Source organism: Stenella coeruleoalba, assembly GCF_951394435.1.
Source record: "Stenella coeruleoalba genome assembly, chromosome: 8".
Classification (NCBI taxonomy): Eukaryota; Metazoa; Chordata; class Mammalia; order Artiodactyla; family Delphinidae; genus Stenella; species Stenella coeruleoalba.
This window is the reverse complement of record NC_137154.1, coordinates 92,653,981-92,794,266: the sequence shown is the minus strand read 5'-3', so window position 1 is coordinate 92,794,266 and position 140,286 is coordinate 92,653,981. Positions and strand designations below refer to the sequence as shown.

Genomic DNA, 140,286 nt, shown 5'->3' with positions numbered 1-140,286 from the left:
GGGAAACCTCTAGGAAGCTACGGGTGCCCATGCTGCTCTCTGCTACCCCTGTAGCCCACATGTGCTCAGGACCCCGGGGGTGGCTTGGGCCTGGGGAGACCCCATTCCTCCTGATCAGCCTGGCTCCCCAGGGAGAGGCTGGCGAAATGGGAGAAGGGATTAGAGGCCAAAGCTCAGCCCTTCACACTTGGGTTCCAGGTCCTTCCCGCCCCTCCACCCCAGCCCCAAGCCCTGACAACAGCCTGCAAGGGGGGTGGGTGATGTGAAAGGGGGATGGGCTGTTTCAGACTTGGGAACAACTCAGCGGGTCGGGATGGGGTGCCTAGAGTGAAGTCACAGAAGACCTATGGGTAGAGGCTTGTGCGGGGAGGTGGGACACAGTTAAGGGCACACAGCCACCTCCCCAGCATCTCCACCTCTGGGCTTCAGTCCCTGTGCTGCTTACCCAGAAGCCTTCTTGAGCTGATCCCAGAGCAGGGGGTGGTGGGAGAAGGTCAAAGGCCGCTCTGAGTCCCAGGCCTTTATCCTACCACCCCCTCCTCCTCACCTTGCTCTCTGGACCCACTGATAACATTCCCTGGGACAGGATCCAGGCTCATGTTTGGGGCCCTCCCCAAACCGTGGCAGCTGGGATTGAGTCCCAGCGCTGAGTACTCTCACCTCGGGCTTCAGCTTCCTCAGCTCCCCTGGCTAGGCAACTGAAGGGAACCAAGGTTGTGGTGAGGCTGGTCTGGTGGCGAGAGGGGCCAGACGAGCGCTACCGGGGCAGTCAGCTGTCCAGGAGAGGCCTGGGCCCTTCTCGGAGTGAGGTGTCCCTTGGGCCCACACTGGGAGCTGTAGCCTGGATGGCAGGATCAGGGGCCTTTGTCTTCTGGATGTGAAGACATCACAGCCAAGAAATTCTAGGTTTAAATGATGACTTTGGCACTTACTCATATGACCCAGGGCCAGAGATCTAACACCTCAGTGCCTCGATGTTCTCCTCTGTAAAATGGGGCTAGAATACCGATATGCCAGAATCGCGGTGAAATGTAAATGAGATACGTACAAAGCAGCTGGTTCATGGCGGGGGCTTCATAAATCTCTCTCCCTTTCTCCCAAACACCTTGTCCTTCCCTAGACAGCACAGTCTGAAGGTGGGAGGAGCCTCCAATGTAGAAGTAGAGCTTTTGACAGGCGGCCCTCTTCTCAGGAGGAAGGAACTAAACCCACAGTGTGAAATCACGGGCCTGAGAAAGTGACCTGGCTCTACCCTCAGAATTCTTTATCTGTGGCTGAGACTTGAAGTTTCTCCATACAGATTCATTCCTTTGACTTAGACCTTGTTATCTGCTAAAATACAAATAGATTCCTGTGAAGTAGACATTATTAACCCCATTTTACAGGTGAGAAACCTAAGGCAGGGCCAGAGGCCTACCCAAGTACCCATAGCCCATCAGTGGCAGAGCTGGGAACAAGAATCCAGGTGTTCAAATAGCCACGCTGGTACCAAACCGCTTGGAGAGATGAGACCCTTGGAGATCTGTGTCACTCACTCATCAGAGTCAATCCGTTTCAGATCCTGAGTACAGATTTTGGTGATGGGGTGGGGAGGAAAGGAAGGTGATTAGGAGGTCACGGAAGGATGTGGACATTGGGGAAGGTAGAGGGCAACTGTGTCCACTTCCCTCTTCTGTTCTGGCCTGTTCCTCGGCCCCGGGGGTGAGGGCCACAGTGGGAGTCCAGGTTCCAGGCTGGGCTGGGGCAGGCTAGAATGCGCTGGCTGGAGCCCTTGGCCCTGTTTCCTCCAGCTCTCTTTCCATGCATGTGGAGGGTCTGGAGGAGGCTGTGCTCTCTCTCCTGCTCAGCAATGGGCCACTGATCCCAGGGAGGTCAGAAGACGCTGGCAGAGAGACCCAGCGGTGAGGTGCCAAGCTGGGCAGAGAACCTGGGTGTGCGGGTCCATGCAGCTGGGCTGCAACCTGCCATGGGGCCTGGGACCTTAACTCTTTCAAAGGGCTTGGCCCCTTTTTGTGCCTGTATCCCTCCCAGCAGCTCCAGCTGGGTCTCAGTAGGGCTATCTCAGTAAGGGTCTTATCGGTGGCCCAGACTAAGCCACCTCTCCCCGCCTTCTTCTCTCCCTCCCCCGCGACCATGGCTGCCCTGGAATGAGGAGACCGCTCCAGGCTTGGCCCCCAGACCATACCTGGTTGTGGGAGGAGAGGAGGGGGGTGGGCGGGAGAAGGCCTGACCAGCTGAGGCCAAAAATGGTCCTCTGGGGTTGGACTGACTCTGCTTCCACTTGTGTCCGAGTGAGGCTTAGCACATGAGCCTCTGTGACCCACGCCCCTGCCACAAGGCTGGACTGGGCAGTGCTGATTCAGCCGTGCCAGCCAGAAGCCCACTGCTCAGACGGTCAGTCCAGGAAGCCAAACTCAACTGAGTGTCCTTGGTGACTCACTGCCCTCCTCATCTCTGGCCTGGAGGAGGGAAGGGATGGGACACTGACCTTTGCACCCAGCCCAGGCTGGACTGTGCGTGATTCGGGAGGGCTGCAGGGAGGTAAAGCGTTCAGGGGTAAAACGTGGCTCGTACTTGATGACCACTCACTGCTCCAGGCACCATTCCCAGCATTACTCAGATTAGCTCCCTGACTCCTCAGGAGGCAGGTACTATTCTACGCCCTGCTGAGGCAGACGGGGCTCAGAGAGGTTAAGACACTCACCCAAGATCGCACAGTCAGTACGTGGGGAGCCCACACGCAAACCCAGGGCGTCCGACTCCAGCACCGGAACCCTTAATAACTACTGCGAGACGGCACGGGCTGCTCCAGAAAGGAGGAGCTCCCTGACGCTGGAAGTGACCACGGGTGGTGTGGGACACTGCTGGGTAGTGGGGACTCTGCAGAAGGGGTGCAAGCATCAGAAAGCCTTCTAGCTGTCTTCCATCCCACGATACAGCAAGCCACTTCTGGTATATGAAAAAACGGAGACATGGAAGTCAGGGTTAGCACAGCTGTGGTCTATTCCAATGGCAGACTACTGGAAGCCCATCTACATCCCAGGCACTGCACTCGCAGAGGACAGCCAGCAGTGCGATACGATGGGTCTCATCTCATAGTCTCTCACGGTGATGTGTGTGGTCCAGCAGAGGGGCCCAAGCTGACCAGGCTGTGTCGCCTTCTTGGTGGATATCTTCCTGTGTGTGATCTCATTTGGAGAGAACGTTGGAAGCCCAAGGAGAAGATCTCCTGGACACCACCACCATCCCCATCATCCCCTGGTGAGAGGCCCCCTGAGAGCCTCAGGTCCTGTGATTCATCACGAGCTGGCCGCTCCCACCCAGGGAGTGTGGCTGGAGAGGTGGGCAGAAATCAGGCCTCGGGCCAGCCTGCCCCTCACCCTGCATCACGCCTGCCTGATGACCCCCGGAGGGTTGGGTCTAACTCTGCCACTCTCAATGGAGCAGTGAGCACTCTACTGTATTCCCTGCTTTGATCCAAATTAGGAAAATAGTAATATTATTATTAACAACAATAACAACAAATTTTTAGTGCTTACTCTGTCAGGCACTGTACTACTCACTTCACCAGCGATATCTCATTTAATATACCCAACAACCCCATTTTTCAAAGGAGAAACTGAGGCTCAGGGCTACGCCAAGTTGAATCACTAGACCAAGGTGACACACTTGGCAGTGATGGGACATGAAGCACACTTACAGTTAACACCTTCAACACGGGACACCCCCCAACTCCACCCACATTCCCAAAGGCTTGCAGGGGTCCCCTGCTCCTGGGTGCACCTTGACCAGAGCACTGGATCTCAGCTCGCTGCCCGCACCTGTGGCCCTGGATGTCCCAGCCCAGAGTCTGCTGCTCTGAGATGGAGTCCGGTTCCGGGGATGTAGGAGTGGGGGGCCACTCCTCACTGGAGCAGACAGAGGAGCTGTGAACTTTGCCTCCCCATCACCCCCACCAAGCCTGGCACAGACTCAGAGCTGCCACAGGGCCTCTGGGGCATCAGTCCCAGGTTCAGGTGTTCCCTAGGCCTCGTTTCTTCCCCAGCTCATGGCCCCTCACCCATCCTCCCTTCAATGCTGGGTGGGGCACGTGCACAGAGCTTCTGACTGCTTCCCGGGCTCCAGTCTGTCGTCAGCTTCCACGTTGCCTTAGAGTCACGAAAGTCCAAGAGGCCTCCTGGGAATGTGTCACCTTCCAGCGTGGAGTCACAATGGGGAGGAAGGCGGGGAGTGCAGCCCGGTGGGGATTTAAATGCCTGGCTGGCTCTGAGCTTCAATCAGTTCGAACAGCAGCATAGGTGAGCTGCCTGAGAACCTCTCCTTTGGCCCCCTCTGAACCCAGGAAGGATCCAGTGCAGTAAGAGACTTTTCCAGCCCAGCAAGGAGCCCAGGATGTTCCTGAAGGCTGTGGTCCTGAGCCTGGCCCTGGTGGCTGTCACCGGTGAGTAGGAGCTGCCTTTGGATGGGACTTTCAGGCAGGACCCATCTGTTGCATCAGGCAGGGAAGGGTGGAGAGTCTGAGGCCAAGGTAAGAGGACAGTTCTGAGTGCCTGTCAGCCCACAGCTGGATGCAGGCGGCTGCCCGGTTGCCACCCGGCTCAGAGGAGCTAGTCCATTCACAGCGGCGGGCCCCCTGGCATTGGTGCTATACCCATTTTACATACCCCCGTAGCTTCCAGCTAGCCAAGCGTAGAGGAGGAAATCAGTGGCTGGGCTCCCCCCCATCATCCGGTCTGCAGCTCAAGGCTGGTGCAGAGGGGCAGGGAAGGAGACAGGTCCTCGTGAATTGCTCTGTTTTCCACCCAGGTGCCCAGGCGGAGGTCAGTGCCGACCAGGTGGCCACTGTGATTTGGGACTACTTCAGCCAGCTGAGCAACAATGCCAAGAAGGCTGTGGAACATCTCCAGCAGTCCGAGCTCACCCAGCAGCTCAAGTAAGAGGGGCAGAGCTTGCAAGGTGGAGCTTCTTAAAGGCCATGCAATGAGTGGGCAAGGGCTGAAATCGGAGGCAGGAGACCTGAGCCTAGGATACCCACTGCCCTGCCACCAACTCTCTGGGGACCCAAGGTCTCCAGACCTGGGATCCACATATACAAACAGAAAAGTTGGGCTGAATAATCCCTGCTTTAACTTTCTAGAGCATGACGAGTGGCCACATCTTAGTATTGCGGCTCGCAGAAGAAAGGAAGGGAAAGAAAGGTCGTGTGAGCTGGCTTCTAATATATTCCAGCAGGACAAGCCTCTGTGAAATCATGGGAAGGGAGGTGGGGATATTTGGCAAGCTTCTGAGGGTGGGCACATGGCAGGGAAGCAGCACCTGGTGTAGCTAGAAGATGCTGGAAGAGGTCCAGAACATAACATTCTACTAGGGAATGTGATCTCCGTCACAGCACACCTGGGCTGGGAAGGACCTCAGAGTCCACACTTTTTACTTTACAGGTAAGCAGAGGAAAGCAAACTGCTCCAGGTCACATGATAGGTAGATATTGTGACTCAAGCTCAGGGGGAGATTCAGAGATACAAGTTCAATGTTAATACCTTCGTCTATTACATCCATTTGCTCAAATCATGATCCACCATAGGGAAGGCCACAGGGAGAAGATGGGTGAACTCAGTAACCTGCACACTCACCTGTCCTAGGCAGGTGTGTGTAAGGTGAGTGCTATGTAAGGAGTCAAGGTCCTGGCATGGAGGGCCAAGCGTAACGGTGGCCCCCTTGTGTCCTTTCGCTCCAGCACCCTCTTCCAAGACAAACTTGGGGACGTGAACACCTACAAGGATGACCTGCAGAAGAAGCTGGTGCCCTTTGCCACGGAGCTGCATGAACGCCTGACCGAAGACTCAGAGAAGCTGAAGGAGGAGATCCGGAAAGAGCTGGAGGAGCTGCGGGCCAGGCTGCTGCCCCACACCAGCGAGGTGAGCCAGAAGATCGGGGCCAACATGCGCCAGCTGCAACAGAGCCTGGAGCCCTACGCGGAGGAGCTGCGCGCGCAGGTCAACGCCCAGACCCAGCAGCTGCAGCGCCAGCTGACGCCCTACGCCCAGCGCATGGAGGCGGTGCTGAGGCAGAACATGGACAACCTGCAGGCCTCGCTGGCGCCCTACGCCGACGAGCTCAAGGCCAAGATCGACCAGAACGTGGAGGAGCTCAAGGCGCGCCTCACGCCCTACACCGACGAGCTCAAGGCCAAGATCGACCAGAACGTGGAGGAGCTGCGCCGCAGCCTGGCCCCCTACGCGCAGGACGTCCAGGGGAAACTCAGCCACCAGCTCGAGGGTCTGGCCTTCCAGATGAAGAAGCACGCCGAGGAGCTGAAGGCCAAGGTCTCGGCCCGCGCGGAGGAGCTGCGGCAGAAGCTGGAGCCCGTGACCGACAGCGTGCGTGGCAATCTGCAGGGCAACGCCCAGGAGCTGCAGAAGTCGCTGGCCGAGCTGAGCAGCCACCTGGACCAGCAGGTGGAGAAATTCCGCCACACCGTGGGGCCCTACGGCGAGACCTTCAACAAAGCTATGGTGCAGCAGGTGGAGGGGCTCAGGCAGAAGCTGGGCCCCCTGGCGGGGGACATGGAACACCACCTGAGCTTCCTGGAGAAGGACCTGCGGGACAAAGTCAACACCTTCTTCAACACCCTCAAGGAGGAAGAGATCCAGGCCCACGCCCTCCCCGCCCAGGAGCCGACGCCTGCCCCTTTGGAGGGCTGAGCTACACCTGCTGCTCCTGCCCCACCACTGACACCTGCCCTGCCCTGCCCCCTGTCTGTCTGTCTGTCCCAAAGCAGTCCTGGTACCAACCCGTGGATACCTGTCCAGTGGAAAGTGACACTACCTCTCGCTACTCAATAAAGCTGCTGAGAAGCTAGCCCGGTCTGGTTACTGTGGGAATCCTTGGTGTTGCAGGGCCTGAGGCGAGGGCTTGGCAAAGCTTAGCAGGGGCTGCCAGAGGATGCTTAGAGGGACACGGAAGGCTGGGAGGTGCGACGGGGGTGGGCGGAGGGCAGGGTGTGCTGAGAGAGGTGTGGGGGTAGCTCGAGGGGGAGGTGGATAAAGGTGTCACGTGTTACCCAAAGAGGAAATACGCAGCCCGCTTCTACTCACTCAGCCAACAAATGTCTTCAATGAAGTACATTCACCTCGTTGTGCAGCCATCATTACCGTCCATCTCCAGAACTTTTTCATCTTCCCAGCTGAAACTCCGTACCCATTAGACAGTAACTTTCCCCCGGCCCTCGGCCACCACTGCTTTCCGTCTCAGTGAGTCTGCCCGCTCTAGGTATTTCTTGTATGTGGAATCACAGGCACCAGGCAATGAGCAAAATAGCTTTTGTGGAGCAGCGGTCTGACAATGTGCCTCACTCTGAGAGGGCCACCGAGGCGGCCAGGACAGGGTCTTCGGCTTTGGAGAGCTCACGGCACAGTGGGGAGACTGTCCCTCCTGGCATAAGCTCTTTTGTGCCTTTAACCTGGCTTATTGCTGTGAATTTTGATTTATTCTACCCCACCCCGTCACACTTCCATTATATCGATTCTTGCTTATTTCAGAAATTTCTTGACTGCTAAACCCATGGTCTCCAGAGTTGAGGAATGCGACCTAGAGACCGGGCAGAGTCCTGGGAGGTCGGGAGGAGCAGGTGCCCGTGGGGCCCTGGTGAGCTCTGCCCTGGAGCCTCCTGCAACGGGACCTGTCGGTCTGGGGCCAACTGCTGGGGCAGGGGGCGGGGGAAGAGAGGAGTCGGGCTCTGAGCAGTTTCATCAGCACAGCCAGCTGTGGACTGCTGCTGCAGCCTCGGAGGTGGGGTATCCCCCCCACCCTCAGAGGCTCACAGACCCTCCCCAGGAGGGAGCCCCAGAGAAGGGCCAGTTCAAGCCTTTGTCCCAAATGACTTGACCTCCCAGCTGTGAGCTCTGACCCCAGGTCTCCAAGTCTAGCCCGGCACCCCTTTCCTTCCCAGAATGGGGATACAGGGCTTTCAAGGGAAAGACACCAAGGGACGACAGGGAGTAAAAGAGGAAGCTACCCCATGCCCCAAGATCATGGCCAATAAGGAACGACCAGTGGCAGAAGCTTCTAGAAATTTTAAATACAGAGATGACACTAAAGCTGACACTCTACTCATTAATGCTAGATGCTTTAAAAAATCATGGTATATGTACCACATCGACTCATATAATCCTCACAACAGAAAGTGACATCAAAGATGCAGTAGGTGAGAAAAAGGCAGTACAGGGTGCTGACGTAACGTTATCCAGCAAGTGTTGGAATTGGGATTGGAACCCAGGCCATCCAGCTGGAGAGCTTTACTTTTAACTACCAGGCTGTGGCGCCACCAGGGTAAGCCCAGCACAGTGGGAAGTGTGAGCCCCTCCAAGAATCCCATAGAGAAGAGGGGATGCCCACTACACGGAAGAAAGAGCTCTCTAAACCTAGATGGTCAATTCATCGGGTCTCCTCTCCGGAGAATGGGATTTTTCTTTCTACTTTATAGATTTATGTAGTGTTGGGACTTTAAGATAATGTTTTAGTATTCGTTTTTTATTGTGGTAAAATATATATAACATAAAATTTGCCATTTTAACCATTTTAAGTGTACAGTTCAGTGGCGTGGCATTAATCACTTTCACAATGTTGTAAACCATCACCACTATCTCCAAAATTTCTTCATCACCACACGGAAACTCTGTATCCATTAAGTAATTCCCCGTTACCACTCCCCCATTCCACCTCCTGGTAATTGCTTGTCTGCTTTCTGTCTCTTAGAGTTTGCCTATTCTAGATAGTTCATGTAAGTGGAATCGTACAATAGTTTTACTTTTGTGTCTGGCTTCTTCCACTTAGCATAATGTTTTCAGGATTCACTCGTGTCGTAGCATATATCAGAATTTCATTCCTTTTGACCGCTGCATACTATTCCATTGCATGTATAGATCACATTCTGTTTATCCATTCATCTGTCTGTGCACACTTGTGTTGCTTCCACCTTTTGGCTGTTGTGAAGAATGCAGCTATGCATGTGGGTGTAGAAATACCTCTTCAAGTCCCTACTTTCAATTCTTCTGTGAATATACTCAGAAGTGGAATTGCTGGATCACACGGTAATTCTGTTTAATTTTTTGAGGAACCTCCATATTGTGTGTTACAGCAGCTACACAATTTTACATCCCCACCAACAGTGCACAAGGGTTTGTTTTCTCTCATCTTCTCCAACACTTGTTATTTTCTGTTGTTGTGTTTAAAAATAGCCATCCTAATAGTATTACTTTAAAAACTAGAAACAAACAAACAAGTGAGTAAATATTCACCAGAGTTTCGCCAGGATCCGGTTTTTACCACCTGGCAAGACTGAAGCACTTACACACGGGAGAACTGAGCCCTAAGAGTCCCTTGCGAGTGGCAGGGGAGGGCGTTTTCTGGACTCCGGTGCAGCCCACATCAGTATCTCCCAATGGTCCATACCCCTGCACCCTTCCACAAAGCTTGAAGGTAAAAAGTCATCTGAGAACGTCCGAGGGGTCACGGCCCCTGAAGTGTCTGGTGGTTGGCATGGCCCTGATTAGGGACAGAAGAGCACAACAGGGTAAAGGGGGGCGGGACCCGCTCTCCTCTTGAACCCACAGGGCATTGCTGCTGTTGAGGGATTGCCCAGCTGGATCGAAAGTAGCTCCCGCATGGGGACACAGTGTTCTCTTGGCATTATCATAGGACACCTTGCGCTCCCAGGAAGAGGAGAACAGGCAGTGGTGCACTCTGGGGAGAGAAACAACAAGCGTGGGGTTATCCAGGGACTTCTGTATCTGAGAGCACCAAGAGTGGGACCATGTTATGTCGCTGTGTGATGACAAGCAGCTAATAATGGAGACCTCAGAATTGCCCGTGGCAGAAGAACGAGGATGTGAGTTGCTGGTTCTGAGATGGTAGCTTAGTGGTACAGTGGGTAAAGAACTAAGACCTAGAAGAACAAAATCACAGGACGTTAGGACTGGAGGGATCTGTCTTGTGTCTCAGTCCTGTTCCTTTGACATCATCTCTAAGAAATATCCTAACTCTACCCTAACAGACCCTTGAGTTCAGGCACCCCACTTGTTTGTTCATCATTGCATTCACACTGTGGTAGCCAGCCTCTGAGATTAATCCTCATCTCGCTGGTACTCACGACCTTGTGTGGCCCCTCTCACATTGAAGAGGGCTGACCTAGGTGATCAATAGGCTTTGTGAAAGTCATGGTATATGACTCCCAAAGCTAGGGCATAAAGACCATTGTGGCTTCCATCCTGCTTTCTCTTAGACCGTTGACTCTGAGGGAAGACAGCCACCATGTTGTGATGACACTCAGGCAGCCCTGTGGAGGGGTCCACATAGGAAGGAACTCCAACTCAATGCCCCTCCTCAACAGCCAGCACCGACTTGCCAGCCATACGAGTGAGCCACCTTGGAAACAGATCCTCCAGCCTTGGTCAAGCCTTTAGATGAGTGTAGACCCGGGCAACGTCCTACTTGCAATCTCATGACAGATCCCGAATCAGAACCACACGGCCAAGCCACTGACCCACAGAAACTGTGAGAGATCATAAGACATTAAATTTGGGGGTGATTTGCAACGCAGCAATGGCTAAATAATACACAGTGCCTAGCCCAGTGTCCAGCACATAGCCATCATGCAATCACTCAGTGAATGAATCCTGCTTAGTATTGAACACCTCCACTGACAGCCAACTTACCACCTCCCCAAACAATTGATTCTATCTTTGGACAACTCTGTTCAAGTTTATCAAAATTAAAAAAATTCAATTGGTTCTTTCTCAATCCAGCTTTGTTCTAATTTTTACTCCTCTTTTGAGCCACAGAATAATTACAATTCCTTCATACACATGTTCTGCCCACAGGAAATCTATCCAGAGACTCCTTGCACGAAAACCCAAACCTTGTGGACAAAATTGAGCCTGAGATGGGTCATACTTCCCAGCTGCCTTGAGATGAGAATCTTGGTTGGTTTCTGCGAGGGCAGAGGTCTTGTCTATCTTGTTTATTATTCTTGTATAGTCAAAGTCCAGCACAATGACTTAGCAGGTGCTCAATATTTGTTGGATAAATGAATGAATTTAATAAATCTTTATTCTCTTGCTCAGTGGTACAGTATACGTATGTTCATCTTTACCAGGTAATGCAAAATTGTTTTCTAAGATGATTGTACCACTTTTGCTCAGTCGCTTCCAATAATAGGACCTTCCTGGACAAGTCTTCTAATTTTCTTTTCACTCATTTCTTCCATCTCTGCATGCTCTCCTTTCCGGGAGATTTCCTCACACTTTATGCAGTTTTCTGTTTCTACAATTGTGTTTTTAATTTGCAAGGGCTTTTTTAAAAAAAATTCTGTGAATGTTCTTTTGTAGTATCCTGTTCTTGTTTCATCATTGTAATATATTCTTTTAACCCTCTGATGATATTAATGGTATTTTTAAGTGTTCTTCTGTCTGCATAGTCTCAGTTTTCTTCAAGTTCCTTTTTAAATGTCTGTTTGTTTTGGTCTCTATCTTTCATGTTAGGCTCTTTCCTCAAATGCCTGGTAAACTTTGCTTATCTGCTTAAACTGCAGAGTGGGGATTTTAAAGCTGATTTGAAGCTCCATGTACATGAGTACATAGTATTGTTGACTATGAGCTTCACTGTTGGGTGATCCACTGGAAAGTTTAGTTCGGGAACCCCCTAAGTAAAAATAGTTAGGTATTTTCCTTTGAGCAGGTCATGTTTCCCTAGGAAGTTTCTCCTACTCTCCTGCCTGGAGGGTAAAGGCCTGGATACCAGTGCTCCCGGGGCCAAGTGGAAGAAGCAGGATGGGACTCAGCATTCAGAGGGCACACTTTGATTTAATCCCTCTATTTCTGGTACTCAGAACTCTGCCAGGCATTCTCTGCCTGTCCTCAACTCTGCCAGGCATTCTCTTTCCATAGATTTTCGGTCTTCCCCTTTTCAGAGAATAAACCTCCAATCTTCCGCCAAGGTGAGAGAGATAACGCTAAAGCTTTTCCAGCTTTTTAAATAGTTTTAACCAATCTTTCATATTTTACAACAGCCTCTTCATTCACGTCTATTTTCAGTGGTACCTGGTGCCTCCAGGTCAGGGCTGGTACGTATGGCTGTGCAAGCTGTGCAGGGCACAGTTCCGAGTGCACCTTTCCCGCACTGTAGACATCATGGAATTGTATATTTATTGTGACAAACTTCTGGTAGATGGCAGTAGAGTGTCTTGAGAAAAGGGAGAGTATTACTAATTCATACACGGGTGTAACATTGGCTAGCAGAAGATTTACTACAATTCCTTAACATTTGGAGAATTCAGTGCAATCAATCAGATTGGCACTCATCTTTCCCCACTGCCAACTTCAGATCAGTTTGCTCAGGCCTGCTAAATTAGTTGCAACTGGTCTGTCTGCTTTCTAGCTTTCAAAATTTTGCTGTGGTCTTTTTTTCCATTCTTTTTGTCCCTATGGGTCTACATCTTTTCTAAAAAAAAAAGAAAAAAATCTCTTCACTATATTTTGAGGGAGGTTTCAGAGAAAAGTGAAATTAGATACATGCACTCAATTTGTATCTGAAAATCCATGAAAGTAACAGAGACAGAAAATGCCTGAAGGCTTTGTGGTGCATCTTTCCTTTAGAGTCTAAGCCACTGGTTCCAACCTGGGAGGTTAACTGGTCCTAACACTGGGAGGTCTCAGTATTACTGCAAAGGGTTTGTGAATAGGGATACACCTGTTTAGAAAATGTTCTTCCATTTAAAAATTAATGGTAAGGGAATAACCAAAGAATGCATGCATTTAGCTATGAAAGTGTTCATTACATTGCTGTTTATAATTTTAAAAATTAAGAAAACACAATGTACAAGAGGAGATTGTTAAATTATGATATGTCCACATTAATCTCTTAAAAATCATATTGTGAATGAACATTACAATCCATTGACATGGATTGTAAGTATGACATATTCTAAACAATAAATCAGGCTACTAAACAGTCTGAGTGCATAAAAATAAATTTGTAAAGAAAAATCTAAACATACGCCTAGATTAAAAATAAAAGCTATTTATTAATGTTAGTTAATATTTTAATAGACAGGACTTCCTACTAAAAAATATCAGGCACTCTTAATCCTATCCACAGATCTTATCACCAGAAGCTTAGGTATTTGGGCTTCCTCACCTTGATCTTATGCAAAATTGACATCTCTCAGTGACTTTTTAATACGATTCAAAAGTCCTTGTATACAAAGTCCCATCGAGATGTTTATTTTGCAACTCATGTTTGGAAAAGCTTTATTTTCTTTTTGATTCTGGTCTGTTTCTTTCTTCTGCTTACGACAATTATGTAACTAACTGAATTTCCCTCTTCATGGATTTCCAGGAAACCCAAAGCCAATGCAAAAGTCAACTGTTGCAACTTTGTCAGCCCTTATTGCTTGTGCTTGCGTTCTTCAGGTCTTGTGCTTTCTCAGGTCATGATTGTCTTCTACAATTTTTATTTTCACTGGTCCTGAGGGTCTTCTCTCTTTCTCTCTCTCATCATCATCATCACCATCACCATCACCCTCATCATCATCATCATCATAACCATAATCATCATTTCAGTTTTCACTGCCAGGAGCCTCAAACCTTTGGTGACGAAGGAGGGTTTACATAAGCAAAACCCAAACAACTAAAATCCTTATCTTTCTTGGCCCCCATCACTGTGTTGACTCAGAATGTGCTCAGTACATTTTGTGGTATCAGAGTCCATGTCAATAGCTAGGTCTCATCTAGCTATTGCACCACCAGTAGGTGTTTCTGACACAAACATCTTGTTGTGGGGCATTTCTGAGGCACAATGGATCATGGCCTGTGGAGGCCACGGTTGACAAGGCTAAAGACCTAAGGACCTGGTGTTCCAGCCACAACTAGAGCTGCTTCTACCTCTGTAGGGGACAGTAGAGAAGGGGCACTGAAGGGGGCATATTTAAGTGTGGGATGGGACAAGGAGGGAGGGGTGGACTCCACTCCCTATGATGACTTGGCGGCTGTCCCGAGCTTGGCTGTCCTTTCCCTGGCTGGCCCTGAGCTATTGTTCCTGTCCCAGATCAGCTTACACATGGATCCTGGCTCCCCTGTGTTTCAACAGCCCTCTTTCTACTGAATCATAAATTCCTGGCACCTGGTTTTCCACTGAGCACGTGGGTCCCTGGGTCCCCCAGTAAGGTGTGTAGAGGCTTTGTGTGGTACAGGCCCCACGAGCAGAGTTCTCTCATCCTGAGCATGAGTTGGCGTACTGAGCATGGACTTCAGAGTTAGACGGACCCGGGATGGGCCCAGGGCAAGACCCTGAGCAATTTCCCGAATCCCTCTGAGCCTCAGTTTCTCAGTAAGTAAAATGAAGATAACAATACCTACCTCGGAGTATTGCTTTGAGCATTACAGATGATAAGGGGTAAATACCAGGCACATGGGAGCTGCTCAGTAGAGGGGTTATTGTTATCAAGTATTTTCAAATCCTACTGGGCCAGACTCTGAGGGGCAGAGGGACGTGCAGATGTGCTCAGGCTACCTTCCTACCACCACACTCTAGCCACACTGAGCCCTTCATTCATACTATGGATTGCATAACTTCTGGCCTCCACATCTTTTCTCTTGCTTGGCATCCTGCTTCTTCCCTTCATCACCCAGAGAACTCGTCCTTTGCTGTGTAGCACTTGGAACATCCCTGGGCTCACAGTGTAATCTAGTTGGGTGTTACTTGGTACCAAGTTCATCTCCAGACCTGGCAGAGTGTCTGGAACACAGTAAGTGGTCCCACCCTTGAGGTCCCAACCATGTTGGTCTCAGTGTCAACGGCTGCCTTCATCAAGGCTTTGGACATGTTGGATGCAACATTAACCTCTCTTCTAAACCCACTGTGCCTCACATCCCTTTCATTCCTGGTCACAGCCCCAAAAGTAAGGCTCTCTGTCAAGATGAACACTCCTACACTCTCCTGCATCCTTCTTTGTTTATTCTCTCTACACAACACCCCAAAGTTCTCTTCTCTCCCAATTTTCCCATTGCCCCATGGATCAGACGCCTCTGCATCTTCAGCCTTGCCTAGAACTCTCTCCACTTCCTGGCCTTTGTGGGAACTTGGCCTTCGTGCAGGATGCCTGCTCCCCGGTTTCTCCTGCAGCCCTCCTTCACAGAGGCAGACGATTTGCAGCCCGGTTGCTGTTTCCAGACCACTGACGCCTGGAGGCTGGCTCCACCTGGCCATGCTCCCTCACTGGTCCTCATTGTTGACCTCCACATTCACTACAGACTTCAGCATCTGGCTCTTAGTTGACCATCTATCTCTTCTCCTCGGATACTGCCTTCCTGCCTGTGGCATCATGTATGTGGAAAACCCATCCAAACACCTTCCCTCTCAACTCCTTGACCTCCTCAATTTCAGCATCATTTTCCTCTGTCTCATTTCAGCCACAGTGCCCATCCTTCTGATCTCTCATTCTCTGTCTCATATTCATGACTCCTGCTTCCATCATTCCCATCCAGTGCATTACTTCAACAATGCTTTTGCAATTCCCTGGACCCTTTGTCCTCTTGTCTTTCTCTTTCATTTTCCTCACAAAAAGCTGGCTTCTGGGCTTCCCTGGCACAGTGGTTGAGAATCTGCCTGCTAATGCAGGGGATATGGGTTCGTGCCCTGGCCTGGGAAGATCCCACACGCCACGGAGCAACTAAACCTGTGCACCACAACTACTGAAGCCCACGCGCCTAGAGCCTGTGCTCCGCTATAAGAGAAGCCACTGCAATGAGAAGCCCGTGCACTGCAACGAAAAGTAGCCCTTGCTCGCCGCAACTAGAGAAAGCCCGCACACAGCAACGAAGACCCCATGCAGCCAAAAATAAAAATACATAAAATAAATAAATTTATATATATATATAAAAAGCTGGCTTCTGCTTTTTCAACTTCACCTTATGGAACCCTGTTAGAGAAGACTGTGCTATGATTTATGCCACTGTATATTCAGACCTGCAGCTTTTAGTGGGCCCTTGGCTAGTCTGTTAATTAAGACTTCTGTGAGTTCCTACTCAGTTCTCTCTCCTGCTCCCCCAAAGCAGCTACACCAAAGGTCCATTCAAGCCCCTTCCTTCCTTCATTTCTCCTCACTTCCCTCTATCTGGCTTCTACGTCCACGGAGCCACTGCATCTGCCTCTATTGGGCTAACCAGGAGCCTCTTGTGTACAAAACCAGCGATACTCTTAAGCCTTTATTTCCTTTATCTCTCCATCAATTTAATCTCTTGCTTTTTATTTTTAAAATTTTACAGTGAAATATTTCAAACATACATACAGGTACATGTGACAGAGTTATTAACATACATGCACCCCTTTCCAAGATTCAACGAATATTAATGTTCATGTCTTAGAATCCTTTCTTAAAGGAATAGAATCTGACAGATATAGTGAAAGTCCCTCCCCATTTCCTTTCTCTCCCCAAAGTCTATCACTAGCCTGAAGTTGGTGAATCTCCTTTCCATCCATGGTTTATTCTTTTATATATATTTATGTAGCCAAAATGTTATGCAGTATCGTTTCACATGCTATAAAATTTTAAGTGATTAATATACAATCGTTTGTATCCTCCTGCACATTGCTTTTTTCCACTTCACGTTGTTTGGGAGACATATCCATGTTAATACATATATATCAAACATGTTTATTTTTACCAGCTAATGTTAATACTCCATTCTGTGAATTTACCACCATTTATTTGTCCATCTGTTTATGACATTTAGGTTGTTTCCCTTTCTTTTTCTTTCCTTCCTTGCTTCCTTTCTTTCTTTCTTTTTCTTTTTTTGCTATTACAAATAATGTTTGGATTTCCCTTGAGGTATGTGCTTGTGATGGTAAAGATTCTCCGCTTCCTGGGGTGTGCAGAGTTCTTTATATATCAAGTTTGTTGACTATTATTCACATCTTTTCTCTGTGATTCTATCAGTTTTGAGAAGATGGCACTAAAATCACCTATCAAATTTGTCAAGTTCTCTTTGAGACTCAGCAGTTTTTTGTTTATGTCTTTTGAGACTATACAGTTAGGTTTTTTTTAAAAAAATAAATCTATTTATTTATTTTTGGCTGCGTTGGGTCTTTGTTGCTGCACATGGGCTTTCTCTAGTTGAGGAGAGTGGGGGCTGCTCTTCGTTGTGGTGCGCGGGCTCCTCTTGTTGCAGAGCACAGGCTCTAGGTCCATGGGCTTCAGTAGTTGTGGCTCGCGGGCTCTAGAGTGCAGGCTCAGTAGTTGTGGTGTATGGGCTTAGTTGCTCTGCAGTATGTGGGATCTTCCCGGACCAGGGCTCGAACTCATGTCCCCTGCATTGGCAGGCAGATTCTTAACCACTGCGCCACCTGGGAAGTCCCTACTCTTAGGCTTTATCTTTTCCTGGTGAATTTTTCTTTCTATTAATCCTTTTTGCCCCAAAGCTTATGTGTTCTGATATTATATTGTCATACCTGCTTTCTTTTGATTTATTTTTGTCTGGTATGTCTTTTTAAAGCCTTCTACTCTCCCCCCACCCTTTGTTAAAGGTTACTTTCTCTGACATTATGTTACAGGTGTGCCTCTTTAAACAGAAAATGTCTGGAATTTTTGTAAAGTCTGATGTGAAAATAATAATAATAACAATAGTAAATTCTTACACAGCACTTACTATGTGCCAAGCATTGCTCTGAGTGCTTTTATTTTATTTTTTTTAATATATTAAAGCATTTATTTCCCAAAGAACCTATGAATTATACCATACTATATGCTATAATTATCCCCATTTTACTAATAAGGAAACTGATGCACAGAGAAGTTAAATAACTTGCCCAAGGTCAAAGAGCTAATCCATGTCAGCATTTTAACCCAGGCGGTCTAGCTCCAGATTTGATGCTCCATGGGCTGGTTTAATCTGTTTCCTTTTACTGTGATTGTTGATTTGTCTCTATCATATTATTTTATATTTTCTATTTACCATGGTATTTCTTTGCTTCTTTTATCTTCCTGCTTGTACTTCTATTTGTTTTATTGTATTCCTTTAAAAATAATTTTATGTACTTTTAAATTCTGCTTTTATTTCATCAAAGTACACAGTTTTAAAAGTTAGTATAAATAAATAAAACTTATACAAGTTAGTACAAAAAAACAGAAGTCCCTCAAGCTCATCCCCATTTTTCACTCTGCAAAAACAACTTTTGGCTCTTAGAAAATCTTATTACCCTGATGTTTCAATTTTAGCTTTATCTTATCTTCAGGCTCATGATTATCCACTAATGGTCAATGAAAATTGGGTTCTCTTCCACATATACACAACTTGAACACATCACACACACACACACACACACATACATTCTATCCCCTGCCTTCCTGAAATGAAGCAGGACCCTGTGGGGCTCTCCTGGCTTCAAATCCTTTCCGTGTCCCCTGTTTCTTGTTTGAAGGAAAAAGGCTTCAGCCTCCTAGACCTTCCCTGAGTTCCAAAGGTTAGACTTAAAAGTTACTAATTAGGGAGGGGAGGTATTGCTGAAACAAAGGAGGAGCAGACAAGAAACAATGGTGCAGTGATAAAGCAGTGTCCTGGTTGTCCTCAAGGAATATACATATACATACATATCTTTCAGTTCTTCTGCAGAAATGGGGTTCCCACCCAGGTGGAGGATGGTAACTTCAGGCTGAGCACAAGATTCCTGGAACACAGCCTTGTTACCCCACAACCAACCAATCAGAAGAAAGTCATACACCCTGCATCCCTCACCCCAAATTTCGCCTTTAAAAACTTGTACCCTCAAACCATTGGGGATTTCAAGGTTTCTGAGCATGAGCTGCACATTCTCCTTGCTTGGCTCTTGCAATAAACTATTCTCTGCTCCAAACTCCAATGTTTCTGTTTGTTTGGACTCCCTGTATGTCAGGCACATGAACTTGGGTTCCATAACATCTTCTCTTTCTCTTTGTGAAACAGGAGGGAAGGAGGCAGGGCACAACCTTTGAAAGAATGACATAACCCAAGGACATGACATAAAGTGATTAGAACCAAATGGGTCCAAGATGGTGGACAAGTCGACTTCCACTAGACCTTGAGCCTCAGTATAGGCTCACATCAGCAAGCTAAATGACACGCCCACAGGTGCCATGACAGTTCCAAGACCGACCATAAGGATCCAAAATTGGGCAGTGGTCCCATTCCTGGAAATCCCCGCCCCTTCCTAAAATAGCTGGAATACTCCTCCCACTCATTAGCCTATGAAATTAACCCCTTCTATAAAAACTGACAACCCCATACCCTGGTGTCTTTCTCACCTTCTGAGATGGCCCCCACTCTGTCTGTGGAGTGTGTTTCTCTCTAAATAAATCCACTTGTTACCTATCGCTTTTTCTCTCACTGAATTCTTTCTGTGATGAGACATCAAGAATCTGAGTTTCATTAAATCCTGAAACCAGGTGTGTTACCTCAGTTGGAAGACCGTGGGTTTTGGCTGGGTTTGAGTCCCAGCATGTGGGTTCAAGTCCCAATCTGAGGTACACGGATTCATTTGTGGTCATGAAAAGTCACGATGAAGTGCTTTTGTGTGGGTCTATTTGCAACCACTTCCTTAGGCATGAAAGTACTTGAGGGGCCCTTTCAATCTGGAAATTCATTTCCTGAATAATTTCTTTGATGGTTTCCCTCATTCTGTCTCTTGCTGGAACTCTTACTGTCTGAATGTTAGACCTCCTGGATTGTTTCTCTCACCTTCTAAATTTTCCCTTCTCTTTATCAACCTTCTTTATCTTGTAACACTTCTATTGAGTTTTGGTTTGTTTATTTTGATTAGTTTCATTTCTGTTATATTTTTTAATTTCCAAGAGTTTTTTTTCTGGTCATCCATATTGACATTTAAAGAAAAATCCTATTGTTGTTTTATGGTTAAAATATCTTCTTCTTCTTTTTTTTTTTTTTTTTTTACCACACTGCATGGCATGTGAAACTTCTCCAACCAGGGATGGAACCCGTACTCCCTGTACTGGAAGCACAGAGTCTTAACCACTGGACCACCAGGGAAGTCCTAAAATATCTTTTCTTACATCTCTCTGCACTTTTCTTTTTTTCTTTTCTTCTCCCTGCAAAGACTCTTTCTCTACATTGCTGCTTTCTATTTTTTATTTTGGCCCACATTTTTCATATGAGAGACTCTCCTTAGATATGCCATGATTCTTTTTTTCCTTTTTTTGAAATTTTGAATTTTATTTTATTTATTTTTTTATACAGCAGGTTCTTGTTAGTTATCCATTTTGTTCATATTAGTGTATATATGTCAATCCCAATCTCCCAATTCATCATCCCACCACCCCTACCCCGCCACTTTCCCCCCTTGGTTATGCTATGATTCTTGATTGTCTGCTTATGTTTATAAGGGGGAAACCCTTAGGGAGCTGATACACGTACTATAAAGCTCTAAAGTAAAACAGTGTGGTAGTGGCATATGAAGAGACAAACCGATAGAACAGAATGATGAGTCCAGAAATAGGCCAAAGAACAAATGGACATTTAGTATGTGAGAAACAACTGAATAGCTATTTGGGAAAAGATAAAGTTGGATTCATTCCTCATGCCATATACTCCAAATGCACGAGAGATAAATGAGAGATGAATAAACTCCAAATGCATGAGAGATCTAAATGAGAAGATGAAACCATACATGTACTTAAGAAAAAATAGGTGAATTACTTTATAATTTGACTATACAAAAATAAAAATATTTTTCAGGGCAAAAGATCAAATCACTCTAAGCAAAGTCAAAAGACAAACGATAGACTAAAAGAAACTATTTTATGTGTATTGTAGGTTAAAGCAAATTAATACATAAGAGAAAAGGAATAAAAAATTAAAAAAAGAAAAATTCTGCAGTTTAAAATTTGAATTAGAAATATCTATATGAAATCATGGTTTTTTTCCATATATTTCATACCTTTAGTTAACTGCAAGGGCCTACAAGCAAAGACAACCCAACGGCAATGCCAAGCATCGGAACCTGGTTTGGTAATACCATTCTCCACTAAAACAAACCAGGGCCCCTTGGAGATCCAGGTCTGGGGCAAACAAAGTACAAGGTGAGCTTGGGAAATCTAGTTGTATCAGAAATCAAGGAAGCACTCAAAGTGTCAACTTGATGTCTAAGAAATGCCCAGATAGCTAGTAAATATTATTTCTGGATGTGTCTGTGAGGGTGTCTCTGGAAGAGATTACCAGTGGATTGAGTAAAGAAGATTGCCCTCTCCAACGTGGGTGGGCATCATCCAATCATTTGAGGGCATGAATAAAACAAAAAGGCAGAGGAAGGGCAAATTTGGTCTCTCTACTTGAGCTGCAACATTCATCTTCTCCAGCTCTTGTATGTTGGAGCTCTTGTTCTCAGGCCTTTGGACTCTGACTGGGAGTTAACAGTATCAGCCCCCAATACTTGAGCTTTTGGGTTTGTACTGAGACTTACACCATTGACTCCCCTGGTTTTCAGGCCTTTGAACTAGAACCAGCTTTCCTGGGCTTCCAGCTTGCAGGTGGCAGGTTGTGGGACTTCTCAGTCGCCATAATTGTGTGAGCCTCCTTCATAATAAATCTCTTTATATATCTATATATATCCTATTGGTCCTGTTTCTCTAAAGAACCCTGACTCACAAGTGGGATGTGTTAAAAGAACATAGGAGGGACTTCCCTAGTGGCCCAGTGGTTAAGAATCCTCCTGCCAATGCAGGGGACACAGGTTCGAGCCCTGGTCCTGGAAGACCCCACATGCCGCGGAGCAACTAAGCCCATGTGCCACAACTACTGAGCCTGTGCTCTAGAGTCCGCGTGTCACAACTTCTGAGCCCTCGTGCCACAACTCCTGGAACCCACGCGTAGAGCCCATGCTCTGCAACAAGAGAAGCCACCACAAGGAGAAGCCCGTGCACCACAACGAAGAGTTGCCCCTCCTCGCCGCAACTAGAGAAAAGCCCATGCGCAGCAATGAAAACCCAATGCAGCCAAAAAAAATAAATAAAATTTAAAATCTTTTTAAAAAAAACAAAACACAGGAGCAGCTCGAAGGGGCTCCCACTGGCCAAATTAGGAAGAGTTTGAGCATCAACCATGGCTATATTGCCTTGTAATAACTGTGCATCATCATAAAAATTGAAAAAGAGAAATTCCCCGAGTCCATGGTGACAGCCAAAAGAAACATATAACATTTAATTTGCCACCATTGAGGAGAATATTTTACTACCTCCTTCTCCTGTAAATTGGTCAAAGGAAAGAATTAAGCATTTACCCTGCTGCTGCTTCAGGAAGAACTGTAGTTCATCCCCATTGATAAGGGAGAGCTTTTCTTTACAGAATAATGTCAGCTAAAACATGTAGAAGGAATAATAGAATTAGAAAATCCCCAATGAAATAAGAATTTCAGGCAAAGATCTTGAATGTGTGGTAAATTCATCAGGTTCCCAAGGACAGAGAGCCAAGGGATCACCTGCTAATTACAAAGGTAACTAGCATGTCTTTACAGCTAAGAGATCTCCTTGTCACTGCCTTGCCAATTGATGAAACTTAGGATCATTAACAGCGGGACAACTGGACACTGCATTTCTCCTGATGTGATGTAATGTGAAGTTCCTGCTTCCTCTTTAAAGGAATATAGCCAGAACATAACGGAGCCTTTAGACTTAGATTCCAGTTTATGGGAAATACAGAAGATAGAGAAACAAGGTTAATGACATTACAAAGAAACAATCAGACAAATTAAGAATATGGCACATTCTACAAGACAACCGGCTTGGTCTTTTCAAATAGTTAGCGTCATTTTTTAAAAAGTAGGAACAACTTAGTAAAGACTAAAGAGTACTTTAGTAACAACAAGGGACAATGCATAAATGTTGACTGGACCTTTTTTTAAAATTTAATTTTTATTTTATATTAGAGTATAGTTGACTTATTACAATGTTGTGTTAGTTTCAGGTGTACAGCAAACAGATTCAGTTATACATATACATATATCCATTGTTTTTCAGATTCTTTTCCCATATAGGTTATTACAGAATATTGAGTACAGTTCCCTGTGCTATACAGTAGGTCCTTGTTGATTATCTATTGCATATATAGTAGTGTATATATGTTAATCTCAGACACCTAATTTATCCCTCCCCCCACCTCGATTGGATCTTGACTGAGAAAATGATAAAGCACGAATAAAAAGCTTGTTAAATGACGAATGGGGAAATTTGAACACGGGCTGTATATCCAATGATATTATAGAATTCTTATTAATTTTCCTAAGTATGATAAGAGTACTGTGGTTTTGTGGAAGAGTGTCCTTATTTTTTAGAACATACAAGCTAAAGTTGTTAGAGGAAAAGTGCATGCTCTCTGCAACTTCAAATGGTTAGGCACACGTATAAAATACATACATGTATATAGAGAAAGCACACATGGCAAAATATTAACAATTACTGAACCTAGATGGTGAGTATTAGGGTGATCATTGTACTGTTCCTTCAACTTTTCTGTATGTTGGAAAATTTCATAGCAAACTAGAAGAAAAAACGAAGCTGATGTGAAGCCTTGAGTCCATGGGTCACTTTACAGTGGACCATCTTGACCACAAAAACCCACAAAAGTGTTTCTTTAGGTCTATTTTCCTGGCTTAGTCTAATTTCACAGGGAGAATATTCCAGTCTCCTTTCTGGAGGGTAAAGTCAAACAGGCCAACATTTTGGCCGAAAGGAAGGATGGTGTGTGGAAAGCGGAGTCTCATAACTTAATATATAAAATTTTACTTAAATCCTGTATTTCTGAGTACAGGAACCCTGGCCCCAACCATATCTTGTTTTTCCCAGGCCAGAGACCTGTTCTTTTACTCTCTCCAGAGAATAAACCTCTGGCTTTGGGGGAAGGACAGAAACCCAGCTGAGCGGAACTGGAGAGGAATCTGCTTCTCAAACAGACTCTCAACCATGTGCCACATTTTCAGCCCCACTGCCACCCATGTTTCCAGAAGAATCTGTTGCTGCTAATGTCTGAGCTTTCGGGAGTTCAGTAATATCAATCAGGGGGTTTCTTGCCTTTCTCCACTGCTGCTTCAAAATTCATCTTCTCAGGTGTGTTTAGTTACTATTGTTTGACTATCTAGAAGCTTTCCAGCTTCCAAAATTTCTTTTGTCTCCTATTCTCTTTGTGGGTTTATGCGTTTTTTTAAGTGCACTTTAATGTCATTTTATTGGGATTTCAGAAAAGAGCAGAGGCTGATGCACACAGTCAATCCACCAGCCTTTACTAGAAGTCAATCTGACGTTCTTTAGTCTCTTTTTCCCATTTGCTGGTTTGAAAGTTATGTATTCGTTGTTTCTTTAATGCGTTACCCCTGAAATTTTAATCCTCCCACTTGACTTAAAGTCTAAAGATAATCAATATTCTTATCTTCCTCCTGACTAATGTAAAGACTGCCGCATGCTTTCACCTTGACCTCTCCTTTCCCATTCTCCACGTGATTTTGGTCTAGTCAATAATATTTTCGTTCCTCGTTGTTTACAACACCTTCTCTAAAGCAATCCCTTCATCAGTAATTTTCATTGAGGCCCCTGCCATGTGACAAGCAGCGTTCTGAGTGTCGGAAATACAGCAGTGACTAAGACAGATTAAACTACATGTAAAAATGTTTCATGTTAGGTTGAACTATATGAAATTGCCAATATTTGACCAATTTTAGTTATAAAAAACTAATCTCATATGGGTTAAATATATGGATATTTAAATATATATATACACACATTTACATAAATACATGTAAAATCACCAATGCTTTTTTTTTTTTTTTTTTGGCTGCGTTGGGTCTTCGTTGCTGCATATGGGCTTTCTCTAGCTGCAGTGAGCAGGGAAGCAGCTAGAGAAAGAAAGTATCTGCAAAGAAGCAGATACTCTTCTTTGTGGTGCACAGGCTTCTCATTGTGGTGGCTTCTCTTGTTGCGGAGCACAAGCTCTAGGTGTGTGGGCTCAGTAGTTGTGGCTCGCGGGCTCTAGAGCGCAGGCTCAGTAGTTGTGGTGCACGGGCCCAGCTGTTCTGCCACATGTGGGATCTTCGCGGACCAGGGATCGAACCTGTGTCCCCCACACTGGCAGGTGGATTCCCAACCACTGCGCCCCCAGGGAAGTCCCTGCTGTTTTAATTTACCTAAACATTTACTAATTTCATTGTTTGTTGCTTCCATGTTATTTGTATCCCACTCCCCTCTGGGTTTGTTTCCATTTCAGATCCTTAGTAGTTTTTCAGTGAGGATCTGTAAGTGATAAACTCTCTCAGTCCTTCTCTGAAATTAACTTGTTACTCTTGAATAATAGTTTACCTGAGTATGATTCTTGGTTGGCCATTAATTTACCTTCAGTCTTTTGAAGATATATTGCTGATAAGCCAGCTGTCAGTTTAATAATTTTTATTTGTAGATCATTAGTCTTTTCTCTTTGGTTGATTTTAAGATACTCTGTCTTCAATGTTCTGCAGATTCACTATAATGTGTCTTGATTTGCATTTGTTTTAATTTTAATCCTACTCAAGACTCAGGATGCTTCCTAAAACTGACGATTCATGTCACAGCTTTATTCAATTTTCAAAATTTCTCAGCCATCATCTTTTGAATATTGCCTGAAGTGTCTCTTTGCAGAAATCCTGGTAGGATATATTGGACTTTCCTATTCTGTTCACTTGTCTGTTAACTTCCATTTCATATTTTCTTTCTCTATTTCTATGATTCTTTCTGGGTGATTTTCTCAGATCAACCTTCCAGTTTACTAATTCTCTTTCCAATTGTAGCTGAGGTTTTTTTTTTTAATTTAATGACAATATATTTCACTTCTAGATGTCCTATTTAATTCTTTTTCTTTTTGACAAATAATGCAAATAGATTGTCGTTCAAGACAAACAAAGAAACGATCCCGCGGGTCAGTGCTTAACTTGTCTGGCTATTTTAATGCTGTGTTAGCATAAATACCTTTCCTTTTGAATTGTATTTGAGATGTAAATTGTTTTTTAAGAAATGGACTTCCATTAGGACTTGGTGATAGAAATATAAGCAAAGTAGAATGGATCCATAAAGAGCAGTTATTATATTATGATTATATTCTATGTCCCTGGTGTGTTCTGAAAGGGAATCCAGGAACTGATGCCACACTGAGCGGAGACTGCTGCATCACAGCTTACACTTGAGATCTTGGCAGAGTACGCTGAAGGAGGGCAACCTGCAGCACATTTTATACACTATATACAATGAGAAGTCACTATTGTTCCTCTGAAGAACAGGTCACAAGAGAAAGACTGTCTAGGAGGTCTTCCCATTCGGTTCACACTGAGTTCTTATTTGAGATCCGTATACTTGTTTAATACATGTGTTTACAGTAAAACTGCTGCTACAGAGCGTTAAAGAGCAAGGTACCTTTTAATCTTTATAAATATACATTTTAAAATTCTTTTTACTCTACAGTCAGATTATGTTGGCAATTCTCGGATCAAAAAACAACAACAAAAACAAAAACAGATGGTTAACTCTCTTCTAAAAATTCGGCTGTCTGTGAATACTATGATTCTACACAACAGGGAGACAGTGAAGACAGGGAAGCTTAAACAAGTTCTGTGGAAATAATCAGGTTCAAGACACTTCAGAGGTGACCCTTCTTATTGCATTATATCTGGAGGTACAAAATATCAGGTTGTTCCACTGTTTGGTGATGTTAAGTTTGATCACTTGGTTAAAATCAACCACCAGATTTCTCCATTGCAAAAGTAAAGTTTGGTGATTTATAAGTAATTTGTGGGGAGATAGTTTGAAGGCATGCGAGCATCCCTTTCCTCAATAATTTTTCATTTAATGGTTTTAGCATTCATTGATGAACCTTGCCTGAATCAAATATTCCCTGAGGGTTGCAAAATAGTGATTTTTAAAAATTACATCATTCCAGTTACATGTATTAGCTGATTTCTTCTGTAAGTAAGAGCTTTCAGGGGACTGGTTTTTGAATCCAAAGACTTGAACAAAAATGTTTAACCTGAATCTAATGGTGAGGAAATGACTAGTCCAATTCAGATCACTTTCCAAGACATCTTATCTGGACTCTTCAAAAAAAGTCAATGTCAAGGGTTGGGGAATACTGTTCTAAATGTAAAGAGACAACAGAGGCATAACAACCCCATGAAATGTGTTGGATCCTGAATTTAAAAAGGAAAAAAGAGAGAGAAAACAGCTATTAAAGGCATTTTGGGAGAATTGGGAAAATTTGAATATATGGTATATATTAGATGATAGTAAAGAATTATGTTAATATTCATAGGTGTGATAGTGGTATTCTGTTTATGTCAAAGTGTCCTTATTCTTAGGAGATGTATGTTGAAGTATTTAGGGTGAAGTGTCACTCTGCCTACAATGATTTAAAATGATTCCACACACAAAGCACTTAACACATACCCATATACAAATACCTCCAACCAACCCAAACATTTTAAAAACTAAAACTGTATCATCAAATAGGGAAGAATGGGTGTGTGTTGCATCTACCTATTGTATTAATCTAAGTTCAGTCAGAAAAACAGAAGCCACTCTATATTTTTCAAGTGTGAAAGGCTGTAATGTAGAAAATTACAGTTTTGTAAACTGTTGGAAGGGCTTGAGGAGTGACCATCTCAGCTTGCACTTGAAGGAGTGATTCTCAAAAGTTCACTTGTAAGTGGCTACAAATGGGAAGCTCATCTAATTATCTTAGTTTGCAAAACCAACGAGTGTGATTCTTAAGAAAGTCACCCAGAAGCTGCTTTAAACCCCAAGTCTGGCTACGCATCTGCCTGCAACAACCAATGAAGAATAACGGTCTCTCCTCTTCCATCTCACCCCGCTGACTCTAACCTAGGCCCATAGAGAGAAGGGGATTCTGGGAAATATGGTTCCAGGTGTCTCCTCTGCATCCCAGAAAAGACATTAGAAGGAGTGGTGATGATGACGATTCACAGAAAATCCAGTGCAGCTATATTTTATAGCATAGGCTCAGCAGAAAACCATCAGGGTACCAGAAATGCTATTTAAAAATATTGTGGTAAAATATGCATAACATAAAATTATCATTTTTAAGTGCACAGTTCAGTGGCATTAAGTACGTTCACACTGTTATACAGCCGTCACCTCGATCCACCTCTAGACCTTTTTCTTCTTCCCAGACAGATACTCTGTATTATTAAACAATTTATCTCTTCATCCCTCCCTCCTCCAGCTCCTGGTAACCTCTAATCTACTTTCTGTCTCTGAATTTGGCTATTCTAGGTACCACATGTAAGTGGAATCATACAAGATGTGTCCTTTTGTGTCTGGCTTATTTCACTTACATAATGTCATCAAGATTCATCCATTTTTGTAGTATGTATCAGAATTCATTCCTTTTTAAGATGAAAAAATATTCTATTGTATATATGTGTATACCATATTTTGTTTATCCATTCATCTGTTGATGGACACAAGTTATGCAATCATCTACATACTTGCCCAGGAACCTGGGAAACATCTGGTTTCCTCCCTCTCCTTCACCTCCTTCATCCAACCAGTCAGCAGGTACTATCAGTTCACCACTTCAGTATCCTTCAAATATATTCTCTCCTACCAATCCTCATTGTTATGCCTTAGTTCAGAGTCTTCATCATCTCTCAGGTTGCTCAAACAGCCTCTGAGCAGTCTCCTCACCTTCTGTCTTGCTGCCCTCCAGAGTGATCTTTCCATCATATACCCTTCAGTGACTGCTTGCACACAGCTTTTCATGACCTGATTGTGGTCTCTTTACCCTTTCTGTCCCATCCCATGCTGGCCTTAGCTACCTGGGTTCCAATTCTGGCTGCACCTCTTACTGTGTAATGATGGACAAGTCATTTAATATGTGCTGTGGCAAACATAATAGGGGGACATGGAGATGAATTAGACAAAGTCCCTGCACTCAGAGAGCTCCCACATATGTCAATGAATCATTGCACTGCAGGATAATAAGTGTGATACTCCAGGAATATACAAAATGTTCTATGGTTAATATGGAATCGTCTGTCTCCAGAGAAGTGTGAGGGCAGAGAAGGCATTTAGAGTGATACTGGAGCTGTGCAGCGGAGCCTACTCAGGTCCTCCCAAATCCATTCTTCTCTTCTTCCTGAATAATATAGCTCTTTCCCAGCTGGGAATACAGCCATCCAGAATAAAGACTACATTTCCCATTCTCCTTTTCAGCTAAGTGTAGCCATGTGACTATGTTCTGACCAATGGGATGTCAGTAAAAGTGGTAAGAACCATTTCTGGGATGTGTCTTTAAAGGAAGGGTACATGTCCTTCTTTCTGCTGGCTGGGAGGTAGACTTGATGGCTGGAGCTGAAGCAGCTGAAACTTGGACATGAGCCTTTTGCTGAGGATGATAGTACAACAAGACAGAAGGAGCCTTGATTGGCCTATGTTTACCTAAGAGAGATATAGAATTCCATTTTGTTTAAGCTATTCTCTTTCTCCTTTTTTTTTCCCCATCATTTGCAGCTAAGCCAAATCTTAACTAATACAAACTAAATCTGAAAAAAAAATGAATATAAGTTCACCAAGGAATATTTCAAATAGAGGGAACGGCAGGTACAAAGGCTTAGGGTCCTGAAAGAGGCGGTATGCTCAGGGAATGCCAGGGGTTTGTGCGGCAGGAGATGAGGCCAGAAGTGGGTTGGGACAGCCACAGCAGAGCACGGACTGAATAGGGAGGACCATGGCAGGGAAACATGCTGGGGGCTACAAATGTGATCAAGGTGAGAGACAGTGGTGTGGTAAAATGACCAGTGGTGGAAATGGAGGGGAGAAGATCGATTCAAGATACATTTAGAAGCAAAAACCAGGAGTTTATGAATGTGTGTGTTTAAGTATATGGAGTGGGCGTATCATCAGAGGAAGTCTGGGCTTTTTGGCTTCTCCTCCTCAGAGGCCCTGTGGGTGGAGTTCAGCCTTTCCCCATGGGGAGAATCCTCCTCTTGCTCCCATTCTTTGGGCCCCATGTCCCTGGCCCAGATGCCTCTCATGATGTCATCTTCACCCCATCAAACTTCCCCAGCTTGTTCCAGGATTATTTCATAAATTGGAAGGTGGGTGGGTCTTCAACCCTATAAATGCTGGCTCTTCCCAGGCTGCCTGAGTAGCCCGTGGTGGAGGTGTCAAGGGCTGCTCAGGTTCAGGCAGCTGGACACTGTCCCTGTCTGGCTGGGGCACAGTGCTTCTGGGCAGTTGAGTAAGAGCCGGGCCCTCAGCAGACAAACAGGCTTGTCTCTATTGGTGGGTCAGCCAGTAGGTCCACAGGAAGGTTGGAAGTCAAGGAGTTTGGGGGAACTGGGTGAGGAGTTCAGGCCCACTCCTTGTAAAACTTTCCAGGAAGCGCTTTTCTACTGGGGCAGCATCCAGTTACTAGGGTACTCATTAACCCCCTGGGTACCAGGAAAGGGCAGGAGGTAAGCACTGGGAGGCAGCTGAGGTCATCCTTCTTTGAACTTCCACGTGGTATTTACTCAGAGCAATTGTTGCCAGAGGCCCAGGCCCTGGACTATAAAGCAGAATGTCTGCTCTCTGTGCCCAGAACCGAGCAGGTGAGCAGCCAGGGCAGAGGGATGTGGGTCGGAGTCCTAAGGGAGGGGACTGAGCAGAGAGCTGTGGGTGGGAACTAAGAATTAAGGACCTCCTCTTAGAGCACTTCGGCAGAGTAGCTTCTTCCCCCACCCCTGGGATACCTCAGTTTTCCCAGCCATGAAATGGGGGCAGGAATAGGTGAGCAGGGGAGTGGTGGCAGAAGTGGCTGAGGGAGCTGCTCCTGGGGTCTCCTGGGCGGAGTGGGGTCGGGGGGGAACCTTTACAAAGCAGTTTGAGCTCCACAAACTCTATATGATGTGATGAGGTGAAAAAGGAGCCCCCCAACCCATCCCAGGAAGACACCCTTTCCCTCCCAGCCACATTCAACTAGGTCAGTCCTCTTAAGCCCTGGTAGCTCTGAGCTCCCTACACCCAGGGGAGGGTTAACAGATTTGGGGCAAGTCCCATGGGAGGTGTCCCTTCTTTGCTTCTTCACTCTCACCAGGCCTCCATTCACCTTTCTTCTCAGAGAACATCATGGCAAGTATGGCTGCAGTTCTGACCTGGGCTCTGGCCCTCCTCTCAGGTGGGTCTCCAACCCTGACTTCACTGTGGAGGAGTGGGTGGAGGCTGGACTGAGGGGTCCGTCCACCCTGGGGGAGGAAACCCATCCCCTGTTCACCTGCTCCCTCTCCACAGTGCTTTCAATCACCCAGGCACGGAAAGGCTTCTGGGACTACTTCAGCCAGAGCAGCACGGACAAAGGCAGGGTGGAGCAGATCCAGCAGCAGAAGCTGGCACGGGAGCCCACGTGAGTGGCCAGGGCAAGGGGGGCGGTCAAAGGGAGAAGACACCCAGAGGGTGGGATGACGCAGTGCCTGATTGCTCAACCTGTGGTCCTCCCTGGGAAGAGAACAGAGCGGTGCTAGCTCTGCCCTCTATCCTGGCCTTCCTGGGCTGTTCAGCAGCCCCTGCCGGCAGCCTCCGCCTTTGATCTCTCTTTAGCTGCTGCCTCCATGCCCTCTGAGGCGTGGGACCAGGGAGCAGGGGAGAGGGCCCCCCCATTGCAGCCTCCAGAACGAAAGGATTATGTGAGAGGCCAGGTGCCTCCGTGCACAAGGAATTGGGAAGTGTTCACCTGGATATGCGTATGCCATGTGTTTGTACTTCCTGTGGGAGGAGTCATGGTTGGCTTGGGTTAGTACTGGAGACCCGGCTTTGGGGCCACCGCCCTGCATCCTTGGTTTCTCCATAGGATCAGTGAGTGACATCCTTGGGGCAAAGGAGATGAGTGTGCTAGCAGTCTGATGGCCTGATTGTCTGTCTCCTTCCCCAGGAGCCTGAAAGACAGACTTGAGCCAGACGTCAGCAATATGAACAACTTCCTGGAAAAGCTGGGCCCTTTGAATGGGCAGGGGAGGGAGCCTCCCGGGCTCCCACACGACCCGGTGGGCATGCGGCAGCAGCTGCAGGAGGAGCTGGAGGAAGTGAGGGAGCGTCTGGAGCCCTACATGGCCGAGGTGCACGAGCGCGTGGGCTGGAACCTGGAGGGGTTGCGGCGGCAGCTGCAGCCCTACACGGTGGAGCTGATGGAGCAGGTGGCCCTGCGCGTGCAGGAGCTGCAGGAGCAGCTGCGCGTGGTCGGAGAGGGCACCAAGGCCCAGCTGCTGGGGGGCGTGGAAGAGGCGCGGAGCCTGCTGCAGGAGCTGCAGGACCACGTGGCAAACCACACTGGCCGCGTGAAGGAGCTCTTCCACCCGTACGCGGAGCGCCTGGTGACCGGCATCGGGCACCACGTGCAGGAGCTGCACCGCAGCGTGGCGCCGCATGCGGCCGCCAGCCCGGCGCGCCTCAGCCGCTGCGTGCAGGTGCTCTCGCGCAAGCTCACGCTCAAGGCCAAGGCCCTGCACACGCGCATCCAGCAGAACCTCGACCAGCTGCGTGAAGAGCTCAGCGCCTTTGCTGGCGCCGGTGCTGACGGTGCAGAGGAAGAGGCCCAGCCGGACCCACAGGTGCTGTCTCAGGAGGTGCGCCAACGACTCCAGGCTTTCCGCCAAGACACCTTCCTGCAGATTGCCGCCTTCACCCGTGCCATTGACCAAGAGACCAAGCAGATCCAGCAGCAGCTGGCGCCACCTCCGCCAGGCCACAGCGCCTTCGCTCCAGAATTCCTACAAGGGGACCGAGGCAAGGCCCGGAGCGAGCTGCAGGCCCGCCTCGACGACCTGTGGGAAGACATCAACTACAGCCTTCGTGACCATAGTCCTGGCCATCTGGGGGAGCCCTGAGAGTCTACTTGTCCACGTCCCAGATTCTTGTCTGGGGAGCCCAAGATCTGAACCTCTAACATAGCTATGTCCTTGACAGTGGCCTTTTGGGCAGAGGGTGGAGGGCCCTGCACAGGATAGCTGAGGTCACTCAAAGGGCTGTTGTCCTAGGCCATCCAGCCACCTGCAATTCCCCCGTCCGGATGCATTACATTCACCAGGCTTTGCAAACCCGGCTTCCCGTGCTCATTTGGGAATCCTCCTGAGTTGCTCCATTCTGGGGTGGCGGGAGAGGGCGGGAAGGAGGCACTGTATGTGCAGGGTCATTATGTGCAAGCCTGTTGCCATGGTGCTGGAAGCCCGTGCCTCTTCTTCCCAGGGCCAGGCTCTGATCACTTCTGGCCACCTGGTGGCCACTGCTAGAGCTGGTCCACAGAGAGGAGCTCTTTTCTCCCCAGGACTGCCATGACAGCTTCTGTTGGGGGAAGAGAAGGGAGAAAGAGCAGAAAATATGATGAAGAGAACATGTGATGGTGTGTGTGTATATATCCCTGCTGGCTGATGCTGGTGTAGACAAATGGTGTGGGTCGTGATGGGAGGGAGCAGAGCCTGGATTTCCTTACATAACACTACATCTAAACAGCTGACTGAGCCCTCCAATCTGTGAGGGCTACTTAAAACTCTCTGGGGAGCCTACTGTGTGCCCTCCTCATCTCTGGCCCCTCCCTCCCGACTCCCAGGCGGAAGTCTAGATTTCTGACACAAATGAAATAGATGCTTATGATGGAAGCTTATTTGCCTGGTGTGACTCTCATTTGGACTATGTCTGAAAGCAGTGGCCTCACCACTATCCCCAAAGCACACCCATCACCCGCCTTCAATCCCTCGCTACTCTTTCTCATTGACCTCTTCCTAATCCAGTTGTATCGGAGGGGTGTTGCTCTGGCTGGGCTGACAGCTGTTTGTCACACCTGTGGTGTGCCTGGGTTAGAGACCCTTCCTCTGCACCTGCATTGTTCACCAGCCTGCTTACCACAGGACGGTGTGCATGAGGTATAGGCCCCTGAGGTGGCCTGTCTTCTTTGTCCCGGCTGTTCCAGATTTTGAATGGCCTCTTTTTATTTTTTTTTGCGGTACGTGGCCCTCTCACTGTTGTGGCCTCTCCCGTTGCGGAGCGCAGGCTCCGGACACACAGGTTCAGCGGCCATGGCTCACGGGCCCAGCCGCCCTGCGGCATGTGGGATCTTCCCGGACCGGGGCACGAACCCGTGTCCCCTGCATCGGCAGGCGGACTCTCAACCACTGCGCCACCAGGGAAGCCCCTGAATGGCCTCTTCTTTGACTGTCCCTCTTTTTATGACTGACCCTCTTCTTGGACCCTCAAACTCATACCCCCACCCCCATTCCCCATGTACATATTCACTTGGGGGCAACCAAACTCCTCATAGCTCCCTGGGAAGTCTAAAATTGGGGGTGGCTGAAGTGGAGGGAAGAGGAGAGAGGAAAGGGTAAACACACCCAGTCCAGTACCCTTAGAACATCCAGGGCAGCACCCTTTCCTCCCGGCTTAGCCCACCCTGCACAGAGTTCTCACTGCCACACTCCCTCATAGCACAGACCCCATCTGAATCGGGCCTCATCATGCCTGCAGACTGGATCTCTTCCATGACACCCTAGATTTAGCACCAGAAGTGGGAGAAAGGTGCCCAGGGAGAGGAGGTGCTGGGAAGGAAAGTTTACCCCCCAAAGAGGTGTTTTTGTTGGTGGTGGTTAGGAGATCAGGAGGGGTGAGTCAGCTGGGGTTGGATATGGTGGGGATGAGCCAATAGGGGTAAAAGTGAGGGCCGTGTATTTGAGGCAGGAATTTGGGCAGGTGTTTATGAGGACAGAAATAGGGAGTGAGAAGAACAGAAATGGAGACAGATTGAGGGACTAAGGGAGGGTGATCTAGAGCCTAGGCAGCATCTGGCCCAACGGCGGATCCAAGCAAACCCAGGGAGGAGCGCGCCTCCTCAGGGATACAGATGGACGGCCAGGCCCCTTGCCGTCAAGCCTCTCGTAGTTAGACTTGTGGACTAATAGTTAGAACCCAGTATGGCGGAGCTATTGCAAAGGAGCAAAAAACTGCCCTGGGTCTGAGAGGACGTCCTGGGGGCAGTGACGCCTGAATTGAGGTGGAGGCAAAGCCTGGATCCGGCTGGCTTTGGAAGTCTGGACCGAATAATCCCGGCAACTGGAAAACCGCGTGTCAGGTACTGTTCCCCGAGGGGAGTCCTCGGCCTCTTTAAGGATGGGCGGGGCGGTAGCTGGCGGAAGTGCCGGAGGAAGGGGTGGGGCCAAGAGAGGCGCAGAAGACCGAAGTTGGGGCCTGAGCAGCGCGTGGTCATGTTGGCCAGTGGGGCTGTGGATCCTGGCCTCCCGGCGGCTGCTGCCGCCCCCTCGCCCGTCCAGACCCGACAGCCCGGGACGGGGCACTTGTTCCGGCCTATTAGCGCTGATGACGAGGAGCAGCAGCCTACCGAGATCGAATCGCTGTGCATGAACTGCTACCGTAATGTGAGGCGGGGGCGCGGCCACGGGCGGCTGGAGGGTTGGTTTGAGGAGGGGAGGAGCGGGGGTCGGCGACCTGGCCAGGCTGGTGCAGTTGGGGACCCGGAGGCGAGGCACGCCCGGGGGTCAGTAGATGGGGGATGGGGGTTTCATTGGTTCTTTCCCTAACTGTCTTCTGCTTCCCTAGGGCATGACGCGCCTCCTGCTCACCGAGATTCCCTTCTTTAGAGAAATAATAGTGAGCTCCTTTTCCTGCGAGCACTGTGGCTGGAACAACACGGAGATCCAGTCGGCAGGCAGGATACAGGACCAGGGAGTGCGCTATACTTTGACCGTCAGGGCCCAGGAGGTGAGAGGAGCCCAGAGCAGTTACCCTAGTGTCCTAGAGAAAGCTTGGGGACTGGAGTCATAGCTCTGGTCCAGGTGGTCGGACCTCAAATAAATCCACTTAAGTGTTCAAGCCTCAGTTTCCTCCTTTGTAAAATGGCGTTGGTGCTGTCATCTGCTCAGGTGAGGTAAGACTTGTGAAAGCGCTTTGTAAACTTTGTCAGAAAGTATCAAATGAGCAGTAGTTATGAATAGTACTCTCATCGTTTGGGTAGCTGGTTTTCACATCAAGGTACTATTCCGCAGGAGTAGTCCGGACTCCCCCTAGTGGAGAGAGGAAGAGACAGCTGGGCTGGGGCCTCTGAGGGTGGTGGTTGCGGGGGGGGGGGGGGGCGGGGGGGGGCACTCTGTTATTTCCTGAGAAGAACCTGTATTGTTGAGACCTCTGTGGACTGAAGGTTTTTCTTTCTGCCCAGGACATGAACAGAGAAGTAGTGAAGACTGACTCTGCCACCACAAGGATCCCAGAGCTGGATTTTGAAATTCCTGCCTTCAGCCAGAAAGGAGGTAAGTTTAAGGTCAGAGTGTTTGCACTGTTCATGCCTAGCTCAAATCTTACTTTCTTGCAAAACTCCTGGTACCAGGCCTAGTGGCTTGTGTGTGGGTTTGGCCACATCATTGTGATCTTCATTGGTTTAACATAAACAGAAAGCTTAGGTGAAGCAGCTTAAGATAGTATTGGGTTGGCCAAAAGCTTCGTCCGGGTTTTTCCACATCATCTTACAGAAAAACCAGAATGAGTTAGAGGTGAATGGAACCTTGTTCCCTGCCTCCTTATTTTACAGGTGAAATCAAGGCCCAGAGGGTTCAAGTGAACTGCCCAGGGTCCTGCAGGCACTTGATAGCGAAGTGAAGACTGACCAGTCTTTTGTTCTTCCTCACCAGCTCTGACTACTGTTGAAGGATTGATCAGCCGTGCCGTCTCTGGCCTGGAGCTGGATCAGCCCTCACGAAGGGTGAGCTGGGGTTTTCTGATGGCGGCAGCTCAAGGAAAAATTATTTATGTACACTTGTTCCCCTTCCCACGTGGCTGAGCTGTCTCTGATTGAATGTTGGAGAACTTTGTGGGGAAGCACACAGCGATGTTATAGCTGCCTGGATGTTGCCTATGCTGTACCACTATTCCTTTCCACTTCCCCTCCCCCACTGTACATTGAGGCCTCTTCCCAGACAGACACTGTAACATTGCCTCCAAAGACCCTTTCCTGATATTCTTGGGCTTATCTGTGCTTCCTGAGTGTTCCATTGTATCTTATGTTTATTATGACATTTCATATATACATATATATATATGTATGAAATAATATAATTGCAAATTTAGTCATCTGTCGTCTTAACTGGCTGTGGAGCCCCATGAGAGGGCTCTGGTTCATTTACTGTTATCTATAACCTGGCACAAATGCCTGGACTAAATGGCTGAATGAGCGAGACAATGAGGCTCATCTGGCACCGCCCATAAACTTCAAACTAATTTGCTACCTCTTATCGTGAAGCCTGAGTCTCTGTTCCCAGTCACACTAAGACAGGTGGTGGCTTCCTGTCGGAAGTGATGGGGGCATAAATTCTATCCCCAGGGCTGATCTTTTACTCTTTGTTCCTGTCAGGCGAATGAAGAAGCCACGGCTGAAAGAATTGATGAGTTCATTGTCAAACTGAAGGAGCTAAAGCAAGTGGCCTCTCCTTTCACCCTGGTGAGTACTGAGGGACTCCAGGTGCCCTAGATTTAGGGTAGGAGGGACCATTAAGACAGTCTGAGATTTTTCTGTGGTGCCTCTGTGGTCTGATGGTAGGTGGAGGATCGTACATGATTTCTTGTTATAACTGCTCTCTCGTTACCCATCTGTTAGATCATTGATGATCCCTCAGGGAACAGCTTTGTGGAAAACCCACATGCTCCCCGGAAAGATGATGCCCTGGTGATCACACACTATAATCGGACTCTACAGCAGGAAGAGATGCTGGGGCTCCAGGTAAGTGCCCTGAAGAAGCCAGAAGAATGCTCTGGAATTATCTTGCACTCCGATTGCTGGGAGTCAGTGGGAACTTATTTTGCTGCTGCCGCCCTGTGTACGCTATCTCAGCATGTGTGTGCCTCCCCTCTAGCTCACTTAAGGACTTTGGGTAAACTTTACAACACAGGACAGCAGCGGCTGTGATCCTATCCTAAGCTCTGTTCTTCCCTTGCCTGGGGCTTTGCTTTCCAACTTCTCTGTTAAACCCACGAGGTGGCAGCTGACGTAAGCAAGCCAGAGCATTTTCTCTCACTCTGGGGCAGGGTGTTGGCGAGGCTGAGGTCTGTGTGCCAACGTATGATTTGCATCTCTGCTACTTTAGGCAGAGGAACCAGAAGAGAAACCAGAAGAGGAAGATCTCAGAAACGAAGTGAGTCACATTGGCAACTGTGGAGGAAGGAGCAGAGTGGTGGGCTGAGACTGACGCTGTTCACGGGTGGCCGCCAGTGTACCAGCTGAATGTCTTCAGCCTGAGCAGGCTTCACCTGCTTGGGAGGGCTCACTCTACGTCCCCTGTTGTGTTCCAGGTGCTCCAGTTCAACACCAACTGCCCGGAATGCAATGCTCCAGCCCAGACCAACATGAAGCTAGTTCGTATCTTTTGTCGGGCAGTTGGGTTGCTCTTCATCTGACTCAGGCATGAAGATTATATTCAAGCTGGAGAGTACTCCCTTCAGGGAAAGCACAAGGCTTTATTCCGAGCGATGAGAGGGATGTTGCCTTTGATGAGACCGTGCACCTTGGCTTTTGGGTTCAAAGAGAGAATTAGGCCATGGTCTCTAGGCTCCTGCGTGTGGCCTGAGCCATGTCATCAAACACTGATGAACAGCAATCGCTGTGGGTGGTGACCTTGCCCTCTTCTGGGGGGCTGTCTGAGTTAGGCTGCTTCTTGTGATCTCTTTCCTGCAGTCCTGGGACCAGCAGCTCTGTGTTTGTGGGGTTCGGATTTGTTCTTCCCCACAGGGTGGTCTTGCTGTCCTGGAAGCAGATTTCCTTAATTCCATCTTCCAGAAATTCCCCACTTTAAGGAGGTTATCATCATGGCTACCAACTGCGAGAACTGTGGCCATCGGACCAATGAGGTGGGTGGGCTTCATCGTTTGGGAAGAGTAGCTTTCATCCTTTCTGAAGCTGCTTAGGGTGAGGAGCTCTTGAACTAGAAATTAGCTTAGGGAAGAAAAGTTAGAGATAGCATAACTTGTTGAAGACATTCAAAGTTGGTTATATGGAAGAGAGAGAACTACTTTTTGACCTACAGCTCAGAGGGGTGGAAGAGCAGGGAGGCAGATTTTGACTCAGTAATAAAAAACTTTCAAGGTCTATCTGAATATAGAGTGGGCTGCCTTGGAGGGTTGTAAATTCCCTTTTCCTGAGTGTATTCACGCATAAGCTGTTTCAATTCTTAAACCAGAAAATTATAAAGGGAATCTACACACTAGTTGCAGTTGGAAGTCCCTTTCAGCCCCAAGAGTCATTTTTTTAACCGTGAATTCGTTTCTTGGCAATCTGGGGTGAATCTTTGGCAGGCTGCCGGTGCTGGGCACTCTGCTTCTGGCCAGCTTTCAGTGATTTTGGTTTGGGTGACTGCTGCCACTGTTGGTTTAGAAAGCACTGTCCTTGGTAGCCATTAGTGGGCCTGATTGGAGGTCCAAGCCTACTCCCCCAGCCCTTCCGGGTCTCCCCGCACCAGGTGAGGATGGGTGTCTCCTCTGCTGCTGCTCCTGGCACTGCTGTCTGTTGCAGGTGAAATCTGGAGGCGCAGTAGAGCCCTTGGGCACCAGGATCACCTTCTACATCACTGATCCCTCAGATATGACTCGAGACCTGCTCAAGGTAACAACCTGCTTGGGGAAGTGACTCTCCTCTGCACGTGGCTGTCTCTGTCGAGGCGGAATTTGTCTTTTCTCAATCATATCCTGGCGTTGTGAAGTACCTCCTTACTTCCTTGGGTTTGAGGATCCCTGAGCAGAGTTAATCCATGGTAGGAAGTGCAGATTCAGAAGGTGACCCCTAAGCTCTTTCTGATGACTTGGCAGCCTTTTGCCTCTAGTGTCTGTGAGGGCCCTTGTTTCTGATCTCTAATGACAGGATGTCTGCTGTCATTAGAGCATAGATCTCTAAGGACAGGATGTCTGCTGGAGCCATGACTCAGAATGCCCCCTTTTAAGGTTGGTTCTAGGAGTGAGTCTAGCTTTAATTGGAGATTCAGAGAAAACTGGGACAGCTGACTTTGTCCCCAGATTATCACTGGTGGTACTAATTTGGCAGGAGGACTCTGGTTAGCTTTCTCTAGCAGCTCCTGATTTAAAGCCTAATTTGATCTCTCATCTCACAGTCTGAGACATGTAGTATGGAAATCCCAGAGCTGGAATTTGAACTGGGAATGGCTGTCCTTGGGGGCAAGTTCACCACACTGGAGGGGATACTGAAGGACATCCGGGAACTGGTGAGTCCCCTGAGTATAGTGCATGGCATCTTCCGCAGTGCAGCTGTGGGGAGGGGGCTGGAAGGCTGCAAAGGTCCTAGTTTTTGGAGCTGATAACTGAGGTTTCTTTGCTTTAAAGCTGATTTGAGAGGCTTAAATATTATTTTGGATTGTGATGATAAGTTTGTTGGAAATTCAGAATGGAAATTCTCACACCTAATTCTGGGCTGATGTAGATATTTTGCGGTTTTGGGTAAGTCATTTATTTCACTGTAAAATGGGGTCATGAGGGTCCTTCCAGCACCTAAAAAAGTCCCGAACATACATATATATGTGTGTGTTGACTTAACCCATATGTTTATCCTCTTAATGAATCATTTTGCTTAACTGGTTATCAGTCGTCGGGCATTTTGTCTTTGTAAATTATACTTTATTTTGCACTTCTTCCAATGAGGACTAGAGATCATATTTAAGAACATTTCTATAGTTTTTGTTTCATGTTGCCTGTTATCATCTTGGCAGATTAATTCACACGGTTTTAGGGGTGGCCGCCTAGGTCAGAAAGGCGGTGCGGCACAAATGGCGACCAAGCTTCCCTGACAGGCACCCCTGTCACCCCGCACCAGGTTTATGGTTAAGCCTATCAAACATGGAGCCAGTATTCTAGCAGTTTGGATGCCATTTATTGCAGGTGACCAAGAACCCTTTCACACTGGGCGACAGTTCCAGTCCTGGCCGGACAGAGAAACTGCAGGAGTTTAGCCAGAAGTTGAACCAGGTGAGAGGACTCTGGCCGGTCAGTGCTTGTGGTCCTGGGGCTCCAGTGAACAAGAAGCTGCATACCCTTTCTTGCCACATGTAAACATCTAACCGACATGTTGGGGATTCTCTTGGTTTCTGATATCCCATGCCATCTCCTTTCTTGGTTTTCTCCCTTTTTTCTGTTGGAGCCTCTTCTCCAGTAGCTTCTTAAGAAAATGCATGGGAAGTAAAATTTCTGGGACTTTGCATGTCTGAAAATTTTTTTATTCCACCTTTTTTTTAAAATTAATATTTTAATTTTGGCTGCACTGAGTCTTCGTTGCTGCACACGGGCTTTCTGTAACTGCGGCGAGCGGGGGCTACCCTTCCTTGTGGTGTGCGGGCTTCCCATTGCGGTGGCTTCTCTTGTGGAACACGGGGTCCAGGCACATGGGCTTCAGTAGTTGTGGCACGTGGGCTCAGTAGTTGTGGTTCACGGGCTCTAGAGTGCAGACTCAGTAGCTGTGGCGCACGGGCTTAGTTGCTCCGCGGCATGTGGGATCTTCCTGGACCAGGACTCAAACCTGGGTCCCTTGCATTGGCAGGCGGATTCTTATCCAGTGCACCACCAGGGAAGTCCTTATTCTACTCTTATATTAGATTAATGGCTGGGAATAGAATTCTAGGATGGAAATAATTTTTTATCAGAATTTCTAAGGTCTTCCAGTTTCCCACTAATGTCTTTCAGTTTCCCAGTTTGGCTGTTGAGAAGTTTGAAGGCATTCTGATTCCCTATCTTTTGTTTGTGACCTATTCTTGCGATACTTTTGTGTCCCCTGTGATGTAAAATTTCAGGATGTGACTTGGTGTACGTGGGTCAATTTTCAACCATTGTCGCTAAGCACTTGGTGGGTTCTTTGAATCTGGAAACTCATGTGGCTCAGTTCTAGGAAGCTTTTAAAAAGTATTCTATTGCTTCCCCTCTGTGCTCTCTTTCTGAAATCCCTATGTTTTGGATGTTAGACTGACTTGTCTGGTCTTCTGTAATTTACTTATTTTTTTGTCCTGTTTTCAGTTTCTTTGTGTTTGCTCTACTCTTGGAGATTATCTTAATTTTCCAACTCTTCAATTGAGTTTTTCATTTCCACTGACATTTTTATTTTCCAAGTGGCTTTTGGTCTTTCAATACTTTCTCCTCCTTTTAAAAAAGTAGCATCCTGTTGTTTTAAGGATGTAGTATTTTTTTCTCTTTGAGAATATTAATTTTGGGTGTTTTTTTTTTGACGTTTTATTTTCCTCGCATAGTTTCCATTTCCTCTTAAGGTTTTTTTTCCCATTTGATTTCTGTCTTTCAATATTACGGGCTTTGCTCAGATGTCTGGTAGTCATTGGTTGTCTATTTAAAAGTAGAGGACTAAAACATCTGAGTGAGGTGAGTCTTGCTGACTTTGGGCTCGTTGGAGGGGGATTTAGCTTGGCCATTTTGTTGAGGTAACTCCAGTGCCAGAGTTGTTAGGTGTTTCCTCTTGGGCTGGTCAGATTCCCATCAGTGGGTGTTCCGTTTCCTGTCTTGAGGGTGGAGGCTTGGCTGGCAGTGTTCTGAGAGCTGAGTGTGGGAAGAGGGCTGGGGTGTGTGTATGTCTGTTTCCAATAAGGGTACATTGACTTCTGTTCTTGATTTCTTTCCCTCTACCCTCAACTGGGCGAGTGTCCCCTGTCCATAGTGTGCTGTGGTAACTTCTCCACAGAATTCTGTTTTATTGGGGTGGGGCAAGGGCAGTCGTTGGTCTGTTTGGAATGGGAGAGGAGATTGGGGATGCCGGATTGCTTCTTAAATAGCTGTCTAACAGTCTTTATTTTAGATTCTCTCCACTCCACCTCTAGAGGCACCTTCATTTCACCAATTCTTAAAACTTTGGGGGATTCTGCAGTGTAAATTGGGTTGGTTTCTGTGTGGCAGACATAGTCCCTTCCTGCCAGCAGCTATGTAAGATTTACATGCTCATGCTGTATTCTGTCTCCTTTAGATCATTGAGGGTAACATGAAGGCCCACTTTGTTATGGATGATCCAGCAGGAAACAGCTACTTGCAGGTACTGTAGACCTTCCCTGGTATTTCACAGAGATATCTTTTCTGACCTTCCTTAAATATGTATCATTTCTCCAGAAACTGAGAGACTTAATTCTAAATGAACTGCTTTTTATCAAGGAACCTTTTAGCAGAAATTGGAACATAAGAGAGGAAGGGGGAAGGTGTATGGGACTGTAAGTGTGTGTCAAGAGGGGGAAAAAGGAGACTCCCAGGTTCCTTCTTCCTCTAGTCTAGCTCGAGTCCCAGCTCTAAGTCCAGCAGTGGCATTTTCATTTTGCAAATCTGACTGTGGATTGAGGAGAAATGGTGCCTTGTCCAGAGGCCAAGATGGGAAAAGGCTTTAAGCTGACTAGGGAGATACTCTGGTGATTAACAGTAACTTTAACATTTATTGAGCAGTTATTATGGGTCAGGCAAAACTGTTCTAAGGTCTCTCCACTGTTAAGACTATGCTACTCTCTTCGTAAGAAGGTGCAGATAGAAAGTTTTTCTCCCTGCAGTCCCACTTCTAGCCCATGTGGGTTCTGTTGCTGCCCACGAGTTGAGCCTAGCCATGGGGTGTTGGAGGCCCTTAAAAAGAGAATAAAGGGACTTCCTTGGTGGTCCAGTGGTTAGGACTCTGCTTCCACTGCAGGGGGCGCACGTTCAATCCCCGGTCAGGGAATTAAGATCCCGCATGGCGTGCAGCCAAAAACAAAACAAAACAAAAAGGAATAAACACCTCCTTAAGGTCCTGGGAAAGTGGGAATTGGAAGCTGTCTGGGGGGGTGGGGGTGGCAGGATGGCACAGGCACTGATGGTCTGTCCTTGGCCTTGCAGAACGTGTACGCACCAGAAGATGATCCTGAGATGAAGGTGGAGCACTATAATCGCACATTTGACCAAAACGAGGAACTGGGGCTCAATGACATGAAGACGGAGGGCTATGAGACAGGTCTGGCTTCCCAGCGGTAGCCGTGGGTGGTTCCCGGCCAGCCTCCAGTGCTGCTCAGACCGCAGGGTTATTTATTGCTATTGGAAAAGACTGGAGTGGCCTCCCTACCAGGCCTTGCCCATGTGGGGAGGACACCTGGTCTGAGTCAGAGATCTGAGCACAATTTCTGAACAGTTTGTGACGGAAACGCAAGCCTCTTGGGTTACTTGACCTTGTTTTGGAGGATTTGAATTGGCCTGCGAAGAAACCCAGAAATGAACCATCAGGCATGTCATTGTCATTTTTTTCCTATAAAGTCTTTACCCTCCCTCCACACAATGCTCTCTCATGTCAAGTTGGAACTCTGAAGAGCTGGAGAAGGTGAAGACAGCTACGTCTGGAGTTTGGAAGTTGGTTTGGGTGTATAAAATACTGACTCTCAACAGGAAGAGAGTCTTCTGAGGGGAGGGAGTCTAGGACAGGTGAAGAAGTTCTCATTAAAATGGTGGCTTTCAAACAGCACTGGCCTCTGAAATCACTCTGTCCTTGTTTTATTATTATTTATTATTATTTTATTTTTATTTTGCACTCTGTCCTTGTTTGTTATGCTGGTAGAATTCAACCTCCTGAAGAACATTTTCTCCGGTGTGGCTACTGTAATTTGGGGACTGGAGCTGGCATTTCACTCATTCCTCCAATAGATGTTTGAGTGCTTGCTTTGTGCCTGGCACATCATAGAACTGAACAAAATAAAGCTCTGCTTTCACGGAGCTTCAAGTGTAGTGGGGAAAATTGGCAAACAGAGTGGGTGGGGGGTTGACAAGAAACCAACAAGTAGAACAGTGTCAGATTAATCACCATGTTATGGAGGAATGTCAAGCAGGGAAGGGGTCTGGGTAGTGCCAGGGAAGGTGGGGGCATTAGCTTTATTAGATGGAACTGCAGAGACAGGGCAAAACTTAGACCATGCCACTGGTCGTGAATGCATTTGATCCTGCGTAACTGCCCTGTGAGGCAGGGTTAAGCCCTGAGCTTAGTCTTGTCAGGCTAAGGTTTGGTACTGAGTAGAAAGGGTAGAGGTGGAACTGAAGACAGAAATGGGCAGGAGGCGATGGGGTGGAGAGGACTATACTGGTAATGTTCACTGGAGCAGAAATATGAGACATTCCTGATGTCTGCTGACACCAGGGTGGAGGCAGGGCTGTGGAGTTCAGCTTGAGATACACTGAAGTGTACTAGAAGCCAAGGCAGGGTTGTGGATGGGAGACCTGTGGGGCCCTGCAGCTAGTGAAGCCCTATCAGTCCAGTGCCCCCTTCTCATAGGCCCTGAGGGACCCAGCCTGCTCTTCTTCCTGGGCCTGTGCTGTGACCACCCAGTGTAGCCCAGTGGTTAAAAGTTCATGCTTCAGGGCAGTGACCTCCAAACCTGTTTTCTTATGTATATTTTCTGAACATGTGTTCCAAGATATGCGTATTTATTTATAAAGTATAACAATACTTTATTGACTAATAAACCTTAAAACGTGACAAAAATTTAACATATTGTGAGATAAGTAAAATACGCAATCTAATTCTTTTTCAAGAAATTTGGATTACCTCTTGCACCCCACTTTGTTAGCCTCTGCTCCCAAGGGTCATATGTTCTGGCTGTGTGAAGTTAGGCAACTTAACCTCTCCAAGCTTCAGTTTTCTCACCTGTAAGGTAAGGATAATAAAAGCATCTGAGAAATGTGAGGGTTAAATGAGATAATTCAAGTAAAGCTCTTAATGCCCACAGGAAGAAAAGTCTTCTCCCTAAACTTGAGTATTAGAATTCAGTCTCTCTCTAGGGACTTCCCTGGCGGTCCAGTGGTTAAGACTCCGCTTCCACTGCAGGGGTCACAGGTTCCATCTCTGGTTGGTGAACTAAATCCTGCATGCTGCCTGGCCAAAAAGTAAATTACCTGAGTTTTAAAAAATAAAACACTGAATGAAAAAAAAAAAAAAATTCAATCTCTCTAGCTTCTCTCTTGCCATGTTGAAAATAGATCCAGGTCATTTTCATTGGAAATATACGCAAGAGATAGCTAGGGGCAACAAATATCAAATGTGGGTAAGATACATAGGTTAGAAACCTCCATATTTTTCATAGTAATTATATTGGGTTTGGAATTCCTGAATTCCTCTGTTGAATAGTTCTTTTTTTTTTTTAAAGGGCTTCAAATGCTTGGCTTTTTATTTATTTATTTTTGGCTGTGTTGGGTCTTCATTTCTGTGCAAGGGCTTTCTCTAGTTGCGGCAAGCGGGGGCCACTCTTCATCGCGGCCTCTCTTGTGGAGCACAGGCTCCAGACGCGCAGGCTCAGTATTTGTGGCTCACGGGCCCAGTTGCTCCGCGGCATGTGGGATCTTCCCAGACCAGGGCTCGAACCCGTGTCCCCTGCACTAGCAGGCAGATTCTCAACCACTGCGCCACCAGGGAAGCCCTGTTGAATAGTTCTTGAAAGCCTATCAAAGCAGATTTCTCTCCACCTAAACATACTAATAAAAATAACTGACACACTATGCCAGATGCTGTTCAAAGCACTTTACACAGTAATATTAACCTAGTCCTTGCAACCATTGGGTTCGGTGTCATTTTTATCCCCATTTTGTTAAGTATGTTGCCCAAGGTCGTACAGTTAGGAAGTTATGGAAGCAGAACTCAAACTCAAGCTGCACTGCAGCTCCAGAGCCCCCGTACCTAACTACTGCTCTCTGGTCCTTCTGAAGCTGCTGGGGGCAGAGATCTTGTTGGGGTCGTGGCTGTAGCCTCGCGGCTACAACAGCGCTTGCTGCACGGTCTGTTGAATGACAGAATGGACAAAGATGAGAAACACGATTGTAACGTCAGAGGGATGTGAAGTGGGCCCGCAACGTGCGCGTGCCCCTCGTAAGCCCACAAAAGCTCACACGAGACTCCCTGCCGGTTCCAAACACCCTCCCTCACTTCCGGTCCTGGCCCCGCCTCCCAGAGTCTTCGCTCTCCGTTTCGCGTTCAAGAATTTTGTCCGCAGCGTCGATCCGTCTCCCCGCCTTCGCTGCTGCCATGGCGGCAGCTCCGCCGCTCTCAAAGGCCGAATACCTGAAGCGTTATTTGTCTGGGGCAGATGCCGGCGTCGACGGGGGCTCTGAGTCCGGCCGCAAGCGTCGCAAAAAGCGGCCGAAGACTGGCGGGGCCGGCGGCAAGGGGTGAGTTGGCCCTGGCGGGGCGCGGTCCGCGGGGCTCGCCGCCCCTCACCTTCCCAGCTCCGCCCTCGGCCCGGCTCTTCCTGGGCTCCTCGCTGGCGGCCCCGAGGGGCCCAGCGCTCTTGATTGCTCGCCCGGCGCTGCCTGAGCCCAGAGTCCGCTCAGACCGCTCCTCGCGCCCCTGGGCAGTATCTTCGACGTATTCAGGCCTGGCTGTAACTTTCATTACTCTTTTCCCGCCTTTGTAGCATTCCGTCCTCTCCCTCAGAGAATGAATATTGTGCCCTGAGACTAAAGTGGTGAAGCAAATTCAGAGGTTCTGTGCGTGGATATTAAGGGCCCAGAACGTGTCGGTGGGGATTCTCCAATGCCAAGGACTCCGGTCCTGAGTCGGAGACCTATGCTCACTTCCTGTTACTCTTCCTACTACTACTAACAATAACAACTAACGCTTATACAGTTCTTGTCATGTGCCAGGCACCGTTCTAAGTACTTTAGACCTAAACGAATTTATTTAAGCTTCATAACAGTACCATGAAGTAGATATTTTTGATACCCCCACTTTTCAAACGAGAAAACTTACGTGGCCCAGTGTACTGGGTTGAATAGTGCCTCTTCCCTCCAAGGCATGTCCACCCAGAACCTCGGAATGTGACATTGTTTAGAAATAGGGCCTTTGCTGTTGTAATTAGTTAAGATGAGGTCATAGTGGGTTAGGATGGACGCTGAATCCAATATGACTGGGGTCCTTTTAAGAAAAGGGAAATTTGGATACAGAAACAGACTTAGAGGGAAAACTACCACGTGAAGATGGAGGCTGAGACTGGACTGGATTTATGCTGACAATAGGGGTTACCAGAAGTGCGAGGAGTCAAGGAAAGGTCTTTCCCTAGAGCCTTACTGCCGGGCATTGCCTTGCAGACACCTGATTCCAGACTTGAAGCCTCCAGAACTGTGAGAGAATACATTCCTGTTGTTCTAAGCCGCCCAGTTTGTGGTACTTTGTTAGGCAGCCCTAGGAAACTAATAATATACCCAATAAAGTCAAGTAGTTCCGAAGAACTAATCCATTTCCTCTCCTGGTTTGGTTGTTGTGTTATTCTTGCTTTCTGTCCCCTCTGACTTGTGTGGATTCCTTGGAGGCAGTGCCATGTAGTGAAATTAACTTGAGCTTTGGAGTAACACTGATTAGGCTTTGCGTCCTAGCTGTGCCACTTTATGGGCTGTGTGGCCTTGGGCAAGATATTTCATCTGTCTAAGCCTCAGTTTTTTCATCTTTAAAAATGAGAGTAAAACGGAATGATATCACTTATATTAAATGGTTGTTGTGATAAGTGATCTTGCCTTTTCAAATAATAACTGTTAATAATGACTGTTTATATTTATGTTTGTTACATAGTTTATCCGTGTAACAAACATTTATTGAGTATTTCCTATGCCAGTTTTTGCAGGGTGTTGAGGATATCACTGTGAGTGAGAGACGCATAGTCCCTACTCTGATGGAGCTTATAGCTTAATGGGGATACAGCCTTTAAACAACTAATTACACAACTGGTTGATTTATTTCCTTTGTGATAAAGTATTCCAAGAATGAGTAATGGGGGTTCTTAGTTGGGGGAGGTAAGTGAAATAGTATTGGAAGGTCTGTGAAGGAAGTTATATATATGCTAGGATTTTAAGAATGCGTAAGAGTTTCCCAGTAAAGAATGAGAAGAGTAGGTCAGGCAGAGGGAAGGAACTGAGACGTGAAATTGATATGGAAAGGAATTTGGCCCATTGTAGGCACCAAAAGATGACTAGTGAGTAGTGAACTGAGGAGGCAGTGGTACAAGATAAAGTTGGCCATATTGGCAAAGAATGGACCATAGATCTTGTAGGATTTTGAGTTTTAGCCTAAAACCAAAGATAAGTGTTTGTAGGCTGTTATCCAAAAATGTTTCTTCTCTTTTGATCTTTTTATTTTTCACATTTAGAATGCGGATTGTGGATGATGACGTGAGCTGGACATCTATGTCAACCACTAAAACAGAAAAGGAGGAAGAGGAAGATGATGGAGATTTGCCTGTGGTGTGTATCTTTTGAGGCTGTGAGGACTTTGAAATGCAAGCCTCTCGATCTCGACTCCCAGTGCAGGGTAGATTAGTAAGGGGGAAAGTTGAGGGCAGAGAAGAGGTGACACTTTCCGGGAGCTATTTTAAAGTAGTCTTCTTTGCTGATGTCTATACACAGTCTTTGTATATGGAGGGCTCCATCTGCTTGGAAACAGGAACTGATCACAGAGAGGCAGGATTCCTCAGTGTCGGTGATAGAGCCATGGTTAGAATTCACCATGGTTCAATTTGTTGGAACCTACCTTAAAAATAACGTTCAGGTTCAATCAAAGGAAACTTTTTAATTGCTCATTTTATTTCCTGATTCAACTAAGCTTTAAATTATATGCTCTTGCCTAAGTACAGGAGATATGTAGATTAAGAGAACATAGTGTCTGTGCTTTACAGGTCATACTCTACAATGGGAGACTGAATTTCAAATGACAATATGATGAATGTTGGAGATAAGAGTTCACATATGTACCAGGTGCCATTAGAACACAAGGGAGATAGCATACTTTTTATTCCACTGGGAAATTCCATGAAGGATGGAAATATCTGAATTGAATTTTAAAGGATGAGTAAGAGCCAGGTGGGTAAAAGCATAGGCAAATAAGTTAGCATTGGTGTGGTCATGGAACCTTGCTCAGAATTGCTGAGAAACAAGGTGAAAAGGAGAGCTGTTGATAGGCTGTATTATACTAAAAGGTTGTAAAGGTGAATTCCAGATGAGTATGTTTAATGTTAGTCCCCAGCATATTCTATAATATTGATAGATTATTTAAAAGAAGGTTTGTTAGTAATTAGAAGGGAAATAGTGATCGTAAGGAGCCAATTTAGTTTCAGTCAGAATGAATTACTGAAGCCTAGTTAATGTTTATAACATTTGTTGTTATTTTTAAATTTTATTTATTTATTTTTTAAAAATTAATTAATTTATTTATTCATTTTTTTTTTTGGCCTTGTTGGGTCTTCGTTGCTACGCACAGGCTTTCTCTAGTTGAGGTGAGCGGGGGCGACTCTTCATTGCGGTGCGCAGGCTTCTCATGGCGGTGGCTTCTCTTGTTGCGGAGCACGGGCTCTAGGCGCGCGGGCTTCAGTAGTTGTGGCGTGCGGACTTCAGTAGTTGTGGCTCACGGGCTCTAGAGCACAGGCTCAGTAGTTGTGGTGCATGGGCTCAGTTGCTCCGCGGCATGTGGGATCCTCCTGGACCAGGGCTCAAACCCGTGTCCCCTGCATTGGCAGGCGGACTCTCAACCACTGTGCCACCAGGAAGCCCTATTTTTTTATTTTATGAAAGCAATACATGTTTATTGTAGAATATTTTGGAATTGTAAGAACGTTTAACTTTTAAAAAGAATATATAATCACTTTTACTGTGACCATCCAGAGATGACAACTGCTAACGTTTAGATGCTTTAATTCATAGATTGTAATACTTGTATTTTATTTATTTTTTCAAATATAATTGGGATTATACTATACATATGGTTTTGGAGCCTGCTCTTTCACTTAATAGTTATGTTGTCAATACTTTAGTAAGACTTTAAAAAATTCTTTGAGAATGTGACTTTTAATGGTTGCATAGTAGCTCAATATACATATTAATTTAATCTGTCTTATTACTGGCTGTATGGGTTGTTTCCTGTTTTAAAATATCGTAATGATTTAATAAACATTTTGGACATAAATCATTGTAAGAATCCATTTATTTCTTTATTCCTATGAAGTGAAATCAATAGGTTAGCGAGTATGGTCATTTTAGGTGTTTCCCATATTGCTTTCCAAAAGGTGGTATGAATTTGCACTCCCACTAGAGGTGTATGGGAATGTCAGTTTCCCCATTTCTTCATCAATATTGGAGCATTATTCACATCAACAAAGCAACTGCAAACCTATGTCAATTTGGCAGGTGAACAGTGGTATCCATATTCTTTGAAAAAATAGTAAAATGAATGATTTTTCATATGTTTATTGGGCTTTTGTATTTTATGAATTTCTTGTATTTGTCCATTTTTTTAGAAACTTGGAGTTTTTATTTTTTTCATTGATTTATTTGATATTTGTATAATAGGAATATATTATCTGTTTTACATGCCGTAGGTATATTTTGTCATTTGCCTCTTCATTTATAATAGTTTTTGATATTTAAAAATTTTGATTTTTTGTACTCAGGTCTGTTAATTTTCCTTCATAATATTGTCTTTTGCTCTTATGATTGTCCCAAAACCTACCTAAAGGAAGCTTTAGCCCCACTGCTAGACTCTATGCTTGTTACAACAGACCTTGGTTATTGAATTCATTTTTGTTACTCCAAGATTATCACAACCAATAATTAGGACAACCACAGTAGTAGTGGCAGCACAAGATTAATAGGTGTAATTTACCATGTACCAAGCACTGCTAAGCTTACATGAATTATCTGTTGAATCCTCATAGCAATCCTTAGATCCTGCTTTTACAAATGAGGAAATTGAGGCTTAGAGAGCATAATTTGCCAAAGGTTATACAAATATTAAGGGGCAAAGCTGGGAATTTAGATCTCAATTCATCTTGTTTTTTTAAAAATAAATTTATTTATTTATTTATTTTGGGCTGCATTGGGTCTTTGTTGCTGCATGCAGGCTTTTCTCTAGTTGCGGCGAGCGGGGGCTACTCTTTGTTGTGGTGCACGGGCTTCTCATTGCGGTGGCTTCTCTTGTTGTGGACCACGGGCTCTAGGTGCACGGGCTTCAGTAGTTGTGGCATGCAGGCTCAGTAGTTGTGGCTCGTGGTCTCTAGAGCACAGGCTCAGTAGTTGTGGCGCACGGGCTTAGTTGCTCCGCAGCATGTGGGATGTGCCGGGACCAGGGCTCGAACCCGTGTCTCCTGCGTTGGCAGGCGGATTCTTAACCACTGCGCCACCAGGGAAGCCCCATCTTGTTTGAAAGCCTGTGTTTTTAATGCCCAGTGAGAGATCTCAAAACTAGGTTATATGAAGAATGATGGTAGGATCTTGGGAGAAGAGAAGAAGTAGAGGGGAATTCAAACCTGGGTTTGAGTTTCAGTTGTGCCACTTGCTAGGTTGAGAAAGTTACTTAACTTCTCTGAGCCATAGTTTGCTCTTTGTAGTGTGGAGCCTTTCTTTCCAGGGCTTTTGTGAGGATAAAGTGAGATAATATAAGTAAAGCACAAAACACAGTGCCTTGCTCATAGTTGCTACTGTGTAATTAGAATTTATTATGCCAGCCATCTTTGAAGGTCTGTCATGTGGAAAGGGGAACAGTTGCATCAGAGGTAGGACTAGGGTGGATGGAAAGAAGTTATAGGAAGGTAGATATGGGTCCAATGAAACTAAAAACTTTCTAGCCCCAAAGTGCAGTGGACTGCCTTGTAACATGAGTTCCATGTCAGTGAATTAGTTCCCTGTCAGGGAGGGACTATGTGAGTGATCATTTATCAGGTATACTGTAGAGAAGATTCCAAATTTGTTTGGGAATTTGGATGATATGAAATATGGTCTTATCCCTTAAAAATTCTATGAGTCTGTGTACATTTTATTGACTTCTTTTGGTTGGATACTAGAAAAACTGTCATTGTGACTACCTACAATAAGAAAGTTTTCATAAGGAGTCCAAAGCCCTTAATGAATGATAGGATGACAGGAAACCTGCCTGTGTTTTCACTCTGAATGTAAAAGTAAAAGGGTAAAAGGAGTTTAGCTTTTAGCTTACAAGTGGCAGTTGTATACCTGGCACATTAATAAGGAGGTATGTAATGAAAGAAATTAACCTCTGGAGGGAAATTGATTAGTCAGAGAAAGATCTATAGTTAAACCATCCAGTGCCAATCACATGTTTATGGAGCAAATGTAACTGAGGACCAGTACCTGTTTCTTCATGGCCGTTTTGGGTCTTCGTGTGCCGTGTATTATTAGGAATGGAATAGTCGTAGCTTCAGGTTCTTGAGACAACAACAGTGTTGCTTGGCTGGATCCTGTGGATTTCCTTAACGTATTGTTCTCACTCCCACAGGTGGCTGAGTTTGTGGATGAGCGGCCAGAAGAGGTAAAGCAGATGGAAGCCTTTCGTTCCAGTGCCAAATGGAAGCTTCTGGGAGGTGAGTTCCAACAATAGGTAAATCTGAATTTCCCATTTATAGGAGAAGGCTTTTTTCTTTTTTAATTGAAGTATAGTCTACAAGATTGTTTTAGTTCTATGTGTACAGCAAGGTGATTCAGATATATATATATATATATCTTTTTTCAGATTATTTTCCATTATAGGTTATTATAAGATACTGAATATAGTTCCCTGTGCTATACAGTAAATCCTTGTTGCTTATCTATTTTAGGTACAGTTGTTTGTATCTGTTAATTCCATATTCCTAAATTATCCCTTCCCCCCTTACCCTTTGGTAACCATAAGTTTGTTCTCTATGTCTGTGAATCTGTTTCTGTTTTGTATATAGATTCATTTGTATTATTTTTTAGATTCCACATATAAATTATATCATATAATATTTGTCTTTTTCTGACTTACTTAGTATGATATTCTCTAGGTCCATCCATGTTGCTGCAAGTGGCAATGTTTCATTCTTTTTTATGGCTGAGTAATATTTCGTTGTGTGTGTGTGTGTGTGTGTGTGTGTGTGTGTGTGTGTGTCTATCTCACAGCTTCTTAAACCAGTAGTCTCTTGACGGACACTTGGGTTGTTTCCATGTCTTGGCTATAGAAATAGTGCTGCTGTGAACATTGGGGTGCATGTATGTTTTTGAATTAGTATTTTTATTGTTTCCAGATATATACCCAGGAGTGGAATTGCTGGATCATATGGTAGTTCTATTTTTAGTTTTTTTTTTTTTTTTTTTTTTTTTTGCGGTACACGGGCCTCTCACTGTTGTGGCCTTTCCCATTGCGGAGCACAGGCTCCAGACGCGCAGGCTCAGTGGCCATGGCTCACGGGCCCAGCCGCTCCGCGGCATGTGGGATCTTCCCGGACCCGGGGCACGAACCTGTGTCCCCTGCATCGGCAGGCAGACTCTCAACCACTGCGCCACCAGGGAAGCCCTATTTTTAGTTTTTTAAGGAGCCTCCATACTGTTTTCCACAGTGGCTGCACCAATTTACATTCCCACCAACAGTGGAGGAGGGTTCCCTTTTTCCACATGCTCTCTAACATTTGTTATTGGTAGACTTTTTGATGATAGCCATTCTGACAGGTGTGAGGTGATACATCATTGTGGTTTTGGTTTGTATTTCTCTAATAATTAGGGATGTTGAGCATCTTTTCATGTGCCTTTTAGCCATCTGTATGTCTTCTTTGGAAAAATGTCTATTCAGGTCTTCTTCCCATTTTTTGATTGGGTTGTTTTTTTGATATTGAGTTGTATGAGTTGTTTGTGTATTTTGGATATTAATACCTTATTGGTCGCATCATTTGCAAATATTTTCTCCTATTCCATAGGTTGTCTTTTAGTTTTGTTGATGGTTTCCTTTGTTGTGCAAAACCTTTTAAGTGCAATTAGGTCCCATTTGTTTATTTTTGCTTTTATTTCTTTTGCCTAAGGAGACTGAGCTGAGAAAATATTGCTACAATTTAGTCAAAGAATGTTTCACCTATGTTCTCTTCTAGGAGTTTTGTGGTTTTAGGTCTTGCATTTAGATCTTTAAACCATTTGAGTTTATCTTTGTATATGGTGTGAGGGAATGTTCTAATTTCATTGTTTTACATTTGGCTGTCTGGTTTTCCCAGCACCGCTTGTTGAAGAGACTGTCTTTTCTCCATTATATATTCTTGCCTCCTTTGTCATAGATTAATTGACCATAGGTGTGTGGGTTTATTTCTAGCTCTCTATTCTGTTCCATTGATCTGTGTGTCTGTTTTTGTGCCAGTACCATGCTGCTTTGATTACTGTAGCTTTGTAGCATAGTTTGAAGTCTGGGAGGGTTATACTTCCAGCTTGATTATTTTTTTCTCAGGACTGCTTTCACAATTCTGGGTCTTTTGTGGTTTGATATAAATTTTAAGATTACTTGTTCTCGTTCTACGAAAAATGTCATGGGTACTTCGATAGGGATTGCATTAAATCTGTAGATTGCTTTGGGTAGTATGGCCATTTTAACAATATTAATTCTTCCAATCTAAGAGCACAGAATATCTTTCCATTTCTTTGAATCATCTTCAGTTTCCTTTGTCAGTGTTTTATAGTTTTCAGCATATAGGTCTTTCACCTCCTTGGTTAAGTTTATTCCCAGGTAATTTTTTTTTAATGCTGTTTTAACCAGGATTTTTTTTTTTACCTTCTCTTTCTGATGTTTCATTGTTAGTGTAAAAGAAATGCAACAGATATCTGTATATTAATCTTATATCCTGCTATCTTGCTGAATTCATTTATTAGTTCTAATCATTTTTGTGTGGTGGCTTTAGGGTTGTCTATGTAGAGTATCATGTCACAGTTTTATTTTTTCTTTCCAGTTTGGATAGGTTTTATTTCTTTTTCTTGTCTGATTGCTGTGGCTAGGACTTCTAATACTATGTTGAATAGAAGTGGTGAGAGTGAGCATCCTTGTCTTTTTCCTGAATTTAGGGGGAAAGCTTTCAGTTTTTCACTGTTGAGTATTATAGCTCCATTGGCTATGAAGTAAGTGCCAGTTATCAAAGGTAATCACATGACCTAGACAAAAGATTCTTTTCAATATGAATATAATCCTGTGTGTAAATGATTTGCTGAGCTAGAAAATGTGAACTGCAAAATAGCATTGCTATCTGGTTCACATCAAGACACAATATGTTTATTTCTTTACATGAAAACTGCATATTTGCTTTTTCATACAAATCAGGCCCACTGAATGGAGACAGCTTTAGATCTTTTGACATTTGAACTACATAGCCTGGGGGGCCTTTGTAGAGACTTTTATATTTTATAATTCTTACTTAAAGTATTATCTCTGTGTAAAACTTTTTTTTTTTTTTTTTTTTTGCGGTACACGGGCCTCTCACTGCTGTGGCCTCTCCCACTGCAGAGCACAGGCTCCAGACGCGCAGGCTCAGCGGCCATGGCTCACGGGCCCAGCCGCTCCACGGCATGTGGGATCTTCCTGGACCGGGTCACGAACCCATGTCCCCTGCATCGGCAGGCGGACTCTCAACCACTGCACCACCAGGGAAGCCCTGTGTAAAACTTTTGAATTGCTCTTCCTGATGGTTACTCATCTCTTACTCAGAAGTGTCTTTTTTTTTTTTTTAATTGAAGTATAGTTGATTTACAGTGTTGTGTTAATTCCTGCTGTACAGCAGAGTGATTCAATTATATATACATTCTTTTTTATATTGTTTTCCATTATGGTTTATTACAGGATATTGAATATAGTTCCCTGTGATATATAGTAGGAAAAAAAAAGTATTATACTTTCTGCCTTTAGGTTAATTATCCTAAAATTCTGATTAGAAAAAAAATGCATAACAAAAGTGACAGTTGGCTATGGGTTTGTCATAAATGGCTTTTATTATGTTGAGATATGTCCCCTTTCTACCCACTTTGGTGAGAGTTTTTGTCATGAATGGGTGTTGGCTTTTGTCAAATGCGTTTTCTTTGTCTACTGAAACGATCATGTTTTTTTTGTTTTTGTTTTCGTTTTTGTTTTTGCGGTACGCGGGCCTCTCACTGTTGTGGCCTCTCCCATTGTGGAGCACAGGCTCCGGACGCGCAGGCTCAGCAGCCATGGCTCACGGGCCCAGCCGCTCCGTGGCATGTGGGATCTTCCTGGACCGGGGCACGAACCCGTGTCCCCTGTATTGGCAGGCGGACTCTCAACCACTGCACCACCAGGGAAGCCCGATCATGTGTTTCTGTCTTTCCTTTTGTTAATGTGGTGTATCACACTGATTGATTTGATTTGTGTATGTTGAACCATCCTTTGTGACCTTGGATTGCATCCAACTTGATCATGCTTGATCATGGTGTATGATCCTTTTTATGTATTGTTGGATTTGAGGGAAGCCTTTTTTTTCTATCCTACACTTTTCTTTTTAGATGAATGCATAGTTTATTTTAGTGTGTCACTGATCCTGAAAAATATAGTGAAAAAGAATTCGGAACTTATTCAGAGGTAGTAAGATATGAGAACTGAGAGACCAAGTATTCCACTTTTTCTTATATTTTGGTTTTAGGGTTACTGAGGTCAGGAAGTGACTCATTTGGGTGTCTTTCAGCACCCACTCCTTTCTGGCCCAGAATAGGAGAGCACTTAGTATATATTTGGAGGAGTTTATGAGAATCTGAGGAACAGAATTTGGAGACTAAAGCAACCTCTGTCCTCTACCAGGTTGAAGTGACACATGTATGGGCCAAGGATCAATGTTTTCTATCTTCTCTTTTTGTATTAATAAATCTTTCTTTGTTCTTCCCTTAATTATTGGTATTTTGCAGCACATTATCCTCCATTTGCCACTCTACACCCTCTCCCTAGGCTAGTAATTTAACTATCTATTTAAAACATTTTTTGAGTTCTTGAGAGTTTGGTAAAGGACATTTGTTATGTCTGAGCAGAAATGAGACCTAGTCTTATTTGCCCTAGTATTCCCTCTGCCCAGCACAAAGAGTTGCCATTAAGATATATTTCTTGAATTTCTAATAGGTATTTGATTCTTACAGCCTACTGCTCTTTGGTAAATCATCACTTGGGGCTTAGCAGTCATTTCCCCTTTTCCAAAAACTTGGTGGTAGGTCTGCTTACTAAGGGACACAGACTAAGAAATACTTGGTCCCAGTGAGTCACAGCCCTGGTCCCAGCAGTCATTTGGGCTCTGTGTGGCCAGTGGAAGAGTGCTGATTTTTACCCTCTCTGTTCCATTCTCACATAAGGAAGGATCTTGCTTCTTGATAGTTAACTCCTGTTTACCCTTGATGCTTGTTCCCTTTCACATATGGAGGGTAGAAGAATTAACTCCTAAACAGAATTTATTCTTTCTGTGTTATACTTTATGCCTTTAGGTTAATTATCCTAAAACTATGATTAGAAAAAAATGCATAACAAAAGTGACAATTGGCTATTGGTTAATGACCACCTTTGCCTCAATTTTTAGTACATTATTATTATGTTTTATGAATGAAAACTTTATTATCAGTATTATTTTATCAGAATCCTGTTCACTCATATCTATTATTTTCTGCCTTATCGTGTGGCTGTGTTTCCAGTCTTCTTCACAATCTTTTTTTCAGAGAGAATCTTCTGATTTCCATATCTGTAGGTCTAGGAAGTGACACACAGAGACACACACACACACAAACATAAACGTGCATAGTTGTTTTTCATTTGCCTCACCCTCACTGGCCCATTGGTTACTGGAAATATCCTGACTGATCTCTGACCCTTACTTCCTTTTTATAAATATCATGGAATTTATCAACCTCATGGATTAGACTTACTGTCAGGTACCCCACAGATATCAGTACTTTTCTCTGAGGGGTGGATTCCAGTCAGAGGATCCTATTCTCCAAAGTAAAGGAGCTGACTTCGTTTCATTCATCCATTTAACAAGTATTCATTGGGTCCTACCCAACTTTTATTTGTGTTTGTATTTTCTTTGTTTAGGGAGCTCAGTGATGAGAAATAGAGGGGGAAGAGAAACTGGATTTTGGAACTGTCCTGATTTGCTATAAACATTTCATTCTGTTATGCCTTTGAATATTGAAAGTCTCAAATGCTTTCCTTTTCAAAGATTGCACATGGACTCTGGAGTCAAACAAATCTGGATTTGGATATTCATTCCACCACTTACTAGCAGGATCACTTTGGCAAACTACTTAATCTTGCTGAGTATCAACTTCTTCATCTATAAAATAGGGATAACAGTGTTTATCTCCTAGGCTTGTTATGAGAATTAAATGAGATAATCTATATAAATAATGGGCATGCAGTAGGTGATCAGTAAATGCTGATCCTTTCTTTCTGGTGCTCTCCCCAACTCTAATAAAGAGCATGATGGCATGGATTAAATAGTTAACAGCATTTCATTTTGATGTGGCACAGATTTAGTCAATTTGCCTTTTGAAAGAAGAGTGGATACAAACTGTGAATTATCTAGGCTAAATATCAGTAGGAGCTTCTGATGGGGAACTCTGTACAAATAAGGTTTTGGGAAGAACATTGGATTGGGGGTTAGAAGGCCGGAGTTCTAGCCTATCTCTTCATCTTAGTAGCTATGACCCCTAGGTAAGAAATCACTTAGTTCCCTGGAGTCTGTGTTTTCATGTCTGTAAAGCAAGGATACCTGCCCTGCTTACCTAACAAGATGTAACATGAAAAATACATTTAAAATACTTTGCAGATTTATGACTTGTTAGGCAAACATGAGAGATTATTCTTAGGATGTACATGAGTGCTGGTTTACTACCCCCAAGTAAGAGTTGTGCATACCTTTTGGGCTTTCTGAGTAGTTTTGAGATGTATCCTGCTGGGGCATCTTTTGAAACTTTGGTTACAGGGGTGAACAGAACATTTGTAGGAATCTGACTTTTTGCTATTTCTTTTTAGGCCACAGTGAAGATCTGCCCTCACACAGACATTCCCGTCATGATACCCCGGATTCATCTCCTTCTAGGCGGGTCCGTCATGACACCCTGGATTCATCTCCTCCTAGAAGGGTCTGTTATGACACCCTGGATTCATCTCCTCCCAGGAGGGTCCGTCATGACCCCCTGGATTCATCTCCTCCTAGGACGGTCTGTCATGACACCCCGGATTCATTGCGTCCTAGGAGGGTCCGTCATGATACCCCGGATTCATCTCCTAGGAGGGTCCGTCACGATACCCCGGATTCATCTCCTCCTAGGAGGGTCTGTCATGATTCCCCAGATCCATCTCCCCCCAGGAGGGCCCATCATGACTCAGACCCATCTCCCCCAAGGAGGGCCCGTCATGATTCACCAGATCCTTTTCCCATCAGGAAGCCTTACCATCATTCTTCAGGTGTATCTCCTAGGAGGGCCCGTCATGACACACCAGATCCATCTCCACCTAGGAGAGCCCACCACAATTCCTCAGATAACTCTCCTCGCAGAAGGGCCCATAACAGCTCCCCTGACACAGCTCAGCCTAGAAGGACTCTTGACTCTGTGGACACACCACAGCTCAGGAGGGCCCGTCATAATTCCCCTGACTTGGCTTCTAATGTCCCTCATTCACTGCCCAGAACCAAAAGCAGTAAAGCCCCAGAAAGTTCTAGTAAAACTTCTCCACATCGGAAGGGGCCAGGACCTTCTCATCTATCACTCCCAAAGAACAGCAAGTATGAATATGACTCGGAACTCTCTCCTCCACGGAAAAAGCAAGCAAAATCCCGTTTTGGAAGTAAGCAGCATGATTCTAAAGGTGAGCATTTGATTGTCCATGAGAGACACTTGTTCCTGAGGCACTTTCTTTTGGACATTTTAGTTGCTTTATTAGGTATTTGTGATCTTCAGAAATGAGAATGGAGCTTTGGAGAAGTTTTAAAAACTGGAGGGAAGTGGTGACAGGTTGGGCTGAGGAGAGTTAAAAATTTACAGTAGCAGGGAGGAAATTTTTATATATCCTTTTGTTTATTCTCCCCACCTCATATAAAGATATTACATACATGTTTGTTGCATGTATAGAATGCAGAAATGTAGAAAAAGGTCATACAAAATTCTGTCATTCAGAGGCAGCCACTGCTAGTGTTGTAACCAATGTCCTTTTAGTCTTTTTTTTTTCTTTTCATTTCTGATGTAGTTGAGACTTGTCTAGGCAGTAAATACATATTGCATGTGTAATCTTGCCTGTTGTTTTACACTTAACATTATCTTCCCCATGTCGTAAAACATCTCTTTGTTAATATAATTTATGTTGGTGTTTACTTAACCATTTCCCTAATGTTGCACATTTTAGGTTATTTCTAAACCTTTTCTTTTATAATTCTATAATGGACATCCTTATACATAAACTGTTGCCCTGTTCTGAATTATTTCCTTATCTACTTCTAGATAGATTTCTGGGGAATTGAAGTACTTGTAGATATGTTTCCTAGGAAACTAAGTACAATAGAAATGGATTTATTGGGCCAGAGGGTTCTGTGCTTTTAGGACTGTTGATATGTATTGCAGATTGCTTTTGGGGAAGGTGATTTGTGATGCTTATGTCTACGATTCACAGCTGTGTGGTGAAATTTGTTTACTCCATCTTTTGTCCCTAGGTACTATTTTAATTTTTAAATTCAAATACATTTTTATACTTTAGTCTGAGGACATGAGAATATAATCCAGGTAGTTTTAAGTTTCACCACACCACTGAGACCTGAGTGCAATTTGTTTTTTGCCCACTCTATGTATGGATAAATATGACACAGATGATAGCCTCATCCACCAGAGGGCAGACAGCAGAAGCAAGAAGAACTACAGTTCTGCAGCCTGTGGAATGTAAAGCACGTTCACAGAAAGACAGACAAAATGAAAAGGCAGAGGACTATGTACCAGATGAAGCAACAAGATAAAACCCCAGAAAAACAACTAAGTGAAGTGGAGATAGGCAACCTTCCAGAAAAAGAATTCAGAATAATGATAGTGAAGATGATCCAGGACCTTGGAAAAAGAATGGAGGCAAAGATCGAGGAGATGGAAGAAATGTTTAACAAAGACCTAGAAGAAATAAAGAACAAACAAACAGAGATGAACAGTACAATAACTGAAATAACAAATACACTAGAAGGGATCAATAGCAGAATAACTGATGCAGAAGAATGGATAAGTGACCTGGAAGACAGAATGGTGGAATTCACTGCCGCAGAACAGAATAAAGAAAAAAGAATGAAAAGAAATGAAGACAGCCTACGAGACCTCTGGGACGACATTAAAGGCAACAACATTCGCATTATATGGGTCACAGAAGGAGAAGAGAGAAAGGACCCGAGAAAATATTTGAAGAGATTATAGTCGAAAACTTCCCTAACATGGGAAAGGAAATAGCCACCCAAGTCCAGGAAGTGCAGAGAGTCCCAGGCAGGATAAACCCAAGGAGAAACATGCCGAGACACAGAATAATCAAATTAACAAAAATTAAAGACAAAGAAAAATTATTGAAAGCAACAAGGGAAAAATGACAAATAACATACAAGGGAACTCCCATAAGGTTAAGCAGCTGATTTCTTAGCAGAAACTCTACAAGCCAGAAGGGAGTGGCACAATATATTTGAAGTGATGAAAGGGAAGAACCTACAACCAAGATTACCCAGCAAGGATCTCATTCAGTAAGTGGGAAACACAAGAAAAGAAAAGGACCTACAAAAACTAACCCAAAACAATTAAGAAAATGGTAATAGGAACATACATATCGATAATTACCTTAAATGTGAATGGACTAAATGCTCCCACCAGAAGACACAGGCTCACTGAATAGATACAAAAACAAGACCCATATATATGCTATGTCTACAAGAGACCCACTTCAGACATAGGGACACATACAGAATGAAAGTGAGGGGATGGAAAAAGATATTCTATGCAAATGGAAATCAAAAGAAAGCTGGAGTAGCAGTACTCATATCAGATAAAGTAGACTTTAAAATAAAGAATGTTACAAGAGACAAGGAAGGACACTACATAATGATCAAGGGATCAATCCAAGAAAAAGATATAACAATTATAAATATATATGCAGCCAGCATACGAGCACCTCAGTACATTAGGCAAATGCTAACAGTTATAAAAGAGGAAATCGACTGTAACACAGTAATAGTGGGGGACTTTAACACCTCACTTACACCAATGGACAGATCATCCAGAGAGAAAATTAATAAGGAAATAACAATCTTTAAATAACACAATAGACCAGAGAGATTTAATTGATATTTATAGGACATTCCATCCAAAAACAGCAGATTACACTTTCTTCTCAAGTGCACACGGAACAGTCTCCAGGATAGATCACATCTTGGGTCACAAATCAAACCTCAGTAAATTTAAGAAAATTGAAATCATATCAAGCATCTTTTCCGACCACAATGCTATGAGATTAGAAATAAATTACAGGGAAAAAACTGTAAAAAACACAAACACATGGAGGCAAACAATACATTACTAAAAAACCAAGAGATCACTGAAGAAATCAAAGAGGAAATCAAAAAATACCTAGAGACAAGTGACGACAAAAACACGACGATCCAAAACCTATGAGATGCAGCAAAAGCAGTTCTAAGAGGGAAGTTCATAGCAATGCAATCGTACCTCAGGAAACAAGAAAAATCTCAAATAAACAATCTAACCTTACACCTAAAGGAACTAGAGAAAGAACAAACAAAACCCAATGTTAGTAGAAGGAAAGAAATCATAAAGAACAGAGCAGAAATAAATGAAATAGAAACAAAGAAAACAATAGCAAAAATCAATAAAACGAAAAGCTCGTTCTTTGAGAAGATAAAATTGATAAACCTTTAGCCAGACTCATCAAGAGAAAGAGGGAGAGGACTCAAATCAATAAAATTAGAAATGAAAAAGAAGTTACAACGGACACCGCAGAAATACAGAGCATCGTAAGAGACTACTACAGGCTACTCCATGCCAATAAAATGGACAACGTGGAAGAAGTGGACAAATTCTTAGAAAGGTATATAACCTTCCAATACTGAACCAGGAAGAATTAGAAAATATGAACAGACCAATCACAAGTAATGAAATTGAAACTGTGATTAAAAATCTTCCAACAAAAGTCCAGGACCAGATGGCTTCTATCTTCTTCTATTCTATCAAACATTTAGAGAAGAGCTAACACCCATCCTTCTCAAACTCTTCCAAAAAATTGCAGAGGAAGGAACACTCCCAAACTCATTCTACAAGGCCACCATCACCCTGATACCAAAACCAGACAAGGATGTCACAAAAAAAGAAAACCACAGGCCAATATCACTGATGAACATAGATGCAAAAATCCTCAACAGAATACTAGCAGACAGAATCCAGCAGCACATTAAAAGGAACATACACCACGATCAAGTGGGATTTATCCCAGGGATGCAAGATTCTTCAATTTACGCAAATCAATCAATGTGATACACTATATTAACAACTTGAAGGGGGAAAACTGTATGATCATCTCAATAGATGAAGGAAAAGCTTTCGACAAAATTCCACACCCATTTATGATAAAAACTCTCCAGAAAGTGGGCATAGAAAGAACCTACCTCAACATAATAAAGGCTGTATATGACAAGCCCACGGCAAACATCATTCTCAGTGGTGAAAAACTGAAAGCATTTCCTCTAAGATCAGGAACAAGACAAGGATGTCCACTCTCACCACTATTATTCAACATAGTTTTGGAAGTCCTAGCCATGGCAAGCAGAGAAGAAAAAGAAATAAAAGGAATACACATTGGAAAAGAAGAGGTAAAACTGTCACTGTTTGCAGATGACTTGATACTATACAGAGAAAATCCTAAACATGCCACCAGAAAACTACTAGAGCTAATCATTGAACTTGGTAAAGTTGCAGGATACAAAATTGATGCACAGAAATCTCTTGCATTCCTATACACTAGCAACGAAAGATCAGGAAGAGAAATTAAGGATACAATCCCATTCACCATTGCAACAAAAAGAATAAAATACCTAGGAATAAACCTACCGAAGTAGGTCAAAGACCTGTACTCAGAAAACTGTAAGACACTAATGAAAGAAATCAAAGGTGACACAAACAGATGGAGAGATATACCATGTTCTTGGATTGGTAGAATCAATATTGTGAAAATGACTGTACTACCCAAAGCAATCTACAGATTCAGTGCAATCCCTATCAAATTACCAGTGGCAGTTTTTATAGAACTAGAACAAAAAATCTTAAAATTTGTATGGAGACACAAAAGACCATGAATAGCCAAAGCAATCTTGAGAGAAAAAAACGGAGCTGGAGGAATCAGACTCCCTGACTTCAGACTATACTACAAAGCTACAGAAATCAAGACAATATGGTACTGGCACAAAAACAGAAATATAGATCAATGGAACAGGATAGAAAGCCCAGAGATAAACCCACGCGCTCTGTGGTCAGCTGATCTATGACAAAGGAGGCGAGGATACACAATGGAGAAAAAGACAGTCTTCAATAAGTGGTGCTGGGAAAACTGGACAGCTACATGTAAAACAAAGAAGTTAGAACACTCCCTAACACCATACACAAAAATAAACTCAAAACAGATTAATAACCTAAAAAAAAAAATATATATATATATATGGCACAGATGAGTATGTTGAGATCTCAACATGCTAGTCAGTCACTAGGAACTTGGGAATAGAACCCCACATCCTGCCTATTGGTTTTAAAAGTTGTCTTTCACTTTGCTGTTCTCCCATGTCATTCGTAATTGTGTTTAGGTTAGTGATAGTTCCTCACAAGAGGACTAAATGAATATTGAACATTATCCTGACAAATTCATTTTTTAGATTCTGCCAAGGGAATTAAAGACTTCACTGTTTAATTTCCAGGCTCCTCCCCCAGCCATAGGAAATATCATACAAGCTCTTCACCCAGGAGACATCAGAGTCACATGTTGGATGCTTCTTCCTACCCAAGTGACAGTAGGAAAGCCTCTGACTCAGATCTTTCTCCTCCACGGCATAAACAAAGTTCAGGGCCCCGGGATTCTGATTCAGATCTGTCACCTCCACGGAATAGACCTAGGCACTGGAACTCTGATTCTGACCTCTCTCCACCAAGGAGGAAACAGAGGGCCAAATCATCTGATTCTGACCTGTCTCCACCTCGAAGGAGTCAGCCTCTGGGAAAGAAGGTAAGAATTTTCAGGAGCCATATCTTCTCTTAGAGAGAGAGAACGCCTGTCTTCTAGCTCTGTACAAGTCCCAGAGATCCAAGCCAAAGCAGCAAGAGGTAACTCTTAGTAGCATAGTAAATCTAGCTCACGGGACCTCTAGGGCTCTTTTCTTCTCTCTGAAGTCAGGACTGCCTAACCCAGCCCGGGTGAACTTGCAAATAGCAGATTCCCTAAATAGCTTCTGCCTTTATATCCTCTCAGTTCCATGAATCCCATTTTAATAGGTCCACAGAAACTTCCTATTTTCTTACGAATAAACTGAGAATGTAGTTTACAGAGTGGAGTTAGGAGCATGAACCTTGTGTCAAACAGGTTACATATTGGGATCGTACTTCTTATATGTACTATCTGTGAGATTTGAGCAAGATACATAATATCTCTAAGCCTCAGCTTCTTTATCTTTAAAATATGGATAATAGTAGTACGTACTTCATAAGGTTCTTGTGGGAATTAAATGAGTCAGTAAGTAAAGCTCTTAGCACAGTGCCTGGGACAAAGTAAGCATTTAGTATAAGCAGTCTGCTGTTATAAATTGGACTGTAGGTCTCCAGAGCTCAAAGAGAGGCACTTAAAATATAAAACGACTTCTGGAAATCATATCGCCTGGGAAGTAAGTGTTTTGTATTATTTTAAATCTGTGATGAAGCCTGAATTAGCAAAACAAATCTGCATGAACCCTGAGTAATTGTGTTGTAAAGAACACCAGTACTAGTAAAGAAGTGTTATTCCAGAGCTTCCCTGGTGGCACAGTGGTTAAGAATCCGCCTGCCAATGCAGGGGACACGGGTTCAGGCCCTGGTCCGGGAAGATCCCACATGCTGTGGAGCAACTAAGCCCGTGTGCCACAACTCCTGAGCCCACGTGCTGCAATTACTGAAGCCTGCGTGCCTAGAGCCCATGCTCCGCAACAAGAGAAGCCACTGCAATGAGAAGCCCGGGCACCGCAATGAAGAGTAGCCCCCACTCGCCGCAATTAGAGAAAGTCTGCACACAGCAACAAAGACCCAACGCAGCCAAAAATAAAAAATAAAAAAAATTTTAAAAATGGTGTTATTCCAGTGAGTTGGTTAAGAAAGAGAATGATAGAGCCTGTGGTGTGCACGTTTCCTCTAACACAGACGTTTCAGGTAAGTTTTTCTGTAGCCCATGTGGTCCTGGTAGGGTAGACCAGCCTGTCCCTAGCCCAGGAAGTAGGGTTCTTCTCTTTTGGGGAACAGAGTGAGGTCTGTGTTTCAGCTGGACTCCTTGACATTTTTATGTATCTGCTTAGTCCATGGGCAATTTACTATTAATCAAATTTAATTTAGCACATTGTTTAAGGATATCGGGATATAAGTATATACATTGATTGTGGGTTGGTTTGTTATCTTGATACAGAGTGGAGTTTAGTAAGAAGTTTAGATTTGGTTATATCTTGTCATTATCCTGAAATATAGCCACAATTTCAGGATCTTAGGTCTGCTTGACTTTGTGATTTAAATGAAATATTTTATCAGTGTTGATCTCTACCAGAGGGCTTAGAGCTTGATAGAGGTTTCTGATCAGGTGACCTGAGAGTCTTCATGTGTGCGGTTTATATGCTGTAAAGTCAGAAATACAGATGCTTAGCCTTCCCTTTAGCATATTGTTGGTTTGTGTTTCTGTTTACTCGTAAGCTTGATAGTACTGTTAAGTTTCCATGAAATTCAGTTTTATTTCTTGTCTATTTTGTGAATCCTGTGGTTGGTAATAAGAATATAAAGCTAGAGTTTTTGGTTTGGTTATTGCTGATTATCAGACAAAAATACACCTAACTGTGTATACCCATGGAGTCTATTGCTGCGTTATCTTATTAATGTTGGATGCTCCCTTTTCCATTGCATAGGCTGCACACATGTATTCTGGGGCTAAAACTGGGTTGGTGTTAACTGACATACAGCGAGAGCTGCAGGAGCTCGAGAGACGGGACCAAGAGACCATGGCACTTGAAGGTAAAAATGTGAAAGTGCAGAGACCAGTTGAGGCTCTTGTAGCTTTTATTTTTTTTAATGTAGCTTATTATACTTGATATTTAAAAGTTGTAATTGCTGTCAAATTTCAGCTCTGGTTTTGTGCATTATTTTAACTTCTCATTGGGTCCAAGTGGTTCTTTTCCTTCTTGAAAAACATTAATTTTCAGGATCATTACCAATATGCACTTAGATGTTGGTAGGGACTACTAGTAGTCTGGCTGTGAAAGTTCTTATCTAGCATGAGAACCCCAAGTGGTTGATTTCAGCTGTTAGAATATTATTTCTGATTTTGATACCTGGTGTTTATCTTTAAAAGTATAATTTTCCTTTGCAGCTGAATTCCAGTATGCTGAAACCGTATTTCGAGATAAGTCTGGTCGTAAGAGGAATTTGAAACTGGAACGTTTAGAGCAGAGGAGAAAAGCGCAGAAGGACTCGGAGAGAGATGAGCTGTATGCTCAGTGGGGAAAAGGGTAAGAGAACCACTGAAAGGAAAAACAAGACTGCAGTGACCGGAGGAAGTCATTTCTCTATTCTTCTGCCTTCAAAGCTGTTTTTAGGAATGGGAAATTCAGTGTCCTCAGTCTCCTTCCTAAGATACTGATATATTCCACACTTCCAGTTGGTATTCAACAATTTTACCTTTTTCAGTATTTGGCCTAGGCTGCTGGAAAGCGGAGGTTCTCCAAGTGTAGCAGTACATCTCAGTGTAAGAGTGGAAATGTTAAACAGGATAACAGACACTCCTGGTTCTTTTTGTCTAGGCTTGCACAGAGCCGGCAGCAGCAACAAAATGTGGAGGATGCAATGAAGGAAATGCAAAAGCCTCTGGCCCGCTATATTGATGATGAAGATCTAGATCGGATGCTGAGAGAAAAAGAAAGAGAGGGGGACCCCATGGCCAAGCTTATCAAGAAGAATAAGGCCAAGGAGGACAAGAATAAGAAAGGTGAGCCTTCTGGGAATCTTCAGAGAATGAGGTGACTTACGTGAAGAGAGAAAATCAGTAGGGTGATGATACATAGCTATGTGCAAAGAAGGCTTTCCCATACAGTTTCAGATTTCTTGTACTGGGGAATTTAGATTTAACTCAAGAGACTTCTGTACAAAAAAATTTTTTCCCACTGCCATCCAGCTCTGATTTGAATTATGTAGGTAACTAACTTTTCTCCCTCTCCTGTCATTAGTGAGACCTCGCTACAGTGGCCCAGCACCTCCTCCCAACAGGTTCAATATCTGGCCTGGATATCGCTGGGATGGAGTAGACAGGTAAACCTGAATATTTCCCACAGTTTTGTTTTCTCTTCCATCTAACCCGAACCTTCCCTGACTGTTCTCAAATCATTCTACACTCTGCCTCATAGTCTGCTCTAATCACAAGGTTAATAATATGCACTTTGGTTGCTTCTGTTTCTCAAATCTCATTTCCCGTGCTTAGAATACTCCTTCCTTTTTTCCTTTTCAAAGCTCTGGGCAAATAACTCAGGTGGTCCAGCTAGGATACCCTTTGTTTTTGACACTGATCACTTCTAATGATATTTTCTAAGGTTTGGAGGGGATGAATGATAGGTGCTAGTCTGAAGCCTTTTATATGTTGTATCTTTAAAATGTAGCCCTTGAATCTTTTCTTCACTGCCTTAAGAGTGAGTTACTTGTAATGTTGCACTGCCCCTACCACCTTGTCTTTTCACCTACCCATATCTGTACCCACATGCACTAAATTCCTTTCTGCTATCATGGATGAACTATATATGCTCCTATCCAAAGTCAGTCCCTCTACTTCATGTTAGATCCCATCTCTTGCCTGCAAAGGACATTGTTCTGTCATCTAGCACAGTGACTCTCAAAATTTGTCCTCTCAAGACTCCTTTACACTCTTAATAATTATTGAGGACTCTAAAAAGTTTTGTTTATGTGGGTTATAGCTGTTAATATTTACCATATTAGAAATTAAACTAAGAAGTTTAAAAAGTATTTATTAATTCTTTAAAAAAAGCCATTACGTTAACATAGTTACCCTGTTTTTAAAGAGAAATAACTATATTTTTCAAACAAAAAAAAAGTGCGATTCGGGATAGCTTTGATTTACATTCTTGCAAATCTCATTAATGTTTGGGCTGATAAAAAACATCAGGACTTTTTTTTTGTATTTTATTTTTTAACTTTTAATTTTATATTGGTATATAGTTGATTAACAATGTTGTATTAGTTTCAGGTGTATAACAAAGTGATTCAGTTATAAATATACATGTATGTATTCTTTTTCCAATTCTTTTCCCAATTAGGTTGTTATAGAATATTGATCAGGGTTCCCTGTGCTATACAGTAGGCCCTTGTTGGTTATCCATTTTAAATACAGCAGTGTGTACAAGAAGACATCAGGATTTAGTCTGTTGCAGTATGTTTAGCTGAAATATAGGAAGAAAATTCAACCTTATACATAGGTAGGTAGAAAAGGAAGGTGTATTAGGTTTTTTTTTTTTTTTTTTTTGTGGTACGCGGGCCTCTCACTGTTGTGGCCTCTCCCGTTGCGGAGCACAGGCTCCAGACGCGCAGGCTTAGTGGCCATGGTCACGGGCCCAGCTGCTCTGCGGCATGTGGGATCTTCCTGGACCGGGGCACAAACCCGTGTCCCCTGCATCAGCAGGCAGACTCTCAACCACTGCGCCACCAGGGAAGCCCTAGATTTTTTTTAATACTACACAAAAACTCAATAAGTGGTAGTTTCTTAAAGGTTATTTGTAATATGGAATCAGAAACCATATCAAAAAGCTTTTCATACTGTTAGATTAAAATCCATTGGTCTTTTTCCTATTTTGGAAAAAGGTAAACCATATACTGGGTAGTGCAAGATATTTCCTATATCTTTTACTCATGCATGATTTTATAACATCATCTGCTGTTCATTGGTTTGCTGAGTTTTTCAGACCTTCCAAATGTTAACATATTTCATATACAATATCAGATAATGATATATACATATTAATATTAACTTTGATCTCATCACAAAAGTCTTTAAATAACTAGAAGCTAAAGGAGTTCATGGTAGTGGGTACAAGTTTTTCAAAATTCTAATTTACGCTTGAAAGCTCCTATTTTATCATTGGCAACAAATATTACCAGCCGCTTTCCTTGAAGTAAAGGTCACTTCGTACAATGGCTTTTTTTGCAGGATCCGTCAGATTTTGAACCTAGAGGATCATGTCCTCTGTGAATATAAACAGTGTTACTTCTTCCTTTCTAATCCAGATGCCTTTTGTTTCTTTTTCTTGCCTTATTGCACTAGGTACAACTTCCAGTGCAAATGTTGAGTAGAAGCAGTAAGAGCAGACATATTTTACCTTGTTGCTAACCTTAGGAGGAAAACATTCAGCCTTTTCACCATGAAATATCTTGTAAACTATAGAATTTTTTTTGTAGATTTCCTTTATTGAGTTGAGAAATTTCTATTCCTAGTTTGCCAAGGAATGTCTTTTTTCAGGAATGTATGTTGGATTTTATTCAAAATATTTTCTGATTTTCCTTTTGGTTCATTCTTTGAGCCATGATTTACTTATGAGTGTATTTTAGAATTCCAAACATTTAGACTTTTCTAGATATCTCATTGTTACTGATTTCCAATTTAATTCCATTGAGGTCAGAGAATACACTATGTAATATTTTGATCTTTTGAAATTTATTAAGCCTGTCTTATGGCCCAGTATATGGTTTACCTTGGTGAATAGCCCATTTGCACTTGAAGATAATGTGTATTTTGCAGTTGCTTGGGGTAGTGTTTTGAAAAAATTTTTTTGTATTCTTTTTTTAAGTAATTTGGAATAATTTTAGATTTATAGAAAATTTGCAGAGATAGTATAAAGAATTCTTGTAAACTCCTTATCCAGTTTTGTTACCATTCGTTATATTATCATGGTACATTAATCAAATCTAAGAAACCAACATTAGTATGTTATTATTAATGCACCAGATTTTATTTAGTTTTCACCAGTTTTCTATTAATGTTCTTTTTCTGTTCAGGGATGCAATTCAGGATACCACATTGTACTTAGTTGTCATGTCTCCTCAGTCTCTTCTGATCTGTGTCAGTTTCTCAGTCTTTCTTTGTTCTTTGTAACCTTAACACTTTTGGGGGGGGGTATGGTCAGGTATTTTTGTTGACTGTTCCTCAAATTGAGTTTGTTTGATGTTTTTCTCATGATTAGCCTGAGGGTATGGGTTTTTGGAAAGACTTCCACAGTGGTGGAGTGTCCTTCTCATCACATCATTTTAGGGGTTACATGATATCCACATGACATCACTAGTAATGTTAACCTGGATCACTGGGTTAAGGTAGTGAGTGTTTGCCAGGTTTCTCTGCTTTAAAATTGCTGTTTTTCTTCTTTCATACTCTCTTCTCTGGAAGTGAGTCAACTGAGTTCAGCTTGCACTCAAAAGGAGACCTACAGAAGGATATCTACATATATTATTTAGACTTTTTCTGTAAGGAAGATCTGTTTCATCTCACCATTTATTTGCTCAGTCATTTGTTTATATCAGTATGGACTCATGTATATTTTATACTTTGTATAGTAATCTAATAGTATGTTATTTATTTTGTTGCTTAAATTGTTTTGTTCTTTGGCCATTGGGAGTTCTCTCAGGAGTCCCTTTTATATGCCTATCCTTTTATTTTTTGAGCATTCTTTGACTTTCTGTTACTATAAGGTGCTTCAGGCTCATATTGTGTTTTCTCTGCCCCAGTGCCTAAAATAGCCATTTCTTTAAGAAATCCTGGCTGCTTTTAATGGAGAAAGATATTTAGAAACCAAGATCCAACTGCTAGAGTGCTTGTTGTTACTGAGGTGTCATTGTTTCTAGACCCTCTCAGCAGACAGAGCTAGTTAATGCGTGTATAGTAGTCTGTGTATACACACATATCTATAATTGTTTCTGCGTCTATCCACCTGCAAGTGTGTTGTATATACACATATATTTACATATATATATAAATAAGAGTTCATGTTGATGTAACTGACTCTAACCAAGTATTACCTTTCCTTTTTGCTTACCTCCCCAACATTGAGAAACCTGGCACCCACCATCCACCATCCATTTTGCTCATCCCAGGACACATGTAAAACAGTTTCAAAATTGAGAAATTCAGAAATGAGAAGCTAATTTACCATCTAGAGTGTAGCATTTATGTGCAGTTCATTTTGTTCTTACCCTTATAATTTCTAATCAAAATACTATTTTCCAACATAAAGAGTCAGCCCCCATACCCCCCCAAACATCCTGGGTAATTTTTTTCTTTTATAGTTTACTTATATTAGTGTTTACTCATTATGGTGTATAGTTCTATGGGATTTAACAAATGAGTAGAGTCATTCATTCACCACCCTAGTACTGTATGGAATAGTTCCATCATTCTAAAATTTCCTGTGTAAGTCTCCTTTTAGTCATTTATGCCTCCTCCACCAACCCCTTATAATTACTGCTGTTGTTTTCTGTCCCTATAGTTTTGTCTTTTCCAGAGTGTTACATGAATGGAATCATACAATGTGTAACCTTTTGAGTCTGACCTTTTGCACTTAGCAAAATGCATTTTAAGATTCATCCATGTACTTGCATGAATCAGTACTGTATTCCTTGTTTATCACTGAGTAGTATTGCATTGGATGGGTATACCACAGTCTGTTTATTCCCCAGTTGAAGGATATCTTGGTTGCTCCCAGTTTTTAGCAGTTGTGAATAAAGCTGCAGTAAACATTTGTGTATGGGTTTTTATGTGGATATAGTTTTCAGTTTACTTGGGTAAATATCCAGTGATTGCTATATTGTATTGTTGAGATTATGTTTAATTTTATAGGAAACCGCCAGTTGTCTTCCAAAGAGGCTGTATCATTTTACATTACCACAGAGAGTGAGGATTTCTGTTGCTCCATATCCTTGCCAGCATTTGGTATTGTCAGTGTTTTGGCTTTTAGGTGTGTGAATTTAGTAGTGAATTTTAATTGCTCTGTTTTCTTTTTAGTTATACCTTTCTGCAATTTTTTTTTCAGTGTTATAAGGATCACAGTACGTATCTTTAATTTATCACAGCCTACTGAGAGTTATAATTGTACTATTTCACATAAAATATAAGAACCTTGCAACACTACAGTTCTACTTAACCTCTGTTTTTAGTGCTATTGTTTTCATACATATTACATAAAAAATGGTATAGATCCCACAATACAGTGTTAAAATTTTTACTTTGCAGTTACATATTTTTTTAAGAAACTAAGAAAACAAAAGAAAAAAATACATAGTTGTTAGTACTTACTCACATAGTTACAATTTCTGGTATTCTTCCTTCTTTCCTAAAGAAATTAGGAAGTTTTAATATTCCTTCAGTGCAGGTCTGTTGGCAAAAAATTCAGTTTTTGTTGATAGGAAAATGTCTTTATTTCACCTTTGTTTCTTAACAGCTTTCATTTTGAGATAATGTTAGGCTCACAAGAACTTGAAAAAATAGTACAGTGTATTAGTGTACCATTCACCCAACTTCCCCCAATGATAATATCTTTTATAACCATAGTACATTATCAAAGCCAGGAATTGGTATTGGCACAGTTCTATTAATTAAATTAGAGAATTTTTTCTCACCTTCGTTTTTGAAGGTGTGTTTCACTGGCATAGTGTTGAGGGAGGTTATCAAGGGGATGTGACCACTGGTTGACCTGTGAGCTGGACCCAGGCAACTGGAGGCCCTTACCTCTCCCCTGTCCTTGGAATGTACATCCTGCCTACTCTTCCCATACTGGCAGCCATTTCAAGGACATAGCCTTGAGAGAGTAGGGTGTTGTTGAGACCATCTGGACCGAACCCTTATATATAAGGCCTCTATATAAACTTTTAAGGTTCTGGCAGGCAGGTGTGGAGAACCACTTGTCCTGCGCCCAAGACAAACCTTGTATGTAAGTTCCCTTGCTTATTAAACCTGCCACCTGCCAATCTGGAGTGATCTGCCTCTTTCTTTAGTCTCTCTTTCTTTGGTCTCTCGTTGTCCTCTGTGTATGGGGGCCAATTTCAGATTTTACCCAGGGAACTCCTGAGGTTTCAAACCAACACAGAGAACTCAGGATTGACAGTACCAGACTTCTATGATAGCTCTGTCAGCCCTTTAAAGACTTTTCATCACTTTTTGGCCTCCATTGTTTCCAATTAGAAGTCAACCCTCAGATTTCATTTGTTTCATTGTCTCACCCCCTAACCCCAACATATACACATTATAATATATTCTCTGGCAGCTTTCAAGATTTCCTTCTGGTCTTTGGTTTCCAGCAGTTTGACTATGATGTACCTAGGTGTGGTTTTCTTTGTATTTATCCTTTTTTGAGTTTGTTGAGCTTTTTGGATTTATGAGTTCATGTTTTTCACATTTAGGAGGTATTTGGCTGTTTTTTGTTCAATTCCTTTTTTTTAGACCACTTTTCCTTCTCCAATTACACTATTTCCACTACTTGATATTATCCCACAGATCTCTGAAGTCCTGTTCATTTTTCTATCATTATTTTTCTCTCTGTTCTTAAGGTGGGATAATTTCTTTTGATCTGATTTCAAGTTCATTGACTCTTCTGCCATCTCTAGCCTATTAGGCTCATACACTGAATTTTTTGTTTCAGCTAGTTTAAATATATTTATTAGTTATTTTTAGCTGCGTTGGGTCTTCTTTGCTGCACGTGGGCTTTCTCTAGTTGTGGCGAGCAGGGTCTACTCTTTATTGCAGTGCATGGGCTTCTCATTGCAGTGGTTTCTCTTGTAGCAGAACACGGGCTCTAGGCACGTGGGCTTCAGTAGTTGTGGCACGTGGGCTCAGTAGTTGTGGCTCACGGGTTCTAGAGTGCAAGCTCAGTAGTTATGGCACATGGGCTTGGTTGCTCTGTGGCATGTGGGATCCTCCCGGACCAGGGCTCGAACCCGTGTCCCCTGCATTGGTGGGCACCACTGTGCCATCAGTGAAGTCCCTCAGCTAGTTTATTATATTTTTCAACTCTAGAATTTCCATTTGACATATTTCTCTGCTGAGATTTCCTACCTATTCATTCATTATGCGTCATTTTTTTTCCCTTGAGAATATTTATAATTGGTGCTTTGAATTCCTGTCTGCTCATTGCAACATTTGGGTTATCTCAAGATTGGTTTCTTTTCATAGTTTTTTCTTGAGTTTCATCACATTTTACTGTTTCTTTACATGTCTGGTCACTTAAAAATGTTATACTGGACATTATGAATGGTACATTGCAGAGACTTTGAATTCTTTTATATTCCTTTGAAGTGTGTTGATTTTTTTAATAAGATGGTGTAACCATCTTATTTTTAATTTTGTTTATTAATTTATTTTAATTATTTATTTAATTTATTTTGGGCTGCGTTGGGTCTTCGTTGCCTTTGCATGGGCTTTCTCTAGTTGCAGTGAGCGGGGCTACTCTTCATTGTGGTGCGCGGGCTTCTCATTGTGGTGGCTTCTCTCGTTGCGGAGCACGGGCTCTAGGCGCGCGGGCTTCAGTAGTGGCACACGGACTCAGTACTTGTGGCTTGTGGGCTCTAGAGCGCAGGCTCAGTAGTTGTGGCACATGGGCTCAGTTGCTCCACGGCATGTGGGATCTTCCCGGACCAGGGCTCGAAACCTGTGTCCCCTGCATCGGCAGGTGGATTCTTAACCACTGCGCCACCAGGGAAGTCCTTGAAGTGTGTTGATTTTTATTCCAGCAGACAGTTAACTTGACTGTATTTTAAGTCCAAACTCTAACTTCTTTGCAGTGGGCAGCAGCTAAAATTTCTGCTCAGTTCTTTCAGTTTCTAGCTGCTGGTTTTTCATGGGGCCCAAGGGGGTTTCCCCTGCACAAGCACAGTTAGCCAAAGATTTGGGTGCAGTTTGTATGTAGATTTTGGAGTTCATCCCTTTTGAAGCTCCCTCCCTTTCAGTATTTCTTCCCTGATTTTCCAGCTGCTCTGCTCACTCTGCACTGACACCTTAAGCCAGTAAGCCTGTGGCTTTCTGCCTCCATGAGCTGTGCAGTTTGGGAAGTGCCCTCTGGCAAAAAGCCTCACAAATCTCTTCTGACACCCAGACTCCCACCCAAGTTTTGTCTGCTTTTGGTCACTCTCTCATGCCTTCAAATACTTTCAGATACTTGTATCTTTATATTTTGTCCAGATTTTATAATTGTTTTCTGAGTGTAGGTTAGTTTGCACGAGTTCTCTGCCATGACTGGAATCTACCACTCTGCTTTATATGGGCCTAAGGCATTATCTTCTGTCCTTTAAGCTGCCATCTAAATCCAGAGCTCTAGTTCCTGATATTGGCAGGTATCCTCAGGGTGGCTGTGGTTTCAGGCTCCTTTCCTGCTTTCGTTTGCAGCACACTGTATATCGGCTTTTTGGTAACAGGAGGGTTTTTTAGAATACTAATTTGCTGTATAGCCAGAAGTAGATCTTTTTATAGCCACAACCATAAAGATACTCCTGCTACACTGAGTTCATTCTTTTTTTCTTTTTTCTATTTTTTTTTTTCAAAATTCTGGACCCAAAACAGAACTCTCCCTGACCTGGTTTTTAACTGGTATAATTTGTCTCCATCTCTCCCAGTAGTTTTCCTACACTTCTCATTCTTCTTTTCTCCTAGATTTTTCCTTTTAGTTCCCTTTCTCATCCTTGCTTTCTTTCTGATTATTTATTCTTTCATTGCCTTTTCTGCTTTTGTCTGTTTTTGGCAAGTGAATATTTCTAAAACAGATCTATAGTATGTTACAGTTAGAAAAACCCATAAGGTCAATTAAACTAACTTACATTATTTAAAAGAGAAACGGAGGCCCCGATAAATTTAACATCTTTCAGCTCACCTGATAAAGCTGGAATTAGACCTTGGGCACCTGATTCTTTGGTCTAAATCTCTTTCCACTGTGTGTTCTCTTGCAGTTTGTTTCTTTGATTCTGTTTAGGGTTTGGTTTGTTATTCATAGGACCTTTTGTCTGTTTGATCATATTAGTGTTGATTCTCTTAAGTACTTATTCCCCAAGACAAGAAGCAGTGGTTTCCTTGTGCTCTAGAACACCATGCATGCTTCTAAGGTTGGAGATGGTGCCATTCATAATAAGCTTCCCTTCTTCCTCACCCTTTCACTACTCACCCAACTGATCCCTTAGGGAAGACCTTAGGAAAGAGGGAAGCCTGTCATCCCAATCAGTTCAGTAGTACTTAGCATATGTATTATAATTTTAAGCAGCTATGTACTAGGTGCCAGGGTCTCACAATTAGTGAGAGACGGTCCTTGAGCACAGCAACTCACTTTCTATCTAGAGGAGAAGACAGACAAGTAAATAATTTCAGTGCTACTTGCTAAGTATTACTATAGAGGATTTTCAAGGTGCCTTGGGAGCACAAAGGAAGAGTAGTTAGATTCAGCCTTGGGAGACTGGTCAGGGAATGCATGCTTCCTAGAGGAGGTGATACATGAGCTAAGTCTTAAGGGATGTCATTAACCAAGATAAGAAGGAAAGGGAGGATATTTAAGGAAGAGCATCCTGTATTGCAAGGTCATAAGGATATGGAACATCCTAGTGTTTGGTGGGGTGGGGGCCTGTTATAAGCAGTTTGATGTCGGATAGCAGTAAGTGTGAAATGGAGTTGTGTGAGATGGGCTGGAAAGGTAAGCAGGGGCCTGGTCACTGAAGGACTTGGAAACATTTCTGAGGAGCTTGGTGTTCACCTTAGAGGCAGAGGGGAGCCACTGGTGGATTAACAGTAGCTCTACATTCTAGATAGGTGATGCATTGTAGCAGTCATACGAAGCATTTGCAAGGCACACATTTGGAAGTAGAGAGACAAGATACAAGGTTGTTGCAGTAGATTAGGCTAAAGATGATGGAGGTCTGAACCATGACAGTGGTAGTACGAATGGAGAGAGGAGGAAGTGGGAAATTGGTTAAGTGATAAGATGGCAGGACCTAGTGACTGATTAGATGAGAGGGAGAAAGCACTGGGTTTGGCAATAAGGAAGATCAGTAATGACTTGAGAGAGCGTTAACTCCATAGCATAGTGAAACAAAAGCCAGGTTCTAATGTGTCAAGGAGTGACTGAAAAATAAGGAAGTAGACAGTGAATAAAGACTCTTTCAAGAAGTTTATATAAGAAGACGAAGTACATGGTATTAGAAGGGAGTTGAGGGCCACTCCTTGAAATTCACCCCTGTAGTGACTTCCATGACACCCTACTTCTGGTTATTTTCTCTTATCATTTCATCTCGGCCACCTTTATGAACTTCTGTTCCTCTGTGCCCCTTGCTTAAATGTTTCTCAGGGCTCCATCTGTAACCCTTACGTGTTCTCACTCCATGTGCTCTCTTGGCTGAATCTAGTCTAGTACACCTTCACTTACCAGCTGTATGTACATGATTCCCAAATCTGTATTTGCACCTCAGTCTGGAGTATCTGGCTGTGCATTGGATTTCTCTGTTGATATGTACTTGAGGCATCTTAAATGCAAACATATTCAAAACTGAACTCATCAGCTTTCCCTACTCTAAGCGTGCTCCTACTCTTGTGTTCTGTCCTGGTTAATGGCAGCCTCATTCATCTAGTCACTAAAATTATTAACCCATGAGTCAAACTTACCTCTTCCTCCTTTGCTCTTATATAACTAATCAATCACTAAGTCCTACTGTGTTTTCTCTCTTTCTGTCCCTCTTCTTTATCATTACTTTCATCATCTGTTGCCTGGACCATTGCAGTAACTTTCCTGCCTTCAGTCTCCTCCAGAGTGATCTCTTTGAAATGCAGTTTATGCTCCCACTTTAAATTTATCCTTCACAAGGAACTCTACTCAATACTCTGTAATGGCCTACATGGGAAAAGAATGTAAAAAAAAAAAGTGGATATGTGTATATGTATAACTGATTCACTTTGCTGTACACCTGAAACTAACACAACATTGTAAATCAACTGTACTCCAATAAAAATTAAAAAAAATAAATTTATCCTTACTAGGTGAAATCTAAGCTTTATACTATGGCTTACAGAGCTCATTATGATTTGCCCTCTACCTACCTTTCTAACTTTGTCTCGTGCTACTCTCTTTTCATATTTGAGGCTCCAGCCATACCAGTTTGCCTTTGTTTCCCTGCATGTGCCATGCTGTTTCTTACTTTTGTGCCTTTGCTGTTGTTGCTCGTGCTATGCTCTGTGCTGAAATGCCCTCCTGACCCTTCTGGCCCTCTGGTTAACTCTTTCTTTTCAGACTTAGCGTGGGGGCCCCCTTCACAAAGGCTTTGCTGACCATTCTTGTCCATCCCCCTCCCAAGCTGAGTAAGATCCCCACTCTGCTTCCATGATACTCAATGCATATTTCTATCATAATCTATGCTTTTTGTTTTAATTATTTGCTTAAATGTCAATCTCCTCCACTAGTCTGTGAGTTTATCAGGATAGGTGCTGTGTTATACTCATTTTCATGACACAGTGCCTAGTATATAATAAGAATTCACTAATTGTTTGTGTAATGAATGGATAAAGTATAATACATAGACATCAGCTGAGAGTGTGTTGGGCCTTTAGAGAGCGATAAATGTTTGAAACAGTTGTCAAAAGAGTTTGAGAAAGAACTGAACAAGGACTAATAAGAGGGTGGATTATTCTGTCTTTCTGATTCTGTTGCTTATGTCTTAAATATTTTCACATGATTGCCTTTACTTTCCTTTTTGCTCATTAGATTGTGAACTCTTTTTTCAAAAATAAATGTTCAGTTCAGGATTCTGGCTGATGAGTATTTCTTGATTGCAGATCCAATGGATTTGAACAGAAGCGCTTTGCCAGGCTTGCCAGCAAGAAGGCGGTGGAGGAACTTGCCTACAAGTGGAGTGTTGAGGATATGTAACTTTTCTGAGGCAGTGGGGGTGGCTGTGGGTTGTGGTGGTGGACACTGGGTGGACAGACGTCCAGCTGCAACAGTCATCTGTGCTCATAATCAGGGCCCACACAGACCAGCGACTTGTTGGATGCCAGTTTTGACTACAGAAGAATATTTGAGACGTAATGTTTGGACTGCAGGACCTGTACTTCTCAGGTGTGCCGACGCTGCCTATTGCTGGCTTTCAGAGGAAGCGTTGATTTCTCTGTGTCCCAGGGTTTGTTCTTGGTTAGGGTTTTCCCTTTTTAATAAACACACATTTATTTTTTTAAAATAATTTTCTTAAACGGATATTCTGTTTTGGGGAAGAATACAAGCTGATACTGAACCCCCAGGGATCTTGGAGGGTGATAGTTGGATTTCTCATTCATCTAGGAAGCAGGATGAGTACAAACTTTCACAGTGATAGCTCCTTCCTCTTAGAAAATAAGAATTATTGCTAAACTAGACTTAGGAATAGACATGGCAGTTTGGAGACATGGTGTCTGGTAAAGGTAGTGTCACAAATTAGTGGGGAAGAGATAGATAATGGTGCTCGGAAAATTGGCTTATTATATGGACAAAAATAAAGTTGGATCCCTGCCTTAAACCACATAAGGCAAAGACAGATCCCAAAGTGATTTTACCTAAATGAAAGGTAAAATGCTACAGCCAATTAGAAAAAATGGGGAATGTCTTTGTGACCTTGGGGTGAGGATAAATTTGTTAAATTAGATCTCCAAATCACAATCCGTAAGGTTTGATAGCTTTGCCTACATCATAATTAAAGATTTCTAGTCAACAAAGCACCCCATAATCAAAGTTAAAAATGGGTATAGATTAGGAGAAAATATTTCCAATGTCTAAAACTGATAAAGGATTACATTTATAAGAGATTGAATGTAGAAGGAACTACTACAAATTGGAAAGAAATACAAAACACAAAATAAAAATAGGCAAAGAATATGAATATGTAAAATCTAAAGGGAAAACCAGAATGGGTAATAAGTATATTACTACTAGTAATTAGAGAAATAGAGATCGAAACATTAATGAGTTTCTACTTTGTATCTATTAGCAAAAATAAGGAAGAGACTGAATTCTCATGGGGAATGAAAACTCATGGGAAGTTTCAACTGGTGCATCCATTCTGGAGAACAAATGGGCAAAACTTAATTGAAAATAAATAATATCTGGGATGTAGTATTGCAGAATTTTTGAGAGAATATTGTCTGAGTTTGAATCTCAGGTATGCCTTTTGCTATGCGACCTTGATAAGCCACTTAACTTCTCTGTGTTTTAGTTTCTTCATCTTTGAAATGGAGATAATATTACCCACCTCACAGGTTTATTGTGAGCCTAGAACAGTGCCAGGCACATAGTACATGTCACAAAATTATTAGCTGTTGTTATCATTGTCTTCGTAATATCAAGTGTTGATAGCCAGCTTCCAGTGTGGCCCCAATGATCCCTGACTCCTGGTATTTAAGCCCTCGTGTAGTCCCCTCCTACAGTGAATAGGGCTGACCTGTGTAACCGGTAGGATGTACTGGAAATGTGTGACTTCTGAGGCTGAGTCATAAAAGACATTGAAGCATCTTCCTTGTATTCTCTTGAATTACTTGCTGTGGAAGAAGCCCGCTACTATGTCATGAGGACACTCAAGTGGTCCTCTGGAGAGGCCCATGTGGAGAGGGACTGAGGCCTCTCACCAGTAGACACACCAATCAGCCCTGTGAGTGAGCTACCTTGGAAGTGGATCCTTTTAGCTCCATTCAAGCCTTTAGATGTGTGCAGCCCTGATCAACAACATGGCTGCAACCTCACGAGAGATCCTGAGCCAGAATCACGCAGCTCCAAATTCTTGACACAAAGAAATTGAGATAAGAGGAGGTGTTTATTATTTTTTAACAGCTTGAGATATAATTCACATACTATACTGTTTACCCATTTAACGTGTTTAAGTAGTTTTTAGCATATCACAGAGTTGTATAACCTTCACCACGATTCATTTAAAAATATTTTGGATACAGGGAGTTTTGTATCCATCAGCAGCCACTCTTCGCTTGTCCCCGGCTCCCCTAGCCCTAGGCAACTGCTAATCCTTCTGTTGCTGTAGATTTGCCTGTTCTAGACATTTCATATAATATGTGAATGGGACTATCATACAATACATGGCTTTTTGTATCTAGCTCTTTTCACTTAGCGTAGTGTTTTCAAGGTTCATCCGTGTTGTAGTATGTATCAGTACCACATTCCCTTTAATGGCTGAATAATATTCCCTTGTATGGATATACCACATTTTATCTATCCATGCATCTGTTGATATTTGAGTTGTTTCCACTTTTTGGCTATTGTGACTAATGCTGCTATGAACATTCATGTACAAGTTTTGGTATGGACTTACGTTTTCATTTTTCTTTGAATAGAATTGCTGACTCATATGGTTAACTCCATGTTTTGCTTTTTGAGGAACTACCAAACTTCCAAAGCAGTGTATGAGAGTTCCAGTTTCTCCACATCCTTGCTGATACTTGTTTTTGTTGTTGTTTTTGGCCATGCCACGCAGCTTGTGGGATCTTAGTTCCTCGACCAGGGATTGAACCCGGGCCACTGGACCACTAGGAAACTCCCGCTAATACTTGTTATTATCTGTCTTCTTGATTATGGCCATCCTAGTAGTGTGAAGTGGTATGTCATTGTGGTTTTGATTTGCATTTATCTAATGCCTAATGTTGTTGAATATCTTTATTTATCTTCTTTGGAGAAATGTTTATTCAAATCCTTTGCTCATTTTTTTTTTTTTTTTTTTTGCGGTACGCGCGGCTCTCACTGTTGTGGCCTCTCCCGTTGCGGAGCACAGGCTCCGGACGCGCAGGCTCAGTGGCCATGGCTCACGGGCCCAGCCACTTCGCGGCATGTGGGATCTTCCTGGACCGGGGCACGAACCCGTGTCCCCTGCATCGGCAGGTGGACTCTTAACCACTGCGCCACCAGGGAAGCCCTGCTCACTTTTCAGTTGGATTATTTGTCATACACATACACACTGTTATGTAGAATTCTTTATATATTCTGGTAACAAGTCTCTTATTAGATATATGATTTGCAAGTATTTCCTTTCATTCTGTGGGTGTTATTGTTTTAAGCTGCTGAGTTTTTAAGTAATTTATTATGCAGCAATAGGTAACTGATGTATTAAGTTTGTACATACCCTACCTCAAAGCAGTTTCCACTCCTGGCTTTATCCTTCAGAGAAACTTGCACAGATCCACAAGGAGTTACGTATATGGATATTTATCTGTATGTATCTTGGGTAGCGAGAATCTGAAAACAGCTTAGAAGCCTGTTTCTAAAGGAATTGATAAGTAAAATGTGGTATATGTATATGATGGAATATTATAAAAAAGTCAGATGCAAGCTGTTAGGACATGATAGACTCCAGGTGAGGAAAATAAGGAATAATGAAATTTATAGCAAAAATTAGCTAAGTAAATTGAACACAGAAAATATTTTTTAAGGAGAATTTACACCCTAACTTACTAGAATAGTGTCCTTGGGAGGGAACAGAATGGGACTAGAATGCGGAATGAAGGAGGGAAAGGGAAACAAAAGAGGGGCCTTGCATGGATGAGTGAGATAGTGTGTCCTGACCTCAGGCATGTGATCCACTCAGTTCTTTGTGCCTGGGGCTCTAAGCACACATCCAGAGGCAAGGTCTTGCTCTAATGGAATTGACATTTAGTACCTGTATTAGTTGGGGTAGGCTAAACTGCTATGACATTCTCCAAATGGACTGGCTTACCACAATAGAAGTTTTTTTCCTCCCTCCTCACTCATGTCCAGGGTAGTTTCAGATTGGGTGAGAGGGAGGGGGATTCTCTACTCCATGCAGTCATTTAGGGACCAGGCTGATGCCAACATTAACATGGCTTCCAGGGTTGCTTTGGGTATTGCCATTTTGGTGAGCTGAGCAGAGCTTGGAGGGTTGCTTGATAGATATTGTGGGCCAGCTCTAGAAGTGGCACACAGCCATTCACATTCTGTCAGCTAGAACTTAGTTGCATGGCTGCCCCTTAATGCAAAGGAACTTGAGAAATGTGATGCACACCCAGGAAGAGGGGAAAAGTGGATGTTGTTGAGACAGCGATCCTCTCTGCTGCAATCCTGAAGAAAGGCTGTCTGCCCGCCCCCGCCCCCCCCCCCCCCCCCCCCACCATTTGAGACTTTTGTGGATTTTGTGGAAAATCCCAGAGGGACTCCATTCTCTACCTGGAGAGTCTCAGCTGAAGTCACTACCAATTGAGGAATATCTCTTTCCTAATTGGTCAGTGGCTGTCAGAGGAGAGCTTAGGCAGAGAGATGAAGGGTAAACTTAAATTGTGTCTAGACTCAGCATTTGTGAGAGGAAGGTAGTTTTAGAGAGGAAACAGCTCAAAATAAACTTGAAGGTTCTATAGTTAACATGTGGCAGAGTTGGGACTAGAACCCAGTGTTCTCCTGGGCTCTGCAGTGCCTGTATGGTCCTTTGGTGCCTTGCTGTAAACATTTTTTTAAAAAATATTTTATTTATTTATTTGGTTGTGCCGGGTCTTAGTTGCAGCTTGCCAGCTCCTTAGTTGTGGCATGCGAACTCTTAGTTGCGGCATGTGTGATCGAGTTTCCTGACTAGGGATCGCATCCGGGCCCCCTGCATTGGGAGCGTGGAGTCTTAACCAGTGAATCATCAGGGAAGTCCGAAACATTTTTTTAAAAGGCCCAAGGTTAGAACGTTGTGGTGAAACTGGTAAAATCCAAATAAAGTCTGGAATTTAGTTCATAGAATTATGCGATTGTTAATCTCTCAATTTTGAGAAATGAACGTAGTTAGGTGAGTTAACAGTCAAGAAATTTGGGTGAAGAGTAATGAGACTTTCTGTATTGTCTTTACAACTTTCTGTAAGTCTAAAATTTTTCCAAAATAAAAAGCTTATTTTTAAAAAAGTCCCCAGGGAATATAGGCTCTGGACACTGGATCCTACTCTAAGTTACTACTTTTGAGTTTATACTTTCGTAAGTTATGTTAAAGCCAGTCCCTTTCCTGTGAGTGGCGGTGAGCATGTTAAACTTCTAGCCTATTGTCACATCTGTTGTACACAGCTGGCTTTTATTTCCACATGGGTTCAGGTTTTAACTTCATTTTTGTGGGGCCCTACACTGTTTCTTAGGAAGAACTCACCTTAAGAGGCTGTTATGGACTGAACGTTGTATCCCCTCAAAATTTATTTGTTGAAATACTAGCTCCCAAGTTGATGGTATTAGGAGGTGGGGCCTTTGGGAGGGGATTAGGTCATGAAGGTAGAGCCCTCATGGATGGGATTAGTGCCCTTATAAAAGAGACCCCAGAGAGATCTCTTGCTTTTTTGGTCATGTGAGAGCACAGCCAGAAGCTGGCTGTCTGTGAACCAGGAAGCTGGCCCTCACCAGACACCAAGTCTGTTGGTACCTTGATCTTGGACTTCCTAGCTTCTAGAACTATAAGAAATAAATATTTGTTATTTAAGCCATCCTGTCTATGGTATTTTTGTTATAGCAGCCTGAATGGACTAAGAGGCTCAGATACTTTGAAAATCTTAAACCACCAATTTTTTTCTTAACAAAAGAATTTATCACCTGTATTCAAGCAGAGACTGAGGTGGAGGGGAAGCAGATAGATTCTATTCCGGGCAAGCTTTGTGTTTAGTGGGCATTGGTGAAAATTTATAAATTCCTCCTCCCTCTGATTTCTCTGCCTTTTCATGTATGAGCACAGCACACCTTTAGGGCAGAGACCTCCAAGCCTGTTCAGCTGGAAGCTGGCTGTCATTTCCTAGGCTGGCTACTAGAGGGCAGTGTGATACATCTTTTCTGGACTGGGGAAGCAGGGCGCTGGGTCCATGCACATTTTCCAAAATAATAAGACCTAGAATCTTTCAAAGATATAGGTGGCTAAATTCAGTTGCATATTCTTCCACTTCTTATCCCTACCTTAGATCCAGAAACATAATCCTATTTTCAATATGGTAAAGATTTTCAAGAGAGAAACGTAGTATTTAGGTTTTGACCAGAATCTCCCTTACTTGGGCTTTGGAAACCTTTCTCTACATGGAAGACTTTTTTTTTTAAATTTTTAAATCATATTCAGACCCTCTTGTTCTTCTTCCTTTCCTATGCCTTCTTCAGCCTGAAGTTCAGACTTAAGGAGCAGTGAGCAATACTGAAAACTACTGAATTGTACACTTTAAAAGAGAACATTTTATGGTATGTGAATTATATCTCAAAAAATATAAAGGGCAAAAAACAGCAGTGAGCAGACGCTGTAGCTCAAATAGAATGTAATTAATTGATTTTACTGATTTGAGAAGTCTTAATGCTTTGCCATTGGTTCATTAGCAAGAGGGCAATACTCTGATCTCTTTTTTCCTCAGGTATCTTGGAACACACTGACCTAGGACACAGAGAGCGTCGTTCCTTTCTAAAGAGGTTACTCACCCTAGTCAAAGAGCTGGACTAGGGTCAGGGTGTGCCTGGGGAATCCCAGTGAGAAGGCGGAGTCGAGGCTGTGAGGTAGCTATCTTGAGGCCTGAGTTTTAAGTTTGAGTTTGGTAAGAAATGTGTGTCCTGAACTGCGCATTTTTGCAAAGGTTATTTGGGCAGTTTGTTTCTTCCAGTTTCGTTTTTATTTTTAGTTTTGAGTTCTGTTTTTGGCATAAATACTTCTGGAACTGGCTTTCAGGCAGCTGGACTGGCCTGTAAAAGTAGGTAGAGAGATTATAGGGCCATGCTGCAGCCGAGTCATGATTCCCCCAGGACGCTGGCCTTTTTTGCCATATGCAGACAACATTACTGTATCTGGTAATGACTTAGTCGCTCCTTTGTACCTGAATATTTTCCTCTGCTCAGTAGAGAAAGTGTGTTTGCCTCACATTCGATGCTGTTGACCTTGGGCTTACACAGGTTCACCCTTTCAGAAAACAAGGGCATGTAGGAGGTCCTGGTGGTAGTTTGATTCTCATTTGGTGCCTGTGAACCCCTACCCTTGGGAGGGGGCAGAGAGCAGTCAGCTGAAAAAGGAATCAGTCTTCCTCTTCCTGCGTGTTACGTTCAGCACCCTCTGTCAGCTCAGGAATTACAAGGAGTCACAGGTAAAACAATGTCTAGTGCTTAGTAAGCAGGGCCTGTTTTCTTTTTCTTTTGGCAAGAGAGGGTAACTTGCTCAGAATCGCTCTGTGCAAGAGAAAAGAGCCAGGATTTAAACATCACACTCCTCTCTCTGCAGTTCTCCCCCCATCCATCCTCACCCTAATAGCCAGGTAAGAGGCGAAGGGAGAGTCCAGGGGGTGGTGTCCTACCCACAGGAAGGAGTACTTACCAGGGCCTTCTCATAGCCTCTGTGATGAGGGTCTCCACGGCATACTCGGGGCTGAGTTCCACAGTCCTGGAAGAATTGCTTGCTGGCAGTTTCAGCTTGGAGCTTGGCTGTGAAGACCCTGAATGTACTAGAGGGGTACTTAGCCTTGACCCTTTCTTCCAGGGATTGGGGAGGTAGCAGATAAGATATCTGGGAAGAGAGGAATGCATGTCTGGGGAAATAATGATAATAAAATAATGCTGATGATTTTAATGGCTATCTTTTGTTAAGTACTTACCACGTGTCAAGCATGTGTTAACTGCATACATACCTCACCTCTGTGGTCAGGGAGAGATCAGAGTCTGTAAGTGGCTGCAGATTTGGGAGGGCCAAATTTCTGGATTTCCCAAGAAAAGTGGCGTTGGGGTATCCTGGCCGGGTAAACTCTTTTTCTTGTTCTCTGCGCCCCCTCTTGGGATGAGGGGTAGCTGGGATCTTTATGTGACCCCCTTTGGCAGAGAGCTCAGGCACTTCACCCTGGTCACTGTGTCTCTATCAGACTTGGCAGCACTCTTCCCGCGCAGGAAGGCATCTCCTGCTTCGGCCAGCTCGGCTTCTGATGTTGATGCGTAGTGGTCTGCCAGCCAGGAGCAGTGACCTTCCACACGGTCTGGATGTAGTTGCTGCGTGGGGTAAAAGTATTTCTATAGGTCAGAATCCATATCTATGAACTAGTCCAGGGATGCCAAATAGAAGGGCACCGGGCCTCTGCATGCTTTCTTTGCCTGTCATTTGTGTGCCTGCCTAAACTGTACAGTGTATTTTCAGGTAATTTCAAATGAAAATTTATTTCTTCTCTGAAAACAAAAATTTAATTTATTTTATCTCGGTTTCTTTTCACACTCCCCGGTTATCATACTAAGACCCGGCAGAGAGGATATGACACCTGCAGCCGAAGGATAGGGCAATGGAGACACTTTCTAAATCACCCTGTTAGGCAGCTTGAGGCTACAGCTTAGAAAATGTGGTCTTGGGAAACAGGAGCTTGGACGTGTGTTTGCTGAGGGGGCAGGGAGAGGAACTGTTTCATTGCTAGGTCAGTGTTCCTGGTCACTTCGGGGTGAAGATTATCTTTTCATCTACCACCTTGGAATAGGATGGCTGTTCCTGTAACACTTGTGTAACATTGTGCACATATTACTGACTTTGGGTTGGAGCTGGGCCTTCTAATGTTCACGGATGAGTTAGAGGTATGTAGAGGGCCATTCCAAGCCCCAAGGAAGCAGGCTTTAATAGGGGAGAAGCTAAGACAAGGTTGGGCAAGTGGGATGTCTGATTCTCTATAGTTTCATGGGTACTGGATAAGCCTGGCTACTCTACCTCCTGGCTTGCGGTTAGAGTTCACGTCTCCCAGGATGCGTAGGGCAAGAGCTGACCCCCGCCCCCCCGCCCCGTTATGAACAGCATGCAGTTTGTCCTTGCTCAAAACGTATGTGAGATGAGAGGACTAAGTTAGTCTGAACTAGATGGAGATCCAAGATTGTCAAACAGTTAGTCCTTTGCTCTGTTGCCTTCTCCAGCTTTGTTTCTCAGTTGGACAGAAGACAGTCTGAAGTTATTACCTTTGTCTTGGGAAGTAGAGCCCTCCTCTGGCCCTTCCCCCCACAGCAAACTTACAGTAGGTTGCCCACAGTTCTGGTTACTCTCTTGATCCCCTGGCTGCTCTTGTCTCGGTCAAGTTTGAGGACTTGATTCCATCCTGGGGCTTGGAAGTCACTCTGATACTGGTTGATATACTCCATGTAGACTGGATGCATTATTAGTGCAATTTTTCTGCCCTGAATGTGAACTGGGAACATCGACTGACCAAGAGGAGGGTTCTGGAAGGAAATCTGATGAGTGATGGTCATGTAGTAGTCACCTAAGGGGAGTGAGAAAGTGTGCAGAGGGTGTCCTCTGTGTGGGAGAGGCATGAGATTAAAGGTGGGAATCTGGACCCCAGCAGGCTGGACCTCCTGCACAGCCGGCTCAACTTGACTGAGCCTTTAATAATGGGAATAGCAGATCCCAAATATATCCGCATTGCCTCCTCTACACCTCTGACCTTCAGAGTTGTCTCCCCAAGACCAGAAATAGAGAGTCATTAGTGTGGAATCCCAGAGTGGCCTCCCAGCCCCTTTTGGATCACCTGAGCTTTGAAAGCCTGGACTGCAGGGCTGCCTGCTTGTCCAGCCCAAACAGGAAGGAGAAACATAGGCTGGGTTGGGGTAGTGGGTATGGTGCCCTCCCAGAGGGGTCCTAGCTAACCATGGAGCCAAATATTGCCTGCAAGGCTCTTGAAGGGAGAGGGCTGGGGTACTTGCTGCTTATCGTATTCTCCTGGGTTGGTGGTTCCCAAGCCTGGGATCCGCCTCGGGGACGGGAGTGCCCTTGGGTAGGGGGAATTGGGTAGGTTGGGAACAGAGGGGTCAGTTTCTGCTTTATGCAGAGTGCCACTCCTCTATTCCCTATTACCCTGCACCCCTCCAGGCTAAGTCTCACCTGAATGGGAGGGTTTCTCTCCATGGTAAGTTCAGGGCTTGTAACATTCTTCATAGGTTGTACTGAAGTGAATCCATGGAGACTTGCTGGGCTGGCCGAAGTAGCCTAGATGTTGTGTCTGGAGTGGAGCCTTGGGAAGGGGCTTCAGGCAGTATTTACCATCTCCTGGGGCTATTTCCTCCTGGGCTTCTGACTCCTGCAAAGCAATCCCCTACTGCTGCTTGCCCATCACGGGAAGTTCACTTCCACCTCTTTGTTCAGAGGAGTCCTTCTTATCTTCCCCTCATTAATAGTGGAAGTTGGTGGGAACCAGCCTCCTAGAGAGGTCAACAAACTAGGCAGGTGCTACCATCTAGCAAGTTACTTAAGTTCTCTGAGCCATGGGCTTCCCTGGTGGCGCAATGGTTGAGAGTCTGCCTGCCAATGCAGGGGACATGGGTTCGTGCCCCAGTCCGGGAAGATCCCACATGCTGTGGAGCGGCTGGGCCCGTGAGCCGTGGCCGCTGAGCCTGCGCGTCCGGAGCCTGTGCTCCGCAGTGGGAGAGGCCACAACAGTGAGAGGCCCGCATACCACCAAAAAAAAAAAAAAAAAAAAAATTATCTGAGCCATAATTTCCTTATTTGAGAGGATTTGAAATAAAGTAGCATAGTGCCTGGCATGTAGTAGGTGCTTAATAAAATATCAGTATCTTCTCTTAAAATGGTATTATTAAGATATTTCGAGTGGTGCCTGCTGCGTCAGTGGCATGTGCCCCTGTTGACTCCACTCTTACCGCACTCTTGACTTTACCTGAACAGCAGGATGGCTTTTCCTTGGCTGGGTTTGGTGAGCCAGCATCTCTTCCTGGGTGGGATTGAGGGCTGTGCCATTTGAAGAAGGGTATTGAAGTGGATGGGGTCTTCTGTCCCCAGGAGTGGGGGTGTCTAGAGCAGGGGGAGGAGTCGTGATTGGCCTAGTCCAGTGATTCTTCCCCATCTACCACCAGGCAGCCTTCCCTCACCCATTACCCGACTAAGGGGAGAAGTGGGCCACTGCTGCTGATGGTATGTCCAGACAGGACCCAGATTTAGTTTATTTGTGGTTGGATCAGTAAGAACTGGTGGGGGGCTTTCTCTGTAGGTAAGGCCATATGGCATTTCAAAAGCAGTTCTTCTCAATGAGTATTTCAGCTCTCTTTTTGTTTTTTGGGTATTTTTTGGCTTTGAGAGTAGTGCTGGCTGGCAGAGGGGTGGCTTACAAGGAGGATGGGTAGTGGTGGACTCACTGAAAGGTGGGCGGAGCTCCAGATAGGCGGCTACCCTGCTCCAGGGCTTGGCGCGTTTGCTGTGGTGTCTGTGTTTCCTAAGGGGCAGAGGAAAGAGTAGTCTAGGAGCACAGGAGGATTAGAGTCATGGATTTTGTTCCCTCCCTACTTCTGAAGCTGCGAGGAAGGATACACCCCTCGGGACCTGTGGAAGCCCCTGCACTTCCTCAGAGAGAGAGGAAGGTGGTCTCTGCATTGGCCACACAGACACAGCATTTGAGTTTCAAGGGTGGCAGATTGGGAGAGGGGGTGCTGCTGCCCTTTTAGAAGCACCTTTTTGACTGGTGAATAATGAACATTTTTGACCGGCCAGTGTAAGATGGACAAGGCAGGGTAGGGTATGTGGTGTCCTTAGGATGGAGAAAGGGCTGCCAAAGGGCCATTTAACCTCTGGTTGATACTGAGAGGCTGCAGTTACAGTGGGGAGCAGGTAATGAGAACTCTGTGGGAGGACTGCCCGCGAACCATCGAGGTCCGGGTGAGCCCTGAGCCAGAGTAGTACCCAAGACAGGAAGTGTCCTGTGTCTTCTTCTTGTCAGCCCTGCATTGGAGGACAGAGCAGAGAGCAGGAGCTTTGAGGACAGGTAGGGGAGTGGGTGGCAGTCGTGGGAGAGGGGTGACTGGATACTCATCCACAGTCACAGAGCCCACAGAGGGGCTGCAGGTGGGCACTTCGGCGCATTGGCTTTCTGGGCCACGTTGGCACTAGCTTCTCTGCCCGGCCCTGTCCTCTGTCCCCCGCTCCTGAGTGCCTGTGCTTTGGCATATTGGTGTTGGTTCTGAGCTCTGATGGCTTAGAGTGCTGTGACTCAGAGGAGGCAGAGGCCGCTGTGTCCCTAACAACAGACGCTGCGGCTGCAGCTCGGGAGGGGGTGGGCATGGGCCTGCTCAGGCCTTGTGTCTGCCGCCAGCCTCAAGTCCAGCTCTGGATCTCCGCTGTATGTGTGTGAGCCCAAGCTCTGGCCCTTCCGATGCCTGTCCTTTCCCGCCCCCATCTCCACCCAGTGTGCGCATGCACACATACACCCACACACCAGCTGTCGTCTTGAGACAGAAGGCTGACTGGCGTCTTGTCAGCTGTATAGATTTGCCAGTGGCTGACACTCTTTTACAACCTGTAATCACAAAATAGGAATCTCAGAGTTGGAAGATACCTTAAAGGACTTCTCTACACTACACTTTCCCCACACCAATTAATTTAAAAGTATTTTCCATCAACTTATTAGCTCAACTGCTGTCCCAACTTCTGGTCCCATGGAGATGCAGTGCTAATTATCTTAATCCTAGAATCAGAGTTAGAAAGTATCATAAAGAAATCTAATCCTCACACCCACTCCAGTGCTGGAGTTCAAAGGCAAATCGTATTTCTGGGAAGAGCCACTCACACCCATGTTTAAACACTTTGTGTCCTCTCACCACCTCCTGGGACAGAATGTGTTCCATTCTTGGGCAACTCCAGCTCCTTTCAGTTGTATTTCCTGTGGCTTCACCATTTGAGTTATTCATCTTGGGGCTTACAAAAACAGACTAATAATCCTTCTCTACCTGACAACACTTTAGATGTGTTGGGACACATTTTTCTTCCCATACCCTACCTGCTTCCCTCCCAGGAGCCATAAGGTTAAGGTAATAGGAGGAGAGCTATGTATTGAAACTTGTTTAAGAAAGGAAGCAAGTTGATCTGTGCATAATCAGGTAGTAGGAAATTAATCTTCATACATAGTTTAATTGTATTTATAGATGCTTCACATAGGGCCTCTTCCCTCCCCTCCACACCCAATCCAGCAGCAGAACTAAGCATGACAGCCCAGCTAGAGGCTGACAGGAGAGGAAGAGGTGGGAGGAAAAGGATGAAGGACGGTAGGAGAGGATCAAGGGGGTCAGCTGAAGGGGTCTGGAGGCCTGTTCAAGTTAACCTTGAAGGGTGGTCTCAAGGTGGGTCCCAGAGTCATAAATAAAGATCAGGGGAAACCGAATGGGTTAGAGGAACTATTCCTGAACACTGTCGTCCTGCAGGCACTGTGTGGGTTGGGCTGTACCACATGAACGTGAGGCAGGGACCCAGGGAACAATCTCTGGGATTCATCGTGCTGGAGTGGCTGACAGTAAGACTCTTTCCCCCTTAATGTGGCACCTCCTGTGTGATTAGGAAGTAATGTCACAGTTATGTTGACATTAGAAGAAAGCTGCTGGGCCTATCTGACTCTTTTCCAGTTCCTTCGACCATCCTTATAATGGATGATTTTGAGTCCCATATTTTCTTCTCTGAACTCACTCCAGTTTGTTGCCGTCTGTTTTAAAGTACAGCAGCTGGTGTGAGTCCTGAGGCTCAGGGTATTCTGATCAGAGTACAGTAGGACTGTCACTTCCCTCCATGTAGATCGGGTTATATTGTAATCAATTTTATTTGATAATCAATGTCATCAGTGTTGCATTGCAATCAGTGTGTTTAAGACCGAATTAGCTTTCACGGTGACCACATCCCACCATTGATTACCACTGAGCTCACTACTGTCAGCAGTTCCCACAGCTCCTTTACACATATTCTGAGAGAAGGGATGGGGCCATGTTGCCCCCATCTCCACGTATGCCGTTGGTGTTTGCACTCAATGTGATTACCTTCAGTCTCCAAGAGAAATCCCACTTTCTTGTTCTGCTACGCTTTCTCAGCATGCAAAGTGGTAGGATGGTGGTCCTTGTCCTGGTTTTGCTTGGTGCAGGAGAGGAGGCTGGAATGAGGGTTATTGGAGCCCGTTTCTTCTCCTGACGCTCAGGCTAGCCCAGCCAACATGGCCTCATGCTGGAGAGGAGTTAACTTCTGGGTCTTTTGGGGAGTCTTTTGATGTGGACTAAAGAGAAAGTGTTGACAAAAGCAAACTCAAGCAACCACCCGAGGTGCTGGGGGACCCCCAGGTTATGGGGCAGGGGCTGGAAGGGCCTGTCTTCCCAGTTCTGCTTCGGAACTCAGAATGCAGACTCGTTCTACTTCTCCCAGGGTAGAGTCTGCTCGCCTATTCAGCCTTTCTCTGAGTTTCCATGGTACTTTGTACCCAACATTCAGCATGCTGTTTTGTGGGTTGTAAGCTCCTATGGCCAGGACTCTTACTCATTTTCTGATTATTATTTTCTTATTCAGGTCTCTTATTCACTTTCAAATCTCCAGCTTGTAGGCCGAGGCGTTACACCTCAGAACTAATAATAGCTTTCATTTATTTAGGCTACTATGGGCCAGGCCTCTCTATACATTAACCTCATAAAAACCCAATAAATTTGACGCTAATATTTCCATTTCGCAGATGAGGAAACTAAGGCTAAAGACCACAGAGTTACCAAAGCCTATGCTCTCTGTCCAAATGAATGAATGAATGAGTCTTGAGGGGTTGCTCTGGGTAAGAACGGACCACAGTGGGTGCTCTGGGCTGGGCTAACTGATTGTCATGTCTGCAGCATGAGGTAAATGCCTAATTAGCACATGGACATCCTGTCAGATATTCATGGAGTGGTTCTGCCAGCCAACCCAGGCCCAGTGACAGAGAGTCCGTGGCTTTTGTGGGGACAGGGTGTGGGAAGCATGATTATCCCAGTGTCGGCAGGGGAGACCGAGGACAGGAACGTCCTCCAGGGCCACGTGGGAGGCCGACAGGACGAAACCCTTGCCTGCAGGTTGTGTCCAGTATCCTCAGCGTTCTGTCAAGGTCCCTTGCGCCCTGACCTGTGGGCCCCTTCCCTGTGGACTCTCTGGACTACTCACTCCCCTTGGTCAGATGCCACTGGTTCAGGCCTCTCTGCTTTTCCAAGCTGCTGCTTCTGCCCTGTTCCTCCTTCCCCTAGCAGCACCTTCAGGGCCCAGCTCAGATGTCATTTCCTTTGTGGGGTTTTCCCTGGCTTCCTCGCTACAGGCAGATTGGCAGAATGAAATGCCTCCTCTTTGGGCTCGCTCCCATAATACTTGTTCATACCTGACTGTAGTATAAATCTCTTTATATTACAGTGAATGTGGTTTTGCTCCCCTGGCCTGACTTAGAGCTTACTAAAGGCGGAGACCACAGTCTCCAGCATCCAACACGAAGCCTGCCCTATAGGAGACACAGTAAGTATTTGCTGAATTCAACTAAATGCTAGGTTGAGGTTCCATTGCAGGTGAGACCCAGGCAAATGTGAACTTCCAGAACTCAGCAAGCGATGTGCAAGTGGAGGTAGGGCATTTTTTGAAATCTTTGTAAGGATTTTGTGATTCTTATTTTTTCTTTTCACAATAATCCTCTCCTGCATGGGGAAAAGGGGGATAAAAATCCCAGTTTGGCCTCAGCTCCATGCTGGGAGAGTCTTAGGCTGGAGGGGAAATGGTGGAGGTGTGGGACTGAGGCCCAAGGGCCAACCAACCAGACCATGAGCCACTTCAGTGCAGGACACACCGTCCTCTGCCTCCACCAGGGTCTGGCCATGTGCTCCATGGTGGGGGCGGATGGTGGGGGTGCCCAGGAGTGGGAAGGCAGTGCAGGAAAACCCCTGTGCACCAGTCGGTTTCTCTTCCCACTAGTCTCACAAGGCTCTGTGGAGTAGTTACTGCTGAGTCCCCATAATGCCACCACTGTTGGTTCCTGATGTAGATCCTGTGCATTTATGTATTACTTTGCAGCCAATTTGCATCAACTTCTCCAAATGACAGAACGTATAGAAATTCCCCGATTTCTATGACTCCATTCCCATCCCACAAAGAAACACAGTAGTCTCTATACCTCTGTTCTCAGATATCTCTACCCATTTGGTAGAAGGGGTCCCCTAAGAGCCTTGCATCAACCAGGCAGCAGCACGAGACGAAGGGATCCAGGAGTCCTGCAGCCCCTAGTTTGGGCTCTGAATTCTCTTCTTCCTCTCTTAGGTTAAGGGTGGGGTGTGCGCGCGCATAGTGTGTTAATTTGTTGATTTTTGTGGTTCAGGCTAGGGAGTCAGCTGGGGAAAAGCGGGTGTAGAGTCTAGTGAAGGGGAGAGAGAGGCTTTGCAGAAGGACAGAGGCCACATGCCAGAGCCAGACAAGGCAACCAGCTGGATAGGGCTTCCCTGCTGCCACGGGGATGGGTGGATGCAGACTGCTCTGTGTTGCCACCTGCTGGACACATGTAGAGATAGCACTTTACTCCCTCAGGCTTCCTACCCTTTTGCTGAGTTTTCTTCTATCTTCTTTGGGTTCCTTTGGGTTCCTGTCTAGTATTTCCTCCAGTGGGAAGGAGCTACTTTCCCCCTCTCCCCAGGCAGGACTGTCAAGACACGTCTGCTCTGGCCCAGGGCAGGGACTCTGAGCTTCCTCCTGTGTTGCCTAGAAGAGAGTAACTCTGGGTGGGGGTGGAGAGAAGATTGCCTGTCTCCGTGCTTGGAGTTTTTCCACCTTCTCCCCGGGCTCTGTGGGACCCTGAACTTGGTTGTGATTAGTTTATCCTCCAAACCAGGACACTTTTTGAGTGAATGGTGTGTGTGCTCTTGATAATTATGCTGAGACAGCAGGGGTAAACCAGGTCTCTCCCAGGTCCATGATTGGAACTCACAGTGGGCCTGCATCTGAGGGGCTGCCGCCTTCTTTTCATCCCGAGGTCGGGTGTGGAGGCGAGGGTGGCCAGCAGAGGCTGCTGTGGCACTGGCTATATGTGCAGGCCTCACTGTCTTCGGGGCTCCCTTGGCCGCTCAGGGGCTGTGGGGAAGCAGAGAGCTGGCTGTGGTGGGTAAAGCTGGGTGTGGTAAGGGCTGGGGTCCCCTGAGTGACAGTGTAGCAGAGTGTCAAGTCTGGCTCGTCAGAGCCTGCTTTACAACATGCTAAGGGGGCTGTGTGCACCCTCTAGCTGGGGTTGAGGACACAGCCCAAAGCCCTGAGGCCCGGTTTCTCCCTGTAATTCCTGGGTTGGACTGCACCTCCCCTGAACCCTGGCAACTTTTATCCTGCCCCTTCAGGCAAAGACTAGGCAAGTGGTTCCTGGTACTACCAGCCCTGGAGGCTGGTGCCATCCTAGGTGGATTAGCACTTGACTGGAGGGCCCACGGATACCCTGTGCCAGAGGAGGCCCCAGGGATGCCTGGAACTTCTCTGCCGGACCGTGCTGACTGACCTGCAGGTGGGGAATGCAGACCAGCCGTGGAGTCCTGTGAAGGAGAAGGGCTCCCCTGGAAACTGGTAGCCCTCCCTCCTCTCACCCAGCTCTAAATCTGGCAGCAAGACCCCACTTCCCTCTTTCCCATCCAGGGGACTTCCCTCCCTTGGCCCCTAAGGGCAGAGTTGGGAGGCCCTGCTCCTTGTGGGAGGAAGGGATTTCCGTGGTGGGACGGGGCCCTTCCTCCTATTCTGGCCTGGGGGAGGTCTCGGTTGCTGTGTGAAGTTTGCCCCCCGCCCCACCCCGTCTTCTCTCCCTACTCACCTGGAGGGAGAGACCAGGGTCTGACTTTGCACACCATGTGTAGGTGATCATGCCCCAGCTCCTCGCCCTTTGTCTGCGGCGATAGCAAAGGGGAGGTGTTCTTAGCAGGCTGCGGGGTGCGCTGCCTGCCTAAGCAGAGAATTCTGGAGCAGCAGTGGGTATCCAGGGCAGCCTCGGGATTACCATGGCAACAAGCCGATAGTGGTGGGGAGGCGGGGTTGGAGCTGAATTCCTGGGGTGGTCAGAGAGGGGCTAGAGGGTAAGAAGGAGAGAAAGAAACCCACCAAAGCCTCCTGACAGAGGACAGTGTGCCCCTGCTTGTTGCCTCTGGTCAGTCAAAACCCAACACTCCCTGGCACAGTCTGCAAAGTGCCCCGCTGAGCCTGGGCAGAGGGTCTGCCGGCTTGTGGAGCAGCGGTGGCTCTAGAGGGGAGTGGGGGGACCAAACTCAGCTGCAGAGATGTGTTTTCTCCATCCATCTGAAGAGTAGCAATGGGTTTTAGACTGCTGCAGCGTGCTTTTCTACCTGGGGGACCCTGAGCCATCAAAGTTAACCTAGACTAGTAACCGGGGATCAATTACTGGCCTGTGATGTGCTTTCTGACGTCCCCTTGCAAAAAGCAGGCTGTTTGGGGAAAAAAAAAAAGTGAAAGTGCTTTTTTGATCTCTGGCGCCTCTGGGCCAGTATGACCCCTCCCTCTGCGGTGCCTTTGCCCACTCCTCACTCATTACCTCTACTAACCAGTAGGCAAGCCTGGGTTAACCCTTCAAGTGCCGCGTTTGGGGTGAGGGGTGGTTGCCGTTGCCTTCTCCAGACAGGCCCTCCTCTGGGAGACAGCTCTCAGGAGCACAGAGTGGGCCAAGTCCAGTGCCTGCCAGCCTCCTCCCCGCCCTCCCTCTGGCTGCCAAATCTGACTTTGATTAGCGTGTGGAGGGGGAAGAAAGCAGGAAAACAGAATATTAAAATCTTAATTCAATTTAAAACACTGTCATTCACAGGCATGCCAAACAGTGAGATGACTAATTATTATGCAAATTAGGCAGATAGAAAAGTGATTAATAATTGCACAAATTAAAAATTATTGTAAACATCCTGTGACGAGCGATAAGTCCAATGGAGAGGCGAGGGCGGTGGGCCGGGGAGGCCATGGTGGAGCTAGCTCCTGCATCCTTATTTCCTCATTAGGGGGATTTAATTAGTGCCTGATGATGGGGCTCAGTGCTGCCAGGGGTGGAGGAGTGGGTGGCCAGGCCCGGGGCTGGCTGTGCTGATCTCAGCCCCTCTCCTGTTTCTCCTCATTGTCTGGTGGCCAGGCTGGAACGGGCTGAGCAGGGGCTGGGGGTGGGGAGGCAGGCCAGTCACCCTGAAGGGGTGGGTGCTGACAGCTTCTCTGCTGCTTTCCACTGGCCTACACCAGCTAGCTGCTAGCTCACACCAGGCCAGGGATGATGGAGAGGAGGCCTCTGGGTGGTGGACTTGTGGGCATATCCTGGTTCAGCCACGCAGGTCCTCAGGCCTAGTGAACGGATGTGCAGAGCAGTCCTGGAAGTTCAAGTGAGGGTGGGCAGGTGCATGATGTTGCTTGGGGCCTCGTGGGTACCTTGGATCCAAGGTTCCTTGATGCTGGGGCGGCAGGGCGTAGAGGAACTAAGTCAGTGTCCTGAGCCGAGCGACTCACTCTTCTCCAAGTCCGTACTTCCCCAGACAGGCATGCATAGGAGCTGCTTTGGTGTGGGTTGCCTTGGTTGTCCAAGGCTGGGGGCAGAGGTGGCCAAGCTCCTCTGGCCCAGCAGCACCACTGGTGCTTTCCAGGGCATGCAGCTATCTTGGGGCCCATCCACTGAAGTGGAGCAGCAGCTGTATTCTCTTTAACAAAACATGCCGGCTAGCTGGAGCACAGCCGCCTCCCACCAGGCCCTGGAGCCCTGAGCCCTGAGCAGGTGTGGATGGGGCTGGGGCCAGGCCTAGGGCAGGTGGCGGGTCCGTCCCACTGCTCTCCCCCAGTCACCATGCCCCTTAGGGAGATGGTCTTCCATGTCCGGAGAAGACCACAGAACAAGCCGGGAGGTCAGGGGCCTGGTGAGAAGCTCTTGTTATTTGAAGGGGCAATGCATGCTGGAAACCGGGAAGGTTTCTAAGAAGGGCTAGGGTGGGGAAGGTGCAGAAAAGAGGATAGGAGTTGGGGAATAGGGACAATAGGGTTATCCAAGTCTTTATCTTTCCCCAAGGGTCCCAGATTCCCTAGCAGCCATTACCACCCAGGGCCAAGAAGCTGAGGTTTGTTTTGCACAGGCCAGAGGTCCAGGCTGTGTGCCCGCAGATCTCTCTTCCTGAGACTGGGATACATGTCCCCCCCCTCACCCCGCCCCACGGGGCTTTGGGAATGGGGAAGAGTTACTTCTACGTCAAGACTCCCACCATTAGTCCAGGCTTCGTAACCTGCACACAGCCTTGTCACCATGGCCAGCACTAGCTAATGTCCCCCACCCTGGTGTCTTGTCTTCACTTTAGCCCCATTCTGATTCTTGGAGGAGGACACTGTTTTCCTACTGGGACCCCAGTGATATCTGCCTGAAACCTCCTTCCTTCACCGTGAGCTGTATGACCAGCAGGCACCGACCTTCTACAAACCTCGCTCCCCATCTCCTCTCCCTGACCTCTACTGACTCCTGCCTGTGCCGCTCCTGACCCCATGCTCGGTTCTTATTCTGTTCTTTCTTTTGTGTTGGGCCTTCCAGGGCTCTTCTGATGAGGTACTGACTCTTTGTGACCTCGGGCAAGTTGCTTCACTTCTCTGAATCTGTTTCCTCGTTGTTATGATGTGGAAAATACTACAACCTCATGAGAGATTAATTTATCCTTTCATGAGATTTTTAATATATCCTTTCCCATGGGCATCCACCCATTCATTCAATCACTTCCATGTTCCACGTGCTGGGGATACAAAACTGCAGGCAGTCTCAAGGATTCATGGGAGACAGACAAGGGAAGAGCACACGCAGAGGCCCAGAGGAGCGAGAGGGATAAAAGTTTAGAGATTGACAAGGAGCTTAGGGTGACTGGAGGATAGATTGTGTTGGGGACTGAAGGGCATTGGGCTGAAGGGCATTTTACTCCTTGGAATTTTGATACTACTTTATGGACTCTAAGGTGGCAAGAGAGGACTTTGTGCAGGAGGCAGGGATGACTGGAATGGTGTTTTACAAAGAACATTTTGCAACTGCATGGAGATGGGCAAGGCCAGAGGCAGGGTCCCAACCCACTGGCTATCTGCCTGAGAGGTGCTGCCGCGGTGCGGGGCCCAAGGAGGAGGAGAGAGATACGTCTTGAGGCAGAAAAGGCAGGATCTGGCCCCTGAGTGGCTGTGAGGGGCAGAGTGGGGTCCAGGTTTTTGGCGCGGAGGGGTGCTGTTCTCCGAGGAGAAGAGGCATATGGGGAAGAAGGAGAGATGGCGATGTTGCCTGGGGACACCTTGGGGGCGAGGACCGCGTTTGATGGAGTCACTTGGGACGTAGGAGGTGTTGAATACCTGCTAGTTGATAATAAACATGCTCAAGTTTGGGGCTTTGTCTGTCTTGCCTTTTTTTTTTTCTTCCTCTGACCATATCTAGATCTTCAAAAGGAGCCGGGCCCTTTCCTGGAAACTGACCTCGACCTTCCCCTTTTGGCTTTTTGGTTAGTGGGTGTCTGCACTGTCTGCCTGCCTGTAGCAGGACTCTGTGAGGTTAGCCCTCTGCTGCTCCGTGGTGTCTGCATTCCCGTTGCCTCCACCGCAGGCTCCTGTGAGATTGCAGCTACCCACACATGACCCTGGAGCATGGCTTGGGTTGTTGTTGCCTCCCTCCAGTGCCACGACCGTGGGGAGGAAGGCTGTTCTCTGCTGAGTACCTTCTAGATCCCTGTGCTCGAGCTCCAGGAACACAGAGGAAGCTTTGTTGTTGATGAGGCCCCTGCCAGCCCCACTGGGTCTCCCTGCTTCAGTCCTGAGAGGGTCCTTGCAGGCAGCGGTCCTGCCTCCCAGAGCCCTGGGTATTCTCTCACCTGGGGGTGGATGTAGGGCCTAGGGCCCAAGTTTGGGGGCACTGACTCCAGCCAGGGTTCCCAGCAGTCAGGCTGAGCTGCCCCCCTCTTCAGGGTCGGTTTTCCAGACCAGGCTGCATGTTCCCCGAGCCTGCCGCCACACCACGGAAGCACAGACTGGTGGTTGCTGCCCAGTCCCAGGTCCAGATGCTGACTCCCTCTTCTGGGGCAATGCGGCCCTGTGTCTGGCTCCCAGGCAGGCTACCCTCCCAGCCACCCGTGCTCCTCATCAAGAGAAGAGCACTTAGCGGAAGCCGTGAGTGCCCTGCGGGGAGCCCCTGGTGGTCCCTAAAGGGCCCCAGTGGGCATTGCGTCCCAGAGGACCCTTGGAATGCCCAGGTGTGTGCTTCTCCTCCCAGTGGCACCCCAGAGACTTTCCCAGTAGCCTTCCAGTATGTCCCCAGCAGCTCCTATTGTATTCTTACTGTGCTCTGGTATCTCTCCAGTGGAGACCCTGTAAGGCCCCCAGCCCTCAGGGTGGGGAATCCCAGGAGAACTCTGGGAACTGTCAGGAAGGTCCCAGTGTGCCCAGGTTGCTCCAGACACCCCACAGTGGGCCTCTCATGATATCTCAGCCTGTGCCCAGGAGTGCATGGTGTTCCCCCCCAAAGGTTCCAACATGTTCCGAAGAATGCGCCAGCACGTGGCCCCAACATCCTACTGTCCCTGCAGGACTTCCGGTAGATTCCAATTCCCAAAGTGCCAGTGCTAGCTCCCCCGAGGAGTCTCTGCTGTCCCTCCACTCCCCGGGCCTGCCCACCAGCGGGGAGAGAGCTTCTCCAGTGGGAAGGGGTGGGGAGGGAGAGGGGGTGGAAAATAACATTTGCTGAGTGCCAGCTGTGTCTTAGGCATTTTGTCTGTGCAGTAAGCCACAAGGTGGGTGGTTTCCCCATGTTATAGAAACTGTTACCCAGAGAAGTGAAGTGATTTTTCCCAGAGTCAGTAAGTTGCAGGGAGAGATCTGAAGGCAGCTCTGTGGGCTCCCACTACACCCTTGCCTGTCCAGAGCCTCAGAGGACCAGGGAGAAGGTGAATCCCAGTGGGCAGAGATGCATGGGGCAGGGGGGCAGGGTGGAGTGGTAGGCCCTGGGCCGCTTCCTTCCCTCCCTACTTTGTTTCCTCTGTTCCCAGGAAAGAAAGGGCAGGGCTTAAGGTTTCTTTGGAGTGAAGCTCTGGTTCCTGGGAGCTTCGTGGCTCTCAGGTGTCAGATCCACCCCCTCCAGTTTCACAAGCCCATTCAGGTTCCAGATGTTACAGTCAGTGGCCCACCAGACTCAGAGTCCAGTCCAGGTGAACCGGATTCCAGGGTCAGCCTAGGGTTCTGGGCTCACCCCTGGGCCTGCCCTGAGCACTGGGAGCCCCAAGTCCAGGTTCCAGGTTGTGCAGCAACCTCCCCATGCCCTCGCCCGTGCTAGCTGTAGATGCTCTTTCCATGCTGCCCCTGTCAGCGGCCCATCTGCTTCTCTCCCACTGGCTGCCTTCCCTGGCACAGGAGGCACTCACAAGGTGACTTTGAACAGTGCAAACTCAGTGCGGGGCGGTGGGGGTGGGGTGTATGGAGCAGCCCTGCGGGTGAGGAAATGGGAACCAGACTGGGCCTTTTCCTCCCTGACCCAGCTGGGTTCCTCTGCCCTTAGGAGCGTGGCTGGAAGGGCAGGGAGCCAGAGGTTGAGGGCATGACTGGGGAAGTCTGTGCTGGTGAGTTGGTTTCCCCCTGACCAAGGACTCTGACCCCCTGCTCCTGCCTGGGGTGGGGAAAAGAGGAGGAAGGACTCTGGTCCTCTGTTGAGCAGTAACCTCCCCATGTGGAGTGGGGAGAGGAACATTTTAATACACCTTGGCTCCCTAACCATCCCCTCCCTACCCCACCCCTACCAAGCGTGTGATGGAGGATTTAGGTTTTAGGCAGTTTAGAGACAGACTGCCTGGGTCATAACTCCCTCCATCACCTTGGACATATTAGAATCTCTGAACCCTAACTTCTCCATTCATAAAATGCAGCTAGTAATGTCACCTGTCACATAGTAAATGCTCAATTAAAAAAAAAACTAATGCTATGTGCATTTTTCTGCATGTTTGTTAATACTTCCTACACTCATACTTGCACATGTATGTGGTTGTGTGGGCTTTCCACATGCTGTGCCCTTTCCAGCTTTGCACTTTTTTGTTGCCTCTAGAAGGTTGGGTGGGGGTGGTGAGGGGTCTACTCCTGACCACTCTGGCTCCTCAGGGGGCTGAATGCTGCTCAGGAGAGTCAGGTACAGAGGCGAAGGGGCTTAGCCTAGGGCAGGGGACCCAGGGTATTGCTGGGGTGGGGTTAGCAGGGGAAGGAAGGAGGACAGGGAGGGTGGCCGGGGGCTGTGGCAGGCGTCTCAGGGCAGCAGAGGCTTGAAGTGGTTGGACAGCCCCCTGTCCATCCTGCCGGCACCCACCCCCTGCTCTCTTCACAGGAGACCCAGCAGTGCCTGTGTCAGGGTCCTGGCCTGGGAGTGCGGGCGTTTGCACCTGCCACTTGCCTCTGCGGGAGAGTTTTTGGACTGGTAGGGGGTTTTGGTTCTCTCAGGTTAGCTCTTTCTGCTGGTTTACCCTAAACAGGGAACAGTTTGGTGGGAACGGGAGACAGTTGTGATGGTTGCATCTCCCACAGGCAGGCATTGATGGAGACTGCGGGTCTCGGCTCCTTCTGTGAGGTGTCAGGGACAGGGTGGCCTCTGGTGAGCTGCTGCGGGAGAGGCCTCTCTGCTAAGAAGCTGTGGGGTGTGGCATCCTCGTCTCAGGATCTCATTAGCAGGAGCTGGGGTTAGGTGGCCAGCCTAAGGGAGGGGCGCCTCCTTCTGTGTCCTCTCCAGGCCCTACCCCTCCCTGCGGTCTTTAGCCCTGGCAGGGGCAGGAGTAGTCGGGGAGGAGGGGGTGCCTGACCATAAGTGGTATCTCTGGTGGCAGTGAATTCAGGACCAAAATTCAATAATTCCGACGTATGCCAGCCATGCTTGATTGTAGAATAACTAAGGACAATCGAGATACAAATCACTAAAAATATTCACTGGAGGCCTCAGATATGTGCCTCCTTTCCACACCCCTAATATGAAATAAATCTCCCTTCATCTTTATATGCTGAGCATTTCTCTGAAGTGTCTGTGGGGCAGGCAGCGTACTCTTCCTGCGTCTGGTTCCCCTACACCCACATATCTCTGGAAAATGGGTGGGAGCATGTGCAGAAACACTGAGAGAAAGAAAAGCCAATGGTCTGAGCAGGGCCCGTGTTGGGGAGAGGGCCCTGTTCACCCTTCCCCTCTTCATCCTCCCCTCAGTGATAGTGAAGAGAACGGCCGGGCGCCTGGGAATGTTTATGAGCCTCTCTCCTCTCTTTTTCTTTTCAATTACAGTGATACCTCAGGTAATTAACTGCTAATAACCTTGTTAATTTAAAATGGATCCTTGCCCTTCTGGCCATCTCTGGAAGACTTAAGTCACAAGGAGTCAGCAGTTTTAGAGGAAAGGGGACGGGGGGGGGGGCGGCGGGGGCAGAAGAGAGGGTGAGAAGACCTGGGTGGGCATGTAGAACTGTGGCTGTTTGGTCCCACCTGGTTCCTTTCTGGAGCTCCAGGTCTGCAGGAGAGGCTCCTGATGGGTAGAGGCCTCTCTGACAGGCCCCGTGGCCATGGGATTCCAGAGGCACTGGAACAACTTCCACCCCACCGCATTCCCAGACGACACTCCATGTCACCCAGCAGCACTCAGCTCAGGAAGAGAGTTCAGGGGGCTCTGGCCCAGCACACTGGGCTTTTATTATGGTCTGGCACTCAGCCTAAGGCTGACCTCTTAGGAACTGTTGCTCATGATCCTGGAGACCCAGCCTGCTAAGTGAGGGTCACTTCTCCCACCTCCGCCTCTTCCCAATCTCAGGGATTTGAGATCTATTCAGGAAGAGAATAAACTCATTCTGAATGGTTTAAACATTCGTCAAGAGTCAGGCATCTGGATGAGGGATCTGTGATCTGTTTCAGTTCGAAAGATTTATTCATTTGATAAACTTACAGAGTGCAGCCCAAGTCTTAGTGCTACAAAGATGAAGAAAGATATGGTCCCTGTCCTCAAGGAGCTTGTGGTTTCATGGCCAGAGTCTGTCACGTAAACAAATAATTAAAACACAAATTACGTTGAGCACAGTGAGGAAGATACCTGACCTTGTAGGGTATGGAACTCAGGGAAGGCTATACAGAGGAAGGGGTATTTGAACTGTGACTTGACAGATAAGAAGGAGTTTGCTAGGTAGGGAACACAGAGAATAGGAAGGTCATTCCTGCAGAAGAAATAGCATGGAATGTGAGAGGCCATGGCTGCTGGGGGAATGGAACTTGCTTTGATATGGATGGAACACAGAGCGAATAGAGGGATGAGAAAGTGGCTGGAAAGAGAATCAGAGCCAGATCATGAAGAGTTGGAAGGATTTCTTCTGAGAGGTGATCTCCCCGGCCCATGGGAACTTAGCCAGGGCAACTGGGGGCCACACCCCACAGCTGGGTGCCTAGGGAGACTCCAGCCTTGTGGCGTTAGCTCCCAGAAGGCCTGGCGAGGAGCTCTCACTCCCCTGCTTTCCTCTTTTCATTTTAGAGTAAAAGAAGAGGTGCTGTGCATGGGGTGAGGGGACAACTGGACATTTAGGGATAAATAGGTCCCCTGGTTTGGTTTCTGCAATTTGCTCTTCTCTGTCCCACAGTGCTTTGCGATCATTTTGGGAAATTTGAACACCAAGTCCCAGGGTGTATGAGGGCATCTGCTCCCTCCATGGGGAACCCCCTGCTCAGAAGCTGGGACTGTCAGTTTTTAGAGGGTCTGCTGTTCCGGGATGGGTCTCTGAGCTCTGTCTGGCGATGCCCTTTGCTCTTGTAAGAGGCCTGGGTTCGGGTGGCTGGTGTGGTTCTTAGTGGGCTGACAGCTGAGGGGCACCACCCCTGTCCAGGAGGGATAAAATGACCTCTTGGGAGCCCAAGCCTAATATTTGGGGGCTAAAGCCATCCTGGGGGCCATTAGCCTCCTCTCCCAACAGGTCTTGTCACCATCTGTAGACCCCTTGGCCCCCAGCGGGCAGAAACATTAGCCTCTGAATAGAGCCTTAACAATCTGAGCCTCCCTTCTCCTGTCCCCTTCCTGCTGTTCCAGTTTTTTTTTTCCCAAGACAAACAGCCGCAAAGCTCCATCTCTTAATGAAACTGTTTGATGTTGATTAATTATGCAGCTGCCTTATTTGCATGCACAGGCTGTGGCTTCCCAGCTTCTCTCCCACCCTCCTCTGCCAGGAGCCCTCTGTGAGTCTCAGGCAAAAGAGAGACCTGGTAACTCCAGTGTCTGCCCACTCTCAGGCAGTCCTCCCATCATTCCCACATCTAGAGCAGGAAGCAGAGCCTAGCCTGCGGGGTCACATTTGGGGCCGCTGGATGGGGTTATGTGCTGTGAACTCTTGAAGCTAAGAAGACAGGGTGCTTGGGTCTTGCCTAGCTCCTCTCCTTTACTTACCAACTGTTTGGCCTTAGACAAGCCATCAACCCCTTGGGTGTTAGTTGCCTTTTCTGTGAAATGGGAATCGCACTAACACCATCCCAGTGGGCCATATCTCGCATGTCTGTCTATCTCCAGTGTTGGGTACAGTGCAGGTGCTACTGAAGTGGGTTTTTAAATAATTGGCTGGATCAGATGGTCTGTTGGTATCTTTTAAGATGTTACTCCAGGGATCTGTGGGATCCCCACTTTTGCCAGATTTCCCAGTTCCACCTGCTGTAATCAAAGACCCTTTAACTTCTAATGGTCACAGCATCGATGCAGCGTCCACTGTGTATAGAATCCTGTCCTCACCAAGGAGACCCTCCAGGGCCTTGCACCCACACACCAGAAGGCTCTGTTTTGGAGGAGATATGGTGGGAAGGATGGTGGCTGCTTGTGGCTTGTGCACTAAACCCCTGGTGGAACAGTGAGGCCATGCCTTGTGCTGAGGCCAAGGCTAGGGAGAAGGGACCAAAAGTCTGTGGTGTCCCTGAAATTCATGTAGATGTTGGGCCAGGCAGGAGGACTCTTGTCAGCTGGGCTTTGAAAGGGCAAAATTCACACTGAATTACAAAGGACTGAATCTGAGCTGTCTGTCATAGGTGGGATGGAAGGGGGTCTGGAGCCTCCAGGCAGTGAATCTCAGGCTTTCTGGGATCAGGGAACTCTGCAGCTATGGACTCTTTTCCTACAAAATGTGCATGTGTTCCTATAAATCCAAAAATATATTGAGGGCCTTCTTGGGGCTCCTGGACCTGGTGAAGGACCCCTGTCTGGTCTAGGCAAAAAAAATCTGGGGGTTTTAGAAAAGCAGAGGGGACAACAGGGACAGCAGGAGTCAGATGGCCTGCCTAGGTTCTCTGTGGGGAATCTGAGGTGGCCTCCTGGGAGGAGACAGAACTCACTGTGGTGAGAGAAGTTTTATCTGGCGACTAAGGAGTGACTGTGGGAGCAGAGGGTAGGCTGCTGCAGCAGAAACGTAGGAGCTGAAGGAGAAAAGGCCCTGACATGGCCCTTGGGGGCAGAGGCGGAGATGGAATCAAGATGAAGGAAGAATGCCCGGCCCTTGGGTTAGTGGGCGAGGCCTGAAGCAGAGCAGTGAGGCTGTGGTGAGAAGGCCTGCAGAGTGGGGCATGGAAGGCCTGGAAAGGTGTCTGTGTTGACGCCTGGGCTTTAGGATTTGGAGGAGTGAGGAGGTTGAGAATCTAGAGAGAGCCAGGGAACTGAGACAAAGCCGTGACTTCATCTCATCACTGATTTATGCTTCAGAAAAGTATGGACAGGGAGACAGACTTGGAGAAGTTAGGAGCCAGGTTCATTGAGATGGAGAGGAGCCGCTTGTGGCGGGGAAGGAGCTGGGATTTTAAGCTGAGTCTATGTGACTCCAAGCCCTGCTCTGTTCACCCTATGCCGTCTGTACTCGTTCTTCCATGGGGGCTTATGCTCTGGATGTCACTGCTACCTTTCCTCCACAGTCAGCAGTCAGGTGTTTTCAGAACGATGGTCAGAGAGCCTCCCTGTCTCTAGTCTATGGTCACTGGGTTTTGGGGATCCTGCTCTTTTTATGGGAGACCAGTTGGCAGTAGCTTGGTTTCTGAAAAACTGCCGGAGGAAGGATTAAAATCAGAGCTTCAGAAGGATGGCATTTCTTGGCTGAGCACGATCAAGAAACCGAAGAAGAGAGACAGTTCTGGGTGTTGGGAAGTGTGCCAGATGGGGAGCTGGTGAACTGGGGTTTGGTGCTGGTTTGCTGCTAGCTGTCTGGTTGGTCGTGGGTAAGTTACTTTTTCTCTCTAAGGCCTCAGTTTCTTAAACTGTAAATGGGATAATTCGTCTATCCATCCATCCATCCATCCAACCATCCATCTGCCTGTCCATCCATTATCCCGTCCATCCATCCATCCAGGCAGCAACATTTATTGAACGCCAGCTCTACAATGGGTGCTGTATATAGCAGTGAGGATACATAGCAATGACAAGGCTGACGTGGTCCCTTCCCTTGTGGATCTTAGAGTGGACCAAAGAAGAAAGATATTAAAAAAAAATCTGTCTCCCAGGGTTCTTTGGAGACTAAACTAATGAGGCTCTGTGGGAAAGGGCTTTGTATTATGAAGCACTTTCTTGGTAGGAGTTCTTATTATCACAGAGGCTCAGTCCAAGCAGGAGCTAGAGAGGGCTTGAGCTCATTGAGCCTATGATTCAAAGTTTAGTCTCAAATGCCTCCAATCCCTCCCTATTATCCACCTCACCCAACCCCTGCCTCTGCCTTCAGCTGTGTTGTTCCTGCAGGAGGGAAAGGAAGCCTTGGTGATCAGCTGTGTCCCAGCTCTGGCAGGAGTGGGGGGAGAGCTGAGCTGGCTGATGCTAATGAGCAGAATTGAACCTTGGCAAAGCTGGAGAGGCAGATAAAGGGAGGTATGCGTGTGTGTGGGGACTGTTCGCGCGTGGTTCTGCTGAGGGTGTCATAGATTCTTTAGGGACCGGTCCTGAGGTAACTTCTCTCCCATGCCACCCTTGGCTGTGTCCAGCCAATGTCACCTGTGAATGCACAGTGGAGAGAGTAGAGCTATGGTAGAAGAGAAAGAGGATGGTCCAGAAGGGAAGACCCTTCCAACAGTGACCTTCTCCAGATTCAGGGCAGGAAGCCTACTACTCACTTTTAGGATTTTTTAGAATTGAATTACAGTTGGTTTCCAATGTTGTGTTAGTTTCACTTGTACAGCATAGTGCTTCAGTAATTTTGCAGATTATACTCCATTATAGGTTATTACAAAATAATGGGTATAATTCCCTGGTGCTGTACAGTATATCCTTGTTGCTTATCTATTTTATATATAGTAGTTTGTATGTATTAATCCCATACCCCTAATTTGTCCCTTTCCTTTTCCCCCTTCCCTTTGGTAACCACAAGTTTGTTTTCCATATGTGTGATTTTATTTCTGTTTTGCATATACATTCATTTGTATTATTTTTTAGATCCCATATAGAAGTGATAGCATACAGTATTTGTCTTTCTCTGACTTATTTCACTAAGCATAATATTCTATAGGTCTATCCATGTTGCTGCAAATGGCGGCATTTTGTTCTTTTTTATGGCTGAGTAATACTCTGTTGTGTGTGTGTGTGTGTGTGTGTGTGTATATATACACACACACACACACACCACATTTTCTTTTTTTTTTTTGCGGTATGCGAGCCTCTCACTGTTGTGGCCTCTCCCGTTGTGGAGCACAGGCTCCGACGTGCAGGCTCAGCGGCCATGGCTCACAGGCCCAGCTGCTCCGCGGCATGTGGGATCTTCCCGGACCAGGGCACGAACCTGTGTTCCCTGCATCAGCAGGCGGACTCTCAACCACTGTGCCACCAGGGAAGCCCTACATCACATATTCGTAATCCAGTTGTCTGTTGATGGGTACTTTGGTTGCTTCCATGTCTTGGCTATAGTAATAGTGCTTTTGTGAACATTGGGGTGCATGTATCTTTTTGAATTAGTGTTTTTATTTTTTTCTGGATATATATACCCAGGAGTGGAATTGCTGGATCATATGGTAGCTCTGTTTTTAGTTTTTTAAGGAACCTCCGTACTGTTTTCCACAATGGCTGCACTAATTTACATTCCCACCAACAGTGTAGGAGGGTTCCCTTTTTCCACATCCTCTCCAACATTTGTTATTGGTAAACTTTTTGATGATAGCCATTCTGACAGGTGTGAGGTGATACGTCATCGTGGTTTTGATTTGTATTTCTCTAATAATTAGGGATGTTGAGCATCTTTTCATGTGCCTTTTAGCCATCTGTATGTCTTCTTTGGAAAAATGTCTATTCAGGTCTCCTGCCCATTTTTTGATTTTTTTTTTTTTTTGATATTGAGTTGTATGAGCTGTTTGTATACTTTGGATATTAACCCCTTGTTGGTCTCATCATTTGCAAATATTTTCTCCCATTCTGTAGGTTGTCTTTTTGTTTTGTTGATGTTTCCTTTGCTGTGTAAAAGCTTTTAAGTGTAATTAGGTCCCATTTGTTTATTTTTGCTTTCATTTCTTTTGCCTAAGGAGACTGAGGCAAGAAAATATTGCTGTGATTTATGTCAAAGAATGTTCTGCCTATGTTCTTGTCTAGGAGTTTTGTGGTTTTAGGGCTTACATTTAGGTTTTTAAACCATTTGAGTTTATTTTTGTATATGGTGTGAGGGAATGTTCTAATTTCATTGTTTTATACATGTGGTTGTCCAGTTTTCTCAGCACCACTTGTTGACAAGACTGTCTTTTCTCCATTACATATTCTTGCCTCCTTTGTCATAGATTAATTGACCATAGGTGCATGGGTTTATTTCTGGGCTGTCTATTCTATTCCATTGATCTATGTGTCTGTTTTTGTGCCAATACCATCTTGTTTTGATTACTGTAGCTTTGTTTTATATTCTGTAGTCTGGGAGGGTTATACCTCCAGCTTTGTTCTCATTTTCTCAGGATTTCTTTTGCAATTCTGGGTCTTTCGTGGTTCCATATAAATTTTAGGATTACTTGTTCTAGTTCTACGAAAAATGTCATGGGTATTTTGATAGGGGTTGCATTAAATCTGTAGATTGCTTTGAGTAATATGGCCATTTTAACAATCTTAATTCTTCCAATCTAGGAGCACAGAATATCTTTCTATTTCTTTGACTCATCTTCAGTTTCCTTTGTCAGTGTTTTATAGTTTTCAGCATACAGGTCTTTCACCTCCTTGGTTAAGTTTATTCTTAGGTATTTTATTCTTTTTGATGTGATTTAAAATGTGATTTTTTCTTTTTACTTTCTCTTTCTTTAATATTTCTTTAATAGTGTAAAGAAACACAACAGATTTCTGTATATTAATCTTGTATCTTGCTACCTTGATGAATTCATTGATTAGTTCTAATAATTTTTGTGTGAAGACTTTTAGGTTCTCTATATAGACTATCATGTCGTCTGCAAATAGTGACAGTTTTACCTCTTTCCTTCCAACTTGGATACATTTTATTTCTTTTTCTTGTCTGATATCTGTGGCTAAGACTTCCAACACTATGTTAAATAGAAGTGGTGAGAGTGGGCATTCTTGTTCCTGAATTTAGCGGGAAGGCTTTCAGCTTTTCACCATTGAGTATTATGTTGGCTGTGGGTTTGTCATAAATGGCCCTTATTATGTTGAGATATGTTCCTTCTATACTCACTTTGATGAGAGTTTTTTTTTTTTTAACATGAATGGATGTTGAATTTTGTTAAATGCTTTTTCTGCACCTATTGAGATAATCATTGATTTTTGTCTTTCCTTTTGTTAATGTGGTGTATCACATTGATTGATTTGTGAATGTTGAACCTTCCTTGTGATCCTGGAATATATCCAGCTTGAACATGGTGTATGATTCTTTTCATGTATTGTTGGATTCAGTTTGCTAATATTTTGTTCAAGATTTCTGCATCTATATTCATCAAAGATTTTGGCTTGTAATTTTGTTTTTTTGTAGTGTCTTTGTCTGGTTTTGGTATCAGGATAATGGTGGACTTATAGAATGAATTTGGGTGTGTTCCCTCCTCTTCAATTTTTTGGAATAGTCTGAGAAGGAAAGGTACTAGTTCTTCTTTATATGTTTGGTGGAATTCCCTTGTGAAGCCATCCAATCCTGGGGCTTTTGTTTGCTGGGAGACTTTTTGTTACAAATTCAGTTTCACTTTTAGTGATCGGTCTGTTCAAATTGTCTGTTTCTTCTTGACTTAGTCTTGGCAGCCTGTATGTTTCTAGAAGTTTGTCCATTTCTTCTAGGTTGTCCAGTTTGTTGGCATATAACTGTTCTTAGTATTCTCTTATGATTTTTTGTATCTCTGTGGTATCAGTTGTTATTGCTCTTTGATTTCTTATTTTGTTTATTTGAGTCCTCTCTCTTTTCTTCTCAGTGAGCCTGGCTAAAGGTTTATCAATTTTGTTTATCTTTTCAAAAAACCACCTCTTGGTTTCACTGATCTTTCCTATTTTTTGATCTCTATTTTATTTATTTCCTCCCTGATCTTATTTATTTACTTCCTTCTGCTGGCTTTGGGTTTTATTTTTTCTTCTTTTTCTAATTCTTTTAGGTGGTAGGTCAGGTTTTTTGAGATTTTTGTTTGTTTATTTCTTGAGGAAGGCCTGTATCGCTATGAACTTCCCTCTTAGAACTGCTTTTGTTGCATCCTATAGATTTTGGAAAGTTGTATTTCCATTTCTCTCAAGGTATTTTCTGATTTCCTCTTTGATTTCATCAAGGACCCATTGGTTTTTTAGTAGCATATTGTTTAGTCTCCATGTGTTTGTTCTTTTCCCATTTTTCTTTCTGTAGTTGATTTCTAGTTTCATAGTGTTGTGGTTGGAAAAAATGCTTGATATAATTTCTTTCTATCCTCTTAAATTTGTTGAGGCTTGTTTTGTGACCTAGTATGTGATCTATCCTGGAGAACATTCCATGTGCACTTGAAAAGAATGTGTATTCTGTTGTTGGGGGATGTAATGTCCTGTAGTTGTCAGTTAAGTCCAACTGGTCTATTGTGTTATTTTTACTCTTAGTATTCTTGTCTACAGACCTCTTCTTGGGCCATCCTCCCTGCAGGAAATGCCCTACCTTTTCATCACTACATTCCAACTGTCCTTCCAAACCAGAGCAGATGTCTTCTCTTCCACCACATCTGCCCTTCACCCTAGTTGGAAGTAGTACCTTCTTCCTCTCAATGCCCACTGTACTTGGTTCATACTTCTCTTATGACACATGTCCCATTCTCCTTTGGATCACACATGTTGGGTGTGTGTCTTCTATCCCCAGCATTCTTAGGAAGACCCCCTTCATCCACAGCACATCACAACAGCGCCTGACACTTAGTAAGTGCTTGACAAAGTTCACCAAAAGATGCAAGAATGTCTTTGAAGGTGCATGTTACAGATGAAGAAACTGGGGATCAGAGAGGTCAAAGAGTTTTTTTCAAAGCCAAACAGCCAGTGAGAAGTAGAGATAGACTTCAAAGTCAAGTCTGTTTTAGGGCTGTTTATTATTTTGGGGGACTGCTGCAGACAACAGGTTCAAACATTTAAATAATAAATGATAAAAATTAGCCAAACCAGCACCAGTTAAGGGAGGATGTCTTGACCATACTTCTGATCCATTACGTGGACAAGCCATAGGTGTGCTGATGCTGGGGGGCTAAGGGAGAGCCATTTTGCTCAGGGGCCTGACATCCTGGAAATGAGTCCAAGCTGACTTCAGTGTGTTTCCATGAGGTCTTTGGGCCCCTGGGGAGTTTCCTCTGTAGAAAAATTTCTGCTTGCTCACCTTACCGTCATAGCAGTATGGCTCTGAGGACCTTTTAGGCTTACAGTGCAGAATATCTGGAATGGTTGGAGGAGTCCACCATCTGTTCTGTTGTTACATACAGGCCCTCTGATATTCTGAAACAGTTTACTTTACCAGTGAGTTTGCTGAGTCTACATTAACACCTCATTGCTGTAACTTTCTTCTGTGTAAATCCTGGGAGATTTACATGGCAGAATGGTCCTTGGCATTTTTTGGTGACTCAGTCTGACTTAGTAGTTCCCAAGACTTTCATAAAGAAGCTTTTGCAATAGGGGTGGAGAACTGACATCTTATTTTTATTTTTCCAGGTATAGTGGTGTCCATTGTCTTTGTCTGTGTGGACCCCTTCTTCCCTCTTTTTAAGTTACCTTATCCGTATTCCTTTAGGGTATCAACTCTTTCCCTGTTTCTAGTGGGGCAGCAGGCTACAGTTACCTGGGCCTCAGGAGTAATCCCATAGCTCAGGCCTGGTGTCCCTGGCCACAGTGATTGGTCTAAGAATACATATAGAGGGCCCAAGGTGGGACAGTAAGAGTCCTGCCTTGGATTTCACATGGGGGTGCTGAGGGAGAACCAAGATCTCTTTCCTCTGAGATCCTAAGCATGGATAACATAAGCCCAGAGCAGCCTTTGGCCATGCCAATCCAGGAGTCATCCCTCCCATGATCTCAGCTTTGGAGGAAGCTCAAATTTAGTGAGAGAGCACAAGAGCAATGAAAGAGAGATGGAGAAAGGGAGAGGGACCAACAATACCATCTGACTTCTGGTTTTACCCCTGTTCTTCCTAGTTACATCAGCCAGTACATCTCCAATTGTGCACTATCAATTTAAATCCATCCCTTGCTACTGCAAGTAATTACCAAGTAAGGTTATATATGTAACTTTTACACACACACACGCACACGCACAGGCACACATAACACGTATGTGTGTAAAACCACAAAGAAAATAGGAAGGACAGTTTCAGAATTAAGAACATCTTTCAAATTGAGTCCATTTAGCTTTATGAAAACATTACCCTTCTTTTTACTAGTGGAAACCTCATCAAGAGTCAGCACCTGACTGCATACCTGTGTTTCAGAACCACCGATGTAGCCAACCCTTTCTAGAGAACAGGTTCTGAATGGCGAAGGGCTCAAGAGAGAACTGGGATGACTTGGACCCCAGAAGCAAACTCGCCTTTATGCTTCGTTTCATGAGGGCTGTCCCTGCCCTAGCAATTGCACTGGAGGGTGTGTATGTGTGCGTGTGTGTGTGTGTGTGTATGTGTGGGAAGTCCAAGGTCCCCCCACTCCAGGCCCAGCACCGCCCCACCCCACCAGTGTTTGACTCTTTCTTGTGGTCAGACTTCCTGATTCCTATGGCTGCTCTTGGCGGGGGCGTGGGGGGTGCCCTCTCTGGACAGTGGGTATGTGGCAGTGGGAGCAGGAACCAGCAGCCGGTTCCTCGGGCTCGGCCTGGTGTGAGCCATGTGGGCTTTATCTTGCCATTAATGGTTTTCTAAATTGGTGGCAGTGGAGCAAAAAACCCAATTTGTGCCTGGAGCATGCATGATTACTATTGTAATAACCTCAGCTAATAAGAATATGATGTGGGGCTAGGCTGGGAGAGAAAACACATTTCTCATTAGCTTTTGATTAATTACTCTACGTAATTTCTTAGTTGTGGTGACCAAGGAGGGTGGGGTATTGCCATTTCCTCACCTCATCTTAACCCCGTGGGCTTGGGATATTCTAGGGACCGTGGTATTTCCACAGTGGCCATGGAGGGAGAAGTCCTTGTCTCTCCTCCCACTTCCCCTCTTTCTTCTCCTCGTATCCTTTCTCTGTCTTCTCTTCCGCTCCTCTCTCCAGCCCTCCCTCTCCCTGACTTCTTAATCTCTTTTTTTCTCTTTTCCCTCCCTCAGCCTTTTGCTGGTCTTCATGGGTGTCTGACTGGCATTTGGTGACAGCCCACGCTGTCCCCTTGCACTGTCAGGCAGGTAGGTAATGGCTAATTTGCAGGTCCTGGCTGATCTGCCCTGATCCCTGAGCTCAGATTGGATATTTCCTCCTGATTCCCTCTGGACCTCCCCGGTCTGACCTGGGGACCTCTTCTTGGCTCACCTGCTCCTGACACAGGATCGTTTCTGGCCTGGCTCTGTGTGGCTTGGAATTGTTTTTGTCCCCTTACCACCTTACCACAAGCAGAGTGGCCTCCTGGCCTGAGGGCTTCTGTCCCTCTCTCCTGGTCCCTGGCAGCTAGGTCCAGGCTGGATAATCCCTCAGATCCTCACATCTAGGATCTAGTGCTCAGTAGGGCAGTAGCTGGAAATATTTCCATTGTATTTGTAACTCAGCGGGTTTCTGTTGATCCCTACTCTATACCCAGAACTGTGCTAGGCACAGTGGAGCCCTTAGAGAAAAAACAGGTGTGGGTCTTGCCATCGGGTTGGGAAGGGTGTCGAGGAGGGACAGACACTAACACAAGGCAGTGTGTACTGAGTGCCCAGTGGGTGAGGCAGAGAGAGCAGGGTAGTGAGGCTTCTCAGGCTGGAGGTTCGGGAGGCTTCATAGAGGAGGGAGGCTCAGATTTGGATGACAGAGGGGAGGGGACAGGAGAGGGAACTCCTGATGAGGGCATACCGTGAGCAAAGACCCAGAGGTAGGGATGCTTGAGGCAATTTTAGAGGGTGTGAATGTGGCTAGTGTATTTTTAGTGGGAGTTAGTGGGGGAGATGAACTACAAATAAAAATTGGAGGCTGACTGTCGAACATCAGGCTGAGGATTTGGGACATATGTGGTATCTGGTTGGGAGTCCTGAAAGGTAATTCAGTGCGAGGGTGAGCTTATAGCAGTGGTTTGCTAAATGGATAATGGTGGGTTGTTTTAGTTTTACATTGCTGCTGTAACAAAGTAAATACCACAAAATTAGCAGCTTAAAATAACACAAACTTATTATCTCACAGCTCTTCGGGCCAGAAGTCCAGGTTGGCTTGAACGGTTTCTCTGCTCTGGGTTGTACAAGAAATCAAGATGTTGGCTGGCTGGGCTCCTGTGGGGAGGCTCTGGGAAGAATCCATTTCTAGCATCATTCAAGTGGTGGGCAGAATCCTGTTCTTTGTGGTTGTAGGACTGAAGGACCCCATTCCCTTGCTGTCTGTAAGTTGGGGCCACCATTATCTCCTAGAAGCCCTCCCAGTTCTTGCACATGGGCCCCTGTATTTCAGAGTCAGCAACAGTGTATCAAATCCTGTTCTTGGAAGCTCTCAGACTTCCCCCTCTGCTGCAGCTCTTCCACCACTTTCCTAGTTTCTCTTTTGTTGCATCTCTCTGACCTCAGCTGGGTAAAGTTCACTGCTTTTAAGGGATCGTATGACTAGCTGGGGCTCACCCAGATAATCCAGGATAATTTCTATTTTAAGGTCCAAAACCCTAATTTTAAGCATCTGCAAAGTCCCTTTTGTCATGTAATGTAACATATTCCCAGGTTCCAGGGACCAGGGCATGGACATTTTTTTGGGAGAGGCATTACTCTACCTACCTACCCCATGGGGCAAGACAGATTAGGTGATTCCTGAAATAGTCCTGGTGGATGGAAATGAGGTCTAGAACCTGGGTGTAATGAGAATGGAAAGGCTGGGAGGGCAACACTAGAGGCTGCTCCATGATTGGCTGCATGCGTGTGGGTGGGCGGGAGGGAGTGAAGGGGAAAGGAGGAGTTATCCTTGGATCTAACTTAGCAAACAGGAGAAAGATGGTAACTCGTCAGTCACTCTAGGTGGAGGTCCTGGTTATGGAGGGCAGATGATGCATTTGTTTCAGGCGGGGTGACTTAGGGGTGACAGCATCTGCCAACCTGGAACTGTCCTATGAGCAGGTGGGAACACTCATCAGAAATGTCAGACCAGGTGATACTCATTTGTGACCTATTCACATGAAAGCAATGATTGAAGGCTTGGGGGGTGCGGGGGTAGATCGTCGTCGTATCCAAGGGAGGGAGACAGAGTAGAAAGGAAATTGGGCTAGAACACTGGGGGACCTCCAAAGAAGAGATGGGAGGAGGAGGAAGAAGAGCTAGAGAGAGTGAAAGAGCAGGCACAGCTGGGCAGCTGGAAGGGAAGGAGGCAGCTAGGAGAGGTCCCATCTGTGAGGCCAGGCAGCGCTGGTGCTCAGGGTTAGGAAGGCAGAGGTCTGGCAGGAGAGTGGGACAAAGGCCAGGAGTCGGTGATGGGATGGCTGTGGGTGATGGGGACAGGTATTTCTTTTTTAAAAATTTATTTTATTGAAGTATAGTTTATTTCCAATGTTGTGTTAATTTCTACTGTACAGCAAAGTAATTCAGTTATACATATATATTGAATACATTCTTTTTCATATTCTTTGCCATTCTGGTTTATCACAGGACACTGAATATAGTTCCCTGTGCTATACAGTAAGACCCTGTTGTTTATCCATTCTATATATACTAGTTTGCATCTGCTAATCCCAAACTCCCAATTCATCCCTCCCTCCCCCCACACTTTGCAACCACAAGTCTGCTCTCTGTGGGGGGACAGGCATTTCTGAGCGAGACTAGGAGGAGAGACGAGGTGGTGTGGAGGGAGAGAGTGGGGACACACACCAGGCTCAGTAGGGTCCACAGGCACTGTGTGTCAGCATGTGGGCAGGGATGGGGCAAGGCCAGGGCTGACTGAAAACAGAGCAGAGGAAGAGAGCACTGCTTTAAGGAGAGGGAGGGGTATGATTCAGGAACAAGGTCCCCAAAGCAGCAGGGGCTGAAGTGCAGAGCCAGGACCTGGAGAGGGGAGAGGCAGGACCTTTGGGTAGGACAGGCTGGGCATGGACTGTGGGCTTCTTAGAACAGAATGTGAGGGGAGAGGCAGGACCTTTGGGTAGGACAGGCTGGGCATGGACTGTGGGCTTCTTAGAACAGAATGTGGGAGCAGAGGCCTGGACTGTGGGGAGGAGGCAGAGGACAGGGCCAAGTAGGGCATCACATATAGCCACAGTGGGGTCATTCCTATTTTTGGAACTGTCTTCTCTCCCCTGATTATCGTGGGGGGGCCTGGTTCTCCACAGCACAAAAGCTCCTGGGGTGAAAGGAGTTAACTTATTCAAGGGGGTTTGGGGAAAGGAGGCATATGGTGTCTCTCCTGCCAAAGGGTCCTATGGGATCAGGAGAGCACTGTCCCCCTGGCTCTTGGCTCCATCAGTGCGTGGTCAACCCCAGGGCCCTCAACATGCCCAAGGCCCCTGCTAATCCCAGCCTCCCCGCTACTTCTGACGTTTCACAGGCCATTGTTTGAGGCCTAACTGCCTGCCACAGCACAGTGCTCAGAGCCCCCGCCAGCCATTCCACCCGGTGATCCGCGGGGCTGTCCAGAACCGGCTCCCAGTGTTCGTGGTGGCTGGGTGCCAACAGGCAGGCCCAGAATAAACTGGCAGCGAAGGGCGGGCGCAGCCCATCTTAGTGGGCGCCCGATGGGGGTCCTCGTTGTGTGCCTGTCCGCGCGCGTCTGCGCAGACTTGTGGGCCTGGGGGGTGTCCACAGCTCAGTCCTCAGCAGACTTCAGGGTTGAGGGAGTCATGGAGGTGGCCGGGGCTTTGGCTGGGCGGAGAGGGCGCAGGAGGGCAGGGGCCGTGATGGAGACTCTGGGAGGCCGGGCCGTGTCCCGAGAAGGGCCGGGGCAGGATGCGGGCGGATGGCTGGAGGAAGGCTCGGAAGGCCCAGGGCTCGGCACCTCTTCCCTCTTCCCGAGCCGCAGCGTCCTGGAGCCAGACCTTGGGCCTGCCCTGCCCCGAGGCCCCGCCCCCACCCCCCACCCCCACCCCCGACCCCGTGCCCGGCTCCCAGCGCAGCTTCCCACCTCACGAGGGAAGAGGGAATCTCGCCAGAGATCCATGTAAAAATAGATGTATTTCTGGATAAGCAGCGAGCCTGAAAAACGGCTGAGCCGGAGTCTGCTCCGCTGACAGAAGATCTATGTACTAAATTCCTCTTCAAAATCTGTTTCTCCGGAGACTTATTCTTGCTGGGCTCTGCCGAGCTGGGGGAAGTTGTCGGCTTCGGGCGTCCCCTGCTCCACCCTTTCTCCCGAGTGACTGTTTCCCAGCGTGAGCTGTGGTCACATTAGGCAGCAGGGCAGCTCGGGCTCAGGCCAGAGCAGAAAAGTCAAAAGGGATTTGAATGGCAAAAAGGTCATTCTCATGCATTACCCTGGCTGGGTGGGAAGCCGGCGTGATGCAACGTGACACCCATCCTGGCGGCTGAGAGAATAAGTGATGGCTATATTTATGTTTCCATCTAAATGCATGGATCAAAGCAGACACTTTAATCTATTCAACAACAGCCCAAGGATTAAAAAGTTCCAGGCAAATCACACTCTTAAATTGGTAATATATTTTTGCTTGTCACTTGACAAATCATTTTAGAGAGTGACTTCAGGCCGGGTGAGGGACCTGGAGATTTGAACCTGGCTCCCTCCTGGAGAGGGTCCCAGCACTATAGGATGTGACATGAATCTGGTCACTTGTTGTAGTCCCTGTGAGTCCTCGCACAGGACTCCTGGAGGGGTAGGGGGAGCTAGTGGGGAGTATCAGGCCTATGGTCACATCTCAAAATGTGTTTTAATCTCCAAAAAGCCTAGCAGGTGGACATTATAACGACCCCCATTTTACAGACCAGGAGAACCAGATGTGTGGCTTGCCCGGGTCACACAATAATAAGTGGGAGAGTGGGAAGCAAAGCTCACCCAACCCCAAGCCCAGTGCTCTTGTTCTGCTGGAGCTGCAATGACAGCAGAGGGCAGCAGAGACTGCTCCGTCAATTGCTCTGTAACTGTTGGCATGTTCCTTCACTTCCCAGTTTCCTCATCTGCAAAACGGGGATAATGATGGCATCCACCTCCTGGGGTTGTCATCAGGAGTAAATGAGATGACTCAGGGAAGGCACTTATAGCACGGTATCTGACACATGGTGAGAACACGTGTTTGTGCTGAGCTCTGAAGGATCGGACCAGACCGGAGTGTGTCTGGAGGCTGAGAAAGGAACTCAAAAGCATGACTTCTAAGGAATGGTTGAAGGAACTGGGGGCCGCTGAGTCAGGAAGAGAGAAGGCGGCCTCCTAATGTAGGCTGGATTGTGAAAAGAAAGGGAGATTTGATTTGTTCCATGTGGCCCCAAGAGGGGCAACTGGATCCTTAAGGAGACTGATGGATTTCAGCTGAAGAGAAGCAAGAACTTTCTCAACACCAGCGTTGGGCAAAGAGGAAATGATGAGCTCAGGATTCTGGGAGGTGTGCCGGTTAAGGCCGGACGAGCCCTTGGTGGTGATGCTGTACCAATAGATATGCCTGCCCCCGGCTTGGCATTTAGACCAGATTTCTTTAAATATATATATATATATAATATATATATATTAAATATATATATTTAATATATATATATATTTAAGGAGTTCTGTGTATTTCATCATTTAATTCTACTGATTGACGCTTGGCTCAGATCCCCACTAATTTTCAGGTATGCAAGGTGGCACGATGGTTCAGGAGTGGGCCGGGTGGTACGGGAATCGTAAGGCTGCTGCGCTGGACGGAGGCAAAGCCAGCTTTGGGTGAAGGAAGAATTCCTGCCCCCACTAGGTATTGGCCAAAGTGGTCTGAGGAGCCGGGGTAGTGCCAACCAACGAAAGAACGGTGTGCTTGGAGTTCGGCAGACTTGGGTTTCCATCTGGCTCCATCTTTTAATATCTGTGTGTCCAGCTGAAAGTCTCCTAATCTCTCTGAGCCTCAGTTTCTCCACATGGGAAACTCTGAAAGCTTCCTTCCCTGTTCACGTTTCAGAGGCGGTGTGAGAATTGGGGAGAAGCTGGCCTTGCTGCTGCCTTGGCCTTGGGAAACGGGCGCTGTTCCAGCAAGGGAAGGGGCGCCGTAGGCACCCCGCCCTCTGGCTGAGCCATATCCTTTCCGGGTGACCGCCGGTCCGCAAAGCCACCTCCCAGCGGCGTCTCGCCGGTTGCAGGGCGCATGCGCGAGCGTCCAGGGCGGGGCCAACGCGCTGGCGCGCGGCCAAATCGCACCATCTGCCTAAGCGGAAATGTAGCGCAGGTGTGAGTTTGGGGGGCAGGTGATTGTTGACGGCTGAGCCAGCTCTGCCCGCATATGGTCCCGGGGAGGCGGCAGCGGCCCGCGTGGTCCCCCGCCAGGGCCGGCGCTCTGCGCCCTCCAGCGCCTTCAGCCGGTTCCCGCGTGAGAGCCTCAGAGCAGCTAAGCCAGGGAGGTCAGGGCATTATCGGATTCGCTGTACCAGCGTGGAAACCGAGAACCAGAGGTTAAATCGCCGGTCCAGAGTCCGGGAGCCAGTCAGTAGTGGGCCTGAAGCAGCCCTCCAGGTCACTCGACTCTTAATTCCATTTTCTTCGCGTGACCCGCTGCGCCGTGCAGTTCAGCAAACATTTATGGAGAGCCTTGTGCGAGTCAGGCGCCGAGCTGGGTGAGCTGGGTGCTGGGGGTGCTGACCTGCGCTCTGGCTCTGTTAATGGAGGGTGCAATTTTAACCCTCCGGTTTGGCCCCGAGGTTCCCAGTCATACCCCACAACCCAGTGTCAGACACCCAGGTACCTGAGGTGTTTCTCTGGACCACAGGTCTGGCCGGTTCACACCTGATGATTTGCTGGGCCAGACTCCTTGGCTTGCCGTGCAAGGCCTTTCTGAATCTGGCCTCAGTCTACCTTTGTGGCTCCATTCTTCCCTGTACCCTTCTGGACCCCTGGGTCTAGCTGCCCAGGTCGACCACCCACTGTTCTACAGCTGTGCTTGGGACCTCAATGCTCCTTTCCAGCCAGGAACTTGGCTTGTCAAAACCTACTGGTGAGTTCAGGCCCAGCTCAAGTGTGACCTCCTCCCTGCAGCTCTCTTTGATTCTCCACCCCTTCCTGATTCTTCCCCATCTACAAATGATTCCTTTGCCTATGCTTCCTGCCCTTTGCACTGGCCTTTGTGATGACATGAGGCTGCATGGTACACAGTTCCAGTGTGCCTCCCCCACCCCTTACCTGCTGGATTGTGGGCTCCTCGAGGCCTGGGCCTGGGTCTTACTAATCTATGACACCCCCCACCCCAGCTTGATGCCTGGCCAACAGAAGATGCTTAGGGACACAAAGGAGATGGTGTATGTGAAACTGTTTTGTAAAGTACCACACAGTGCTAATCCTGCTGCTGCTGAAACTGAAAAGTGTTTAAAAGCCTATGAAATAAGGAGGTTCATCTCAACTACCCCCAGTTTTTAAGTTATAGATGATTTTCATTATCAATTTAAAATCACAGTAATAACAATAGCTTAACATTTAAAAACAATTTTATTTATTTATTTTTAGCTGCATTGGGTCTTTGTTGCTGTGCGCGGGCTTTCTCTCTAGTTGCGGTGAGTGGGGGCTACTCTTCCATGTGGCGCACGGGCTTCTCATTGCAGTGGCTTCTCGTTGCAGAGCACGTGCTCTAGGTGCGCGGGCTTCAGTAGCTGTGGCTCGTAGGCTCAGTAGTTGTGGCTTGCGGGCTCTAGAGCACAGGCTCTGTAGTTGTGGTGCACGGGCTTAGTTGCTCTGTGGCATGTGGGATCTTCCCGGACTAGGGCTCGAACCCGTGTCCCCTGCATTGACAGGCAGATTCTTAACCACTGTGCCACCAGGGAAGCCCTTCAATAGCTTAACAGTTAGTGACCTTTTTGTGCCTGTGAGTATTAGCTATTATTATTATTGCAATAGGAATATATACACATGTACATAATCTTTCCATTTCTCCATATTAATTAAATGATCATTAGGACAATATTGAAATAAATGTTACAAATATTCAAATATGCTTCAAGAAATTCTCAACAAAATGTCCCCCCGCCAAGTGCTTCTGTGACCCCTGGCTCTCAAGGGCCTCGGTGGATGGAGCCTGTGGTTGTCAGGTTTCCCTGCTAGGTCAGGAGCTAACCCCTGGCCTAGCAAGATACTCCACGTGCTGTGAATTTGTCCCTTTTTCCTAGGAGCGGAACCAGCAGGCCTCTTTTCCTTGCCTTTTGGGACCAGAAAGCAGTGAACCAGGATGGGACATGCCTCTTCAGAGTCAGACACACACAGGTGTCTTAAAGAGGAACATGCATCTCTGAGTCTGTCATCAAAATTTTTATTCCAAGTCTGCATGACATGAGGATTGTTGGATTTCTGTCCTTTCGGTGTTTATGGAGGACACAAAAAAGAATTACTATGAGTAAATAAACAGAGAAGATTAAAGGCCTTTCTCTGTGGGGGCACCGTTTATGAGGCAGCAAGCCAGGAGACTTGTTTCTGGGATTTTGTGATGCTGCTGCAGCCGTGAACCACATCCCATTTCTGAGTTGTTGCAGTTGGAGCTCCTCAGCTTCTGAGTCTTCGCATCCAGAGGCTCTGATCTCAGCCCATGTGTATGTTCTGGGAGTGTCCCTGCCAGCACACAGGTGAGTATGGACGTGCGTTTCTCCCTGTAAATGTGGGTCTGTGTGTCTAAGGTGAGTGTGTGCACCATCTGTGCATGGGGGTGTGTATAGAGAATGTGTATTGGGGTGACTGTGAATCTTTCTAGGGGTGCAGATCGTATATTATGGATGAATGTGCATTTGTATGCAGGGGTCTGTGTTTTTCAGTGTGAAAATGGGGCAAGGTGTAAAACCTTGGGTGTATTTGGTGTGAACAGGTGTCTGAGTTTGGGAGCATGAGTCTCTGTGTTCACAATGGAGTGTGGATGTGCATTTCTCAGCACGTGCCTCTGCCTGAGTGGGTGGGTGAGAGAGGGTCGTGGGTGAGTGGACACATGTGCACTGCTCATGTGTAGCTCTGCAGACAGGTTCCTGCAGACTCCATATGCCCAGCTCCTGTGGCTCCTCCTGGCTTGGTTGCTGCCTCCAGTCCCTTGTGGTTCTGCCTTGCTGGTCCACAGAGAGATCAACACCCTTCAAACCAGCTGCCTCGTTGGCTGTGGCTCACTCGGTTGGTCTCCCAATGCGTGCAGTTGCCATGGAAACCAAAGTAGATCTGTTTCTGTCTGCCACCAGGTCCCTGGGCTAGGGCAGCTGTGGGCCAAAGCCACCGTCGTGAGGGCTGGCTGGGAGGAAGCGAGGAGGGCTCTGGGGGACCCTCTGAGCCAGCTTCTCTTAACATCCTCTTGGAGCCTCTTTTCTGCCTCCAAACACAAGGACAGGTCCCTGCTGTCAGACAACTGGGATCAAAACAGCCCTGTAAGACAAGGGCCTGAGCAGTTGACTTTTTCACACACATACAAAATCCTTTCCTGAAAAAAAAAAATTCCACATTACTATGCATGTCATTTGTATACCATTAATTCAGTGCCTAAAATAAAGTGGCTTTTAGGAGAGAGCTGGTGCTATCTGATAGGAGAACTCTGTACATGCTTTTGTGGCCTGACTTTATAATAGGCATCTGCTCAGACTTCGCTGCATTGGGAGAACTTGAACATAACAGTGTGAAGCATTGAAGAGATCACAGATCCTGTTTAGTTTTGAAAAACTGAGTAGCAAGCACAAACCTAGCTGTGTAAGCAAAGGGCGATACATTGTTAGGGAGACGCATAAAAGTGGCACAGCCATAACGCAAAGCTAGGGAATGATTAATAGGAGAGTTAGGATAGTGGTTAACTCCAGTGGTTAATGGGGAGGGTCACAGGAGAGGGGGCTGGGGAAATGGGGGATTCTAAGGCACTAATAACATTGTATGTCTTAACCCAGGTAGTGGAGACTCAGGTGATTGTTACTCTTTTCACAGCACATACATAGACTGTTCTGTGTGTGCGATGCCTGCAATAACAAATCACCCATGCTGAGCTTGTGGCCCTGGCTTGATCCGAGTAGGTGGTAAGAGGCAGTATGGGGTCAGGGGAGGAGGACAGGGTAGGAATCACGCTTTTATGGATGGCTTCTGGAACTGGATCTAGCACTGACCAGCCGGTATGTGACCTCGAGGAAGCCTCTCAACTTCTCCCAGCTGCAGTTTCCTTGTCTGTAACATAATGATGAATGCATTGGACTTACTCAAGTAAAAATTAGTTTTGAGCTTTCTTTGTGTGGGGCACTGTGCTAGGAAACAAAGTCATGTACAGATGTCACGGGAGCACATGATGGAGTGAGGTGAGCGCTCTGGAAGGGGCTCGATGATGGTGATGATGACAGGAGAGGCTCTGGGGGGACAGAGCTGGGAGAGAGACGGCAGTGGAGGAGGTGAGTTTTGAATTGGGTCTTAAATGATGGGCCAGATTTCAAGTGGCTGAGACAGGGAAGGAGGAAATGAGGAAGGGGAGGCTCAGTGTCATCAAGGGGGAGAGGTACTTGGAGAAAAGCGCAGACCTGTGCGGCTGGAGTGCCAGAACTTGGAGGATGGCTGTGGGTGGTATTTACAATGAGAAACTCCCCTGATTGGGCTGGAGAGGAAGACAACTGGCCCACCTGGGGGAAGGGGTAGGGGAGAGGGAGCGGGAAGGTCAAGTGCTGTTGCCTGTCCCCCTGTCCTGGATGCAGGTGACCACTTGGTCCCCAGGACCCTGATGCTCAAGACTGTGGGTCCCTGGAGACAATCTGGACACCCTCACCCCCGGGCCTCTGCATTGGCCAGACTGTGAGAAAAGACCCCTCCCTCAGATGAAGGCCTTTGGCCCCTGGGCACACGAGGCCTCCACACCCCATACACATCCAGACAAGCCTCACGCAAGCCAGCTGCCGGGATGGGGGTGTGTGGCAGCAACACTCTTTGGAAAGTTCCCAGGGACAGGACAGCACTGGCCAGGATGTCTTGGACAGCCATCAGGTTGGCCTCACCCTGCCCTGCCCAGTACCCACACTGGCCTGTTCCCTGTAATTCTGAGCGCGTGGTAATAAGGGAAGGAGGCCTGGATTAGGGACCAGAGAAGCTGGGTCCACATCCTGGCTCCGTCTCTTCGGCGGAGGGACAAGTCTCCAGCCTTCTCTGATGGGTCTGAGGTGTCCTTGTCTCCAAAGTGAGGAGTGGACCAGTAATCACATAGGAACTTTCCATGTAGGACAGTTTTCCCCTTCCAGGGGGGAATGACTTGCTTATCTCCGACCCTCACTTGCTGGGCATCATTTTCAGGAAACCATGCCGCTTTGTCTTGGTGAAGATGGTATCTTTCATTGTTGAAGTGAGTAAAGTGTTTTTGATGTTGCCCGAGTATAGTGTCAGGACCCCAGAACACCTTCTCCCTGGGGGATGCCTGAATGATGACTTGCTGGAGTGCCCCCTGGGGAAGCAAGGTCACTTGTGTTAGATTGTTCTGGGTGCACAGCACCTGGTAGGCAGATGAGCTGTGTGAGCAAGCTGGGAACTGCAGGCCGCCGGAGGTGGGGGCCAGGAAAACCAAACAAGGGGGTTTTCCCCTGACTGTCTGCTGCTGAGAATCCAGCGTTGGAGATGGGAGGTCCCCATTCAGGGACCACTCACCCCAGGCAAGGTGGTGTCCACCGCACGGACCATGACAACTCCTAGGGAGGGAGTCTGATGCCCGTCATTTATGTACCCACTGAACACGTGGTAGGTGCTCAGTATTTATTGAACGAATGTCTTTGGGGCAAATTCAGTGTCACTGGTATTCTTGAATTTGATTATTGGTGAAGATAGGAGGAGGTAGCCTGGTGGTGTCAGGGGTCCACCATCACTACTCTTAGTGGCAGAGAGCATGGGTTTTGGAAACAGTTAAGGGTCTGAGTCCTGGCTCTTATATTTACTTGCTGTTTGACCTTGGGCTTCTGTTATCCTCAGTTTCTTCATCTCCAAACTGGGTGCCTTTAGTACCTGTGCACAGCACATGAGGATCAGATGAGATGAGTCGTGTAGAGGGCTCAGCAGATGCCAGTTACTGCTCAGTCCACAGTAGATGGTGGCATGTGCGGTGTGGTCACTGGGGTGAGAGGGGTGCAGTGTGGAGTGGAAGTGGCGGAGGGGGGCGTCTGGCAGGAAGGCAGGTGGGTTCTTGGCGAGGCTTGTTTGTCAGTCAGGTGGAGGGCAGCGGGCGGTCATCAGGTCAGTGCTGTGTGTGAGAAAAACAAGCTTGGGTGAAGGGGAGAGCCATGCTTAGCATCAGGCAGGATGTTCAGTTGGCCCGTTCATCCCTTCGTGCACTCATTCACTCAGCGAAGGTGCGCTAATCGTCTAATCATCCACGTTGTTCCGAGCACGATTCTAGGTACCAGGGATACAGCAGTAGCGTAGGGACTTACTCTGGTGAAATCCCATGGAATACTTTTATCATTCAACAAATGTGTTTGGGGCATTGTCCATTGCATGATTTTGTATTTATCTGCCTTGTGCTTTCTAGTAAGTCTTTTTCAGAATGTTCTAACTTCACCTGGGCAGACTATGAAGAAAAGGGAAAAATCTGTCCATGGTTAGATCAGAAGAGATGGGGGTATGGGGACAGGTCACGTCATGAGACTAGGGGGGAGTGGTATCGCAGGTGGTCCAGCCCCTCTGGAAGGCCTGGAGGGAGGGGGTTCCTAGCTTGATGCTGATGGGAAATTCAGGCCAGGAATTCAGCCGCGCAGCAGATCCCTCTCCTCCCTGTTCCTGCTCCAGCTGTCTGGGACCCTGCATCTCATGGCTGACATGGCTGTGCCTGGCTGACTCCAGATTTTACCCAGTTCTTGACCATCACTGGCCTCCCCCACAGCCTATGGCTCCTGAGCCTCCCCCCTAAACTTACCTTACCCCGAAAAGAGCAGCAGCATCAGGACCAGAAAGAACCACACGCAGCTCCTTGGAGATAGCCCCTCTCTCAAGGATCAAGATTAATCAAGGCGAGTAGAATTGGCAGTTATGACGATATGGTCCAGTGTGGTGTTCTGGTAAATTCTTGGTTCCTGTCTACAAGGATGCTTTGATGAGTGGCTTAGGAGATCCCTCCAAGTTGTGGCATATCCACAGGGCCTTGTCAGTAACCCTGAGAGCAACACCCCGTCCTGGAGATGCTGTATTAGTCAGGGTTCTCCAGAGAGACAGACCAATAGGATATGGAGATTTGTCCATTTATTTATTATATTTATTGGCTCGTGCAGTTATAGAGGCCAGGAAGTCCCACAATCTGCCGCAGCAAGCTGGAGAACCAGGAGGGCCAGTGCTGTAATTCAGTCCAAGCCAGGAGGTCAGAGAATTAGGAAGCTGATGGTGTAAATCCCAGTCTGAGTCTGAAGGCCCTAGAACCAGGAGCTCTGGTGGATGTCCCAGCTCAAGAGGAGAGCAAATTCACCCTTCCTCTACCTCTTTGTTCTGTTCAGGCCCTCAACAGATTGGTTGAAGCCCACCCGCATTGGTGGGGGCTTTACTTTACTTAGTCTACTTTACTTTACTTAGTCTACTGATTCAAACACTAATCTCTTCCGGAGACACCCTAATAGACACACCAGAAACAATGTTTTGCCATCTGGGCATCCCTTAGCCCCATCAAGTTGATGTATGAAATTAACCCTCTCGCATGCTCAGCCCCTCTTCCAACCTGGCCGACAGCCTAGTTGCTAGAACTCACTTTATTCACTCTTCTATCTGGGCCTTTGCTCCAATACCTTCCCCTGTTCTCAGTTTAGCAGATTCCTACCTGCCTAAGCACTGTGTCAGAAAGAACACAGCCTCTGCAGTGGATGAATCCACATACAAATCTCAGCTCTGCCCTTTTCTTTTTTTTTTTTGCGGTACGCGGGCCTCTCACTGTTGTGGCCTCCCCCGTTGCGGAGCACAGGCTCCGGACGCGCAGGCTCAGCGGCCATGGCTCACGGGCCCAGCCGCTCAGCGGCATGTGGGATCCTCCCGGACCGGGGCACGAACCCGTGTCCCCTGCATCGGCAGGTGGACTCTCAACCACTGCGCCACCAGGGAAGCCCTCAGCTCTGCCCTTTTCTGTATGAGCTTGGGTGAGTCACGTAAGCCCTGGCCTCTGCTTCTTCCCAGGTGAGAGGAATCTTGCAGGAGGATGTAGGGATCATAGGAGATGTGGGTAGCGCCCCTGGCACCTGGCAAAGCACTCAGCAGATGGCTGGATTCAGAGGCTTTGTTTCCTTTTTGGAAAAAGACTGGATGTGCCGACCTTATTTTAAATGTAGCTACTAAAAAATCCACCTCCTCCATGAAGTCTCCCAGGCCACCCCCCAAACATCGTCTTTAGCCCTGTGCTGCTCCTAGGCCCCAGGCCCTTGGTGATGTCATCGGGGAGGCCAACTCTATTGTATGTTTTGGGGCAGGAGGGAGGGGAGTGTCTTGTCACCTTTACTCCCAGTCATGGAGCACTTACAATACATGGAGAATGTTTGCTGACTTGTGGAGGGTGGGCAGGAGCTGCCTGGAGGAAAAAGAGCTGAGGGCTGGTCCCCTGGCCTTGGCAGCCAGGATCTATCCAGGGGATGGGGAGGGGCCGGCAGCCCTCTTCCTCACTTGCCCCCCGCCCCATCTCCATTTGGGGGCTCCCACTCCCTCCTCCCTGACCTTGTTTCTTGTTGGCTCAGCCCTGTCCTGCTAACGAGCTGAGCCAGCCTCTCTTATGTGCTGACTCAGTCCTGTGGCTCCCGCTTCCTCTGCCCTTGTTTGAAAATGCCAAGTTAATTGCTCTGTAGCTTCAGGCTGCACTGGCAGGGGCATGGCCCCCCTCTCTTCTCCCCTTCCACATGCCCCAGCGGTCTCCAGCCCTGGGCCTGCCCTCTGTGGACAGGGCAGTGGGGTGGGTTGGGGAGAGGGGCAGAGGAGCAGAGAAGGGGATGGGCTATCACTGTCCATTAGGGAGAAATGGAGACGGGGAGGGGCTGGCACTCTTGGAGCCTGGTCCCCATATTTCCTGGCCCTTGGGATCTGGGAGATGCCAGCCACTGCCAGGATGGCCCTGGGAGGGAGAGTGAGAGGGGGGCTGTAAGCACTGGTGGGTGGCCTCTCAGATCTGTGTCAGAGCTGAGGGCCAGGAGGGCGTGCTGGGAGGGAGACCTTAGACCTCAAACAGGGAGGAAGGAAGGAATAGAAGGAAGGAAGGAGGAAAGGAATGAAGGAGTGGGGAGAGGAGGAAGGAGGCCAGTGGTGATTCTTGCACAGAGAAACTCACGTAATTCCTACAGGATGAGCTACAGATGCACCATCCAGGGTGGGAATCACAATGTTTAACAACGGTGTGGCACCAGCCCTTACTAACAAGGATGGATGCGGGGCCAGGGGCTGGGCAGGGTCCTGGAGGCCCCTGAACTGTGCCAAAAGTTAACCCTTTGGTTGCTGGGTCTTGGGGAGGTGGGGGAGGGGAAAGAGCAGGGTGTGGGTAGTGAGGTGTTTCAGTATTTTCACATGATGAGCTCCACAGCCTCTTGGTCTGTTTACTCTAATCTTTGTTTAGTGAGTAGGTACAAGAGGAGGGTGAATGCCAGCCTGGAGCTGACAGGGGAGAAGGGGAGGGAGCTGACCTCAGTGGGAAGTGGCAGAACGCAGACCTGGGTGACGGTGAGTCAGGCGCCTCGTGACAGTCTGAGGGGCAGGGGGGGAAGATGCCCCATGAGGGCTTGCGGGACAGAGGATGGGTGAGGGCAGGGGCTGGGCGGACCTCCAGAGGCCCTGGGGGAGGCCTGGGATGATGCAAGCTAATTCCTTTTTTTAAATTATTATGACAAAGACAGAGGAGGAAGGAAGAGAGGGGATTAGAGAGGAAGCTCTAACCACCCCCCGCAACCCCCGGGGAAAGTGAAGGAGTAGATGGATGAAAGCCTTCTCTCTGGTGAGGATGTAGCTGCCTCTTGGGGGTGCGCACCGTGTTTCCAGGTGGGTTTTCTGGCATCGGCGTCCTTGAAGTGATCTGACTAAGGGGAACAGACCCTCCTTCCTTTCCTTCCTTCTGTGGGAGCTTAGGGAGGTTGGGGTGTGTGTGTGGGGGTGTCGGGCCGGGAGGGGCTGGAGGAGAGCGGTGAGGAGAGCAAGGAGAGCCAGGTAGGGCCTGCCTTCTCAGCTTTGCTCTCCCCAAGAGCTGTTTCTGTTTGTCGTCTCCTCTCCAAAAGCGGAGATGTTTTCTGATAATCTTACAACTTCTCGAGCCAGAGGCTTTCTGCAGACTGCACAGCAGGGAGAAAGAAAAGAGGGGAGGAGAAAAGGAACACATGAGAAACAGTGGGCTTCCCAAGTAGGGGGACATCTGCTCTGGATTCCAGATCCAAAATGCACCTGGCGTTAGCGTTAGGGACCCGGGGGACCCATGGATGGGCCAGTTTCAGTGCTTCTTAGGGCCCTGGCGGGAGTCCAGCTGGGGCAGGCCACTTCCCCTCCCCACCACCGGGCACTTTGGGGCCTGCTGGTCACGTGCTTCTCTTCTCTTCCCTCCGTGGGTCTCCAGCCAGTCCGCTGCTTGATGAATTAGCCCCATAGATATTCCGTAGGGAAAGCAAGCACATATCATATATATCTTTGACAAGTTATTATTCTCCCTTATCAGGATTCGGGTGCATCCTGCACCCGCCATTACTCACACCGCACCCCCGCCCTCCTGGGCCCTGGCGCCAAGCCTGCTACTCGGCAGCACCCGGCCGTGCGCCCTGCCTGGCGTCTGGGTAGTGGTGTGTGGGAGTGTGTGTCTGCGAGTGTGTGTGGAGAGCTCCGACCCGTCCTCCAGACCGGGACCTGAGCAGGAGCCATCCTGGCCCCCTTTAGGCCCAGTTGACTGGACATCCTTCCCCAGACAGGGGCTGGGCCCAAGACAGACCTGGTGGCATTCTTTGGTTCTCTCGCAGGAGCCAGGAGCAGGGGTTTTGTCCCAAGGAATGTTCTGGTTTGGGCCTCATCCATGTCTGTGTGGTCAGGCTGCGGGGGGTGGGTATCCACCCTGTCCCCCACCCCCGTTTCCCTCTGCTGCTGGGCCTGCCCCTGGTTGCGGGCAGAACTGACTGCTGGGCCACCTCCTCTCATCCCAAGGCTTCTTGGAGCCCAAAGGGGCCCCGCAGGGCCGACTCCCTCACCCCCGCCCCCCCGCAGGTGGCTGAGGCCCAGTGGCTGGAGGCCTGGGGGGCAGCCCTGATGAATGAGATGTAAGTGAATAGTATGCTCTTAGCCTGGCCGCCGGGCCCCCGATTTGTCATCTTTCACCCCAAGCATTCCCATTTCCCCAGAGGCAGGCTCCATCTTAACAAGTCCTCTATGTGGGAATCTAAATGGGGCCTTTGGAATTGCCGCTGGTGCACTCAGGCCTTGGGGTGGGGTGGGAGGTACCCTCAGGCTGGCTGGTGGGGGCTGGCACCCGGGGAGTCCGCGGGTCCCTGCTGGGCTGGGGGTGACTCTGGGACTCCCAGTGCACCCTCCCCTCAGCTGCCGGGAACTGTAAGGCCCAGCCCTCTAGCGGCTCAGCAGGGAGCGGAGACCTGAGGGCCAGCCCTTCCCACCCCCCCACCCCCGCAGGAGTCTAATGTGCCCTCGGTGCCTGCTTCTCCAGCTCACGCTGCGCACTCCTGGGACCCTCCCCTTGCCTCCTTTGGGGCCACTGCCCAGCCCCTCAGTGTGCACTGGGTCATGGAGCGGGTGGGAGTGGAGCCTCCCGTGCGGGTGCCCATGGCTGTGTCCTCCCGTGGGCTTGGTGTAGCAGACTGAGCAGGCTTCTGTGCCCAGGCTGTGGCCCAGGGATCTCTGTACCAGAGACATACATGGCTCAAGCCTGCCCTCAGGGGCTCCCAGTCTAGTGGAGGAGGGCTGGGGGAAGGGAAGACTGATGTCCTGATAAGTATTCTGGGCCTGCTGCTGAGAGCTACCTTGTACCCCTCTGGAGATAACTGGCAGCTAAAGGGAGGGTGGGGGGAGGGAGGGCTCAGAGCAGGCTTCCCGGAGCGGGGAGTGCTGGGACGGGCAGGATTTAGGTGAGCAAGGAGAGGAGTGGGTGAGTGGGTCCCTGTCATTGCCCCGGGGCCAGAATCCTCCCTCCAGGGGTGCCCCCTCCTGACTTCTAATGCCCCTATCAGCTGGGGAGGGATGGGAGGCAGATGAGGTGAAGCGGGTGAGTGGGAGTCTGATGTTGTTTGGCCTCTTGGGGCCGCATCGTCTAGGCCTCCAAGCTTCAGTACCCGGTAGAGTCTCAGGGGTGTAGTGCTGCCACACTGGGTGTGCAGGTTCCCCTTTTGACTGGGGCTCAGGGCTCTGCACCCGGCCAGGGAAAGTGTGGATGTGTTGGTTGCAGTTAGTCTCAGAGCCACTAGAGGGAAGTCCCAGCCCATGTTTCCCTCTTTCCAGAAAGCTAAGGGCCCAGGTAGGGATGGGAATTGGGGGTGGCGGGGTGCCAGTGCTTGTGTCCAGGCTGGGGTTCCTCGTGCTGGGAATGAGGGTGCCTGTTCTGCTGCCTCTCTGGGTTAGGGTCTACTACTGCCTGAGCTCCTCAGTGCTGAGTTAGGGAACAAAAAAATCTCTGGAAATTTTGAAGAAATGAGAAAAAGGTATTTTGTTTAAATATTTTAATATGATACTTATTTTAGTACCTTTTACAAAAATGGGTTATGAACATTAAAAGACTGTAGAATACTGTGCAGCTGGTGGTCAATGGCACGGTCCTTGATGCCAGCCTTCCTGGTTGGACTCCCAGCCCCACCACTTAATTGCTGAGTGACCTTGGGCAGGTTAAGTAACATCTCCAAGCCTCAGTTACGCCTTCTGTAAAATGGGGATTATAGTACCTACCTCGTAGGATTATTGGAAAGACAAACACTGTAAAGGTCACTTAGCACATGCCCATTATATAGTAAGTGTTCAAGCAAGCGCAGCTCTTTCATTTTCATAACAAGCAATTACATTTGATTTAGATGGAAGAGTAAGGGTCCCAAATTTAAAGCAAAAATATTATTTTTCTTTCTGTTGATATTTAAAGAACTCCCCACTACCCAGTAAAGTAAAAGAGTTGGAAGAACCTCTCCCAGCCCTGACAATTTCTAGGCTTTGTGCGGAATGAGTGAGTGCTGATTCGCACCTTAATTTATATCTCACATTTCCTGAGGTGTGATTGCCTGCTGGGCACCCCCAGGCCCCCTCTGGGACGGAGTGCAGACACATGGGCCCCCATCCCCCTTGCCGCATAATTGGTTGCTGCCTCTGTGAGCCAGTGGTCCCTGGTCAAGAACCCGCCTTGGAACCCTCTAGCTGGTGCTTCTCCACCCCAGTCACACATGGGAATCACATTAGTTTGCTATAAAAGCTACCACTGCCTGAGCCCCACCCCCGAGGTTCTCATTCACTTGGTCTGGGGTGGGGCCCAGGCATCAGGGTGATTATAGGCTACCTGGGTGATGCCACAGAGAATGCAGGTGGGAGGACCAGGTGAAAAAGGTGCCTCTAGCCCCCCAGCCCTATGGCCTCACAGAATTCTGTACAAATTTAGAAAGAGACGTTTGGCTTGATGTAGGCAAGTCCTTCGGGATGTTAGTGAGGAAGGCTGGGTTCTAGTCCTGGCTTGGTGGTTAACTCTGTGAGGGCTTTTTGGTAAGCCCCCTGCCTCTGGGCCTCAGATTCCTCATCTGTCAAATGGACTGAGTAGCACCCGTTGGGCCTAAGGAGTCATGTGATGTGAGGATTAGATATGGACATGAGAGTGAGCACGCTTGGAAGGAGTGAAACCAAGATGCGGTTTCTCTCACTTCACTTTCAGAGAAAGGGACTGTATTAGTTTCCTAGGGCTGCGGGAACACAGACCGGGTGGCTTAAACAACAGAAATGTGCCGTCTCACAGTTCTGGAGGCTGGAAGTCCAATATCAAGGTGTCAACGGGGTTGGCTCCTCTGAGGGCTGTGAGGGGGGGCACCTGTTCCAGGCCTACTGGCTTCGATGCCCTCTCATTCCTATCTTCACATCATCTTCAATCAGTGTGTGTCTGTCTTTCTGTCCTATGTCCCCCCCCTTTTTTTTTTCGCGGTACGCGGGCCTCTCACCGCTGTGGTCTCTCCCGTTGCAGAGCACAGGCTCCGGACGTGCAGGCTCAGCGGCCATGGCTCATGGGCCCAGCTGCTCCGTGGCAATGTGGGATCTTCCCGGACCGGGGCACGAACCCGTGTCCCTTGCATTGGCAGGCGGACTCCCAACCACTGCGCCACCAGGGAAGCCCCCCATGTCTCCTTTTTATGTGGATACCTGTGCTATTGGGTTATGGCCCATCCTAATGACCTCATTTTAACTTACCTCTTATCTCCAAATACTGTCATCTTCTGAGGTACTGGGGGCTGGAACTTCGACGTAGCATTTTTAGGGGACACAGTTCAACACATAACAGGGAGTGAGCAAGTGCCTGAGGGCTTGATTCAGAAAATAGCAGCAAGAACAACACCCCCAAAACCCTGGAAGGGGACAGAGTGGGGGCAGAGACCAGGCTCAGCCTCCACCCCCAGGCAGCCCTCTGCACAGCTCCCTCCCTTTGCCGCTTCACCTGGGGCTGGTTTGCCTTCTAGGTTATGGGTGTGCGGGACAACACATGAGGGGGACAAAGTGTATGTGGTCCAGCTCTGGGGCCACCAGGCACACTGCAGTCCATGCAGGAGCTGCTTCCTGAGCACGGCTCTTACCCAGTGTGGAGGTCCTGAGGGGGGTGCCGGGCGGGGGGACAGGGGTCTGTTTGGTGGTACCTTTCAGTTACAGAGCAGGCAGTATGCTGCAGACTTAGCCAGCTCCCCTCCTGTCTTGACACTTGCTGGGGAGATGGGGAGATCAGGAGTAGTGGGGAGAAAGGGCCTTGTGTAATACTCAGGCCAGGCGGGCCCAGAGCTTGCAATTGACAAACACAGGGCTGCCTCCCTTCCTCCCTCCCCTCCTTGTCTGCACCCAGGAATCTACCAGGCAGAGGGTGGGGCGGGGGGGGGGGTCGTCTGTGGGGAGTGAGCCTGCTGTCGCCAGGTGTGCATCTGTATTTATCAGGGGTGAGTCCCTGGGAAGCAGCCGGACGCTGAGCACGCCGTTGGGCAAGGTGTCTGGGCCAGCTGCTCCGTTCGTGGCCAGCCACTGGAAGGAGGGGATTCTGGAATGTCAGCCTGAACAGTGGTACCCTGATTTTGAAGTGTTTGCCAATTTCTGTGGTGTAAAGACTCCCACCGTGGCTGATTTCATGCTACCAAAATGAAGTCAAAACGGGCTCACAAATCTGAAAATTTAACATTATGGCCCAACCCCCTTGGTATGAAGAAGGAACTGAGGCCCAGAGGTGGAATAGCCTAAGGTCACATAGCACGTTGATCAGGGGCTCAGCTGGACTGTGTTGCCACATTGTGTTGGAGTGTGTCTGTCTTCCTGGTGTTACCATTGAGAATGGGTCCTCTGTGACAGTGGGGCAGGGAGATGAGGGGTGGACTGGCCATCCAGAGGGGTAGCAGTGGGAACTCTGCTTCCCAGCCTGTCCCAGTAATAACACCTAACATCACAGGGCCCTTTGTAGTTTACCAAGTGCTTTCTTACCTGTTACCTTTAAATTTAATTTCCACGGCAATCCAGGGGCTGCATATATTGTTATTACATTTTACAGATGAGGAAACTGAGGCTGAGAGTGATTGTATGATTTCTAGGTCACGTGACTACTAAGTGGCCATGCATTCACCCAAACCTAGGTCTTCTGAGACCAGTCCTAGTTCTTCCTACTCCCTAAGGTGCTGAGGCCATGACGCCTCTCCAGCGGTCTGGCGACCCTCCGCCTACAGGAAGCCTAGAGCCCCTGTGCTGTCCACCCTGATATCAGCCTAGCACAGAGGTCCCTCGATTAGTGCCTGCTGTTGGGTGAGCTGACCCTTGGGCAATGGCCAGGGGGCTTACCTTTACCCTCTGCTGCTCCCTATGGGTGGTGCCCTTGATGCCTGGGTGCTGGCCACTCTCATCCCACCTGGTTTCTTTTCACCCAGGACTGGGACCCCCAGCTCACCTCACCTCAGGTCTTCTTAGGGCTGTCACCACCCCATCAGCCTCTCCACCCCACACAGCCTCCCCAGGCCTTTCTTCCAAGACCTTGCCTGGCACAGGTGAGGAAGGTGTTCATGTATGTGGTTTCACCATGGTTCCTTTCCTGGAACAAGTTCCCTTCTTGATCCAGGAAGTCTCAGCCCCATGCCCATCTGTATCCCTCAGGTTGGGCCCAGCATGTTTAAGGAAACTGCAGCTTGTTTGGGAGATAGGAAGACAGGCAGACAGACCAACAGAGGGAGGAAAAGAAAGAAAGGCACCAAGGAAGAAAGACATGAAGATACCATGTGTTAGGAAAACAGTAAAAAGCAGATAACCAGAGCAGATATGTGCTAGGCACTGTGCTAAGTCCTTACAATAACCCTCTGAGGTAAATACTATTTGATCCCCATCTGAGAGCTGAGGAAACTGAAGCGCAGGGAAATTAAGTATCTTGCCCAAGGTCACATAGCCAATGACTGTGAATCAAACCCCGTATGTCTATTCTTACCCATCAGACTACCAGGCATTCTGGTTAAGAAGAGGGAGCCCAGAGTGAGTGAGACAAGGAGAGTGAGAAGTGAGAGAGTGAGTGACAGAGGCTGGGTGTCCATCCCAGCACCCTTATATACCTTGAGGGGGGCGTGCAGCTTGGGCTGCCACAGTCAAGAGGTAGTGCAATGTACCAAGGAGAAAGAGAACCTGATGAGGAGTCACGATAGCCTTTGTGGCCTTGGATGAGTCACCTCACCTCTCTCAGCTGCTCGACAG

The 140,286-nt window shown here is 46.6% G+C and overlaps 4 protein-coding genes across 6 annotated transcripts; all 4 read left to right on the top strand.

Annotated features, from left to right (window-relative positions):
- Window positions 1-4,377: 4,377 nt before the first annotated feature.
- On the top strand, window positions 4,378-6,701 carry APOA4 (apolipoprotein A4; the record flags this gene model as incomplete). The annotated part of the gene is made up of 3 exons (XM_079930491.1): window positions 4,378-4,441; window positions 4,807-4,933; window positions 5,735-6,701. The coding sequence occupies exons 1-3, from the start codon at window positions 4,393-4,395 to the stop codon at window positions 6,699-6,701; spliced, it is 1,143 nt and encodes a 380-aa protein (XP_079786617.1). The 5' UTR covers window positions 4,378-4,392.
- Window positions 6,702-31,174: 24,473 nt separating this feature from the next.
- On the top strand, window positions 31,175-32,925 carry APOA5 (apolipoprotein A5; the record flags this gene model as incomplete). Its single annotated transcript, XM_079929316.1, has 3 exons — window positions 31,175-31,223; window positions 31,337-31,448; window positions 31,974-32,925. The coding sequence occupies 3 exons, from the start codon at window positions 31,175-31,177 to the stop codon at window positions 32,923-32,925; spliced, it is 1,113 nt and encodes a 370-aa protein (XP_079785442.1).
- Window positions 32,926-35,260: 2,335 nt separating this feature from the next.
- Window positions 35,261-44,599, top strand: ZPR1 (ZPR1 zinc finger). The gene is made up of 14 exons (XM_079930242.1): window positions 35,261-35,460; window positions 35,642-35,803; window positions 36,258-36,348; window positions 36,727-36,797; window positions 37,446-37,532; window positions 37,689-37,811; window positions 38,176-38,223; window positions 38,381-38,447; window positions 38,865-38,935; window positions 39,597-39,686; window positions 40,189-40,299; window positions 40,970-41,056; window positions 43,047-43,112; window positions 43,931-44,599. The coding sequence occupies exons 1-14, from the start codon at window positions 35,290-35,292 to the stop codon at window positions 44,063-44,065; spliced, it is 1,380 nt and encodes a 459-aa protein (XP_079786368.1). The 5' UTR covers window positions 35,261-35,289; the 3' UTR covers window positions 44,066-44,599.
- A 2,372-nt stretch (window positions 44,600-46,971) lies between these two features.
- Window positions 46,972-96,263, top strand: BUD13 (BUD13 homolog). 3 transcript variants are annotated; one of them, XR_013829300.1, is made up of 12 exons: window positions 46,972-47,233; window positions 49,204-49,297; window positions 53,334-53,418; window positions 59,838-60,674; window positions 65,791-66,095; window positions 68,002-68,107; window positions 68,463-68,601; window positions 68,893-69,077; window positions 69,316-69,397; window positions 80,931-81,213; window positions 87,480-87,618; window positions 91,000-91,096. XR_013829300.1 is itself a non-coding variant. In XM_079928106.1 (10 exons), the coding sequence occupies exons 1-10, from the start codon at window positions 47,091-47,093 to the stop codon at window positions 81,022-81,024; spliced, it is 2,070 nt and encodes a 689-aa protein (XP_079784232.1). In that variant the 5' UTR covers window positions 46,972-47,090; the 3' UTR covers window positions 81,025-82,311. The 3 variants fall into 3 exon arrangements, 1 of the variants encoding a protein (XP_079784232.1); XR_013829299.1 differs by lacking the exons at window positions 87,480-87,618; window positions 91,000-91,096 and adding an exon at window positions 96,239-96,263; XM_079928106.1 differs by lacking the exons at window positions 87,480-87,618; window positions 91,000-91,096 and having other exon boundaries at window positions 80,931-82,311.
- The last annotated feature ends 44,023 nt before the right edge of the window (window positions 96,264-140,286 follow it).

Coding starts and splice junctions, on each gene's coding strand:
- BUD13 (XM_079928106.1), top strand. CDS start 47,091: ATGGCGGCAGCTCCGCCGCTCTCAAAGGCCGAATACCTGAAGCGTTAT. Junction 53,419..59,837: donor CAAATGGAAGCTTCTGGGAG/GTGAGTTCCAAC, acceptor ATTTCTTTTTAG/GCCACAGTGAAGATCTGCCC. Junction 69,078..69,315: donor GGAGGACAAGAATAAGAAAG/GTGAGCCTTCTG, acceptor TCCTGTCATTAG/TGAGACCTCGCTACAGTGGC.
- ZPR1 (XM_079930242.1), top strand. CDS start 35,290: ATGTTGGCCAGTGGGGCTGTGGATCCTGGCCTCCCGGCGGCTGCTGCC. Junction 38,224..38,380: donor AGGAAGATCTCAGAAACGAA/GTGAGTCACATT, acceptor GTTGTGTTCCAG/GTGCTCCAGTTCAACACCAA. Junction 41,057..43,046: donor TTAGCCAGAAGTTGAACCAG/GTGAGAGGACTC, acceptor TGTCTCCTTTAG/ATCATTGAGGGTAACATGAA.